General features: G+C 41.5%; 4 protein-coding genes across 7 annotated transcripts; all 4 read right to left on the bottom strand.

Annotated features, from left to right (window-relative positions):
- Positions 1 to 3,034: 3,034 nt before the first annotated feature.
- LOC118558870 (NACHT, LRR and PYD domains-containing protein 12-like) lies at positions 3,035 to 23,217 on the bottom strand (the record flags this gene model as incomplete). The annotated part of the gene is made up of 5 exons (XM_036129459.1): positions 3,035 to 4,714; positions 5,396 to 5,566; positions 9,603 to 9,776; positions 11,772 to 11,957; positions 21,431 to 23,217. Coding segments are annotated over 5 exons (2,346 nt in total), but the record flags the coding sequence as incomplete, so codon positions are not given.
- Positions 23,218 to 29,902: 6,685 nt separating this feature from the next.
- Positions 29,903 to 31,181, bottom strand: LOC110367802 (gibberellin-regulated protein 14). Its single transcript, XM_021314379.2, has 2 exons — positions 30,144 to 31,181; positions 29,903 to 30,043 (listed from the first exon to the last, which is right to left on the bottom strand). The coding sequence occupies exons 1-2, from the start codon at positions 30,582 to 30,584 to the stop codon at positions 29,903 to 29,905; spliced, it is 582 nt and encodes a 193-aa protein (XP_021170054.2). The 5' UTR covers positions 30,585 to 31,181.
- An 18,407-nt stretch (positions 31,182 to 49,588) lies between these two features.
- Positions 49,589 to 105,331, bottom strand: LOC105922827 (NLR family CARD domain-containing protein 3-like). Of its 2 annotated transcripts, none has more exons than XM_036129457.1 (9): positions 105,304 to 105,331; positions 82,243 to 82,383; positions 81,593 to 81,828; positions 76,583 to 78,368; positions 65,451 to 65,639; positions 60,036 to 60,212; positions 52,236 to 52,409; positions 50,798 to 50,968; positions 49,589 to 49,898 (listed from the first exon to the last, which is right to left on the bottom strand). In XM_036129457.1, the coding sequence occupies exons 2-9, from the start codon at positions 82,362 to 82,364 to the stop codon at positions 49,889 to 49,891; spliced, it is 2,865 nt and encodes a 954-aa protein (XP_035985350.1). In that variant the 5' UTR covers positions 82,365 to 82,383; positions 105,304 to 105,331; the 3' UTR covers positions 49,589 to 49,888. The 2 variants fall into 2 exon arrangements, with proteins under 2 accessions (XP_035985350.1, XP_035985351.1); XM_036129458.1 differs by lacking the exon at positions 105,304 to 105,331 and adding an exon at positions 88,853 to 88,865.
- A 19,908-nt stretch (positions 105,332 to 125,239) lies between these two features.
- Positions 125,240 to 131,535, bottom strand: LOC118558871 (histone H3.v1-like). 3 transcript variants are annotated; one of them, XM_036129462.1, is made up of 14 exons: positions 131,186 to 131,535; positions 130,769 to 130,911; positions 130,469 to 130,555; positions 130,261 to 130,359; positions 130,033 to 130,098; positions 128,710 to 128,857; positions 128,113 to 128,156; positions 127,896 to 127,952; positions 127,219 to 127,305; positions 126,999 to 127,034; positions 126,647 to 126,791; positions 126,473 to 126,544; positions 126,354 to 126,375; positions 125,243 to 125,593 (listed from the first exon to the last, which is right to left on the bottom strand). In XM_036129462.1, exons 1-14 carry the CDS (start codon positions 131,397 to 131,399, stop codon positions 125,536 to 125,538), a joined length of 1,278 nt encoding a protein of 425 aa, XP_035985355.1. In that variant the 5' UTR covers positions 131,400 to 131,535; the 3' UTR covers positions 125,243 to 125,535. The 3 variants fall into 3 exon arrangements, with proteins under 3 accessions (XP_035985356.1, XP_035985355.1, XP_035985354.1); XM_036129463.1 differs by lacking the exon at positions 126,354 to 126,375 and having other exon boundaries at positions 125,240 to 125,593; positions 131,190 to 131,295; XM_036129461.1 differs by lacking the exon at positions 126,354 to 126,375 and having other exon boundaries at positions 125,246 to 125,593; positions 131,186 to 131,533.
- Between the last annotated feature and the right edge of the window lie 12,644 nt (positions 131,536 to 144,179).

The following is a 144,179-nucleotide window of genomic DNA, read 5'->3' on the forward strand; positions in this document are numbered from 1 at the left end:
ACAAAATGCACGATCTCCCATTGTCCTAAGTCTGGTTCTGGGAATGTGGAGAAGGTTTGAGTGAGTGGAGCGAAGGGAGCAGGTTGTCTTCTATGGGTTGATAAGTTCTTTGAGGTGGGGGGAGGGCATGTCCATGGATGCATTGATGTGTGAGGAGGGAAACCTTGTACTCAATCCTGGTGGAGATGGGAAGTCAGTGTAGTGAATGGAGGATGGGGGTAATGTGCTCATGTTTCCGTACTCTCATCAGGATCCTAGCTGCAGAGTTTTGAATGTAATGAAGCCTCTGCAGACTTTTTCTAGGGATCCCAATGAGAAGTGCGTTGCAATAGTCCAGTCTGGAGGAGACAAAGGCATGAACCAGCTTTTCTGCGTCTGGGAGTGAGAGAATGGGACGAAGTTTGGAAATATTTCGGAGGTGATAGAAAGAGGTCTTGCATAGGTGATTTAAATTGGCTTTGAAAGTGAGTTGGGAGTCCATTTTTACACCAAGATTTCTAACTGTTGATGAAAGCGGGATGTTAGTGCCAGAAAAGGTGATGCTGGTTATGGATAATGATTTGGTTTGATGAGGTGGTTCCAATCAAAGTTACTCAGAGTATTCACTGTTTGACAAAATCAGTCTGACTATGGAACAACTTTCCAGCAGAATAATCACCTACAACACTTTTGAGTAAAAATGAATTTCCCAGCCCCCTCAGGTACACTACCTACCTGTGAATGTGTGTGTATGTAAAGCTGAGAGCCCAAAAGTCCAATTGTCCAAAAGTTCCTTGGGTGAATGTGTGTGAAAGGGGGAGTGGGCAACATGAATGAGAGAGGCTGTTTGTTAGGCATGCAACGGTAAAGGTTGCCCACGGTACAGTCCGTACCTCGGTTCTTGTTCCTCGGCTCAGTTTCGGTACATTTTGTGTGGAAAGAGACCACATTTTTCCTCAAAATTATTTTATTTTACTTGCAAGAACTTCACAGCAAGAACTGATGAAAATCAATGAACAGAATAAATAAAACACTTGCTGAACCTTTTGAATAATAAATAATTCTTCATGTTCTTCCTCAACCACTTGCATGAAATATAAATAATGTACAAAATGTAAACCAAAACACTTAAAATGTTCAAGTGCATCCAAGATAACTGGTACATGAGCTTATCAATTTGAAAGTAAAATGCACATTACCTTTAGCAAATATAAATAAGCTTGTCTCTTGATTTAAAACAAAACAAAATAATTTAGCAAAATCAAACAATACAACATTCTGGGTACAAAATGCATGTTATCTATTCATCCACTATAGAAATATTTTTGTGCTAGAAGGTGAGTCTACCAACACTGTGTGGTGCAAGGCCAGACCGTTTGCACTGACAATGTCCCAGCAGAGGAGAAACGTCTCTCACTTGAAGCTGAAGTCCTGCAGACACAGAGGAGACGTGTTGCCAGTTCTGCAACATGAGGGAACTTACAGGCATTGGACTTGCAGCACATAAAGGGATCAGCATCAACGTCAATAGAGTCTTCTGACCTGTATGAAGCAACATCATCCTCACCTATGGGAGAAAAAGCCTTGACCTGCTCTTGTTTGGTGAAAACCTCTCCAGATAGTTCTGCCACAGCAGTTTTCTTCTTCTGAGGAGAGGCTGAGTCTTCTCCCTCTGTGGGTGGACTCGTCTCTGCCCGTTTGACATAATATTTCTGCTCATATTAATAACTCACTGTATTGTGTTGATTAGAAAACCAGAGAAGCTCTTCCTAAAGGTTTCTCCATGGCTGTAGCTGCATTTCATGTTTACGGACATAAACTGCTGGGTCAGCTTATTTTTTTATTTGTTGGGACTAAAACTATTTAGCCAAATTGTAGCAGATGTTTCATCCTTGGTAAATACCTGCACATGAACAAATGTCCAGGTATGTAGCTAGACAACAGTTTGGATCCATTTAAGGTTCTGCTAATGTGGCTCTATTGAAAGCTGAAGCTGCTCAGCAGTGCCACCTGCTGGTCTCCTATCCTGATGGGATGAACAGGGAAATGAACAGAGAAATGTTCCTCTAAGGTTCCCACGTTTCCATCAGATGAATGGTCTCTAAAGCTGCTCTGACTGAACCACACTGACAGTCCAGCTTTTCATTTTCACTCAGGGATTTTTAGTGGGAATCAAGTGAGACACGACCTGCTGATGTTTGGTTCTAATGGATGTTTTAAAGCTAGAAACTGAACCAAATGATCCAGACTTGTTAAACGTCTGGTTTTAAAATTTGTTTGACTAAGTCTAGTTAGTAATCCCTGTTTGATGCATGACTCATTTTAATAACTCCTCATTTTAATCCCAACTTTAACTTTAAAATTCAACACGTCTAAAATTGATTTTCTATCTTTCTGCTTGGATAACAGGTGTCATCTTTGTCATGTTATACAGTCAAAATCATCAAGAAAAGCTTTATCCTCTGATTGAAGAAACCATCATTTAGTCAGTTGTTTGCAGCAACAGATAAAAAGTTCAGAGCTGCCCAAACATTTGTAGAAAACATTAAAATATCACAAAAAAATCCAGAAACTGCATCACAGTGAAACAAACATGCAGAAAGAAAACTTCAGAATTATAACTTTATTTCTGATTTGTTTATTACAGGCTGGAAATGAATCACAGAGAAAGATGAACTTTACACATTCATCAATTTCAGATCAAATCTACACCTAGCCACTAAATGCATCTTAGTTTTTGGTTTCATCTTCACTGGTTCAAACAGACAAACTTGTTAAACCTACTCGATTTACAGCCAACTCATCTACCTTAATAGATTCAATTCAATTTTATTTATATAGCTGCAATTCATGAAACATGTCATTTCAAGGCACTTTACAAAGTCAAAATCAATCATATTATACAGATTGGTCAAAAATTTCCTATATAAGGGAACCAGTTGATTACATCAAAGTCTCTCCAAGCAGCATTCACTCCTGGAGAAGCGTAGAGCCACAGGGAGAGTCGTCTGCATTGTCCATGGCTTCATGCTGGCTCATACTGAGCCAATCAATTAGGGAATTACCACAGGATTACCGATTACTAACATTAGGCACTATCTTCCTATTTTCAGTAGTTTTAATCAATTGCACAATAAAACACCCAAAATAGATAGAAATAGAAAACCTGAAGCTATTGCTGCGCTTAAGCCTGACATGGATGCCCAAACGTGGGGCGAGGTTTATGTAACTCTATATAACACTATATGATAAGCATAAAAACATAATATATGCAAATATATCAGATGTAACTAGACCAACAAACCATGGATTTCTAAGAGGTAAGAAACATAAAGAAACATCTATACAGATTATATTTAAAACAGCAGAACAAACAAGAAGTTACAATATTTATAAAAAAACTTAACTCAAATAATATTTAATAAATGCTCCTATTAATATAAACTGCTGGAGCAGAACAAGCACAACATCCAAGGTGCCTTAAAAGTATAAAATGGTATTATTAGAAATGGGACAAAACAGAATGCATATCCAAATTAATTTATTGATAACAAAATTATTGCTGGAACTGAGGCAATAAATGATGCACCTTTGTCAGTGCTTGGCCTACCCAAGCTAATCTAATTGTACAACCAAAGAATAAAAATGTATTGGATAATAGACTGCTCAAAAATAACCTTAGCTCTTTTTGATAAATATTGTTTCTGAAAAGGAAATTATTATAATTGTAGTTATTTTCGAAACAACCAATGAGTAATGTCTTTGATACAGAAAGGGCAACATTGGATGTATTATGTAAATTAAAAAAACTTGATAAATCAAAATGCACTCTAAGTCTTTCAATCTTCCATACCTACATTTTGTGGAAATATGGGTCAACCATTTAGAATATTTTGCCCCAACAAATCTACTCTATTAAATTAAATATTTTAAAATTATATGATCTTTTGACCTGAGTTCAGCACTCTGAATGCACAGAGAACAAATTTACGTTTCCGTGCTGTTTCCAAGAGTTGTTCCGACTTGAAAATCCAGTTACAGTCTCAGAGGTACTGGTATTTGCCACAAAGCTGAGGACAAGTTTAAAAAGATGTAAATTACATCAGAAATACCTCGATGATCAGCTTAAGTGTTGTGAAAAAAAATATCATATTTTTAAATGTGCTAATTTAACTTTAAAGAGAATTACAGAAAACTTGATTAATGGCTTTCAAAAAACCATGGTAAAATAAGTGGGAGGGGGAAGAAAAGGAAAGAGTGAATGAAAAGTGTGTATGTATTTATTGCATATACACAAGCATATATTAATAATAAAAATATCTGTAAGTATCTTTTAGATTGAAATTGTAAAGAGCTTTAATGGTTACCACAAACTAAGGATTAAAGTGTTGGCACTGAATGGCTTCACTCCACATCTTTATGATCTTTATAACTTTTGATTTGAATTCAAATTAAATTGATACAATTGAATTCTGACTTGACCGGTGGTTGACTATAATATTTTGTGTTGAAGATCGATTAAACTAAACTACTACAAACAATATCAGACACTAAATGACAGACACGATCAGATAAACAGGATCAACATCTCTAAGGTCAGAGTTCATCATCAGGATCCAGTCAGAGTCTCTTTAAACTCAAACTGCTGCATCTTCAACCTCTGGATCATCAGGACAGCTCAGCTTCTCTCCTCTACTAAGATGGTGGCTACCACTCATTGTCCGTCCTCCACTTCCTGCAGAGAGAAGAAGGAGCAACAGAGGAGATCAGTGAGTGTTTCTGGCCTCTGGAAGCTGAACATGAACATCTCATCTGTTTGTGAAACATCAGCTGACTAAGAAACATGGAGGCTGTCCCTGAACACATCTGGATGAAACTAGTGAGAGAAGGACACATGCCCAGATGTGCTGAGTGGACTTCAGCAGAGCTTCTGCTCTGTAGAAAGACCAAATGGTGACTAAATGTAATGATGGGCTGTGAAATCAGTGATTTCCAGGCTGCAGTCAGACTGATCTCAGAGCTGTGACTAAGATGAAACTGATCAGCTGTTTGCTGTTGAAATGAGAGAACAAAGAGTCTAAGATCAGATCTGATGCTCCACAGCTTGATGAATGAGGACCACTGTCTCTAGACATGGTGGAAGGCTGTCAGCTGGAATCCAGCTGGATTTCCTGGAGACATGAACACAACAACAACAGTCATTTTCACATGGACAAAAAGACAGGAACACAACAAGCTGCTGGCTCCTCTGATTGGCTCATTGTTGTCTTTGTGTCCAATCAGGAAGCCTGTCACCATTCTCCTCCCACTGAGAAGCTGCAGCTTTACTGGAAACACTGGATCTTTGCTTTGGTACCAACTGGGTTCAGAACAGTTCTGCTGACAGCAGCTGGACTCACTCCAACCATCTACTTACACATATTTCAGTTTGTAGTCTGGACTCTTTACAAGACCCCGCAGCTGCTGAACATCTGACTTCTTCAGGTTGTTGTCTCTCAGGTCCAGTTCTGTCAGATGGGACGGGTTGGACTTCAGAGCCGATACCAGATAATCACAGCTGATCTTTGACAATCTGCCGTACTCCAATCTGAATAAAGAATAAAAGGTGTGAGCTGAAGCCACCAGGATGCAGGTTCTAAAAGTTCAACAGAAACAGTTAAGGGCAAGGCAAGCAAGGCAAGGCAAATTTATTTATATAGCACAATTCAGTACAGAGACAATGCAAAGTGCTTTACATGATTAAAATATAGGAAAATAAAACAGAATAAAAGCAAGTAGGGATAGTATAGAAACAAAAAAGAACATTTGAAAACAGTAAAACATTTTAACTTGAACATTCAAAGGCAATTCTAAACAAATGTGTTTTTAATCTCGGTTTAAAGGAACTCAGGCTTTCTGCACTTTTACAGGTTTCTGGAAGTTTGTTCCAGATAAGTGGAGCATAGGAACTGAATGCTGCTTCTCCTTGTTTAGTTCTGGTTCTAGGTATGCAGAGAAGGCTGGAGCCAGAAGACCTGAGAGGTCTGGAGGGTTTATACGCTGATAACAAGTCTGTGATGTATTTAGGTGCTAAGCCATTTAGAGATTTATAGACTAACAGAAGTATTTTAAAGTCTATTCTCTGAGATATAGGGAGCCAGTGTAAGGACTTTAGAACTGGGGTTATGTGCTCTACTTTCTTAGTCTTAGTGAGAACGCGGGCAGCAGCATTCTGGATCAGCTGCAGCTGTCTGATCCACTTTTTAGGCAGACCTGTGAAAACACCGTTGCAGTAATTAATTCTACTAAAAATAAACGCATGGATTAGTTTTTCCAGATCCTGCTGAGACATCAGTCCTTTAATCCTGGAAATGTTCCTCAGGTGATAAAAAGCCCACCTCAGGTCTGAGTCCATCACTACACCCAGGTTTCGGGCCTGATTAGTGGTTTTTAGTTGAAGTGACTGAAGCTGTGTGCTAACTTTTGATCTCTCCTCTATTGGTCCAAAAATTATTTCTTCTGTTTTGTTTTTCTTCAACTGAAGAAACACATCCATGCATTGATTTCTTCTAGGCATTTACTCAGTGCTTGAACTGGTTTATAGTCACCTGGTGACATGGTGATGTAAAGCTGTGTGTCGTCTGCATAGTTATGGTAGCTGATGTTGTTATTTTTTATTATCTGGGCTAGAGGGAGCATGTAGATATTGAAGAGGAGGGGACCCAGGATGGACCCTTGGGGAACCCCACATGTGATTTTTGTCGTCTGGGATGTAAAGTTACCTACTGATACAAAAAAGTCCCTGTCCTTTAAGTAGGATTTAAACCAGTGGAGAGCTGTAGCAAAGAGGCCGACCCAGTTCTCCAGGCGCTCTAACAGAATGGAGTGATCGACAGTATCAAATGCTGCACTGAGGTCCAATAGTACCAGCACGGTGGTTCTTCCACAGTCTGTATTTATATGGATGTCATTAAACACCTTGATAAGGGCGGTCTCTGTACTGTGGTGAGCACGGAAACCTGACAGGAATACATCAAAGCGGCTGGTCGTTGTTAAGAAGGTGTTTAATTGTTGAAATACAGCTTTTTCAATAATCTTACTGATAAAGGGGAGGTTTGAGATGGGCCTGTAGTTCTGGAGTAGAAGTTTGTCTAAATTGTTCTTTTTCAGCCGTGGTTTGATAATTGCTGTTTTTAGGGACTGGGGGAAAACACCTGACAGAAGGGACGTGTTTATTATCTGGGTCAAATCAGACGGTGGAGTGGAGTTCGGAAGTCACGGACACAGGAGGATTTGTTAGCCTGTCAACTGTGGAAAATAAGACACGAGCATTATTAATGTTTTTCTTGATGATCTCAGAGAAGAAATATTCTCTTGCATTTTTCAGTTGTAAGTTATATCTGTAAAGTCTCTCTTTATAGATGTCGTAGTGAACCTGGAGTCTGTTCTTTCTCCACCTGCGTTCAGCTTTCCGACATTCCCTTTTTTCACCTCTAACTGCTGGAGCATTTCTCCAAGGAGATTTTTTCTTCCCGGAAAAAAACTTTACTTTGACTGGAGCAATGCAGTTAATGATGTCTGAGACTTTAGACTGAAAGTTATCTACTAGCTCATCTACTGAGTTGCAGCCCAAGGTTGAAGTATCAGAGTAAGCTTGAATAAAAGTTTCCGCGGCATTGTCCTTAAAGGTGCGTTTTCTTACGATGTCCCTTTGGCTAAATGAGTCACTGGAAATGATGCTTTCAAAGGTAACAGAAAAGTGATCAGATAGGGCAACATCAGTTACATTGACCTGTGAAATCTTTAGACCTGTAGTGATGTTAAAGTCTAAAATATGTCCCTGTTTGTGTGTTGGCTGTTTAACGTGTTGACTTAAACCAAAGTTTCTAAGTGTGTCACACAGTTCTTTTGCACTTCTGTCTTCAGGGTTGTCAACGTGTAAGTTGAAGTCTCCCACAATAATTAAACAGTCATAATCAACACATATCACAGACAGGAGGTTACTAAAATCATTAAAAAAGTTTGATGTGGACTTAGGAGGCCTGCACACATTCAGAAACATAGTTTGTATCGTTAAAGAACTCTTATTAATATTAATGACAACAAGCTGCTGCTTCAATAAAGACCTGCTGACTTAATCTCTTCAACAACCAACAATATCAGAACTTTCAATGGTTAAAACTTGTTTAGCAGTTTTAACAGTCCTGGCTCTCATTTATAAATTTTGTGTGGAATCCGTACTAAAAGTGAACGCCAACAAAAAGAAAATGGAGTATGGCAAAACTATTCAGATTAATCAAACCATGCTCAGGCACAGCAGCAACCATTTTCCTTTCTAGATCACAGCTGTAGCGATACATTTGGTACCAGGTTCTGGCTCAGGTTCTGCCCTCTACACGCCCAGATTCAACCAGAAACGCTTGATGTACAGCACCTCGTGAATGTTAATGTGTATAAAATGTGTCAGCTGATCATTGTATTTAAGAGTCACCAGCAGCAGAATGAATAATACTGAGGTTTTAATGCTTCTGATCAAGATGATCTATGATTAAAGTCTGATATGGAGTGAAACTGAACGTCTGAGAGGAATCCTCATACAGGTTGGCTGTAATTCACCACTTCACCATCTGCGTCTCCAGTTTCCCCGTCTCCAAAATGAGCGTACGCCTGGGTCAGAGCTGGCATGAGGACCACACATTTTTCCCTCAAATTAATTTTCCACTAGAGTGGAAAGTGGCGTACACACATTTCAGGTCCATTTAGTGTCAGCAAGCTTTCTAAATGACACCCTGCTGACTTCAGCTCTTCACCTCTGTCAGCTCCACCAGCAGCTCCATCAATACAAACTCAGCATCTGTAGCCAAGTTATTCAAGTTTCACAGAAAACAAACAAGTCAGCAGCAATTGTGGAGCAAATATGAACAAATGGAGATTAATGCAGATAAATGAACTATGTTAATTATTCCACAGCCATAAAAACATGATGTCATGGAGAATATTTCATGTAAACTGACTTTAGGAGCTGAAGCTCCCAGAAGCAGAAGCTGCTACTGTGACATGTTGTGTCTGAGTGTTTTAGTCAGTAAAATCCTTGCAGAGCTTCTAAAACTGCTTAAGCATCAATCAGGGATTATAGATTTATTCCTGTCAGACAGATTCCAGAAGCTGAAATTCACTTTTCTAAACTGGCTTGAATCCCTTCAGAGCCGCTTTACATGAGGGCATTTATACACACTGGGGGTCCCAATGCTGTCCGCTTCTGACCTGAGATCAGGGCTCAGACTCAGTTACACAGAGAGACAACATTAAAAACTGGCTCCAAGTCCAGGAACAAACTCAGGAAATATTTATTACAATAGAAGATCTGAACTTTGTTTTTCAGCTGAATTTTATCCAATAATCCACAGAAATGTCAATTCCATTAATTTAAAATCATCTGTACAAAATGTAGAAAAACTGACTTGATGAAGAGATTAAAAACATTCAAATAAATGAGTTCTAGATAAAAGCTGCAACTCTAAACTGAGATTTAGCTCATTGTTTCATGTTATCTGCTGATTATTGAATAAATCCTGCAGACCTGCAGTTTAGTGTCATCACAACTTTCACATCACAAATACCAGAACTAAAACATGGAGTCTGACCTCAGTTTCTGTAGTTTGCACAGGGGAGTCTGGAGGAAACCACAGAGCTCCTTCACTCCAGCATCTTTCAGGTCGCTGTCACTCAGGTCCAGTTCTGTCAGATGGGACGGGCTGGACTTCAGCGCCGATGCCAGATAATCATAGCTGATCTTTGACAACCTGCAGCTATACAACCTGAATAAAGAATAAAAGATGTGAGCTGAAGCCAAGATGTAAGCTGAAGCCAACAGGATGCAGGTTAAAACTGAAACATGAACAAATAAATGATAAAATGTAGAAAATGAATGTCCCTGAATGTAGAAGTCCCAGAAACATGATGAACTGATGTCTGATCTCTGATCCAGTAGAACTGATTTAAAGAGTTAAAGCCAGCAGAACCAGAACATGTTATCATGACGTGTCAAGGTCCAGATCAAGGTGTGTTTCTCAGCAGTGGCGGCTGGTGATGAAGATGTTCTGGGCTTAGGGTTGGAGGGGGGGCACTAGAGGTTGGAGATTACCAGCCAACAATAAACTCTACTTAAACATAAATCCATCCATGATCACTTGCTGCTGCTGGATATTTAAGTCTGATCGCTCTGGTGTCTGTTTAAAATGCTGCTGTCTTCTAGTCTGACTCAGGGTTCTGGTAGAACAGCGCTTCTCAGTCCCATAATGTTCTAAACATGGATCCTTTATCAGAGTTTCAGCTCACATTGTTCTGGATTCATCTTCAAGCTAAAGCAGCAGCCTGCATGGAGGCTGTTCTCTAAGGAAACTTGGCGTCTGTTTAAAGTTCTGCACCTTCAGTCCCTGATCACTGAACATTGGTCCCATGTTCTGCTGCTGGGCTCAGATGTTCTCCTTCATACTGGCTCAGCAGGTGACTGGACAGAGGTCCAGGACACAGTCGTAATGGTTCTGAAGAAAACTCAGGAGATAATTGTTGAGCAAAATCCATTCAAGAATCTGGGGATCTTCACCAGGACTGGACCGAGGCTGGAGTCAGAGCATCAAGAGTCGCTACACACAGACCGATCCTACACATGGGCTAGATCCTACCGGGGTTAATCAGAAACAGAACCGGACTTTGCTCAGTGGTTCAAAGTCCTGTTTGCAGATGAAAGTAAAGTTTGCATTTCATTTGGAAGTCAAGGTCCCAGAGTCTTGAGGAAGAGTGGAGAGGTCCAGAATCTACGCTGTTTGAAGTCCAGGGTGAAGTTTCTACAGTCTGATTATTTAGGGTGCCATGTCATCTGCTGGTTCTGGTCCACTGGGTCTCCTGAAGTCCACACTCAACGCAGCCATCTACCAGAATTTTGGAGCACATCATGCTTCCATCTGCTGCTCATCCCTATTATAACCAGTGACATTACATTAATTCAGTTTTCTGGTGCTTCTAAGCAGTTTTCAGCCTATTTTCTCCTTTGGTGGATTACCCTTATGGACTGTTTTTATTAGATTTTAAACCACTGTCTTTCACTGTAGGTATTCATGTCTTAGTCAGCCTTATTGAACTGAACAGAAAGCCTTTTACACTTCATCTGATAACCAACAAAGAAAATATTCAGAGCATCTTTAACCCAAAACACATGTCTGGACAATCAGGAGTTTCATCAGGGCCCAGCAACTGGATCAGAACCAGTCTGGGATCACATGTGTGCTCCATAGCTTAGCCTTCAACGTAGCTCTGTATTAAGGGTTAATCAAGCATCTCATGACACCTTTGCTCTGTTCACCAGAGGTTCTGGCCATAACTCCTGCCTTCAGAGCTCAGGAGCATCTCTCAGCAGTTAGCTTCTCTGATTCATTGTATTATATTTAATTAACTTATTAATGTGTCTCTATGTGGTCCTGGCACTACTCCTCTAGGAATAAAAATTAATATTTGCTGTAAAGATGTGACTACGAAATAAAAAATAAAGCTAAATTATCTTATCTTGTAATCTGAATCTTTCCTGAATCTAACTGAAATATCTCCATCAGTAATTCACATAATTTGACTTATTTTCCTTATTTTTGTTCTTCAGTCCAGAAGTGTGAACTGCTCAATACTCTGAAATGATCAAAGAAGAAAACAAATAGTTTACAAGGAATAACATTTGGACAGCAGTTTGTCTTTAAAGAAAATATTACAAAAAAAATTCTTAATTAAAATAAGTATTAAAGTAGCAGTGAAGATAAACCAACCTCAGTTTCTTTACTTTACAGACTGGAGTCTCCAGGATCTCACAGAGACGCTTCATCTCAGAGTCTCCAAAGGTTCTCCCTCCATCACTGATCTGATCTATTTCCAGGTCAGTCAGGGAGGGGTTGGACTTCAGAGCTGAGGCCACAACTTTACATTCAGTCAGTGAGAGACTACAGCCCACTAGTCTGTGATGAGAGAAACAATAAGATCAGTTCTAGTTAAATCAGACTAATAAACACTGATAAACAGACTAAAAGATGATGACTAAACAGTGATGTCATCATCAGATGAACATCTGCTCTTCACATCAATGTCCTGTTTGACCCACACAGAGAATGTCTTCAGTCTCTTCAGGTCTTGTTTCTACTGCAGAGCTGCTGTGTCTCTGCTTTGGTTAAAAGCTTCATTTAACCACAAAGATGAAGAAAGATCATCTACAGTAAAACAACAGAACTGACTAAATATATCTGGATGTCCATGTTAGTATTTGGCCGTCTCCTCTATGTAAATTATAACCAGATTATCTCTAGACATATGTGAGTCTAGTGATAATACACTATGGTTGTTTTGGCTTTATCTCACTTACAAATCATCTCTAACTATACATACAAGTGACGCCTCTTACTTTTACTGGAAGTGACCAAACTGGGTAAAATTACTGGTAATGTATCAAAAAGAAAACATGAGGCTCCAGTTTTCATTTAGTAAAGAAAGTCATGACTTAATATAACAGATACCAGCGTTATGTTACTTACAATATAACTCCATCAATAAAGCAGCTTTTCTTTAGAGCATACTCTCCGCTGCAGCCGTTTACCACGGGTAAGACTTAGTGACTTAGTTTAGTGTAACCCCTGATTGTCTCTATTAAGAATTATATGCAATTTTGGGTTTCAGGTTCACAGTTTTGGACTAATTTATCAGAATTGTAAGGTAACGCTCATGGAGCCCAGGACGGAACATCAACATTGACCACACTCACACACAACTTAAGTTCAAAAATGTATTATTAACCATGGACATGAACAATATGAACAATATCACAACATTATGAAGAAATAACAAAGTGCGAGCAATATAAAATAAAGAATATAAATAAAATTAGGAAGAAAAAATAATTATGAGCTCAGTTTATTCTTCGTTTAGTATCGTTGGGGCCCTTTAATGCGTTTCACTGGTCCTACCACACCGCACGTTTGGGAGGTTCGTTCAGTTGTTCTTTATTCTTGTGTTCTGGCTCGCCATCTATTTCTATGGATCCCGTCACTCCAACAGATGCTTGGAATCAGCCCGATGGCTATGCAATGCTGGTATTCTCTTTATTGTGGACTACTGGTGTCGCTGATGCCTCTCTCTCAGCATCGAGAGTCACCAAGTCGTATACTCAGAAAAAAACCTGACCTGTAGGACAGGCCACATTCATTCATTCATTCAGTAAATTACAGTACTACAGGCCATAATTCCTTAATTAAAATAAATGACACAATTATGACCTATATATCAATTTAAATGAATTAACAAAAATAGTTAATTCTCATTTCAGTCTTACTTAAACAGTGTAAATGAAATAAAATACTCAAATTACCCTTTCCTTCCATACAATACACGATATTCACACACAATAGGCTAGCAATTTATCTGAATCACCCCAACATGTTAGCAATTAGCTAATTCGTCAGCTCTGTTAGCTGAGTTCAATGCTAGTTCACCCTGGCTGCTACACTAACGGCTAACGCATGTGGTATCAAATTAGCAGTTAGTGGCTAATTAGCGCTGACGCTAGCACACCTTTATTCGATGTTACATCGCTCAAAGTGCACATTAAACTCACCGCCGAGTAAGCAGCATCAAATGTGGATTCTGGAATTTTCTCACGATGTTTTTTTCAACCATTTGTCTAAGTTTGTGTATCAACTTTTTTATCCGAAGCAGAGAGCCCCTCATGCAACCGGACGGTGTGTCCCCCTTCCACTGAGCTATATAATACGCTGGAGTGCTGATTTTGCTGAAAAGCTGAAGTCACTGGCCGCCATCTTGCTATTCCCTACTCTCAGAATCCCATAGGATTTGGTTGCAACAACAAGCAGTTTTATGGCTGTGTGAAAACGTTTCAAAAAAAACAAAAAAAAAAAAAAAAAAAACGTTTCATAGGTAATTCTACAGTCAGTGGATGTACTAACACTGTCAACTACTAGGATGTGTATATATATATATATATATATGTGTATATATATATACATATATATATATATATTTTTGTATATTGTTATTTATATATTTATAAATGTTATATATATCTATTTAAATGAATAAAATGCAAAATATTTCAGCACAACTTTCTCAGTACTTGATAGTTTTAGAACATAACATAAAAGTATATGGCGTTTGACATTTTAAATGTCTTAAGCCTCCCTGAACATGAGAAAATCCTCGTTAGGCGCCCGCCTATGCATTGAAAATGCATGGCGGAGGCCTTATACTATGCACCTAATAAGGGTTTCTTTATTTTTAATACAGCCCGACCCGTAGGCTGTACCCCAACAAACTATATATCAAAACGTGCGTCTCGACGCCGCGAAGTGTGCTATTTGTACTTGACGCCATTTAAAGTTACCGTGGTGACAAAATTAGTTGACCTCTCAAAAATGCAGAGCTCAGCATGACACTTTTTTCTGGTACAGTGGTTTAGGTGTTGGGCTGGTGCACCAAAGGTCGCAGGTTCGCAACCCGCTTGGGGTACCCAATATTTTTTTTATTTTTTTTTACAAGTAACAAATAAATAAATTGAACAACTGATATAAATGAATGAATGATGAAAAATTGCAACAGCAAGAACTACCCCCCGGGCAATACAGCACCACTCACCTGTGGGAAATGGCACTACACACCATTTTTGTCAAATGTTGAGTTCTGGGCCTAGATTTGGTGAGGCTTAGTTGCTAAAGGAGGCCGATCTGACACATGGCCTTTGGTGAGCTTTGGTGACATTAAGTATTGGCACCCTTTTTGAGGAACTTCCCAGTACAGGATTTGGACCAAACTAACAGAGTACAATCACCCGGTGATACTGGACACAACCATGTTAGCGGCTAACGCTTAGCATGTTGCTAACCGGAAGTAGCTCTAGGAAGGTCTCACCAACTCTTGCTTCACAGAGTTTGTAATGCCTTTAACATTTTTATTCACATATTTCATTTTTTCATGCTACATTGAAGTATTTAATCATGTTTTAATAACACCAACTTTCCATGCTGCTTGGATGCAGACCTTCTCCTGTCGGCTGGTTTTGACGAAGACAAATCCTTTTCACACTCAGAAGATTTGATTTAAAATCCCCAAGTGATAAAAGCCTACAACCAAGGAACTCGGAAGCTTTGCCTTTGACGGTTACGTGCAGAACTACCCCCGGCCAATACAGCACCACTCACCTGTGGGAAATGGCACTACACACCATTTCTGTCAAATGTTGAGTTCTGGGCCCAGATTTGCTGAGGCTTAGTTGCTAAAGGAGGCCGATCTGACACATGGCCTTTGGTGAGCTTTGGTGACATTAAGTATTGGCACCCTTTTTGAGGAACTTCCCAGTACAGGATTTGGACCAAACTAACAGAGTACAATCACCCGGTGATACTGGACACAACCATGTTAGCGGCTAACGCTTAGCATGTTGCTAACCGGAAGTAGCTCTAGGAAGTTCTCAGCAACTTCTGCTTCACAGAGTTTATACTTCTGTGGCAGTATGCCCTGCTGGCCCTGAGCGCACCATACAGGTGCCTGAATCCAATTGGTTGTGGTGCTGTCTGTATATAAAGGGCCCTCCCTCACCTGGCAGACATGTCTGTCTTCTGGTTCAGACCTCGGCGTTTGCTGGTGCTGCATGCCAGCTGCATACAAATGCACGCATGAAAGACTGACATTTATCTCAGACCAATTCTTCCTGTGGTAAGAAGCTTCCCACACTCTTAATGTTTGCTTAACTTAGCTTTAGCTCAGCTTTACCTGTGTATCCAGGTGGCCAGTACACTGTTTGATTCCCCTCCCTGCTTGAGGCACTACACAGAGCTCAGGGGTAAGTGAAAAGCTTATTTTCTGTACACGTTCAGATTCTATTTTTGACATCTACTTTTGATAGACGCCGCTGTTTGTCCTTGGCTGGCTGTTTGCCAGACTGTTACACCGAGCTGCCGCTCGCCTGCTACCTTGGGTATCCATCATCTGCTGACTACCTGTCAACCTGGTTGCCGTAAAGCTGGCTCCTGGCCCTCGTCCACTGTGGCTGATTTGGGCTGGTTTGCGACCAGCTCTACTGATTCTTCTGGTGCTTCTCTGGGTGGCGCGAGCTGTGGTGTGGCCGTGTGCCCCAAGACGGATTCTTAATTATAACTGCTGCTTGAGTTGTTGTGGACTGAACTGTATCATTTAATGCATGTCATTTGAGTGTCTATTTGTATATTTGCCAGGAACAGCCAGCTCGTGGTGTTGGCGGTGGACTTTTCGGGTGGTGGTGCTTTTTGGTTTGGTGCATGATTTTCTTTTATTTTTGTTTGCTGCGTTTCTTTTGTACGCCACTACCCTGATTTGGACTGCCACCTAGAGTGAGCCAAACTGTCATTTTACTGTGATTGGTTTTAATGTAGTATGTTTTATCAAACTGAACCCAAAACAATTGTGCAATAAATAAAATTATTGAATTGGGTGAGATTGTCTCAAGCCTCATCTGTAGCGGGCCTGTGTGCCTTAAAGGTTACTTGGAGGAGAATTAATTACAACCGTATAATTGTTAAATTGTTTTTTATTAATTCAAGTTGCCCATTTGTAAAACACTGGTACCGCCACACTTCCTTTAGTAGTTTGTAATGCCTTTAACATTTTTATTCACATATTTCATTTTTTCATGCTACATTGAAGTATTTAATCATGTTTTAATAACACCAACTTTCCATGCTGCTTGGATGCAGACCTTCTCCTGTCGGCTGGTTTTGACGAAGACAAATCCTTTTCACACTCAGAAGATTTGATTTAAAATCCCCAAGTGATAAAAGCCTACGACCAATGAACTCGGAAGCTTTGCCTTTGACGGTTACGTGCACCACCAGGCGGGCGCCTTCTTCAACTTCTTCAGAAGTTGAATGATTCTAGTTATTCGATGCTGTAGCACACATATTCCCTAGTTACTGGGGGAAAATAGGGAGTACCAATATGGCGGCTGGTGGCTTCAAAGCGACTCGTTCTAACAGCGGCTATTAGCAATCCAGTGTATAATAGAGATCAGTGCCTCCTTCCAACTATCTCTCAGAGCGCTGTGCGCAGCCGCAGCACTGCGACGCACCTCTCTCTCTCTCTGCGCTGTATGGCGGAGTTAACCCCATAAATGCCAACTATTTCTCTCACACATTCATACAAACTAAACAACAGGCTTTTACTTCTAACAGCTTATGAAGCCTGGGCTACATTAGCACTTTACTTCTTCAATGGTATAAGCTGGTGAAGATTCTCAGTCATCCAGGTCATGGTCATTCCAAAAAAAGAAGTAAAAAACAAAGCAACTGGACTTGTTTTCCGTAGTTGAAGACATTTCGCTTCCTCTCCATGAAGCTTTCTCAATTCAAAAAGTCTGGAGTAATGTGGAGTGCCAAGCTTTATACTACTGCTAACAAAGGCCTTGTAATGGCTTAGATAACATGCAAATTCAACAGAAACAGGTCCACCCCTTAGTAATGGGCAGTCGTTAAAGTCATTAAGCAAGCAGATTGAACTGAAACTGGTCCACTCCTCTGTAACGAGGAGTTGTTAGGGTTGTTATTGGCCTGGCTTAAAGGAACGATGTTTTGATCACCCATATGAGGGTGAGAATTGAGGTGATGATTGGCCGGAATTAATCCTATAGCTGGATTGTAAATTTTAGAGAGTTGGAACCTAAGGCCTCCTCCTCTGTTTAAGGTTGGTTTTTCTCTCTTAACGTAGATGGCTTCCTTCACACCCCTTTCAAACCATCTGTCTTCTTTGTCCAAAATGTGGACATTTTGGTCCTCAAAAGAGTGTCCTTTGTCATTAAGGTGTAGGTGGACAGCAGAGTCTTGTTAATGTGCAATAAGGATCAAGTTAAAAAACATTGGGTTTATATTATTGTTCTATGATAAACATTAAGTATTATAATAATCATATGTACATAATTATATTGCAATTGATAGATGTCTTCACTCATGACTCATTTGTGCCACCACACACTAAAATGGTAGATTAGTGGACAATGTTTTCAGATTTATACTACATTCATTATTTAATAATTATTATGCATTTCATATTTGACACTTGAACTCGGAATTTTTAAAGTTTCACTACAGGAAAGTCGTGGAAATGCTTTGACAGTTTAGATCACAAAAAGTAACTGAATAGTAGCTTTATCTAGTCAGTAGTGCGGGATGAGAAAATTGTGGAGCAAAGGCCTCTTGTGTTTTAAAGCCAGACATATCAGCTCTGAGCCACTCTGAGCATTAAAGCGACTCACACCTGCAAATGGAGGGAAAGGAGAAGAACTTTTTTAGCCGCGCACCTCCTTCCGTGTTCCAGCCGGGTTGACGCACCCCCAAGAAAAAAATAATATATATATGTTTGTCTCACAGTTGCTACGACTGTCATTGACATCTTCAACCCTTGGAGTAACCCCCCCAAGAAAAACATTATATATATATATATATATATATATATATATACATACACTAACTGGCCACTTTATTAGGTACCCCATGCTAGTAACGGGTTGGACCCCCTTTTGCCTTCAGAACTGCCTCAATTCTTCGTGGCATAGATTCAACAAGGTGCTGGAAGCATTCCTCAGGGAGTTTGGTCCATATTGACATGATGGCATCACACAGTTGCCGCAGATTTGTCGGCTGCACATCCATGATGCGAATCCCCCGTTCCACCACATCCCAAAGATGCTCTATTGGATTGAGATCTGGTGACTGTGGAGGCCATTTGAGTACAGCGAACTCATTGTCATGTTCAAGAAACCAGTCTGAGATGATTCCAGCTTTATGACATGGCGCATTATCCTGCTGAAAGTAGCCATCATGGGTTGGGTACATTGTACATTGTGTACAATGCTCAATTGGTACCAAGGGGCCCAAAGAGTGCCAAGAAAATATTCCCCACACCATGACACCACCACCACCAGCCTGAACCGTTGATACAAGGCAGGATGGATCCATGCTTTCATGTTGTAGACGCCAAATTCTGACCCTACCATCCAACTGTCGCAGCAGAAATCGAGACTCATCAGACCAGGCAACGTTTTTCCAATCTTCTATTGTCCAATTTCGATGAGCTTGTGCAAATTGTAGCCTCAGTTTCCTGTTCTTAGCTGAAAGGAGTGGCACCCGATGTGGTCTTCTGCTGCTGTAGCCCATCTGCCTCAAAGTTTGACGTACTGTGCGTTCAGAGATGCTCTTCTGCCCACTTTGGTTGTAACGGGTGGTTATTTGAGTCACTGTTGCCCTTCTATCAGCTCGAACCAGTCTGGCCATTCTCCTCTGACCTCTGGTATCAACAAGGCATTTCCGCCCACAGAACTGCCGCTCACTGGATGTTTTTTCTTTTTCGGACCATTCTCTGTAAACCCTAGAGATGGTTGTGCGTGAAAATCCCAGTAGATTAGCAGTTTCTGAAATACTCAGACCAGCCCTTCTGGCACCAACAATCATGACACGTTCAAAGTCACTCAAATCACCTTTCTTCCCCATACTGATGCTCTGTTTGAACTGCAGGAGATTCTCTTGACCATGTCTACATGCATTCAGGCATGTAGACATGGTCCAACTGCTCGTGGTCTACGTGCACGAGCAGTTGGACAGGTGTACCTAATAAAGTGGCCGGTGAGTATATATATAAACGGTTGCAGTTACAACTCAAACGTCGTAACAAAGCTTCTAAATCTGAGTCTGACGCACAATTTACTCCGCAAAATACAAACACAAAGTAGTAGCGAGAGAGAACTGGTGAAGCAGCACAGAGTAACAATAACTCTAGCGCTCCATAAAGATGTTATTAATCAGAGAAATTTTCTGATTGTTTCACAGCGGTTACCTTCAGCAGGTAAACATGCCCACGGCAACACACCTCGGCTCCCCCAGCCCATTTCTGTCTGAATATGTGCTAAATTGCCTCTTTAAAATGAACTGCACGGTGCAGTCTGCGCCTGTCTAAATCGCAATGAGAACTATTACAGATCTGTGCGTGAGCATAGTCAAGAAATCGCGTCTATCACCACTAATCCCCCCCAGGACTAGCGGTAACAACAGCGGTGTGCGTGTCATGCGCGTCAGAGCTTGTCACCGGTTCAAAGTCATGGCACCATGAGCAGCAGCGCTGTTTGTAGGCGCTGCGCGATCCATAGAGACCGAGTCACTTAATTTAATCTCGTAAATAAAACGTTCGGCCCGAATTAAATTTTTCCTCTGCTGACGTAAACAACGTAAAGTAAGGAGAGAGAAAGAGACATTTTCTGATTCTGGCTCGTTTTCATCTCCTGGATCCGTTGCAATTCTCTCCTCTGTTGCCTCCAATTTCTCTCTCACTCTCTTCCTCTCCTCTTTAACTTTCACCTTAGATGTCTCACCTGTTCCCCTGATTTCAGCCTATTGAACATATTTGTGAGAATGATTGAAGCAGAGATCACAAGCCATGTGTGCATATACAGCACAATGCAGATTTTTCATCTTAAAATGAAGCGTAGAAAAAGATTTCTTCTAAATAAATACATTTTCGTGTTAATAATGTATCGTTCCATTATGACACCCAAGCATAAGACCGAGGTTTTGCTGCTAACACTTTATTTTAGGACGAACAGGACGGGACAGCTTTCACTCCGCCAGTCCCCGAATTACGACTCCTCTCTCCGGAAGTTACACATTTCTTCCGGTAAATCCCCAAAGCAATCTGATTTAAAGAAACAGTAAGTGTGCAACAAGATTTAGCAATAAAGTCTAATACGGATCATTAAAATACATTTTTATTTATTGATTAAGTTTACAGTTGTTTAGGCTTTACAAAGGAAATGCTTATTTACACGTCTTTATTGTGTGTGGGTGAAAAATACAACGGTCAGATGCCATTACAGTTTTCGCCTCGCGCACCCCACTTTGGGAATCCCTGACTTAGACGTTAGTAACTGAACAGCATACAAACCAAGGCTGTTCAACCATGCCGCTCATCTGGGCTGTTTTTCACACAATGTTTCTGATCTTCTCTGATTTATTTAGTTTTTACAAAGAAGTCATTTATGGGCCAGATTACCATAACCTACATTCTGGAAGAAGCCCACAGACCATCAGTTCAATAGCCCTGACCTAAAGAGTGATTTTGTAAAAAGGTGAATTATGGGGTAACAGCCCAATGAGTGAAGAGCTGTTTAAATTTTAAAATGTGTCTCTGGATGATCGAATCTTTCAAAAAGATAAAAACCTCTAAATACCAAAAGCTGCGGCAGAGCTGACCTGAATGAGCTGAAGATTTAGAAATCTGAGGGTTGAAATAGTCCAAAGAATGAAGGAAGAAGTTAAAGGTCCAAAAACGTCCAGAACCGACTTGAATAATGAAGAATAAACCGGACGGCAATAATGCTGAATCAGCATCAGTCAGTGAAGACATCTGGACTCACCGAGCCTTTCTGCAGTTCCTCACAGCTGGAATCAGTCTCAGTCGTCCTGCTGCTGATGTGTTGTACTTCTCTAGGTCCAACTCATCCAGAACCTCCTCTGACATCTGCAGCATGTAGGCCAGAGCTGAGCACTGGATCTCTGAGAGCTTCTCTGATCTGTTCTCTGATTTCAGGAACTGTTGGATCTCCTGATAAACTGAGAGGTCCTTCATCTCCATCAGACAGTGGAAGATGTTGATGCTTCTGTCAGGAGAGATTTTATCAGTGTTCATCTCCTTCAAGTTGTTGGTGACTCTCTGGATGGTTCCTGGACTGTTCTCTGTCTGACCCAGCAGGCCTCCTAAGAGTCTCTGGTTGGACTCCACAGAGAGGCCATGAAGGAAGCGAGCAAACAGGTCCAGGTGGCCATTTCTACCAGAGAGGGATTTATCCATGATTCTCTTCAGAAAGTCATCCAGAGATGTTTCTCTGTATTTTTGTCCCAGGAAGTTCTCCACCACCTCTGTGTTCCTGCTGGTGAAGCAGTGGAACATGTAGACTGCAGCCAGAAACTCCTGAATGCTCAGATGAACAAAGCAATAGACTGCTTTCTGGAAGATCAGGCTCTCTCTCTTGAAGATCTCTGTACAAACTCCTGAGTACACCGAGGCCTCTGTGACATCCAGACCACACTGCTGCAGGTCTTCTTGGTAGAACACAATGTTTCCTTTCTCCACATGTTCTAACGCCAGCCTCCCCAGCTTTAGGAGAACTTCCCTGTCAGCCTCCATCAGCTCCTGTGGACTCCTCACATGTCCTCCATGGTACTTGTTCTTCTTCCTCCTGGTCTGGACCAGCAGGAAGTGAGAATACATGTCAGTCATGGTCTTGGGCAGCTCTCCTCTCTGCTCTGTGGTCAACATGTTCTCCAGAACCGTAGCAGTGATCCAGCAGAAGACTGGGATTCCACACATGATGTGGAGGCTCCTGGAGGTCTTGATGTGGGAGATGATTCTGCTGGACAGCTCTTCATCACTGAACCTCCTCCTGAAGTACTCCTCCTTCTTGGCGTCGCTGAAGCCTCGTACCTCTGTTACCCTGGCAACACATGAAGGAGGGATCTGATTGGCCGCTGCCGGTCTGGAGGTGATCCAGACGAGAGCCGAGGGAAGCAGGTTCCCCTTGATGAGGTTTGTCAGCAGTACCTTGACTGATGACTTCTGTGTGACATCAGAAACAAGCCGACTGTGGTTGAAGTCCAGAGAAAGTCTGCTTTCATCCAGGCCGTCAAAGATGAAGAGAAGTTTGTGGCGAGCCAGCTGCTCTGCTGGGAGCTTCTGGAGGGTTGGATGGAAAACATGGAGCAGCGTGAGAAGACTGTGCTGCTCACCTCTGATCAGGTTCAGCTCCCTGAACGACAGCAGAACCACCACACGGACATCTTGGTTCTCCAAGCCCTCGGCCCAGTCCAGAGTGAACTTCTGCACTGAGAAGGTTTTTCCAACACCAGCGACGCCGTTGGTCAGAACCACTCTGATGGCTCCATGTTGGTCAGGTGAGGCTCTAAAGATGTCGTGGCACCTGATTGGAGAGTCATGGAGGTTCTGGATCCTGGAAGCTCTCTCCAGCTGCTTCACCTCATGTTGGGTATTAACCTCTTCACTCTGTCCCTCTGTGATGTAGAGATCAGTGTAGATACTGTTGAGGAGGGTTCTACTTCCTGGTTCATCACTTCCTTCAGTCACACGTTCACATCTCCTCCTCAGACTGATCTTATGTTCCTCTAGAACCTCCTGCAGACCAACATCTGCTGGAACAGAGAAGAAGAGACAACTGAAGGAAAAACCTGATTTAGTTATGAAGTTGGAGCAGAAACATCTGGAACATCAGGAGGTGTTATCATTAGAAGGTCTCTTAGTTCACATGATGTGATGCTAACCAATGGGATCCATCCTTAAAAGCAGAACCTTGTTAGATGGTCAGACAGCAGAGTTCTGCCTCTGCTTTGTGGCCAGTATCTGTTCACTGTCAGGATCTGATTCACAAAGCAGATCAGATGAAGAAATGCTGACAGAAACATGCAGCAGCTTTCAGCAACATCAACTCTTTAGCATCAGGTCACCATTGTCCTCATTTCTCTGGTTCTATCTGACCTTCTCCCACAAACACAGCAGCTACAGAAGAGGCAGAGAGACAGAAAATGTTTCCTGGCAGCATTTTCAGCCTTAATGAAGGAAATCTGGAGGAAATGCTCTAATCTGCCAGAGAAACAGCTCCTTGGGTCAGGTAGTGTTCACATTTCAGATGCTTTTCTCACTCGGAGAGTGGATTGAATGTTTTTAAAGAATAATTGCAGATTAGAGATGACATGGGACTGATGTGGTCCTTTAGAAGTAAACAGCAGATAGAAATATTCCATGTTTCTACAAATATATCTCCTGTAATCTGGGATATATTGTCAGAGGAAATAAAGGTTTCTGTCTCTCAGACTTTCCTTCCCTCTTTCTGTAAAGCAGCAGTGCAGCAGGTTGTTTTCTCCACCTTTTTGTTTCCATCAAAATGAGCAGCAGCTTTAAGTAGATGTTCAGTTTTAATGGATTTAGCACAAAGGGCTGAAAACAGAACCACTTGAAAGCAAACCCAATAGGTTGTTGGGTTGAACACAGACGTTAAATTTACAGCAGCAGGATATCCAGAGATTCAGGGGAAATAATCGATCACAGAAAGAGTTTAAACGCTAGAATTTCCAAATCCCAACTAAAGACGAGAAATTAGTCCAACAGAGATGATAGAAGGAAGTTCTGATCGGAGATGTTCAGTCTCACCTGGAGCAAGGCTGCTCTGATTGGCTGCCAGCAGTCCAGGTCCTGGTCTGGATAAATATAACAAATGTAATAAAATTTATTGTCCTTCCCAATGTCCTTAAAATAAATAATTCATGTTCATAATTAATCTTTTACTTTTTAGTTTATGACGATATTAATTCTTTATTTAAAAAAATAAATCATTATACAGAGAGATATGTCGATGCACATAAACATCCAATAATTTATAACTGTAGACCTTTGCCCACATGACCAAGACCATTGTACCCCTGCATATAGACACGTTACACATCATGGCAGGAGTTCCTTCAGTTAATATTCACTAAGAATCTATTCTTTGGTCTCTTACTCTGAGTCTGAGGGTCCCGTTTCTTTAATGAAGTCTGGAGGGTATTCTTTGGAGCAGTCGCTCCTCATAGACGGACAGTTGGATCCTGAAGGTTCTGCTCTGTTCTGCTTTAGATCACAATCCTCCATCTTCTGGACTTCAGTCAATCTGAGAGAGAAACCAGAACCAGTCAGTCCCCAGTGGTTCAGGTCCAGTCAGTGTCTGTAAAGCAGAAAGCTGATTCCCATCATGTGTGTAGAGGACCAGAGGAACCAGAGGAACCTGAATTCAGCAGGTACCATCTGGGTCTGGATTGTCCTCTCCTTCACTACTTCATGCACCTCATGATGTCTGCTGGGTGATCTCCTCAGAACCATCTGGAGAAGTTCTGGTTCTATTTAGAAAATGAAGCTAAAACTGAGTGTGAAACCTTTTCAGGTCTAAACTGAATCATGTTCCAGGTCTGTAGAAACATGCAGAGTGAATGAAGGAGTGAACATTTCCTCTGAAGGTTTAGAACACAGTGGCCCACTCACACAATCTGTCCATAACCAGCTGGACTTTAACTTAAGCATAGAAACCTCCAGTAGGTCCATTTAGAACCTTCAGTTCTAGCATCTGAGAGCCTGAATCTGTTATTGAAATATTCTGATGAAGTTTAGTCAGTCTCACAGTTTCAGGTCCAAAAGACAAACATTGGGTCACAGCAGGCAGGAGAAACAACCATCTAATTAGAACAAGGAGAAAAACTGTTTTTTTCTGAGCTTCTATCTTTATTCCTCATATATGGAGCTTTGGATCAGAACCATGATTTCTTTATCATTCGATCATTATGGACTATTATTCCAACAGCTCTGCTCCTTCCTCCTGGTCCGGCTCACGTTCCTCCATCTTGTGGCTTCTGTCACTTTAAGCTGAAACAACACTGACTGTGAGCTCACAACTAAAGAATCAGGACAAACGGGTTGGTCCAAGATTTCCACTAAGAGAACAAAGGTTTTAACTTCCTACTTCCCTGTCAGTTTGAGTCCAACTGTGAGAAAATAAAAACATAATTTCCTGTTATGATCGGAAGACTTAAAGGGGAAGCAGAACTAGACTTTCTGCTACTGGTTCTGCAGAGAAACCCCCTGAGTAGAAAATCAGAACAAGTTAAAGTTCACCCTGGTTCAGATTCTTCATCTTGCTTTGATCAGATCTACACTGACTAGACCTGCTTCTCCTGATCTTGTCACACCTGACTCACCTGAGGCTCTGCCCTTTCACACAGGACAGGTGAATCTTTCTGTGATGAACAATGTTTGGAGCCCTTTCTGCTCATCTTTGCATTTACAGGAAACTGAGCTCTTTCTCAGTCTAACTTAATGAGAACAATGAATAGCATCACATCATCCTCCTTTCTTTTACCAACCAGATCTCTAAAAGAAGTTTTACATTGATTTGAATTATTTAACTAAAAATAGAAAAGCACTTTCAAATTCTCTAAATATCCACAGATTCAAAGTGCTGTACATGAACAAAAAACATTACAGAGTAAAAAAAAAACATTAGAAACAAAGGGAAAACATTACAGAGGAAAGAAAATATTTAAAATATTTGCCTAGATCTGTGAAGAACCTCAGGACAGTGAGGAAAAGTCGAAGAGAAAAGCGTGAGTTGTAACAGCTGTCAGCAGGAGACAGGAGACGACTTTGGTAGCAGAGCAGTTTGCCCTAAACAGCCGTACAAATGAACGTTAGCTGGTGCTTCTGTCTCCTCAGGTGTAGTGAAGGACATGAGAGCAGAGAGTACAGCTCACATTGATGGCTGCTTTATAATGAGCTGGTGATGAAGAGTAGTGCACAGTGATACAATGTGTCCAAGCAGTGGAGAGCTGAAAAAGCTGTGTTCAAGTACACAATATCTCCATAGTTCAGGACCCGGAGGAAGGTGGACAGTACAAGTCTTACTCAGGATCAAGCTTGAATTATTTCTGTAGTGAAAGCCTATTAAAACTTTCAGCTTCTTCTGCAGATGGTCAGTGAGTGTTGTAAAGGACCGTTTATCATCAATTCAAATACCCAGACATTTATAACACCAGATTTTTTTCAATGTTTGCACCGGATAATGTTAGATGACCATCATCATCAGACCAGTATGAGAGGAAGTTCTGCTGAATGTCATATGCTTACTTTTGCTAGCATTTAAGACCAGCTCCAGTTGCAGAAGTGAAATTTAGAGTTGTTTAAAGGAAACCTGGAGTTCAATCAGTGCTTCGTTAATGGAAGATGCAACTAAATAGATGATGTATCGTCTGGATAGAGATGAGTTTCAACAATTGTCAGATGACCACACGCATAGATTGTTTATGAAGACTGCAAAGAGGACAGACGTTCACAGGCATTCATTTAAAACAAGACAGATTTGGGTTTTGACAACCAATATCTAAGTATTGACAACATTGGACAGTTGGAAACATTTTACAGGTTTCATCACCATTCTTATTTTTTTCCGAACACATAAGTAAAAGAAATAACTACTGTAGCTTTAACAATAATATCAATTCTAAGAAATTATAAATGATATGATGTATTTGGCTACAGGGATATGTTTGACAAATCGCTTGACAGAAGTAACAGTTAAAGAGGAAATTTTGTGAGCTTGAGGAACACACAATTGCCAAATTCTTGGATTAAATTAATTAATAAAGTAAACATTCAAGTGTCATCATATTTTGCAGTAATAGATTCTTTTTGGCTTCAGGAAAGTGTTGTGTTTATAAGAATATAAACTTTTAGACAAGTGATGCAAACCATTGCAAGTTATGCAATGGTTCCTTTTAGTTATCAAGTCTTGGACTTGATAACTGAAAGGAACCATTGTACCTTATACACGGCTATGATTAATGTGTGATTCCCTTAGTGATATAAAACTACAGAGGTTTAAATATACAATTTACAACAGAAACTATTTGCCTACATTTAAAAAAGTGTTCTACAGCCATTAAGATTGAAACATCCCATGAAATAAGCATTTGTAGTAATTATTTATGCAAGAATGATCAATGTTTTGGCTGATACCGTGTGAGAAGACATTTTGCTCACAAATAGAAAAAAGAAACATATAGCTCTTGCTCCTGCATGTAGGTAATTTAAGCAATGAGCTAAGGCAGTCTAATAAATAAATTGACAAACAATTAGTCACATTACTTAACTACATAAAAATGAAAATCTGAAATAAAATGTAACTGATGGAAAGCTTAAATATTTTATTCTAAATTATACTTCTATGGTCGAATAAAACAGAGTGATGTGTTAGCCATATAATTGATAAATCATTAATGATAAAATAACACAAAGTGTTTTTGAAAATGAAAAAGTTTTTTGCAATTTTGGAGAATATTTCCTGCAAATTCCCTAAAATATAAAAGTCTGCTCAAGCCTCCAAAATTATGGGCTTCTAAAAAATAGGCCAATGTTTTGGGTTCCTCTAAAACCATAGAGATAAGACCATTTTGCAAACAGCTGGGGATCAAAATATCAGAGGCCAAGCTTTGCAGATATTCTGCTGGGGACATTTTTAGTCAGATTTTATTTTATGTCATATTTATATATTCTCGATTTATTATGCCGTGTTTTCCTTTTTGAAATGATTTATGCTCAGGTCTTAAAGAGCTGTTTCAGAAGAGGGACACACTCAGCAGGGTCAAAATACATAATCATACAGGTTCCAAGAAATACCACTGTGGCAGTGGAGTTTAATTTAATAATTACTGTAACATTGTCTAAAGAGGATTCCCACAACCATGTCAAAAAAGATCCCATAACCTCTGACAGCTCTAATAATGTGTTGAATTTTATTGCTTGCTTTTCTGTGCTGTTCTCTCAAGGACGATCATGAGGGAAGAGAAAATACTCTCAGAAACAGAAAATGATTTCACAATTATGTTGCTTTATCTGACTTTATTTAACACAAGCCACCATCGTTGTTTTAAATTCTTTTGTTTTACTAGATCTATTATTGTTATTTGTATTATTCTTTATTAGTTTTATTATTCTTTAACTGTATCAATCATTATGTCCTGCATGATGCCCGCCAGATGTGGAGGAGTTTCCCTGCCTTAAGTTAAGATGGATGTTTTACATACACGAAGAGACAGAGCTGCCTGCCGGGGTTTTTGCCTCCACTTTGGATGACTATGTAATTCTGATTGTTGGAAAAGGTATTATATTTGAATATTTAGTTTAGAGTAGCCCAGTTTATTTGACATACCTCCCCCCTATTTATTTTTAGATCACATATGAAACAAGTTTTATATGTGATTGAAGGGGTGGATTGTTGTAAGTAAGTTTTAAGAGAAACTTCTGATTTAATATCTGTATGACCTGAAAAAACATTGAGTCCCTGTGCAGCTGCAGAGTAGGTCATTTCTGCTTTTCTTGTTTTTCTCTTGCTTGGACCTGTGAAATTTCCAGCAGAAACTAGAGGGTGAAAAACTAGTGAAACATCTAGCATAAAAAAGCCACCAGTATATAAAGGGACTGAATACTTTTGTGTATTCACAAAAGAATGGAGGGGTTAGATCAGATCAGACTTTTTGTGGAGAATGTCCCCCTGCTGTTCTCCTTCTCATAAGAAAAAAAAAATCTGACTTTGATAAAATTACCAATCTCTGTTTTGGTGATTAAGCAATGAGAGTTTTTTCCTGTCTACACCACAGAGAGAAAAGCCACTGAGAGAAAATCAGAACCAGTTAACACTCACCTTGATCCAGATTCTTCACTTGCTTTGCTCTGATCTACACTGACTGGAGTCTGAAGAAACTGGACCTGTTTTTCCTGATCTGATCTTATCACACCTGACTTCCCTGAGGCTCCACCCCCTCTCACAGGACAGGTGAGTTTACTTCTGTGGAGCAATTATTGGATTCCTCTCTGCTCTTCATTAACAGGAAACTGAGCTCTGAATCACCAAGTTCACATTTAAGCTGCTCCTTGAGTTTTAAACCTGATTCAGGATGTTCTTCATCAATACTTCTGATCAGAGATCTGAAAGTAACACTGAGCGGCCCTAGAACCCTTGTTGGTTCTCTGGCTGGTTACAGCTGGTTCTGAGAACTGCCACCTCAGTTCACTTACCCTGGTTCACTACTTCAACAAGTGGACACTAGGTGGCGCTGTTTATATCCTCCAAAGAATAAACTAATGTGACGTCATGCAACAAGATTTTAAATGATATACTCCCTTTAATTCTGTGTTTTTCAGTTTTCTTCTAAGTTTTCAGCTCATTTCATTTCAATTCAATTCAATTTTATTTATATAGGCTTGGTGTCTGGGCTCATAATAAATCCTCTGGTCTCCTTCAGGAAGAGCGGTCCACAGACGGATGACCTCTGACCTGCTGCTTGTCCAGGTAGAGCTCCTGACGCAGGGACACCAGGTACTCGGCCAAATCCTGTACCTTATCCCAGCCTGGGATGCCATCAGGTCCGAGGACTGCAGCCTGCAAGGAAGTATTAAAATGGAGAATCCATTGCAGCAGTAAAATTTCAGAGTTAAAGCAGGAATAATGTAGCACTGCAGCTAACGTGTAGTCTACTCACAGGGGCCTGGTCTGCAACGCTGGACCTAGCTGATGTTGCAGGACCAGAGGCTCCACTTGGCTGGACAGGGCGCTGCAGGGGTGGCTGCAGAGGAGGAGGCAGAGGAGGATCAGCAGGGCGCTGCACAGTAGGAGGCTGTAGAGGAGGCAGAGGAGGCTGGACAGAGCGCTGCAGGGGAGACGGCACAGGAGGGGGCAGAGGACTCTGGCTGAGGTGCTGATGTAGAGATCCTTGGCTGGATGTGGATGGTGCAGAGGAAGAGGGGCTGAAGGCCTGCTGGACGCTGCTGTGTTCTGGATCATAGAGGACGGCCACGCTCAGGTCCTCGGCGTCCTCCTCCACAAAGCCTTCATCATCCATCAGCTCCACCAGCCCATCCTCTTCCTCTGGCTTCTCCATGAGGGTCAGTGAGCGAGCAGACTGACTGTAAAGGTCCTCCATCCCAAGAAGATCCCCTGGAAAAGAATGCAGATCCAAAGCACAATCCACATTATTAGTCAAGACTGTGAACTAAGGAAGGATTCAGACATGCACTCCATAGTGGTGAAAAGTAGCAAAGTAGAAAGTGGAAGTAGAAAGTGATGATACTACATGGCTACACTTTGACGCAGCTTTCTGTACTTTCTACTGCTTTAAAGTTTAAAGTGAACCAAGAATGAACATATTTGAAATAGAAGAAAACACTGCAGGCTCTTTCAGTCTCTGACCTGCTTTAGACTTTGTTTGTGACAACAATTATTCATCAGGAAGAATAAAAACATATTTTCCCACTAAATGTGTTGCTGCTGTTTCTGTCCTTTTAAAATGGAGGATTCCTTTTAGCGCTGCATGTCAGTGTTGGTTGGTGGAAAGACGTCGGCATCAGAAAACCATGGATGCATTTCCAGAGAAACCACTGTTCGAGTTTTTTCTCCTGTCAACACGTCTGAGTTAACATGAATCATCTTCCTGCGTCTCCAAGGAGGCTGCTAGCTCCTACAAGGGTGTCTGGAGGATGTTGTGGCTGAGTGGCTCTATGGCCTCCCTCTCAGCGCTGCTGTAGATCCTCAGCTCAGAGTTTCCTCTCACTGCTTCCTCCATGCGGTCCTGGTTCCAGCATCACACCTTCCAGGAGGTGGGCCTGGAAGTGGGCATTGCTGGCACTGCTCCCTGCAGGTGAAACCAAGAAGATGACTTTTACTCTCTGCGTTTACAACAACAACATTACAGAGAGAATGAGCCATTTAGGTGGAGGTGGAAGGACTCCAAGGAGGTGGAGCCACCAGCCCAGCGTTAGCAGCAGAGGTCAACACCAGCCTTCTTCAGTGTCCCTGTCTTCAGGTCCAGAGAGAAGCCCTCTGGGTCCTGAATACAGGCCATGTGTCTCTGCTGCTCCTTCCAGACCTGCTGAATGTGCTCATGGTCCACCAGTGGTCCTCCCAGAGTCTCCCTCTCCTTCTCACTGTCCATCTCATCAATCAGGGCCTTGGTCCTCCTGGCGGTCTCCTCTCCTCCTCTGGTCCTCTTACGGTGGTGCAGAGCCAACTCCTTCCTGCTGATCATCTGGTCCAGGACCTTCTCAGACACTGGAGACACTCCTGGGGCCAGAAGCTGCCCCTGTTGGGCCAGCCGAAGAGCAGCAACATCTCCTGGATCAGCTCAGAGACGCTCCTGGACAGAGTTCATGTTCTCTGTTACACTTTAGACAGAAACAACTTGGAGTTAGTTTTAGTTGTTTTACTTCTACCTTGACTTTAGTCAACAAAATGCTCATTTAGCCCATTCAGTCTAACATTAACTCATTTAATCTAATCAAGATTTATTCCTTCCATCCTTTGACTTTAAAGAGATTCTCTCCTACATGGAGCTTCACACATAAAAATAGCGCAGACCTGTTCCTTTGCTAGCAGTTTTAGATGAAGGTGAAAATTCTTAGTTAGTAAATAACAAAGAAGATGAAGCCTTTATCTGGAGAGTGGGGCCATGAAGATGCCGTAGAGCTGATGAGCCTCCTGATGACTCCTACTAAACGCTGCATGAAGAGCCAGATGTCCAGGCGCACTTGAAGCTCATTCCACTCTGCAAACATGGCCCTGGCCTGCCACTGTCCATGTGGGCTGCAGTAGTCTCTGTCCACATCCATCATTGTAGGCGCTGCCACTCCTGCCTCCCTGTAGCGCCTCATAAGACCCGCTGCCAGGGGCCACAGTCCACGGCCCTCTGCTGCTGTGAGGACCCACACCAGAACCTGGCCCACAGACGGCATGTTTGGACCTTTTTTGCTGGAGTCCATCTTGAGCACAGAGCCAAACACAGAGGTTCTTCTGACCTTGACCTCAGGCAGCCGTGAGAGGACGTCTCTGGGTACACAGACAGGAGACTGAACAAACTCTTCTGTATCCAGTCCTCCTTCAAGAGAGGAAGAGGCTCTGAATGGGGAGGAACACAGGGCCAGGAGTCCACAGCACTGGACAGTAGGAGCAGCAGGAGGAGGAACAGGTAAAGGTAACAGTAAATGGACCTACTGATAGAAGTCAAGGTGTTGAAACATCCTCATATGGAGGATCCGTCTGCGTGTGGTGGCTCCTGATGCACTGACTCCAGCCTCAGTCCACTCCTTATCAAGCTCCCACATTCTTGAATGGATTCTGCATGACGATCCTCTCAAGGCTGTGGTTCTCCCTGCTGCTGTTGCACCTTTTCCTACCACACCGCTTCCTTCCCTGAACTTTCTAGGAATCCTTGGATCCAGAACTGTGTTAAGCAGCAGCTTTTTCAGCAATGACCTCCTTGTGGGGGGTGTCAGTAAGCGTCTTCTGGACCTCTGTCCAGTCAGCAGTCTTCCCCATGATGGTGTTGCCTACTGGCCCAGAATGAGACCATTTAGAGGCTCAGGAAACCGCTGCAGGTGTTTGGAGTTAATTAACTGATTAGGGTGGGACACCAGGAGTTTTCATTAGTTAACGCTTTTACTATATTCTAGTTTTCTGAAACTGAACTTTGGATTTTCATTCTCTGTAAACCAGAATTATAAAAATTACAAGAAATAAAGGCTTGGAATATTTCACTCTGTGTAACAAATCTATGAGTTTCAATTTCTGGAATCAGTGGCAGATAAAATAGAACTTTTTCATAATATATATATATATATATATATATATATATATATATATATATATATATATTTTTTTTTTTTTTTTTTTTTTAAATGTACTTGTAAATAAGCGCATTTTATTCTTGTAAAATTCTAATTATTCATACTTTTTCCTCACTGAATTATTTTTAAATTAAAGATGTTTCAGATTAAAAAAAAATTCACATGTAGTTGAATTTGAAGGTGGTGAATATTAAAAATATTCAGATATGTGGACTAACTTGGGAAACTGAAGTCATGTTACAATGATGGGGATTTTTCTAGTATTTTCTGATCAGACAATACCTAACAGATCAAGGGATATTTAATAAACACTAAATACCTTAAAAACATGCATAATGGCACAACACTAAATCAACCTTTTTAAATCCTCCTGCTGTTTCTACCAGAGGTTAACGTGCTCCACAGAGCCCTGGTGGAGAATCCATTTCCCAGTTTGGTCACTACTACTCCTGACCAAGAACCTTAGCGGGTCTTTGGGACCAGAGGCGGACAGAGTACACAGCTTCATTACTTGAGTAAAAGTACAGATACCCCTTGCTAAATTTTACTCAAGTACAAGTAAAAGTACTGCAGTCAGATGTCTACTTAAGTAAAAGTACTTAAGTACTTGTTTTTAAAAGTACTTCAGTATCAAGAGTACATTTTCTAAATATTGCATTACTACTGCCACAGTGCTTACATTTATGTACAGAAATGTCCTACACATCGAGTTATGAAAAATGTTAATGTTAATACCTTGGAGAATGTAAAAGGAATTGAAAGTAAAACCAAGTCATTTAATCTTTTTACCATGTTGCTTTATTTAACATTTCTCACAAGGCAGTAGCACAATGGCAACACTCTGACAAACCTCTGCTAGAGTTTGAATGGATTTTTTGCACCCACATTTGAACCTGACTGTGTTAAACACACCGCATACTAAAGAACATCAAACCAAATGCTCGGCTTACATTAATGTGTAATATCAGAAAAGAACTTTCGCTAACAATTGTGTGTACATGTGAGTTTCATCAATCAAATCAATAAACCTAAACCAGCAAAGGCAATATAGCAATGTCCTGAGTGACACACCTCTGAACCTGACCGTGTTATACATGCAGCATAGAGCAATGAAGAGAAAATAATAATGATTAAAGAAAATCAGGTAATCAGCTGATCACAATCTGTGTGTGTGTGTGTGTGTGTGTGTGTGTGTGTGTGTGTGTGTGTGTGTGTGTGTGTGTGTGTGTGTGTGTGTGTGTGTTGGACTTCAATTCAATCAAATGTCATGAAGTCCTTGTTCAACTTGAGAAGAAGTTGGTTCTCAAAATTCTGTGAATGAATTGATCCCCTTTTTGGGGTGAAAAGCAAACCTGCTATGCTAAAAAGCCTTTCACATGCTGCTGAAGCTGGAAGGGCTGTGTTGTATGGAGGACCAATCCTGCCATAATTAAAAATACACACAGAAATAAATGAAGGACTTAATAATATAAAATGGCTTAAGAAAAGTGGCTAATAATATGAATTTGTGTGCCATTTAATGTGACAAAATAATAAAAATACGATATTTCTTCAACAATTCATCAATTATTCATCAAAAAATATCTATTTTAACTTACACTTTTATTTCTACTTTTCTTCTTGCTTTTATGCTGACTTATTTTTAACCCTTGTATTTCTGAAACAACCATTTATTTCTGCCTCTAACATTTCTAGCTGTTTTTTTACCCAAAGGATTTACACCTGCCCTTTTATTTCCTTTTCCCCTTTTTCCACTTCATGTATTTCTAATTCTTGTATTTAAAGCAACATTTTTAAAGCATGTTTTTACTCCACCATAAATATTTTTTTCTATTTTATTTTAACCTTATATTTCTGAAACAATCATTTATTTCTGCCTCTAACTTTTCTAACTGTTTTTTTACCAACCCAATTTTTGCCTGCCCTTTTTATTTCCTTCTCCCCTTTTTCCACTTCATGCATTTCTACTTGGTGTTTTTTGACTTCCCCTTTTTCCACTTCATTTATTTCTACTTGGTGTTTTTTTTACTTCCCCTTTTTCCACTTCATGTATTTCTACTTGGTGTTTTTTTACTCCCTCTTTTTCCACTTCGTGTATTTCCACTTCATGTATTTCTACTTGGTGTTTTTTTACTCCCTCTTTTTCCACTTCGTGTATTTCTACTTGGTGTTTTTTTACTTCCTCTTTTTCCACTTCGTGTATTTCTACTTCGTGTTTTTTTACTTCTTCTTTTTCCACTTCGTGTATTTCCACTTCATGTATTTCTACTTGGTGTTTTTTTTTTTTTTTTACTTGGTGTATTTTTACCTCCTCTTTTTCCACTTCGTGTATTTCTGCTTCGTGTTTTATTACTTCCTCTTTTTCCACTTGGTCTGACTGCAGCTGTTAATGTTAATACGATGGCAGGGAGGGAGGGGGGAGAGGGGGGCGGTGTCACCGGCAAAGCTTCACAACTATTGGCCAAGGCCTGCCTCGCCGGAAAAGAGCCTGCATCAGCTGGCCGCTTTCCCAGAATGCACCGGCGGCCACAGCTTGATTATGGACAGCGCTAACAGAGATCACAGTGGTAAGTTAAAAATTACCTTTCCTGCTGCTGTTGTTCTTTAAAAGTACGTTTGAGGCGACAACATTATACTGTTAAGCTTCCCTATATGGCCTGTTTACAGAGTTAGTGTGTAATTAAAAAAGAAAAAGTCCGACATGAGTGGACCACAGTGATCCGCAGATTCATTCGGGAGCGTCAGAAAGCTATGGTGCATTCAGGAGCATGGGACATTTCATATTTACAAGGAAAGAGGCATACAACGGAACAGAACTTCACTCGTACAATATTGTGTCTATCCAGAAACAGTGTAGGCTTTCTTACAATACTGAATGCTCTATAATTGTATTTCTGTTATTTTTTGATTATGCACACCTGCTAGCTTTTTATTCTGAAAATTCTAATGTCCCATGCTCCTGAATGCACCATAGCTTTCTGAATGCGCTGTGCTGTGTAGATAGATGCACGTCTGATCTTCCGCTTAAGACAACTGTTGTGTGAATGACAAGAGACCACAACAAATAAATCAGCCATTCCTCTAGGGAACGCGAAAACCTTTGCGAGGGAACGCAAAAGTATTCTGAGGTAATGCAAAAAAATATTTATTTTCCCCATGTCCCCTAAAGGGCTCTGTATACACTTCCCTCGGCCTTGTCGTGTGTCAAGTGCTGCTGGTTCTGATGCCGTTTCTTGTTGTTTTAATGCGGCAAAACGTTCATTTATGTGTTTATCTCACTGACTTGTGTTGCTTTATTAACTCAATACTTGCTGGAATAAATTATAAATGTCTCCCAAGGACGACAGCAGCATTAAGGACAAAACGCATAAGCAGAAGCAGTTAGTTATCAGCTATTATATAGGTTACAAAATATGTTCGGTCTGCGAGTGTCATGTTAGTTACACATAGCAGAAGCAGTTGTGATATTGCCTAGCTTTTAGGTGTAACATGGGTTCTGTTGTCTGTTCATCTTTTATTATGAAGTATTACATAATTGACATTTATATTTTAAACAGGGACCACAGAAGGAACCCTAACCCTAACCCTAACCCTGCCGTTTCTTGTTGTTTTAATTCGGCAAAACGTTCATTTTTGTGTTTATCTCACTGACTTGTGTTGCTTTGCTAGCTCAACTGTGCCAACTGGTAGTCATTTTAAGATGCCTATTTCCTACTTTTATCTTAAAAAAACATTGAGGATGGTATTGAACAAGGTTGATAAGGTTGAAATTGTGACCATTTCTCTATAACTCATGGGAAAACGAAAACACAATTTTAACATAACATTGCAGGGTTAAGGTACTTTGTTGTACCTACTGACCACAGCATTGATCATTAAGATAGGAAAAGTCATTTCTATGTCTGCCCACTTTTACAGTGATTATTCTATAAATTATGTGCAGTTAGTTCAGTTCATTCTTAGTGATATGGCAAAATTAATCAATACATCTCACAATGAGAATCTTTACATTATAAAAACACCAGAGAAGAGAAGCCATTTGTTACATTTGCTATACTTGACTAGTTTTACAGGACTATACATTTTACTTTTTCTTTCTTGAGAACTATATTAATTTACATGTTAACCAGGTATAGTTTTATGATGTGAAAAGGTGAGAAGTTAAAAACCAATTATGGTAACATTTGGCATTTTTTATTTACAGGAAGAAACACCAACAAAACATGTGAGGATAATGATAGAGGTGCTGGTGACCCTCTTCTGGCTGGCCGGCGGTGCATCCTATAGGAAAACAGCCGACATCTTTGTGATGCCCTTGTGTGCCAGGTGGTGCACAGAGTCATGAACTCCCTGATGGGGATCATTAAAAAAAAAATTTTCTTCCCAAAAAGACCAGATTTGGAGGGAGTGGGTGCTGGTTTTGCCCGCCTTGCCGGGATCGAGGCGCTCAAAGAAGCAGTCGGTGCCATTGGTGGGTGACGTGCGAATTGTTCCACCTGCAGAGCCACAAAAGAAATGTTATTTAAACAGAATATTCCCTTCAATCATCCTGCAGGGAGTGTGTGATGCACGGGGAAAGATTTTGAATGTTTACATCGACAATGTAGGCTTTGTCCATCACTCACTGGTACTGTGGCGCTCTCCGCTGTATAAAAATGCTTTATACCCACCTAAGGGATTTTTTTCCTACACTGCAATGGTGTGTTCCCATGCCTCCTGGACCCAATCACCTCCCTGATGCCCTATCGCCCGCCAGTTGCCATTAAGATCTCTTACCTTCTTGTCCTTAAATAGAGTCAACAATGACACAAAATTGATACATAGATTATATTAATTGGATAGAACATTAAGACATATCAGCATATTACCTAAATTACAAGTTATTTTATATTTGGTACAGTCCAAGTGGAGGCACACTACAACAGGCACCACGCCATGGCAAGAAACATCATTGAGTGTGCCTTTGGTGCTATAAAGACGTGGTGGTGTTCCATTTTCTTTAGGGCACTGGAGGTCCGCCCGACGTTTGCCCCAAAAGTAATCACTGCCTGCTGCATCCTTCACAATATTAGTATAGAGGCAGGGGACCAGCTTGACGTGGAGGAGGAGGAGGTTGACCCAGAGGAGGACGGCCATCCAGCAGCTGAAGACAGCAAGCTGTCTGGAAGCTGCCTCCGAGCCAGACTGGCAGCCCGGCAGAACTGGCTGCATGTTTAAGTGAACAAGCCTACATGTGACCTAACCTAGATCAGTTGTAGTCATGTACACATGCTGAACTACCTGTAAAACACATTAAATGAGTAAATTAATTTCCATTCCTGTTATTTATCAATTGTATGTTTGTGGGTGTTCTCTGTTTGTCCATGGTGTTTATAAAAGTTAATTATTTGTTTTAAATCATATGTTAATTGTTTTGAACATGTTACATCTTGACTCTGTTCCAAAGTTAAATCATTTGTATAAAATGTCTTTTTTAACACTGTTACAATTGTTTTCTTTCCCCTCTCAATTCTTTGTGTCCTTGCTCAAAAGAAACTCACTTAGATAAAAAAAACATTTATAGATTTTATTTAAAACTTGTCAAGTTTTTCTAAAAGGGACATATTTATTGGCCCTTTCGATAGCCAAACGGTTTGCCATTTTAGTTAATCTGTACAATATCCTTCAGCCCTGAGTTTTCTATGGTAATACCAGAAATGTGGTGTGAATAATACATAATGTGAGCTAATATTATGCAGTGAGTTTTGTTATTTTACCTTATATTTTTGCACCAAATTGTGCCACTTCTTTTTGGCCTGCTTCGGTGTGACCTGCAGGCCAGAAGGTCTCACAAAATCACTAGTTGAATAGAAAACAAGTTTAGTGTCACAAGAGCTGAACATAAACATTTAGGCAGACATAAATAAAAATTACTTACTGCCATTCGGTTTTGGAGGAGTTCCTCCTGCCTGTAAATAGGCCCTCATTGGGAATACGCCAGTTGATGATGGCCTGGGTTCCTTCTGTGGTCCCTGTTTAAAATATAAATGTCAATTATGTAATACTTCATAATAAAAGATGAACAGACAACAAAACCCATGTTACACCTAAAAGCTAGGCAATATCACAACTGCTTCTGCTATGTGTAACTAACATGACACTCGCAGACCGAACATATTTTGTAACCTATATAATAGCTGATAACTAACTGCTTCTGCTTATGCGTTTTGTCCTTAATGCTGCTGTCGTCCTTGGGAGACATTTATAATTTATTCCAGCAAGTATTGAGTTGATAAAGCAACACAAGTCAGTGAGATAAACACAAAAATGAACGTTTTGCCGCATTAAAACAACAAGAAACGGCATCAGAACCAGCAGCACTTGACACACGACAAGGCCGAGGGAAGTGTATACAGAGCCCTTTAGGGGACATGGGGAAAATATATATTTTTTTGCATTACCTCAGAATACTTTTGCGTTCCCTCGCAAAGGTTTTCGCGTTCCCTAGAGGAATGGCTGATTTATTTGTTGTGGTCTCTTGTCATTCACACAACAGTAAACCGTGAGAGCCGACATGGGTTTTGAAACTGCAAAGCTTTGTCTTAAGCGGAAGATCAGACGTGCATCTATCTACACAGCACAGCGCATTCAGAAAGCTATGGTGCATTCAGGAGCATGGGACATTAGAATTTTCAGAATAAAAAGCTAGCAGGTGTGCATAATCAAAAAATAACAGAAATACAATTATAGAGCATTCAGTATTGTAAGAAAGCCTACACTGTTTCTGGATAGACACAATATTGTACGAGTGAAGTTCTGTTCCGTTGTATGCCTCTTTCCTTGTAAATATGAAATGTCCCATGCTCCTGAATGCACCATAGCTTTCTGACGCTCCCGAATGAATCTGCGGATCACTGTGGTCCACTCATGTCGGACTTTTTCTTTTTTAATTACACACTAACTCTGTAAACAGGCCATATAGGGAAGCTTAACAGTATAATGTTGTCGCCTCAAACGTACTTTTAAAGAACAACAGCAGCAGGAAAGGTAATTTTTAACTTACCACTGTGATCTCTGTTAGCGCTGTCCATAATCAAGCTGTGGCCGCGGTGCATTCTGGGAAAGCGGCCAGCTGATGCAGGCTCTTTTCCGGGGAGGCAGGCCTTGGCCAATAGTTGTGAAGCTTTGCCGGTGACACCGCCCCCCTCTCCCCCCTCCCTCCCTGCCATCGTATTAACATTAACAGCTGCAGTCAGACCAAGTGGAAAAAGAGGAAGTAATAAAACACGAAGCAGAAATACACGAAGTGGAAAAAGAGGAGGTAAAAAAACACCAAGTAAAAAAAAAAAAAAACACCAAGTAGAAATACATGAAGTGGAAATACACGAAGTGGAAAAAGAAGAAGTAAAAAAACACGAAGTAGAAATACACGAAGTGGAAAAAGAGGAAGTAAAAAAACACCAAGTAGAAATACACGAAGTGGAAAAAGAGGGAGTAAAAAAACACCAAGTAGAAATACATGAAGTGGAAATACACGAAGTGGAAAAAGAGGGAGTAAAAAAACACCAAGTAGAAATACATGAAGTGGAAAAAGGGGAAGTAAAAAAAACACCAAGTAGAAATAAATGAAGTGGAAAAAGGGGAAGTCAAAAAACACCAAGTAGAAATGCATGAAGTGGAAAAAGGGGAGAAGGAAATAAAAAGGGCAGGCAAAAATTGGGTTGGTAAAAAAACAGTTAGAAAAGTTAGAGGCAGAAATAAATGATTGTTTCAGAAATATAAGGTTAAAATAAAATAGAAAAAAATATTTATGGTGGAGTAAAAACATGCTTTAAAAATGTTGCTTTAAATACAAGAATTAGAAATACATGAAGTGGAAAAAGGGGAAAAGGAAATAAAAGGGCAGGTGTAAATCCTTTGGGTAAAAAACAGCTAGAAATGTTAGAGGCAGAAATAAATGGTTGTTTCAGAAATACAAGGGTTAAAAATAAGTCAGCATAAAAGCAAGAAGAAAAGTAGAAATAAAAGTGTAAGTTAAAATAGATATTTTTTGATGAATAATTGATGAATTGTTGAAGAAATATCGTATTTTTATTATTTTGTCACATTAAATGGCACACAAATTCATATTATTAGCCACTTTTCTTAAGCCATTTTATATTATTAAGTCCTTCATTTATTTCTGTGTGTATTTTTAATTACGGCAGGATTGGTCCTCCATAGTGTTGAGCTTTAGTGAGAGGTTACGCACAGCTGGATAGGGGGCCAGTGTATTCACTCCTTCAGCTGTAGCGAATAGGTATCCATCAAGTTGCTTATTTATCTCATGGGAATGTGTCTGCTTGACATTGGAGAAGAAGTCATCTTCATCAGAAGAGGTTGATGTGGTATCAGCAGACCGAAGACATTCATCGTGTTCTGGCAGATGTTCCTTGATGTAACTAAGACCTTGATTAGAAACACAGAATCACACCAACAAACTCATATTATGTTATTATTACTCTAAGTAAACAACTGCATAGAATCATTGTTGGATGTAAAGGTTTTTACAAAAAAAGCAAACAAACCTGTCATTGCAGGTCCAGGAGGTTTTGAACCTTGGAACGAGAATGGCTGCTGCAATTAGCTCTGGCTCTGACATCATGCTCTCAAACCGCTTCCTCAAACCTTCAAGAAGAGCATCAACAGGTGGCTTGCAAAATCTGAGTGACGGTCTGGACTTTTCAAGCTTGGTTGTGAGGGTGGTGATTGTCGGGAGCAGCCAGCCCATCTGAACGTTGACTTCTCCTTGTAGTATGTTTAAGGACTTCGCAACTGGACTCATGGTGGTGACATATTCCCCTAAAAAGGCTATGTCAGCCGGACTATATCTAATAGAAACAGAAGAAAATGAACAAACACATATTTCAACATAATGTAAACAGAACCACTGTACAATGCTGGACATTTATTTATTTGTTTATGTACCTACAGCAGATAATGTGGTAAGCATTTCTCTAACAAAATAAGAACACAATTATACATTAACATAAGCTACTTACATTGGAACATTGAGTGCAGCACAGACCGTTCTCACAGACCCCTCTCCTTGGTCTCTAATGATTCTGACCACACGTTCCACGGCCATGAAAGAGGAGTTCCATCGAGTTGAATTAGGCTGTAACAAGTGAAGCTTACAGTGTTCCTCTATAAGCTCTGCATTTTGAGGAGACCTTGAGGCTTTATTCCAGAGAGCCTGGCACTTAGAAAAGGCTGATCTGGACAATTTCTTGTAAGCTTCTCTGTTATTAGCCCGATCAACATTGACTGTGGAAACTAAATTTAGTGAGTGGCATGCACACCGATGATGTTTCGGCAGCTGATACTGAAGACCATCATCTTCCTCCAGAATGGCTTCCACATCGATGAATTCCACCTCCTCTTCACCATCAGATGCATCACAATCTTCTACTACTACTTCTTCGATTGTGCCTTCTGCAACTAACTCTTCATTGTTATTTTCATCCTGCTGACCAAAGACACGGAACGCTTTGACAAAATTCGACCCGTTGTCTGTTGTTGTTCTAACAACCTTTAGACTTATTTCATACTCTGCATGAATGTCGGTCAAAACAGCTGCCAAGGCATCAAATGTGTGGGAGCCCCTTAGTTGACGGCAAGCAAGGGCAACTGAATGGCGTTCAAAACTGCAAGGATCGAGCCAGTGGGCTGTTACACCCATAAAGCTCCTTCTCCTGGCCGTCCAACAATCAGTAGTGGTGGCAATGTATGGTACCATTTTCATTTCGTTCTTGAGACGTTCTTTCATTTTAGATGTAGCTGAATCAATCTTGCGCCGCACAGTTGTGCGGGACATGACGGCACTACTCGGTTGTAATTCTGTAATAAGGTCTTGGAAGGATGGTTTCTCAACCAGGGAGAAGGGCTGGAGACCTTGAACAATGAAGCGGAGGATAGCCCCATCAATCGTCTTCTGAGACACCTGCTTGATCTCCAGCAGCTTCAGTTGCTTCGCCTTGAAGCCTGTTCCACCTTCTGATGGCCTCTTGCAGGCTGTTGAAGTCAGTTGACAGTATTCCCCCAGATGCGTCTCATGCCTTCTCTGTAAAACACAGTATAATATTTCAGTTTACACTATAATAAACTAATAAATATTAGAAAATATACCCAGGCTGTTCTCTCATGTAGTCTACATAGCAGTATTATTAACCCTCTGGTCCTCTTCGTTTAGGGGTCACACATGGCTTCTTCCCGTTTTAAAGTGACCGAAGCTATTTTTTTTTATAAATGCAATATTTCACATAAAAATAGAGTGCAGGCCTTTAACATAAATAAATTAAGTGAGAAAAGCTCACATAGAGAGGCTTTTTAATTCGCCTTGTTTTTTTAGACATGATTTCTCCATTTCATTCGTTTTCTTTTATTTATATATTTATTTAGACATTCTAAAAGACTACATTTTGATATTTTTAGATATTTCTGTTAGATAAATATCAGGTTGTGCATTGCGATTACAACCAACCATAACATTTGGTTAGATTAGCTAGCATTTTTGCTAGTCAGTATTTGATCATTAAAAAATCTAAAAAAAATAAGGGATGGATAGTGATAATTCAAAACACTTTATACAGACATTTTGCAATTAATTGGTATTTTATTCAGTTTAATCCTATAAATAGTAATAGAACAGCAATTATGATCTAACAATAAAAACATAATAAAATAACATAACAGCAAACAATCATTATCAAACTGAAGGTTAAAAAAGAGGAATAAATGTAATAATAATAAATATTATTTTGACTATATACATACAAACTGTAATTATTTTATGTATTATAACAGATATCAGGAACACCTATTAGGCCAGTACTTCTCAAATAGTGGGGGCGCGGTGCGATACCTGGGGGGGCGCGTGTGACCCTGGGGAACAGGCTTTTTTTTTTGGCCGTACTAGTATAAAGTGCAATTGCGCATCCACTACAGTAGGGGGCAGTGGCGCTCTCATTGTTACTTCTGTCACATTTGCGACAGTGCAACATTTTACGACTTACAAGACAACAGGTTTGCCTTGGTTAGCATTGAGTCAACAGAAAGCTCCGACTGCGTTCTGTCTATGGCCTTCGTTATTCAACATAACAACCCCCAACATGACAAAGTTTTTAACAGGGATGAAAAGAAAAGCAGAGAGAGACAAAGATAATGAGACAAAAGAAAGTCACCCGAAAGCTAAGACGAGGAAATACGACGAAGCGTATTTAGCGCTTGGCTTCACTGTGACTAAAGTTGGAGAAGACGAAAGACCGCTGTGTTTGGTGTGTCTAAAAATGCTCGCAGCGGACAGCATGAAGCCAAACAAATTAGCGCATCACTTAAATACGTTACACCCCAATCACGCCGATAAACCTCTAGAGTTTTTTCAGCGAAAACGTGCTCAATATTGCCAACAGTCATCCCGCTTTGTGAAGGCTACTTCAGTAAACCATCGTGCGCTGTTAGCATCATATAAGATGGCGTACCAAACTGCGCAGTGCAAAAAGCCCCACACCATAGCAGAGGAGCTGATACTGCCTGCAGCAATAGACATGGTCTCTGTCATGCTGGACGACGCCAGTGCAGCAAAACTAAAAACTATCCCTCTGTCCAATGACACTGTCGCCAGTGTTGGTCAAACATGTTTACAGTTTAAACAAGGATTTATTTATTTTTAATTTCAGGCATTGATGCACTTAAAATCTTTTCTATTGCAGACTTAAAACACGATTTAATGAAGTTATTCTTTGTAAGTTTGACCATATGTCTCTTTTTTTCTTTTCTTTAATGTTAATAAGGATAAAATCTTATGCAGAGATGGATAGTCACGGTGGGGAGTGGGGGGCGCAAATAGTTTTCTTCTTGCTAGGGGGGGCGTAACAGAAAATAATTGAGAAGCACAGGTATATGCTATTGTCAGGCCAAAGTTAGCCACCTGAATGTCTAGCTACAGCTGGCAAATTGGCGGGTGCATGTGGCTTCGATTACTTAAACGTAACCGAGAATGTAAAAAGCTGCATTATCGTACCTAGCCAATCATTTAGTGCACTTTTCTGTAGCTAGTAGAATCTGTCTTAGAAATGTAAGGAATTTTATTTTAATGTATGTACCTTGACATGCTTCCGCAAGTTGGAGGATGAATTTTTGTAGGCAGTGATGAAGTTCTGTTTGGGTAAACACAGCAAACACTTGAAGCGAAAACTATCATTCAATTGTTCCGAAAATTGAAATAGTCGGGCGAGGTGGGGCCACGGGTTGACACATTCCCGGGATGGAACTGCTGCGTCTTCATCCATTGTTCATCTCTTGTCTAATAAATCTGACCATGGAGTTGATTTCGGCGGGCAGCTGAATGTGATTGCTGATAGGCTGTCCCAATCAGTGGCGCCTTGCCGCCTGCACAATCCAATCACGTTTGAGAGGGAAACAACAAATTAAAGGTTTCCGAGATTTTTTTATTTTATTTTACTTTTTTAGAATTTTTTTTTTTTTTACTCACAGTTATGGATAGAAATGTAGCGGAGTAAAGAGTACAATATTTACCTCTGAGATGTACTTGAGTAAAGTCATGAGTACTCCACAAAAATTATACTCGAGTAAAGTACAGATCCCTCAAAATTGTACTTGAGTACTGTACTCAAGTAAATGTACTCCGTTACTGTCCGGCTCTGTTTGGGACCAATGTGATGATGGGACATCAGGCCCAGCAGGTCCAAAGGTTGGACATAATGATAGAAACTGCAGAGCAGATTTCTTAGAAAGGATTGCTATTAAAGCCTCATGCAAGGCTCATGTTGAATATTCTCTTGTCGTCCAAGGTCTTTATTATCTCATTAGAAACTGTACTGACAAATCAGAAATTCATCAATGATTTTGCTGTTTTTGTTTCAGACTGATGGCACCATGATGGTGACAATGGATGCCAACTTTGGCCTTGTGAGAAAAAGGAGCTCTGGAAGAAGTGTGACAGAGGCCTTGATGGTAGCAGCATGTTTGTGAGGGATGAAGATGGAGAAGAAGATCTGCTGTCACATCCTGATGGCTCCAGACCAACTGAAGAGAGGAAATATTGTCATATTTCTCCTGTCATTCCTGTGTCTTAGTCCTCATTGCCTCTAAATTATGTTTCTGATAGAGAACAAACTGATTTCTGCATTTGCAGATGTTAAGTGTTGGGATCCTGAGTTTCTTTGAGATAATCTGTATTTTGTTCCAGTTATAATAGCTTGACTGATGACCTCTGTTTTCCCCATTGATCAGGACTGCAGCAACTTCAAAGCTGCAAATTTACTTTGATCCGGAACCAGCAAAGCAAACGTGACATAACTTTTGTATTTGGAGCTGCTGCCACCATGAAATACCATTAATGTTATTGAACATGACTGGTGGAGAAAGGTGTGTTCATTAATCTGTGCAGAAGTCATTACCTGTGGTTAAAGATGGAAAACCGTCAAATGCTTTCCAGAGATGCTTAGTTCTCTGTTTTTCATATTTTCTCTTGTATTTATCTTTTTTTTCTTCTTGAAACAGGCTTGCAGATCCAGAATCTGTCATCAGTAAGCTGCTGAAAAGATGTTGGGACAAAAACATTCATCTGCAACTCATAGACGACGCTGCGTGGGAACATTTCTCACAGATGCATGTGAGCATATTCCTGAATGTTTGACCAAATATTTCTGTTCATATTATTACCTCACTGTATTGTGTTGATTAGAAAACCAGAGAAGCTCTTCCTAAAGGTTTCTGCATGGCTGTAGCGGCATTTCATGTTTACGGATATAAACTGCTGGGTCATCTTATATTTTATTTGTTGGGACTAAAACTATTTAGCCAAATTGTAGCAGATGTTTCATCCTAGGTACACACTTGCACATGAATAAATTATTCACTCCATTGTTTGTGCCACAGTTTCCAACAGTCTGCTCCGAGCTTTTCTGTTCATCCCAGATTATGTAGAGAACACGAAGGCTGCCTGGATCTGGCCTAACAGTTTGGATCCATTTAAGGTTCTGATAATGTGGATCCATAGAAAGCTGAAGCTGCTCAGCAGCGCCACCTGCTGGTCTCCTATCCTCATGGAGACAGAATGAATCCTGGAAACCAGAGGAAACATCCAGAGAACAAATGTTTCAGAACAAATTAACAGAGAAATGTTCCTTTAAGGTTCCCACGTTTCCATCAGATGAATGGTCTCTAAAGCTGCTCTTACTGAACCACACTGACAGTCCAGCTTTTCATTTCCACTCAGGGATTTTTAGTGAGACACATTCAAGTGAGACACGACCTGCTGATGTTTGATTCTAATGCATGTTTTAAAGGTAGAAACTGAACCAAAGGATCCAATTAACTTGATAAACTTCTGGTTTTAAACTCAGTTCTGACTAAATCTAATAATCCCTGTTTGATGCATGAATCAGTTTAATAACTCCTAATTTTAACCCCAACTTTAACTTTGAAATTCAACACATCTAAAAGGATTTTCTCTGGTGTCTGCTTGGATGCCAGATGTCATCTTTCTCAGGTTATAAAGTTATTTATGTAACAGGGAGACGATCTGAGGATCCAGGTTCTGTAGAGCTGGTTCTGGTTAAATTTAGTTTTGACTAAATGTAGTCGTTTGATGCATGAATCATTTTAACAACTCCTTTTAGCCCGGCTTTAAAATCATCTAAATAGGATTTTCTATCTTAATGTATGTCTACTTGGATGCCAGGTGTCGTCTTTCTCCTGTTATAAAGTTAAAATCATCAGAAGCTTCATCCTCTGAATGAAGAAACCATCATTTAGACACTGAGCTGTTTGCAGCAACGGATAAAATGACCAGAACTGCCCAAACATTTGCAGGAAACACTAAAATATAAAAAACATCCAGAAACAGCATCACAATGAAGCAAAAATGCAGCCTGAAAACTTTAGAGTTGAGCTTTATTTCTGATTTTTTTTGTTACAGGTTGGAAATGAATCAGAGAAAGATTAACTTTATATTTTTATAAATTTTAGACCAAAACTGCACCCAGCCACTAAATGTAGCTAAGTTTGGTTTCATCTTCATTGATCCAAAGAGACAAACTTAATGTTCAATCTACTCGATTTACAGCCAACCCATTTTCCTTAATAAATATATTCACAAATCAATTAGGGAATTACCACAGGATTACTGATCACTAACATCAGGCATGATCTTCCTATTTTCAGTAGTTTTAATCAATTGCGCAATAAAATACCCAAAATAGATAGAAATTGAACACCTGAAGCTATTGCTGTGGTTAAGGCTGACTTGGATGCCCAAATGTGGGCGGAGGTTTATGTAACTCTATATGATACTATATGAGAAGTATAAAAATATATGACATGTGCAAAATGTCATATATACCATCCATATATACCATTTATTTCTTTAAATCTTCCGTACCTAAATTTTGTGTAAATGTGGGGGGAAATGATTTTAAAAAAATCATTGAATCCATTTTCCTATTACAAAAGAAACCTATCTGCGTAGTCAACCACTTAGAATATTTTGCCCCAACAAATCTATATTAAATGAAATATTTTAAAATCATATGATCTTTTGAACTGAACTCAGCACTTTGGATGCACAAAGAGCAAATTTACATGTTTCCTTAGTGTATCCAAGAGTTGTTCAGACTTGAGAATCCAGCTACAGTCTCAGACGTACTAGTATTTGCCACAAAGCCGAGGACAAGTCTAGAAATGTGTAAATCCATCAGAGGAATTCCCTCAACGGTCAGCTTAAGTGTTGTAAAAGAATCATTATATATATATTTAAATTTGTAAATTCAATATTATAGAAAATTACAGAAAACAGGATTAATGGTTCTCAGAAAATAATGAGAAATGAGTGGGAAGGGGAAGAAATGGAAAGAGTGAATGAAGTATATGTATCCATTTCATATACATAGGTGTATATGAATAAAATGGAATGGTGAAAGCAAAAAGAACATTGGTAATAGCAGAGATTAAATGCAATTGTCATTATTGTTGGTATTTTTATCTCCTTTTTTGTTGTTTTTTATGTTTCTCAAACTGAATTTCAGTGTTAAGTGAACTTAGTCTCATAATATCAGTGTTTCTTTTGTTACCATCTTTAATTACATGTTTCAATTGTATTCAGGGTTTGGCAGAACAAGTTTTATTATTATTATTATTAATAATAATAATAATAATAATAATAATAATAATAATAATAATAATAATAATAATAATAATTGTTATTATTGTTATTATTATTGTTATTATTATATAAAGATATTATTATATAAAGAATACTTATACTATTATAAGTATTCTATAAGTATATGCTACACTAAAAATGGTAAAGACCTTTAATGGTTAACAAAAATGTAATTCTGACTGTTGACCGGTGGTTGACTATAATATTTTGTGTTGAAGATCGAACTAAACTACTACAAACAATATCAGACACTAAATGACAGACATGATCAGATAAACAGGATCAACATCTCTAAGGTCAGAGTTCATCATCTGGATCCAGTCAGAGTCTCTTTAAACTCAAACTGCTGCAGCTTCAACCTCTGGATCATCAGGACAGCTCAGCTTCTCTCCTCTACAAAGATCATCAGATCCTCCTGCAGAGAGAAGGAGCAACATAGGAGATTAGTGAGTGTTTCCAGCCTCTGGAAGCTGAACATGAACATTTTATCTGTTTCTGAAACATTAGCTGACTAAGAAACATGGAGGCTGTCACTGAACACATCTGGATTAAACTAATGACAGAATTAGTTCTCACTGTTCTCTTCTCCTGCATTGTTTACATTTCAATTTTAATCACTGCTGCAATTTTCCTACATTGTTTACATTTCAATTGTTTACTTTTTAATCACAGCTGCGATGTATACTGTAATTTACAAGCTTTATGCAACGAAATTTCGTTCTGTATGCACTCTGTACATACAAAATGACAAATAAAGATGTCTAAGTCTGAGTCTAATTCTAAGAAGGACACATGTCCAGATCTGCTGAGTGGACTTCAGCAGAGCTTCTGCTCTGTAGAAAGACCACATGGTGACTAAATGTAATGATGGCTGTGAAATCAGTGATTTGCAGGCTGCAGTCAGACTGATCTCAGAGCTGTGACTAAGATGAAACTGATCAGCTGTTTTCTGCTGAAATGAGAGAACAAAGAGTCTGAGATCAGATCTGATGCTCCCATAGCTTGATGAATGAGGACCACTGTCTCTAGACATGGTGGAAGGCTGTCAGATGGAATCCAGCTGCATTTCCTGGAGACATGAACACAACAACAACAGTCATCTTCACATGAACACAAAGACAGGAACACAACAAGCTGCTGGCTTCTCTGATTGGCTCATTGTTGTCTTTGTGTCCAATCAGGAAGCCTGTCACCATTCTCCTCCAACCGAGAAGCTGCAGCTTTACTGGAAAAACTGGATCTTTGCTTTGGTACCAACTGGGTTCAGAACAGTTCTGCTGACAGCAGCTGGACTCACTCCAGCCATCTACTTACACAGATTCCAGTTTGTAGTCTGGACTCTTTACAAGATCCTGCAGCTGCTGAACATCTGACTCCTTCAGGTTGTTCTCTCTCAGGTCCAGTTCTGTCAGATGGGATGGGTTGGACTTTAGAGCTGATACCAGATGTTCACAGCTGATCTTTGACAACCTGCAGCTCATCAATCTGAATATAGAATGAAAAGCTCTTCAACAATCAACAATATCAGAAGTTTCAATAGTTAAAACTTGTTTAGCAGTTTTTACAGACCTGGGTCTCATTAAAAAAACTTTGTGTGGCATCCGTACTAAAAGTGAACGCCAACAAAAAACAAATGGAGTATAGCAAAAAATATTCAGATTTACAAAAGCATGTGTACGCACACCAGCACGCCATTTTCCTTTTTAGATCACAGCTGTACCTATACATTTGGTACCAGGTTCTGGACTGGTTCTGCCCAGATTCAACCATAGATGGTCAATGCAAAGCACCTCATGAATGTTAATGTTTATAAAAATTTCATTTTTCCATCATGGTGACATGGCAGCAACGGAGAAAAAACTAAGAAATGTTGGGAAAATCTCCCAGAGAGGCATTAATTAAACGTGGAAATCAGAGGTAAAACCTCAAATGTTGTCCTCATTAAAACAAGTTGTTATCAACAAGGCCAAGAGCCACCTGTGACAATGGACACTGCCTCCCTCCTTCCCCCGTTCAGGACCTACAAGCTATACCAACGTGACATCTCCAGACCTTCTGCATTACATTAACGCACAGTCTACTGTGTATATAGCTTTTTGTATAATATAATATCTATTTTGTTTTATCTGCACCATCAACACCAAGTCAAATTTCTTGTAAATGCAAACCTACTTGGCAATAAACTTGTTTTTGATTCTGATTTAATCATGCAAAAAGGACTGTAGCAGCACGTGCCAGGGATTATCTATTAGGACACTTATCTACTTTAATCGAGCACAAAATCATGCAAAGAAATGCAAATTGTGGTGACTGTTGAATGTGGTTTTCAGAGAGTCTTTTAAAGGGTTGAGGAAGGTCTTGATTAGTCCATGGTTTCTGGAAATGGTCCACAAAGGAGCTCTGTATGTTGGAGGTGGGTCAAGGGTCCTTACAACTGATCCCTGGCATGTGCTGCTACAGTCCTTTTTGCATGATTAAAGTAGAGCCCAGTCTGCACTATTGGGTGAAAAGTCAACTGCCATAAAACCTACAAAAATATAATTTGCTTTGATTGTCACAAATCACCAAAAATCTGTCTGTTGGAAACAAAAATGCATCTTCCTGAGTCCATCCCTGACAACAGATGGCTGCTTTATTCTTGGAAAATTCATTTTTGTTGCTAGATAGACCCCATGAATGGATCAGTAGATTCTAAATGTAATAAAATTTATATCGAATAAAATTATACTAAAACTAAAACATGGAATCTGACCTCAACATCTGTAGTTTGCAGAGGAGTGTCTGGAGGAAACCTGAGAGCTCCTTCACTCCAGCATCTTTCAGGTCATTGTAGCTCAGGTCCAGTTCTGTTAGATGGGACGGGTTGGACTTCAAAGCAGAGCCCAGAGAAGCACAGTTGATTTCTGACAAACTGCAGCGCCTAAATCTGAATAAAGAATAAAACATGTGAGCTGAAGCCAACAGGATGCAGGTTAAAACTGAAATATAAACAAATAAATGATAAAATGTAGAAAACTAATTTCCCAGAATGTAAAAGTCCCAGAAACATGTAACTGGAGTGTGATATTTGATCCAGTAGAACTAATTTAAAGAGTTAAAACCAGCAGAACCAGAACATGTAAACATGACATGTGAAGGTACAGATCAAGGTGTGTTTCTCAGCAGTGGCGGCTCGAGATGAAGATGTTCTGGGGTTAGAGTTGGGGGGGGGGGGGGCACTAGAGGTTGGAAATTACCACACAACAATAAACTCTACTTGAACATAAATCCATCCATGATCACTTGCTGCTGCTGGATATTTAAGTCTGATCGTTCTGGCGTCTGTTTAAAATGCTGCTGTCTTCTAGTCTGGGTCAGGGTTCTGCTAGAACAGTGGTTCTCAGACCCATAATGTTCTAAACATGGATCATTTAACAGAGTTTCAGCACAGTTTGTCCTGGATTCATCTTCAACCTAAACCAGCAGCCTGCAGGGAGGGTTTTCTCTAAGGAAACATGGTGCCTGTTTAAAGTTCTGCTCCTTCAGTCCCTGATCACTGAACATTGGTCCCATGTTCTGCTGCTGGGCTCAGATGTTCTCCATCATACTGGCTCAGTTGTTCTCAGTGGGTCTCTGTGTGTCTGGTGGCTCATTCTGAGAACTAAAACCTACAATGAGGAGACTTTCTCCACCTGCGGCCCTCAGCTGTGGATCAGAAGACCTGAGGGCAGCTCAGAGGTTTGAACTAAATAATAATCATCTGGATTTTTCATTACTTCTTTGTACAATCCAATTAAATAAGAATAATAAGAATTCCTTTCATATCACATAGTGGGGAAATTCAGATGTGACAGAAAAATAGTAAAAGAAATAAACTGTTTAATCTAATGTAAGCGCTAAAGAAAAACACCAAGAGTAGAATCTAAGGGGAAATATCAGGCTGAACAATAGGCTAAAAGAAGAAAGGAAAAATAAAGTTATTTGGTGTTGGAGGAAAAATAACTTAATCCTATTTACCTAGCACACAATAATGGAATATGCAATACTTCCATACATCCCATTCTATAATGTACCAAGCTTATACAAAATGCACCATGTATCACAGTCCAGCAGCATCACAGCCAAGTAGTGTAAAAGTTACCTTAGCATTTGGTACCATGTAAACAATTAATGGCGGAGTTATAACATGTATAACGATCTGCATGATGTAGACAGTTATTTGGTAGCTGCCAACACAATTAATGGTTGCATAACGACTGTGCAAAAAAATGGATGATTTATACAGGCATTATTATGTTTGTTGGTAGCAGCAGAGATTATAAAGTCTGACTGCAGCCGGGTGAAACGACCGACAGAAGTGCTCCTTAGAGACTCTGGGATGTAGCAGCCTGTCACTAAAGGAGCTCTCCAGCTTGACAACAGCTCCATCCATGAGGTTGGAGACATTGTCCATCAGTGATGTGATTTTCCTTACAGTCCGTCTGTCTCCCACCCCCTGCACTGGGTCCAGGGCACATCCCAGGACAGAGATGGCCCTCCTGATAAGTTTATCCAGTTCCTCTCAGCTACAGACCACCTGTTGCTCCAACAAACCAGAGAAGATGGCTGATGCCACCACAGAGCTAAAGAAGATCTTCAGGAGCACCCCCTGCTCTTCAGGAGCGCCCATGCCTTCTTCGCTGTGGTCTTCCTCAGAGTATTCCTCACCTGGATTGCTGAGAACGACAGGATGGTGGAGGGGGGCTCATATGTGGAGTGATCTGAAGTGGAGGGGGTGGATCATGATGGCAGCTGAGAGCTGAAAAATGTGCAGTTCTCGGTGGAAGAACAGGCAGGTGAGGGTATCTGCAGCATGTTGGGCTGGGTTGGGGAGGCTGGCTGGTCCAACCTCAGGAAGTCTTAACTCAGCTCATTCAGCAGTCACCTACAGCCTGGACGTTCTGTTTGTGGCCTGAGATGGTCTTAGGCTTTTCCAGACATCACCGATCTTGTCCTGCTGCAGGGACTCAATTTTCTTCCTTTAGCTGTTCTATCTTTCTCTGATTTTCCTCCTCAGTCTTTTCTGCACATCTTTCAGCTCTTCTTTATCTCCTGACTAAAAAGCCATTTTCTTCTCTCTCAGCAAAAAAATTATATCCAGGTTTACTCAGGGCTTGCTGTTGGAGAAAAATCTCACCTCAATGGAGGAACAGTGGAGTCCACAAAGAAGTTGATGTAGTCAGTGATGCATTTTGTTATCTGATTTAAGTCCTCTCCATCGGGGTCAAACAGTTCTTCCCACTGAATGGAGCTGAAACAGTCTCTCAGGGCTTCTTCTGCCTCCTCTGACCATCTCATCACTTTGTGTCTTACCACTGGCTCCGTGATAACCAGGGGTTATATACAGTTTTAAAGTAGATTAAATTATGACCAGAAAAACCCTGGGGAAGAAGGAATGTGGAGCTGTATGCTGTAATGAACAGTACTGGGGAACCCAATATTCAGCCGGACACAGAGTACGTTTTAAAAAGGTGAGTTGTGACAGAACCGGCAGGCAAACAGAACCAGACTGACAAGGGGTTGCAGGCAGTGACAGACCAAACAGTGATGAAAGCAGGGGCTGATCAGCACAGGCGCTGTGGATCGAGGACCTACCAGAATGGGAAAAGCAAGCAGCTGGAACTCACACAGAAACTAGGTAGATTTGTTCAGCACACAGACACTGACAGCTTTCATTAGTGAGGGCTGAAACAGGAATGGAGCAGAAAAGTATAAACTTCTTAATCAACCACTTAATCTGGGTGGCATTAACTTGGCCTCTGGTAATACAGTAAAAAATCTTGGTGTTATCGTTGACCAAGACATGTCATTTAAAATCACATATTAAACAGGTTTCCAGAGTTCTCTTTTTTCAATATTGGGATATTGCCAAAATTAGAAATATTCTGTCCAGGGGTGATGCTGAAAAACTAGTCCATGCATTTGTTACTTTAAGGCTGGACTATTGTAATTCTTTACTATCAGGAAGTCCACAAAATGCACTTCAAAGTCTTCAGCTGATCCAAAATGCTGCAGCAATTATGAAATGGGAAGAGGATCTATCAGTCAGCTTTGAACAAGACTTCTGGGCTCAGATATGTCTAAGAACTTTCAAATTGACTAGTAACACCAACTTACAACTAATACAATACAAAATCCTTCACAGAGTACACTACACAGGACAAAGATTATTCAAGATGGGTCTGGCACAATCTAATATCTGTCCACACTGCATAGGCAATCATCCTGATAATTATATTCATGTGTTATGGTTATGCACACCAGTCCAGAGGTTCTGGACACAGATATGTAAGGACTTATCAAAGTGCTTGAGCTGTAAAATTACACCTTCCCCATCAGTTTGCTTGCTTGGTAATTTTGAGGAAAGCCCTCTGGGGAATAAAATAGTTTACACACCTGAGATCAACATGCAACAACACAACATCTGAGCGGGCGTAGGGAGGATCGGGGGTCTTTTGCACACCCCCGATCTCCGATCGCGGCACGGAGTCTGGGGCCTGGAGGAGGTGCGGGCCACTGGGTCCGGGGTCTTGGCAGGGGGCTGCTGCGGCTAGCCAGCGGCTTACCGGATCTGGGGCTGACGCCTCTGCTCTCCCCAGGAAGGGATGGGGGGCAGGGGTGGCTAGGGTAAGGTCGGGGTGGGAGGGGGTTTATTAGGTATATAGTGGGTGAGGGGGGGCTCTGGTCGGATGGCCCGTACGGGTCGTGTCTGCCCCCCCTCTTTGGGGGGCCTGGTCCGGGGGGCGCCTAGTCCGGGGGTGGGGCCGGGGGTCGGGCACAGGCAGTCGTATTGTTGAATTCTGGTGAACCCCCCCCACTTGGGATTTTTGGATGTGAATGCTATGTGGGAATGTGTGTACAGTGTCCTTTTTTTTGTGTGTCTGTGTGTGGCGAGTGGGGCACAAGGGAGAGATGGTGTGAATGAGTTGTTTTTTTTCCAGGTTCGGGTTCGGTCCGCTCCCTCTCCCAAGATCATCTCAAGTCTCCGATAGGTGCGGAGCCCATCCCCCCACGTCCTGCCCTCCTCCACTGCGTTGGCGGGCGCCTTGGCCCTCTGGCGCATTGACGGTCCTCGGGTTTGGGGCGGGTTCCTGGGTGGGCGCCGGCCCATTCCCGGCGGTGGCTTCGCGGGGCCTGGCCCCCCGGGGGGGGCGGCCGGGGCCCCTGCCACGGGGGCGGGGCGCCCCTGGGGCCTCTGGCCCCCAGGGCCCATGGCCAGGACAACTTCAGCGCTGCCGGCTGCTGGCGGAGCCCACGGGCTCGTCCCCGTGGCTCTTGGGGGTGTCAGCATTGCGGTGGCTGGGGGATTTCCTCGGGGTCGTCTCTCCTCTTTCCTCGGGGGTGGGGGGGGTTGCAGATTTCCTGTGAAGGCCCCTCTCGGGTGCACTGCTTTTGGGGCCCCTTTGGGAGTCCGGGGTTACGGGTCCCCTGACTCCTGCCTCTGTGCTCGGGGAAGGTTGGTCTTCGGTTCTCCACAATCACTATCAAGCTATTTCCTTCTGGATAATTTTCACCTAAACTAGTGCACTCTCACAAACTCCCACAGGTGCTGGGTCTCAGGTATTAAATGTTCACTTATATACAGAAAGGCTATAATTTATTTACTTTCTTTTTTAGGTATCACATTACACATGTCAGCTTAAATAATAATACATATGATTTAGCAATGGTATCAAGGTGTTACACGATTATATCTGTTGCTTTATGTCTGTTGGTTGTGCTGTTCTTTTTGTGTCTCTTTCCAGGTGATGGAGCAGACAGAGGACGTTTTATCATTCTCTTCCTTTTATCTCTTCTTTCTTTCACCTCTTCTTTCTCTTTTTTTTCTCTTCTTGTTTTTCTTTTACTCTCCTACTTTCCCATTGTAGTGTCCATATAATTTGAAATTCTCCCTGCAAGAATCACAATAAAGCTATTTACACGCACAAATCAAGCGGAGCATTATGGCGAAAGCTGTTTGCTCCACTTGTGAAAGTAAAATCTGTCGAGCTCTATTTGGCATTAAGATATCAATTTGTATTGCCACATTGCTAGACAGGACACTGGGGGAAAAAATGCTGCAGCAAGAGTTCTGATAAAAATCAACAAGATGGATCATATTTCTCCGATTTTAGCTTTCCTTTATTGGTTCCTGTTAAATCAAGAATAGAATTTAAAATTCTTCTTCTAACATATAAAGCCCTTAATAATCAAGCTCCATCATATATCAGAGCTCTGATTACCCCGTATGTTCCTAACAGAGCACTTCGCTCTCAGACTGCAGGTCTGCTGGTGGTTCCTAGAGTCTCTAAAAGTAGATAGGGAGGCAGATCCTTCAGCTATCAGGCTCCTCTCCTGTGGAACCAACTCCCAGTTTTGGTCCATGAGGCAGACAACCCGTCTACTTTTAAGCCTAGGCTTAAAACCTTCCTTTTTGACAAAGCTTATAGTTAGAGTGGCTCATGTTACCCTGAGCTACCTCTATAGTTATGCTGCTATAGGCTTGGGCTGCTGGAGGACATCAGGGCATATTTCTCTCACTATACTGATTTCTACTGTTCTCCAGTTTTGCATTGCTTGTCGTCATTTCAGCTTTTAACTTTTTGCTCTCTCTCTTTTTTCTTCATAGAAGGTACACCTGGTCTGGCGTGTTCTGTTAGCTGTGACATCATCCAGGGAAGACAGGTCACCCGCTACTGTCATCTAATGTAGAACAGATTACTGGATCAATGTGTGCTTCTGTGCTTGTTTGTCTGTCTTGTTGTGTCTCTGCTCTGTCTTCTGTAACCCCCAGTCGGTCGAAGCAGATGAGCGTTCATACTGAGCCTGGTTCTGGTTCTGCTGGAGGTTTTGCCTTCCGTTAATGGGGAGTTTTTCTTTCCACTGTCGTTTCATGCTTGCTCAGTATGAGGGATTGCTGCAAAGCCATCAACAATGCAGACGACTGTCCACTGTGGCTCTACGCTTCTTCAGGAGGAGTGAATGCTGCTTGTCGGGTCTTTGATGCAATCAACTGGGTTCCCTTATATGGGACATTTTTTGACCAATCTGTACAATCTGTATAATCTGAAGGGATTTGACTCTGGAAAGTGCCTTGAGATCACATGTTTCATGAATTGGTGCTATATAAATAAAACTGAGTTGAATTGAATTGAGTCCAGCTGACTGAGTACACAGAAACTGGTAGATGTAGGACACATAATGTAAGACGAGACGATCTGGCAGTGAGCATGGGAACGAGGCAGTTCTAAATAGGGAGGGGGACAGGTGAGCGGAGTTGGTACTAATTGACTGCAACAGCTGGAGCAGATAAGGTGCAGAGCAGTGGCTGGTAAGTGGCTGAGCTGATTGGAGGATGAGGTGGCTGAAGGGAGTGAAGTCCAAAGAAAACAAACAAAAAACCTAAATCATGACAATATGCCTCTTTGCAGTTAGCGGATAATAAATCCAGGGTTTTATTATGTCTTGTTTAGCATGTAACATACTGTTTAAATGTGGGGAGGGTGGAGAGCAGAGTCACATGATTAAAATTGCCTGAAATGAGGACAAGTGCCTAGGGTGCCTTGTCTGTAAGCTATTCACTGGCTGCTGATGACGTCACAGGCTGTCTCTGCATTGGCATACGGGGATGTAGGTTGTTAACCAGCTTTAATGTGTCCTCTGTATTTAACTCATCCCTCAGGGAGCAGTAGGCTGCCACTGGGGGAAGCCGGTGAGCATTGTTACAGTCTTGCTCAGGGATGGAGGGCAGCAGCGTGTAGGATTTGAACCAGCAAACTTGTAGCCTTCCCAAAAGACAAGCACCTAGGGTAACCGTAACTGGGCCACCACTCCCCACCAATAAATAAATATAAATATGATAGAAATATATATATATATATATATATATATATATGTATATATATACATACACACATATTTGGGATGCAAGTTATCAACTAATGATTAATTGATGAGTGGCCATTTTCTTATAAATCAAGACTTCCATAACATAAAGGGCTAATTTGTTTTACAATTTGCTAAATTTTAAAAAAGACACATTAATATATTTTAAAAGTTTTTTTGATGCACCTGTATATAAAACTGAAGGAATACACAAAAATTGTGGTTTTCTTACACATTTTTAACCTTGGACATATTTATAAATCCTAATAAAATAGGACCTGTTGGGTTACTGAATAGAAAAAAATAAGTTGAATAGAATAAAATATATGAAACACTAATAATCCCCACAAAATCCCAAACATCAAATGAGCTTTTAGCATCATGTTTTTTTTCTATCATGTTGACATTTTTTCAGTAATGCTCTCTCCTTCTATATTATCACATCCACACCTTCTGAGCACATCAGTGAGATTTGGTTGAGAAGTTGACCAGTTTATGTTGCCTCCACCATGACATTTTTCTCTCAGTACTCTAGTAAAGTAGTGAAGAAAGCAGACTTTACCAGCAAGATCCTCAGTGTGGATCAGTAGAATATCAGTCACAAGTCTGCAGTTTACTGTCAACACAACTTTCACATCACAAATACCACAACTAAAACACAGAGTCTGACCTCAATATCTGTAGTTTGCAGATGGGAGTCTGGAGAAAACCACAGAGCTCCTTCACTCCAGCATCTTTCAGGTCTTTGTTCCAGCTCAAGTCCAGTTCTGTCAGATGGGACGGGTTGGACTTCAGAGCAGAGACCAGAGAAGCACAGCTGATCTCTGACAAACTGCAGTTCTCCAGTCTGAATACAAAATAAAAGATGTGAGCTGAAGCCAGCAGAATACATGTTAAAACTGAAATATGAACAAATAAATAATAAAATGTAGAACATTAATTTCCCTGAATGTAAAAGTCCAAGAAACACAAAGAACTGATGTTTGATATTTGATCAATTAGAACTGATTTAAAGAGTTAAACCCAGCAAAACGAGAACATGTAAACATGACGTGTGAAGGTCCAGATCAAGGTGTGTTTCTCAGCAGTGGCGGGTAAGGATTGGGGGGGGGGGCACTAGAGGTTGGAGATTACCACACAAGAATAAACTCTATTTGAACATAAATCCATCCATGATCATTTGCTGCTGCTGGATATTCAAGCCTAATCAGTCTGGTATCTGTTTAAAATGCTGCTGTCTTCTAGTCTGGCTCAGGGTTCTGGTAGAACAGTGGTTCTCAGACCCAAAATGTTCTAAACATGGATCATTTAACAGAGTTTCAGCTCAGATTGTTCTGGATTCATCTTGAAGCCAAACCAGCAGCCTGCACAGAGGGTTTTCTCTAAGGAAACATGGCTTCTGTTTAAAGTTCTGCTCCTTCAGTCCCTGATCAATGGACATTGGTCCCATGTTCTGCTGCTGGGCTCAGATGTTCTCAGGGGGTTTCTGTGTGTCTTGTGGGTCATTCTAAGAACTAAAACATACAATGAGGAAACTTTCTCCACCTGGGGTCCTCAGCTGTGGATCAGAAGACCTGAGGGCAGCTCAGAGGTTTGAACTAATTAATAATCTTCTGGATTTTTTATTGTATCTTTATAAACCAATGAAATGTGTCCTCTGCATTTAAACCGTCCCTCAGGGTTGGCGCCGGGGAGCATTCTGGGTCTAATGATTTTTCTCAGGGACCAAGGCAGGATCCTTTGGGATTTGAACCAGCAAACTTGCAGCCCTTTCAGTCTTGCTCTATCCACCAGGCCACCTTTGCCCCACCAATAAATAAATGTAACTAAATATGATGTGGCCCTTTAATACTCACAAATTAAATGAGTGGGCTCTGGGTTCTATCAATCTCTTATATGTTTACTTAAAAGTATTATTTGGGATCTATCCACGGTATTAAGTTTTAGCACTAAACACTGAAAACTGGAATAATGAAGCACAGAGTAAATCACCACTTGACAAAAGGTAAAAAGTGTTAACAATACCCCCCATTTCATTTAAGAAAATAAAAAAGGTGAATAAATAAATATATTTTAGGACCTTTAAATAGACAAAAGTAACAAGCACTTCTCCGCATACAACACCAAAATAAAAAAACTCAATCCAAAGGGTGTCAATCCAAAACCACAGTTGAATAATATCTGCTTAAATAGTTATTATTTAAACCTAAAGCCAGAAAACCCCAAACTAACCCTACATTGCAGTCCTGTTTCAATGCTTGTGAATACGGAGACCAAACTCAATGGTTGCTTCACTCAAAGAGCAAATAATAAAAACTAAAACTGTACCTTGTGCTAGATGAATAATTATTCTAGTATAATTGCTCTGCCCTGTTTAGTCCCCCTCTCCAGTGGAAAAAACCTTGGCTCCCACACTCACGGCTCTGACTCAAATACTAGGCCACCTGTGGGGTCCACACCCATCACAGACTCCTTGTCCTTGTCTCCAACATCGCCAGAGGTCCTCTGAGCGCTTCCAGGTGGCTCAGAGAGTTCAGTCTCTCATTGTCCAGTTGGGTAACAATACTGGAGAAGCTTCATCAGTACTACACCGAGACTGGAGTCAGAGCATCAAGAGTCACTACGCACAGACCGATCCAACACATGGGCTATGATTCCTATCGGGGTTAATCAGAAACAGAACCAGACCGTTGCTCAGTGGTCCAAAGTCCTGTTTGCAGATATAAGTAAATTTTGCATTTTTTTTTTTTTTTTTTTTTAGAAATCAAGTTCCCAGAGTCTGAAGGAAGAGTGGGAAGAGTGGAGAGGTTCAGAATCCACACTACCAGAGTGAAGTTTCCACAATCTGAATATTTGAGGAGCCATGTCATCTGCTGGTTCCTGAAGTCCACAGTCAACGCAGCCATCTACCAGGACATTTTGAAGCACATCATGCTTCCTTCTGCTACTCATCCCTATTATAACCAATGGTATTACTGTCTCTATATTCAGTTTTCTGGTGCTTCTAAGCAGTTTTAAACCTATTTTCTCCTCTAATGGATTACCCTTACGAACTGTATTTATTAGATTTTAAACCACTGTCTTTTACTGTCGGTTTCCTGTCTTAATCAGTCTTAATGAATTGAACAGAAAGCATTTTACACTTCATCTGATAACCAACAAAGAAAATATTTAGAGTATCTTTAACCCAAAACTCATGTCTGGACAATCTGGACTTTCATCAGAGCCCAACAACTGGATCAGAACCAGTCTGAGATCCACTGTGCTCCATAGCGTAGCCTTCAACTTAGCTCAGTATCACAGGTTAACCAAGCATCTCAGGACACATTTGCACTGTTCACCAGAGATTCTGACCCTAACTCCTGCCTTCAGAGCTTAGGAGCATATCTCAGCAGTTAGCTTCTATCATCTGAACTCAAGGCATGAAGCAGTTCTCTGCTTCATTACTGCCATCACCAGGAGGACCAAGCCGCCTTGTTGGACAACCCACAAAGTAGAATGTCTTTCCAAACTTCTAAATTCCCCCTTTAGCTCCACATCTGTTCCACTCTAGGATCTTTCTGATCTATCACTATTGTGTTCTATTACTTATGTTATTTAGGACCCAGCTTACCAGTAAAAACAGAGAAATACAGGTTAACAGGAAAAAACTTGATGTACTGTCTGTTCACTGCCTTATCATTGATAAGGCAGTGAACAGCTGGCGACACATATATTACACCATATTATAGCAACATGGACAATAGTTCTGCCAATAGAAAGTGAAAACTCCACAATAAAAATACAATGAGCAGCAACCATTTCCATGTATTCATCTATATCATGGTGTCACATAATATTCTAATTTCTGAGACTGAATTTTGGGTTTTTATTCTCTTTAAGCAAGAATAAGATAAGATGAGATAAGATAAGCCTCTCCCTGGGCTGCCACCTTACCGTGGTGGAGGGGTTTGAGTGTCCCAATGATCCTAGGAGCTATGCTGTCAGGGGCTTTATGCGCCTAGTAGGGTCACCTAAGGCAGACTGGTCCTAGGTGAGGGACCAGACAAAGAGTATCCCAAAAAGCGCCTTATGATGATTAACATAAATGGATTTCGTGTTCCCTCGCCCAGATGCGGGTCACCAGGGCCCCACTCTGGAGCCAGGCCTGGAGGTGGGGCACATTGGCGAGCGCCTGGTGGCCGGGCTTTTACCCATGGAGTCTGGCCGGGCTAAGCTCGAAGAGGTGACATGGGTATCGGAGGGGCCAAAGGGGTCGGGTGCATTGTGCAATGGGTGGCAGTAGAGGGCGGGGCTCAAGCTGGCCCAAGTGGCTGGGGAGAGGGACGTCTGGGCCTCCCTACTGAAGCTGCTACCCCCGCGATCCGACCCCGGATAAGCGGAAGACCACGGACTGACGGATATGAGATAAGATACACTTTATTGATCTCAGAGTGGAGAAATTCACTTGTCGCATCGACTCAATAATCAAAACAAGGTGCCAAAAGGAGGAGAAGGTGCATAAGGTATATACAGTGCGTCCACATAAATACTGTGAGTCGAGAGAAATAAAAAGAAATAAAGCAGAGATTTATGCACATTTCGGTGACTTATATACATATGGATTTGGCGTTGTGCATTAAAGTGGTACCAGATAAAGAACAGCAGGGAGGTTGCTGAAGTCTCTTATTTAGCAGGATTATTGTCAGGTTATTTCACACGGTATTAAATAGTAATTGCACATTAGTTATTAAAAAGTAATTGCACATTAGTTATTTCACAAGTTATTGCATTTAGAGTGCAGCATTGTAAAGTCTAATGGCAGCAGGGATGAATGACCTGTGGTAACGCTCCTTTTTACAAACAGGGTGAATAAGTCTGTCACTAAAGGAGCTGCTCAGCTCCTCTACAGTCTGGTGCAGGGGGTGAAATGTGTTGTCCATGATGGATGTGAGCTTGAACAATACCCTCCTCTTGGCCACTTCCTCCACTGAGTCCAGAGTGCATCATAAAACTGACAAGAGATAAAGGCTTGAAACATTTCACTGTGTGATGAATCTATCACTGTTTCTTTCTCATATGAGTGTCAAAATTATTATTCAGTTTTTCTTTGTCTTACTTCGTGTTGCTCAAACTTGTTGGGTTGTTCCTGAACACTCTCTCTGAGTCCAGAGACCGTCTGCTGCAGTAGCGGTTTTTACTTTTCAATATTGTGGTGTAATTTTAATATCCACACTGGGTCCTGGCAGGTTGGGTTTGTTGTGGCTCATTCTGGACTTTGTCCTGTTTCTGTTTCTGGACTTTTCGTCAGCCTGCTAAATTTCTGCTCCAGCCATCATCTAACTCAGCACACCAGCTCAGCTCCACCCCACCTGCAATTATCTCTCACCAGTTCCACTTGTCCATCTGCCTACTTATTCCCGGTTCGGCCAAGCCATCTCCACTAAAAGATCTTTGATCGTCCCCTGGCCAGTGTCTGTACGCTGCAGCTGCAATCCTGCCTGTGTTCCCTGGTCTCTGCAAGTTGCAGTCCTGCCTGTCTCACTCAGCAGTAAGACTGTGTCTGTTTGAATACTGGGTTCACGTGAACCTGAAGAAAAACATCACATGAAAAGGATGGTCCCTCTCTCAACCGGACAAACAGAACAGTAGCTTTAGGACAAAGCTGAGGTGGAGCTCCTTCACTCCAGCATCTTTCAGGTCTTTGTTCCAGCTCAAGTCCAGTTCTGTCAGATGGGACAGAACTGTTTGTGTCTGTATGTGGTCCTGGCACTACTCCTCGAGGAAAAAAATGTATGCTTGATGTAAAGATGTGACTAAGAAATAAAATAAAGCTAAATGATCTTATCTTGTGATCTGAATCTTTCCCAAATCAAACTGAAACATCTCCATCAATATTTCACATCATTTGACTTATTTTCCAAAATTTTGTTTTTCAGTCCCAAACATTTGTGAACTGTTCAAAACTACTTTGATAACAAAAATATCAAAGAAAATAATTTACAAGGCAAAACATTTGGGCAGCAGGTTGTCTTTAAAGAAAATATGTCAAAACAAAATTATTAATTAAAATAAGTAATAAAGTAACAGTGAAGATAAAACCAACCTCAGCTTCTTTACTTTACAGACTGGAGTCTCCAGGATCTCACAGAGATGCTTTATTTCAGAGTCTCCAAAGGTTCTCCATCCTTTATGGATCTGATCTATTTCCAGTTCAGTCAGATGGGAGGACTTGGACTTCAGAGCTGAGGCCACAACTTCACATTCAATCCCCGAGAGCCTACAGCCCACTAGCCTGTGATTAGAGAAATAATATAATTTAAATCAGACTAATAAACACTGATAAAGATGACCAAACAGTGATGTTATCATCAGATGAATATCTGCTCTTCACATCTGTGAAGGAACAAATTTTTCATCACATTTGTTCAGTCAGGTACTGAAACAATTATGGGTGCGACACAATAAAGCGACAGCCTATCATCCAGAGAGTCAGGGGGCATTAGAGCGCTTCCCCCAGTCTCTAGTCTCTCTTGCATGCTTATTGCACAGAACTGGCGGGTGACTGGGAGAAAGGCCTGCCTTGGTTGATGCTGGCCACCAGGGAGGTAACCCAGGAAAGCACCGGGTTTAGCCCAAATTAACTGTTTTTTGCACACACTGTGAAAGATCCTTTGGCGGACAGGCTGAAAGAGCCTTTTCTGCTGAAAAACTTTGTGGATTATGTAAATGGTTTCAGAAGACATTCCATGTCCCAAGAGCTAGCTTCTGCAGCCGAGGATCGGAACGCCAAGATCTTTCCCCTCGACTGCCAGCCATTTCGCAATGCACCCGAGCCCTTTGGCCCCTCCTATAGGAGGTGGGCCTAGGAGATGGGCCTCTTTGACGGGGGACCCATGTCAGTATTTCCCGCGGTGCCATCTTGGCGAGGCAGCCGCCTCGCCAAGATGACAAGAGGCCATCTTGTTTATTGACAGTAACGGGCATTTTTTTGTTGTTGCTTTCACGCGTGCATATAGTGAATGGTAGGGAAAAAACAGGCGCTCCCCTCCGCCGGTTGTCCATGCAAAGCTTGTTTTCTCCACCCCACCGCCCCCCCACCCCTCTTCACCGGTCGTCCGTGCAAAGCTTGTCTTCTACACCTCAGAGGTTGCCGTATGGCCAGAGAGTACCGCAGAGGACCAGGCTTGATCCAGGGGACCAGCTGAGAGAAGACCAGGCGGAGGGACCACATCTTGGGCTTCCACTCGTTATCCCCAATTTTAATAATTGCCTCTGAAGGGCTAAAAACGTTTCTGGTTGCCGTGTCCTCCCTGTTTTTGTTGCGGCCATTTGTTCTGGGCCGTAACAACATCAATGTCCTGTTTGACCCACACAAAGAGTCTCTTCAGGTCTTGGTTTTACTGCAGAGCTGCTGTGTCTCTGGTTTCATTAAAAGCTTAATTTAACCACAAAGATGAAGAAAGATCATATACAGTAAAACAACAGAACTGACTAAATCTATCTGGATGTCCATATTAGCATTTGACCATCTCCTGTATGTAAATTTTCACTAGATTATCTCTAGACATATTTGAATCTAGTGATTGAACACGATAGTTGTTTTGGCTTCATCTCACTTACAAATCATCTCTAACTATACATAAAAGTGATGCCTCTTACTTTTACTGGAAGTGACCAAACTGGGTAAAATGATTTGTAATGTATCAAAAAAAATAGGAGGCTCCAGTTTTTATTTAGTAAAAGAGAGTCATCACTTAATGTAACAGATAACAGCGTTACATTACTTACAATATAACACAGTGTGTTACTACAACTCGATCAATAAAGCCCATTTTCTTCAGAGCATGCTCTCCGCTGCAGGAGTTTACCAGTGGCTGACTTAGTTTTGCACTTTACTTCTTCAGTGATATAATACCTGAGGTACATTCTAACTGGCTGCTGTCTGCAGTGGTGGTAACCCTATTTAATTTACTACAAAGTGTGTTTTAGTTTGACATATTGCTTGAAGAGAATATTCCTTTACAACCATTTTATACCCAGTTGGAACTTTTTAATGTGCAACAATTATAGAGTTCAAAAACTTTTATTTTATTTTATTGTTCTTCTATGATAAACATTGAGTTTAATAATAATCATCATATTTACAAAATTATATTGCAATTGATAATGTCTTGAATCTAGACCCACTTGTGCCACCATACACTAAAATGGTAGATTAGTGGACAATGTTTTCACTTTTATACTCCATTCATTATTTATTAATTATTATGCATTTTATATTTGACATTTGAACTCAGAATTTTGGAAGTTTCACTAACAAGAAAGTTGTCCAAATGCTTTGACATTTTAGATCACATTATGAACATCTCTCACCTCATCGTTGCGTTCTCCATTTTGTCACAAATAAAAACCATTCTGGTCAAAAGGGCATTTCCTACAGAATCCGTGGAGCTATGCCATGACAGAGAACCCTCCTCTGTTGTCCGTAAGAAATATGGAGTCTGTTTGTGCGGACGACTGAGTGAAATGCGTCAATTTCTACAAACCAGTGTCTGTATTCAAAGCCTAAAGACTCCTACCTAGGAGTCTTAGCTTCAGAGGGATTCAGATGCCGCTGAGAGCCACTCTGAGGAATGAAATGACAGAATGTTTTATCTTTGTGAGGAGGTGTGGTTGACCCCGTTGCTACGTGTGATGCTGTCTTTTAAGCACTTTGATTGGTTGATAGTACAAAAAAACACAAATGTGCTCCTAGTGATCAAAGGAGAGAAATTTACATGATTAGACTGGATTAAGAAATCTGTGTCATGATGATGAAACTCAGCTAATTTAATTGTCACACAGCATCAAAATGTTTGAATGCACCTTATTTCCATCCTCATCATTATTTAGATTTGCTTCTGTTTACTCTTGAGTGATTTTATTTAAATTCAATTCAATTTTATTTATATAGCGCCAATTCATGAAACATGTAATCTCAAGGCACTTTACAAAGTCAAATTCAATCATATTATACAGATTGGTCAAAAATGTCCTATATAAGGGAACCAGTTGATTGCTTCAAAGTCCAGACAAGCAGCATTCAGTCCTGGAGAAGAGTAGAGCTACAGGGAGAGTCGTCTGCGTTGTCCATGGCTTTGCAGCAATCCCTCATACTGAACAAGCATGAAGCGACAGTGGAAATAAAAACCACCCATTAATGGGAAGGAAAAACCTCCAGCAGAACCGGGCTCAGTATGAACGGTCATCTGCTGCGACCGACTGGGGGTTACAGAAGACAGAGCAGAGACACAACACGACAGACAAAAAAGAACAGAAGCACACATTGATCCATTAATCTGTTCTACATTAGATGGTAATAGCCAGTGATCTGTCTTCTCTGGATGATGTCACAGTTAACAGAACGTCAGACCAGGTGCACCTACTATGAAGAAAAAAAAGAGAGAGCAAAAAGTTAAAAGCTGAAATTACAACAGTCATTTCAATGCAATGCAAAACTGGAGAACAGTAGAACTCGATAGAGTGAGAAAAATATGCCCTGATGTCCTCCAGTACCCTAAGCCCATAGCAGCATAACTATAGAGGTAGTTCAGGGTAACATGAGCCACTCTAACTATAAGCTTTGTCAAAAAGAAAAGTTTTAAGATTAGTCTTAAAAGTAGACAGGGTGTCTGCCTCACGGACCAAAACTGGGAGTTGGTTCCACAGGAGAGGAGCCTGATAGCTAAAGGATCTGCCTCCCATTCTACTTTTAGAAACTCTAGGTAATAGTAATATAATATATTAGTATCTTTATTGTCATTGAAACATACATTGAAACATACATTACAACGAAATTTGTTTACTGCTTTTAACCCATCACCCTTGGGGAGCAGTGGGCTGCCATGTGCGCCACCCGGGGAACAATCTGGGATTAAGGGTCTAGCTCAGGGACCCAAGGTGCCGGGACCGGGGATCGAACAGGGTACTTGCAACTTTCTCTGACTGCAAGCGTGCTGCTCTAACCACTCGGCCACGACCCCCCCGAACCACCACCGGTTCCAGCAGAATCTTGTTGATTTTCATCAGAACGCTCAAGTCTTTGTAGGAGAATATTGTGATCAACTGTGTCAAATGCAGCACTGAGATCTAGCAGGACAAGTATAGACACAAGTCCATTATCTGAGGCCATGAGAATATCATTGGAGACCTTCACCAGAGCTGTTTCAGTGCTATGATGAGCTCTGAAGCCTGACTGAAACTCCTCAAGTAGGTCATTACTTTGTAAATGTTCACAAAGTTGATTAGCAACTACTTTCTTAAGAATTTTAAATAAGAAAAAAAGATTAGATATAGGTCTGTAATTTACTAACTCATCTTGATCAAGAGATGGTATTTTAAGTAAAGGTTTAATAACAGCTACTTTAAAAGCCTGTGGTACATATTGTTTCACCAAGGATAAATTAATCATGTCTAAAATAGTGCCACTGATAACAGGGAATATCTCTTTAAACAATTTGGTTTGGATCGGGTCTAACATACAGGTTGAAGGTTTAGATGAAGCTAGAACTTTAGATAGCTCAGAAAGCTCTACTGCTTCTAAACAGTTCAGACATTGCGCAAGTTCTAAAGATTCCTCCAATGCTGCCTCACTTACTGAGGACGAGGTAATCATGTTTGAGAGGACGCCAATTGTTTTATTTTTAATGGAATCAATTTTATTTATGAAGAATCCCATAAAATCATTACTGCTAAGAGCTAAGGGAATGAATGGATTAACGGAGCTATGACTCTGTATAAGTTTGGCAACTGTACTGAAGAGAAATCTAGGATTATTTTTGTTCTCCTCAATTAATGATGAAAAAATGCTGTTCTAACTCTGCAAAGGGTCTTATTATACAACAATAGACTGTCCCCCCAGATTAGGTAGGATTCCTCTTGGTGTGTAGAGCGCCATTTTCTCTCCAATTTCCTAACATTGTGCTTCAAGGAACACAGCTCTGAATTAATCCAGGGAGCCAGCTTCCTGTGAATAATCAACTTCTTTTTCAAGGGAGCTACACATTGTCTAATGCAGAACGCAATGACGAAGTCACACCGTTAACAAAGACATTCAATTCAATTCAATTCAATTTTATTTATATAGCGCCAAATCATGAAACATGTCATCTCAAGGCACTTTACAAAGTCAAGTTCAATCATATTATACAGATTGGGTCAGATTATACAGATTGGTCAAAAATGTCCTATATAAGGAAACCAGTTGATTGCATCAAAGTCCCGACAAGCAGCATTCACTCCTGGGGAACCGTAGAGCCACAGGAAGAGTCATCTGCATTGTACATGGCTTTGCTGCAATCCCTCATACTGAGCAAGCATGAAGCGACAGTGGGAAGAAAAACCACCCATTAACGGGAAAAAAAAACCTCCGGCAGAACCGGGCTCAGTATGAACGGTCATCTGCCTCGACCGACTGGGGTTACAGAAGACAGAACAGAGACACAACAAGAGAAACAAAAAAGCACAGAAGCACACATTGATCTAGTAATCTGTTCTACATTAGATGGTAGTAGCGGGTGAGCCGTCTTCTCTGGATGATGTCACAGTTAACAGAACGCCAGACCAGGTGTACCTACTATGAAGAGAAAAGAGAGAGAACAGAAAGTTAAAGCAGAAATGACAACACATAATGCATAATTGAAGAACAGTAGAACTCAATATAGTGAGAAAATTAGATCCTGATATACTCCAGTAACCTAAGCCTATAGCAGTAAAACTATAAAGGTAGCTGAGAGTAACATGAGTCACTAGTTATAATTTTTGTCAAAAAGAAAAGTTTTAAGCCTAGTCTTAAAAGTAGACAGGGTGTCTGCCTCACGGACCAAAACTGGGAGTTGGTTCCACAGAAGAGGAGCCTGATAGCTAAAGGATCTGCCTCCCATTCTACTTTTAGAGACTCTAGGAACCACCAGCAGACCTGCGGTCTGAGAGCGAAGTGCTCTGTTAGGAACATACGGGGTAATCAGAGCTCTGATATATGATGGAGCTTGATTATTAAGGGCTTTATACGTTAGAAGAAGAATTTTAAATTCTATTCTTGATTTAATAGGAAGCCAATGAAGGGAAGCTAAAATTGGAGAAATATGATCCCTCTTGTTGATTTTCATCAGAACTCTTGCTGCAGCATTTTGGATCAGCTGAAGGCTTTGAACTGCATTTTGTGGACTTCCTGATAGTAAAGAATTACAATAGTCCAGCCTTGAAGTAACAAATGCATGGACCAGTTTTTCAGCATCACTCCTGGACAGAATGTTTCTAATTTTGGCGATATTCCGGAGGTGAAAAAAGGAAACTCTGGAAACCTGTTTAATATGGGATTTAAATGACATGTCTTGGTCAAAAATAACACCAAGATTTTTTACTTTATTACCAGAGGCCAGATTAATGCCACCCAGATTAAGTGATTGGTTAAGAAGTTTATTTTTTGAGGACTCTGGCCCAAAGATTAAAACTTCGGTCTTGTCAGAATTTAGATGCAGGAAATTTAAAGTCATCCAGCTTTTGATGTCATCAAGACATGACTGCAGTCGAAGTAATTGATTGGATTCATCAGGATTTATGGATAAATATAGCTGAGTATCATCAGCATAACAGTGGAAATTAATCCCATGCTGTCTGATAATTTTGCCTATCGGAAGCATATATATAGTAAAGAGAATTGGTCCAAGGACTGAACCCTGTGGTACTCCACAGGTGACCCTAGAGTTTGAGGAAGATTTATTATTAACATGAACAAATTGGAATCTGTCTGACAGATAAGATTTAAACCAGCCTAATGCTTTCCCCTTAATCCCTACAGTATGTTCAAGTCTTTGTAGGAGAATATTGTGATCAACTGTATCAAACGCAGCACTGAGATCTAACAGGACAAGTATAGACACAAGTCCATTATCTGAGGCCATGAGAATATCATTAGTGACCTTCACCAGAGCTGTTTCAGTGCTATGATGAGCTCTGAAGCCTGACTGAAACTCCTCAAGTAGGTCATTACTTTGTAAATGTTCACAAAGTTGATTAGCAACTACTTTCTCAAGAATTTTAGATAAGAAAAGAAGATTAGATATAGGTCTGTAATTTACTAACTCATCTTGATCAAGAGAAGGTTTCTTAAGTAAAGGTTTAATAACAGCTACTTTCAAAACCTGTGGTACATATCCATTTACTAAGGATAGATTAATCATGTCTAAAATAGTGCCACTGATCAAAGGGAATATGTCCTTAAACAACTTGGTTGGGATTGGGTCTAACATACAGGTAGAAGGTTTAGATGAAGCTAAAATTTTAGATAGCTCAGAAAGCTCTACTGCTTCTAAACAGTTCAAACACTGCACAGATTCTAAAGATTCCTCCAATGCTGCCTCACTTACTGAGGACGAGGTAATCATGTTTGGGAGGATGCCAATTATTTTATTTTTAATGGCATCAATTTTATTTATGAAGAATCCCATAAAATCATTACTACTAAGAGCTAAGGGAATGGATGGATCAACAGAGCTGTGGCTCTGGGTAAGTTTGGCAACTGTACTAAAGAGAAATCTAGGATTATTTTTATTCTCTTCAATTAATGATGAAAAATATGCTGCTCTAACTCTGCGGAGGGTCTTGTTATACAACAATAGTCTGTCCCTCCAGATTAAGTAGGATTCCTCTTGGTGTGTAGAGCGCCATTTTCTCTCCAATTTCCTAACATTGTGCTTCAAGGAACGCAGCTCTGAATTAAACCAAGGAGCCAGCTTCCTGTGAATAATCACCTTCTTTTTCAAGGGAGCTACATTGTCTAATGCAGAACGCAATGAGGAAGTCACATTGTTAGCAAAGGTATCGATTTGTGAATGGGAAGAAACAGCAATGCTGCCATCTACAGGGCATTTCTGCAATACTGAGGATATTAAAAAGGGGACAGACTCTTTAAGTTTTGATACAGCATTATCCGATAAAAATCTACTATAATGGAACCCTCTTTTGGGGGTGGAGAATTCAGTTAGATTAAACTCAAATGTTATTAAAAAATGATCAGACAGGACAGGGTTGTGAGAGAATACTGTTAATTCTTCACAATCAATGCCATATGTCAGAACAAGGTCTAAAGTATGGAGCCGAGAGTGCGTCGGTTCATGCACATTTTGAGCAAAACCAATTGAATCTAGGATAGTTTTAAAGGCTACACTAAGGTTATCACATTCAGTGTCAACATGGATGTTAAAATCACCCACTATAATAACCTTATCAGTATTTAACACCAAATCAGATAAGAAATCTGACAACTCATCCAAAAACTGAGTGTAAGGGCCTGGTGGACGATACAAAACAACAAACAGAAGAGGTTTTATTGCTTTGCAGTTTGGATGAGGGAAACTGAGGGTTAAATGTTCAAAAGAACTGTAATTATTAGTTGGCCTGGGACTAATTAATAAATCAGACTGAAAGATAGTTGCCACTCCTCCTCCTCTTCCCACAGATCTGGGAATGTGGAAATTTGAATAACTGGAGGGGGTTGACTCATTTATACTAACGTAGTCCTCTTGTAGCCAGGTTTCTGTGAGACAAAACAAATCAATCTGATTATCAGAAATCAATTCATTAACTAACAAAGTCTTTGGAGGGAGAGACCTTATATTTAATAGACCACATTTTATTATTTTATTTTTAGGTTCAAGGTGAACCATATTGATTTTTATTAGGTTTTTATGATTTGTTCCTTTTAGATCAGTTTTTGATCTGTTAAGTTTTGGCCGTGGGAAAGACACCATCTATTTGCCTTCCCTCCCCAGACAAGTTGAGAGCCCAGAGACTGCATGCAGGATCTTGGAGCTGCCTGCCCCGACCACGCTTTTGGTTAGCCAGGCGGCAGAGCCACAGGCTAGTCCGCTGCTGAAAGAACCAGCTGGTTTCCACTGCTTTTCCTTTGATGGCCAAAATGAACCGAACTCAAATGAGGCACTGACAGGCTGGGCAGAGAAACCACAGGGAGAGTTACATGGTTTGTTGGAAAGTTTGTGTAACGCGTCCACATGGAGTTTTTAGACACCAAGGGCTAAGAGACATAGCTCAATGCTAGCATTCTGATACCATGACATTGCCAATGTGATTCGAGTGTGTTTTTAAGGTTATAACAAACGTTATCTCCACAGGGGTTTCATACATTGATGGTATATTAATGTTTATGTTAACCGGCTCACTCATTATGAATAAAAATAAAACCAAAATTTTCAAGGTTAGTGCCGAAAATCCGCTAGCCAAATGGCTATTAGCTTCTGATAACTTCCGGTTCCCAAATAGGCACAGAAAAAGCTTGTTTCAAGCATAAGGCTTGTTTGTTTCGCTCTGTCATTGTTCGTTAGTACTATGAGCATTATTATAGCATTAATATTCATTTAAAGACGTTTTGTATAAGTTTAGATTAACCAATTTTAGAGACCGATCGCTACAGCGACCCCTACCTCCTGGAGGTATAATCACATTAATAAAATTGAGCGTTAAAGAAGTTTACTGAGCAACTTTAAAATGTTATTTTGTCAAATAATGTTTTGTGTAACTCGGGATTTGCATTGTGAATGGGTTGAGACACCTGCCAAATCTTGTTCTACATTAGTTAAGCTAATTTAACTCCATTCCATGTTCTTTAAGTCAGATCTGCAGTGAACCAGGATTCACTGAATTATTCTGATGATGATCAACCACTTTGTTTTGTCTTTTGTGTTCTTTTGCGTGTACAGAGTTCCGTAGCTTAGCTTATTTTTAAATCTTCATTTTGCTTAGTATTTTTAGTTCATTTTCACTAGCCTAGAAGAGAGGATTTATTGATTGAAATATAGTGTTAATTAAGATACACCACATTATATAGTCAGACCTCTCAACTTTTATCAAATGTTAGGAGTGAGATTATGCTAATTTGGGGGCGGGGCTTGTTTGGGGGCGGGGCTAACCGGACCCTGGAAGAGCCGGTGGAGTTAACTCCATCTCATTTTTATCCCACCAGACAATGAAGTAGACATGTATATTACTTGTGTTAAAAAGAGAAAGAGACATATTAATACTTTATTGTTCAGTTAAAACATAAATAATACACAATTGTTCAAATAATACTGAATAAAATTAAGTAGTTTTAAGTTATTGACCGAATTATTATACTGTTACACATTCATCTATGGGTTGTTTATCATTGTAAATCTATAACCTGATTGGTGAATCAGGCTGAGTTTCATCAAGCCTTTATGATCCCCTCAGCAGCAACACTGAAGCACACAGAGGTTCCCGCTGCGTCTTTACGCACGATCCAGCTGCTGATGTCTCCCTCTTTTCAGCTCAATGCACTTCTAGACTGTTACAGTGTATACCATTATCACCATTCACAGCGACAGGTTTCTCAGTCAGTCGCCACGCTGACCAGACAAATCTCTATTGCTCTCGTCAGTGCGCTCTGGGCGCCCAGAAAGCACCTGCTCCGAGGGAAAGGAGGGGAGGGAGAGGAGCAAGCGCGGAGGCACAGAAATACGGTGCATGTAGTTAAAAAATGCAGAATTACTGCATCTGGTTAGCAGAACTGTTTTATGATCCTGCGTACAGCCATGACTGGTTCTGAATGAACCGGTCATCTCGCAGCAGCTCCGCCCCCTCCCCTCCTGTGTACGCGGTACAGGACCTTACCGGCTCACTTTCACCACTGTTAAGACTAAAATTATTCATAACTCTGATCACTCTTCCTGCTGCTCTGTTAAAAAGAACTGCAGCAGGAATTACTGATGGCCACAAGCTGTGAAAGAAGCCGAAACAGCTCAGCAGAAGGCGGAGTTTTGTCGTCCGCAGCCCAGAGGGGCTTTGTGATTTTTATGCGTGAGAAATTCCATGTTTGCGTGTGAAATGTCATGTGTTGCGTGTGAGCGTGTGAAGTCAGTGAAATGCGTGTGTCACACGGTCAATGCGTGAGAGTTGAGAGCTATGATATAGTGATGTTGTCTGGATGTTTATTTTATTTCTGTTATTAATTTTTTTAAGTTGAAGAGATGTTGTCACTCATTTATTCTATGTGTATGCAGAGTTTGGTGATCGGCAGTACTCTAATCATCCCTTTCAACTATTGTCCTAATATCAACTTACGAGCTGATATCCATTGGACAATACCTAACAGACAGAGAGTTATTTATTAAACATTAAATAACATTAAACAGTGTATAATTGCACAACAACTAGACTCACCGAGCCTTTCTGCAGTTCCTCACAGCTGGAACCAGTCTCAGTCGTCCTGCTTCTGATGTGTTGTACTTCTCCAGGTCCAACTCATCCAGAACCTCCTCTGACATCTGCAGCATGTAGGCCAGAGCTGAGCACTGGAACAAAGAGAGCACCTTCTCTGATCTCTTCTCTGATTTCAGGAATTGTTGGATCTCCTGATAAACTGAGAGGTCCTTCATCTCCATCAGACAGTGGAAGATGTTGATGCTTCTGTCAGGAGAGATATAATCAGTATTTATCTCCTTAAGGTTGTTGATGACCCTCTGGATGGTTCCTGGACTGTTCTCCGTCTGACCCAGCAGGCCTCCTAAGAGTCTCTGGTTGGACTCCACAGAAAGGCCATGAAGGAAGCGAACAAACAGGTCCAGGTGGCCATTTTTACTTCTGAAGGATTTCTCCATGATTCTCTTTAGCAAGTCCTCAAGAGAAGAGTAACTATAGTATCCCCCCAGGAAGTTCTCCACCACCTCTGTGTTCCTGCTGGTGAAGCAGTGGAACATATAGACTGCAGCCAGAAACTCCTGAATGCTCAGATGAACAAAGCAGTAGACTGCTTTCTGGAAGATCACGCTCTCTCTCTTGAAGATCTCTGTACAAACTCCTGAGTACACCAAGGCCTCTGTGACATCCAGACCACACTGCTCCAGGTCTTCTTGGTAGAACATGATGCTTCCTTTCTCCAGATGTTTAAACGCCAGCTTCCCCAGCTTCAGGAGAACTTCCCTGTCAGCCTCCATCAGCTCCTGTGGGCTCCTCCCATGTCCTTGATGGTACTTCTTCTTCCTCCTGGTCTGGACCAGCAGGAAGTGAGAGTACATGTCAGTCATGGTCTTGGGCAGCTCTCCTCTCTGCTCTGTGGTCAACATGTTCTCCAGAACCGTAGCAGTGATCCAGCAGAAGACTGGGATTCCACACATGATGTGGAGGCTCCTGGAGGTCTTGATGTGGGAAATGATTCTGCTGGACAGCTCTTCATCACTGAACCTCCTCCTGAAGTACTCCTCCTTCTGGGCGTCGGTGAAGCCTCGTACCTCTGTTACCCTGCCAACACATGAAGGAGGGATCTCATTGGCCGCTGCAGGTCTGGAGGTGATCCAGACCAGAGCCGAGGGAAGCAGGTTCCCCTTGATGAGGTTTGTCAGCAGAACCTCGACTGATGACTTCTGTGTGACATCAGAAACAAGCCGACTGTGGTTGAAGTCCAGAGAAAGTCTGCTTTCATCCAGTCCGTCAAAGATGAAGAGAAGTTTGTGGTGAGCCAGCTGCTCTGCTGGGAGCTTCTGAAGGGTTGGATGGAAAACATGGAGCAGCGTGAGAAGACTGTGCTGCTCACCTATGATCAAGTTCAGCTCCCTGAACGACAGCAGAACCACCACACGGACATCTTGGTTCTCCAAGCCCTCGGCCCAGTCAAGAGTGAACTTCTGCACTGAGAAGGTTTTTCCAACACCAGCGACGCCGTTGGTCAGAACCACTCTGATGGGTCCATGTTGGTCAGGTAAGGCTTTAAAGATGTCGTGGCACCTGATTGGAGAGTCATGGAGGTTCTGGATCTTGGAAGCTCTCTCCAGCTGCTTCACCTCATGTTGGGTATTAACCTCTTCACTCTGTCCCTCTGTGATGTAGAGATCAGTGTAGATTGTGTTGAGGAGGGTTCTACTTTCTGGTTCATCACTTCCTTCAGTCACACATTCACATCTCCTCCTCAGACTGATCTTATGTTCCTCTATAACCTCCTGCAGATCAACATCTGCTGGAACAGAGAAGAAAAGACAACTGAAGGAAAAACCTGATTTAGTGATGAAGATGGAGCAGAAACATCTGGAACATCAGAAGTTGTCATCATTAGAAGGTCTCTCAGTTCACATTATGTGATGCTAAACAATCAGATCCATCCTTAGAACCAGAATCCTGTCTGTCAGTCATTCAGTCAGTCAGATAGACAGACTGACAGACAGACAGACAGACAGACAGACAGACAGACAGACAGACAGACAGTCATTAAGTCAGTCAGTCAGTCAGTCAGTCACTTTATTGATCCCCGATAGCATAGATAAAAACATGTAAAATAGGGTAAAAACGTAAAATTGGATTTAAAAAAGTTAATACACAACTAAAATAAAAACGCAATCCTTCAAGAGGCATTAAACTGTCTAATGGCGGCCGGGACAAAAGATCGTCTGTACCTCTCTGTTCTGGTTTTCATGGAGATCAGTCTTCAACTATGGGTGCTTTCCTGAACAACCATAGTGCTGTGCAATGGATGGCTCCCATTGGCCCTTATGGACTTCATCATTGCCCCAGTCCTTTTCTCCACCAGTTCCTCCATAGAGACTGCCTCCCTTCCCATTACTGCCGCACACCTCCTGATGAACTGGTCTATTCTGCTCCTGTCCCTACTAGTAATGCTATTTCCCCAGCAGACAACCGCAAACAGAACAGCGCTGGCCACAACTGACTGATAAAAGAGGAAAAGCATATCCCCCATACACTAAGTCATCTGAGGAAGTAGAGCCTGCTTTGCCCTTTTTTGTTTGACGCGTTTGCCTGCACCGACCGGTCCAACATATTATCAAGGTGGACTTCGAGGTACTTATATGTGGAAACCTCCTCGATTTCCACATTGGCCAATGATGACAGGTCTTTGTTGAGCTCTTCTCTTGCTAAAGTCCACAATCATCTCATTTGTTTTGCCAGTGTTTAACACCAGCCCATTGACCTTGCTCCACTGTAAGAACTCATTGATCACAGTTCTGTACTCTGATTCGTCCTCACCTTTCACCCAGGCCACTACAGCTGTATCATCAGAGTATTTCTGAATACGGCATGTTGGTGTCAAATAGGCAAAGTCCGATGTATAAACTGTGAAGACGAATGGGGAGAGGACAGTTCTCTGTGGAGCACCCATGCTTTTCATTGCTGTTCCAGAGACAGCCTTCCCCAGTCCAACGTATTGTGGCATCTCTGTCAGATGGCTGTTGATCAATGAGATTAATCTCTGGTCCACCTGCCATTTCTGAAGTTTCTCCTTCAGGATTTCAGGATGGATGGTGTTGTATGCGCTTGAGAAGTCAAAGAACATAAGCCGCACATATCCCCCTGTGCCATCTAAAAAGGAATGTCCTGTGCAGCAAGTAAAGAATAGTGTCCTCCACACCCATGTGCGCTCGATAGGCGAACTGTTAGGGGTCAAGCACAGATTGTAGTTGTGGCCCAATGAGCCTAAGGGCCACTGGTCTGTAGTCTTTGACTCCTGTAGGCCTCCCGCCCTTAGGCACCGGCACAATGCATGATCTCTTCCACTGCCTTGGTCCCTGCCTTGTGTGTAGGCTCCGGTTAAATAGCACCTGAAAAGGCACCGCCAGCTCCACAGCACAGTCCTTAAGAACTGTTGAGACAATATCTTAGTCAGGCAGAAGGTGTGCATCCTCTCTGTTGCTGGGTCGAATAACATGGCGTTTTATTGCCCTCGAAGGAGGTGGTCAGAATGAGGGGGGTTTCTTTGTTCCAAACAGAGGGGCAAAACCACCCCCCTGAGCTTTGCAGGAGGATCTCTAAGTTGATAAAAAGAATGTTTTTCCAAAACTTACTTCAGACAGAGTTCTACATTGCGCTGTGAAATCATCTTGTAATGGTAATGTAATACTCTGTCTACATATTTAATTTCTGATAAATTAAATATGCATATTACACTGTTCACCTCTTGATCAATGTGTTCTCACTTACGGCCAAATCTGGAACCGGGGTAAGATGGGCCTTCAATAGATATGTAGGAGCAGGCCGGTGAACCTAATTAACAACAGAACCCTGGGCACGATGCCATCTGGACATGCTGATTTGCCTTGATATACCTTTCGAAACTCCAACCTCACCTCGTCCACGGTGAAAAACTGATGGTATGGTCCCTCCGAACAACCACCTGGTGGAGTGGAACAGGAGGCAACAGCACCAGCAGAGACGGGACAGCCGTTGGGTGGAGTACCACAAGAGGCAGCAGCAGAGGTGGAGATGCCACAGGATGGAGCACAGCAGGGGACAGCAGCAGAGATGGAGATGCCGCTGGGTGGTGAACAGTAAGGGATGGCAGCAGCGAAGGAGATGCTGGTGGGTGCAGCACATCCGGAGGAAGCAGCAGAGGTGATGTTGCTGAGTGGAGCACAGCAGGATGCATCGAGAGCCACGTCTCAGTCAAGAAAAACAAGCTACACTCACGATAAGTCCTGTTCGTCCTCAGCAGTGCCTCCAGCTCCTTGCACTTGTTGACAAATGAATTGACATTCCCCATGATGATCGATGGGAGGAAGGGTTTGTACCGCCAGCGCCTAGCCTTTAACTTAGCCCTAGGCCCGACATCCCCAGAAGGTTTTTTTTTAGCTCACAGGGAATCTGGTGAATGCTTCCTTTCACTTTTCACAGTGAAAGAGTTCCTCCCGTGTGTACATTATAATGCACCTTTTAATCTCATAAACACAGTCTTAAAAACATATTTCATACACACAAATATAAAGAGTAAACCATTCACGCTAAAGACAGAGCATCGGGCTTGCTGCCACGTCAGTTGGTGCATGACAGACAGCAGAGTTCTGCCTCTGCTTTGTGGCCAGTATCTGTTCACTGTCAGGATCTGATTCACAAAGCAGATCAGATGAAGAAATGCTGACAGAAACATGCAGCAGCTTTCAGCAACATGAACTCTTTAGCATCATGTCACCATTGTCCTCATTACTCTGTTTCTATCTGACCTTCTCGCACAAACACAGCAGCTACAGAAGAGGCAGAGAGACAGAAAATGTTTCCTGGTAGCATTTTCAGCCTTAATGAAGGAAATCTGGAGGAAATGCTCTAATCTGCTAGAGAAACAGCTCCTTGGATCCAAAAAAGACTTTTGAAACACTTCAGAACTTCCTTCTATCGTCTCTTTTGGACCAGTTCCTTGTCTTTAGTCGGAATTTGGAAATCGATGTTGAGTCTCACCTGGAGCATAGCTGCTCTGATTTGCTGCCAGCAGTCCAGATCCTCTTCTGGGTCTTTTCCCACACTGGGGGCAGGAGGAGGGTCCTGATGGAGCAGACTGGACACAGTATGACGTGATGCACTGTCTGCAGAACCAGTGTCCACAGCTGGTAGAGACCGGATCCATCAAGACCTTCTGACACAAAGCACAGCAGGACCTCTGTTCCTCCACACCAATGCTGCTCCTCTTCCTCCCCCTGTGAAGACATTTCTTTATCACTGAAACAGTTCACTACCAACAGGGCGGGGCTGTCCTCCTGAAGCTGGAGATGTTCATGAGGGTCCACCACAAAGAGCGGACCAGAAGCTGGGTCAGAACAGAACCTCAGCTTTGCTTTCTCTTCATGGAAGCACATTGAGTGCACTCTGATGTTTTCTAAATTGAAGTGTTTGTGTTGCAGGTTGTCAGACACCGCTAGTTTAAAGCCTTTGGTCCAAAAGCTTTAAACTAGCGGTGCAATTCCACATAATGAGATTTAGCTTTTATTTAGCTTTAAGTTAAAATAAAAATAATGTTACTTTGGATTCTGAACCTGAAGATCAACCAGTTAATATTCTAGGTATTATCTCTCTGTGGAGTCACATGGATAAGTTAGACTCTGGGTTCTTACTTTGAGGGTCCAGGTTCATCACTGAAGGCTGGAGGATTTTTTCTGGACCGGTCACTCCTCATAGATGGACAGCTGGATCCAGGAGGTTCTGCTCTGTCCTCCTTTAGATCACAATCCTCCATTTTCTGCACTTTAGTCAATCTGAGAGAGAAACCAGAAACAGTCAGTTCCCAGTGATTCAGGTCCAATAAAAGCAGAAAGTGTATTCCATCTGGATTTACCTATGCACGGTTTATATCTGATGTTTTTTGTGCACCACAACTTTTAAAATGTCTCACCACTGCCACCGTTTAGTACGAAAGCTGCACACTCTTGTGCATGAGGCCCCAGGTCCAGCTAGGAGCTGAGTAGAGATCCAACCAACATGTCAGCTTATTTGGCCATGTGTGCAGCTGAGCAGGAGTCTCCCCTCATTTAAAGCTAAACTAAGCAGCTTCCAGGGAAGCAACCAGGCTCACTGCAGGGAAACCTGGTGAAATAGCTGTTTCACTGAGCAGGAAGGAGGCTCACCCTAGCTCAACAAGGTTTGGAAGATATTAATCAGTTAATCTGACTCAAAACTGCAAGGTAACTTAAATAGACTTACATCAATTGTAATGTATTTTTTATTTAAAAATTAAAACATTAATAAATTATGCCACATTTGGTAAATCTAAAATAATTTTTCAGCTCTTGATATTTACTTTCTTTGCTCCATTTCTGGATCTTGTTGATATATTTCTGTATTTAGTCTTAATTCTGGCATCTTGGGGCTTTGTCCTCCACTACGACACTGCACAGAAAAGCAGCTATAAAGACGGCAGAGGGTTGTGTTGCACTTTGTAGACAGACCCTAAGAGGCAGTCAGGCCATCGACTGCACATTTATTAGTTTATTTCAAGCATGATAAAAAAATTAAGAATTAACATTCAGCTTTCTCTATAACGTATGGGAACATTAATTCCTTATGAAGTTACAAGTGGCTTGATATGATTTTTCACACTTTTTCCAAGTCCCAGGATGTAAAGCCCAAGACTTTGGTTTGACCCAGGAAACCAAAGTCCGGGTCTTTTGAGTTTTCAGATTTCCAAGGCAATTTATGTAAAACGGGTTATGACGTCTGATGAAGTTGTAAGGAAAACTCCGGTACCACTCCGGTGAGCGGTGGCCAAAAGACAGCATAGGTCAAACAGACAAAGGCAGACTGAGAAGCTGTATCTGTGTCCTCCTGCCACTCGTCTGGACTCGGGATAAAGTAGGATGGACAACTTCTGCTGCTGGATAATGCCTAACGAGGTGTCCATTATCAGAAATTAATGGATGATTCAAAGGACAGTTGTTTCTACGATGTTCATGAATTTCTGATAATGCACCTTGAAGTGCATTATCCCACTAATATCATAATCACTTACGAAATAAATAAATGTGAAATCAATTATTAATACTTGAATGTTTTTTTTTCCACTGGTAATATTGGATGTTTTTCACTAAAATCAGCAGAAAGAACGATTTAATATCTCTAGAAAGCGTTGCCAAGGTAACCAGCATCAACCGTCTAACTGCTACCAGCTAACGTTTGAGCATAATTTAGAACAACCTGGCAATCTGACCAGGACTTTTTTTATAGGTGTCCTATATCACTTTTTATTGGACACCCTGTGGCCAACCAGTATTGCTTATTCATCCACACCATGTTAAAAATCTCCTTAACCCCTTTTACACCAGTCTTACCATATTCTGCCCGCTCGGATCCACAGGGCTTTAGTCTATTCTACTCCTGTTGGTGTTAATAAATGACAATAAAGCACGCCTTCTTTCTGCATGAGTGGGGATAACCACATATGCAATAACCAGGGCAATACCGCAGACTTTTTTAGGATATATGCACTGCGCAGATTGATTTGGCTGCCGCAGAAGAAAAGGAGAGTCAGCTTGCTCCAATCTAAACAAGCTGCTTATTGTATATATGACCTTCAAATACAAGCTAGACCTGAAATTAATCATCCTTTTCAGCCTATTGGCTAGAAGATGTCAAAAAGCCTTGGTTTGGACTGCAGTCCTTGGAGGTTTTCTATGATTCAATGCAAACATCTATTACCAACCCAGCCCTGCACCTGTCCCTGTCACTGCCTCTTCCTCCTCCTCCTTTGACTGACCTTATTCTGTCCCTCTGCATCAATTCCACAACTGAAACTAGCCTTCACAGCTACAACTAATAATAACAGCAACAATGATACAACAAAAACATTATAGAATGCAGTGTTAGAACACAAATACAATAAAATAAATAAGAATGTTCTAAACACACAAACAGAGTAAGGGGATTAACTTATTTCTATTTTTCTTGGTCTTGTAAAAAGTAGTTAATGTACTGATGTGTACTGATTACTAATGTAATGAAACACAAGAAACATGATGTAGCCTATAGTTATTAAAACATTATCCTTTGAACACAGTAATGTAATGTCTTTCTTTTCCTGGTCAGTCAGTATGGATTGACATCCATTTTAATTAATAACACAGAGTAATTATTTTCTTCTCGCCCGCTCATCACCATAGCTGTGTTTTATCTGCCCGGTCCATTTGAGAGACCCAGAGGTGAACCTCCCCATGGCCTTTCCTCGTCTTATTTGGCCTCCAGCCTGTCAGCCTCTATGCAATGCAGGACTGCAGCATCTTCTCACTGCAAATAGGGTGCCTGCAGCTGCAAGGGGTGCCAATTACTCACACAGTAATATGATAGATAATGGGAAACCACTTTTGGGGCACAGATTATTTTTATTTTCTTTTTTTAACTACCCTTGTCGCCCCCTGTGTGTCAATGATAAATCTCGATTTGCCCGTGCCAAAAAAAAAAAACGCTACTGAACACTGGGCACCCATCTGTAGTTTGTAAATAGTAAAAGAGTTCACAGTGTACCAACTAAACTGGGATATGTTGGTCTCATCCACAGTTTCACACCACAGATGGAAACAAAAAGTTTCCAAAGTTGTTCTAACATTAAGAATATTTAGATTTTCATATGAGATCTTAGCCTCCATCTCTATCTAAAGAACTCTTTTTATGAGTTCCTCGACATTTTCTACTGACAACCCTTTGCTTAAGATTTGTTTGCCAGACCAGGTCCAACTCTGGCAAAAACAAAAATGATTGAAGGACTGTATTGAACACACAGACTGGAAAGTGTTCAAAGAGGATGCTGATCTTTGGGATTATACATCATCTGTGTTGTCCTATTTTCACTTCTGCACTGATGCTGTCCTACCCACAAAGACAATCAGAGTTTTTCCAAACCCGAAACCATGTGTGGACAATGTGGTGCTGTCCCTGCTGAAGGCAGGAACTGAAGTTCCTGTATCCACATTGCAAGAACCGCAGTGTGGATGCAGCATACACATCAGGAGACAGACTGGCCTGCAGGGCTTAGAAGTGAACTGAAAAAATGCATCGAGAAGGGAAAGCACAGGTACAAGCAGTGCATCCAGGACCACTTCAGCAGCAACAACCCATGCAACATGTGGATAGGCATCAGGACCAAAACGGATTATAAGCACAGCGACCACCAGCTCAGCAACGACCGTTTGCCCTGCAGCTGCACCAAGTGACCTCCATGATTAAGGTTAACATAAATAAGGCTGCAGGTCGTGCTAAAAACTTTTTATGACTCTGTGGTGGCCTCAGCCCTCCTCTACGCTGTCATCTGCTGGGCCCCAAGCAGCGCAGCGGGACAGAAAGAGGCTGAAAAGGTTGGTGAGGAAGGCCACTTCTGTCCTGGGCTGCCCTCTGGACTCTGTGGAGGAAGTAGCTGAGAGGAGGGTGTTGTCCAAGCTCACATCCATCATGGACAACACCTTCCACCCCCTGCACCAGACTGTAGAGGAGCTGAGCAGCTCCTTTAGTGACAGACTTAGACATCCTGTCTGTAAAAAGGAGCGCTACCACAGGTCATTCATCCCTGCTGCTACCTGATTATACAATGCTGCACTATATACTGTAACTACAACTGTAATAACTAATGTGCAATAACTACTGTGTAATTCTATTTAAGACACTGTGCAATAACCTGTGCAATAATACTGTAAAATAATCCTGTTTAAAAAGCGACGTCAGCTGTATGGATATCTCACTACCTCACTGTTGCTCTTACCTGGTACCACTTAATGTAAAACGTCATTCCACTTGTATATAAGTCAATTGAGCGTACATAAGTCACCCTAAATATCTGCTTTATTTCCCCTGTACTTTTTTTTTTTTGATACACTGTACATATGTGGACACACTATATATACCTTATGCACCTTTCCTCCTTTTGGCACCTTTCTTTTTGTTTATTAAGCTGATGTGTGACAAGTAAATTTCTCCACTGTGATATCAATAAAGCCCTATCTTATCTTATCTTAAATGGTGTCAGGTCAGACATTAAAAATCATGTGCTGACCAGATTGCAGGTTTTCTTCAGGACATCAGCTTTCCATGGTCCCTGCCCGGCAGAAATCCTTCAACATCACCAAAAAAAACGACCACCAACTGCAACTACCATACTGTTGCTCGGACCCCCATCATCATAAAGTGCTTTGACAAGATTCTTCTAAAACACATCAAAGATGCCATCCCTGCTGGCCTGGACAGCCTTCACTTTACTTACAGGGAGAGTCGTTCCACAGAGGATGATGATTTGATTGCGCTTCACACAGCTTTGACTCATCTCCAGCATCCCAGCGCCTATGTAAGGATGCTATTTGTGGTCTTCAGCTCAGATCTAGACATGTTTATGCTGCACAAGTCCAGAAAAGGGCCAAACATATTGCCACAGATCGCATCCAATAAATATATTGGTAATGGATGGTGATGGAGGCTATCAGATCAACCAAACTGGTTTACTGGTCAATTAAAAAGCCACAAATCAAATGTTGACTTCAACATTATGCAGCAGTAGAGGCAGTGATCTGTTCTGCAGGTCCTAATAGGACATATTGCTGAATATCTAAAAATCATCTTTAATCTCCAGCTTCTCCCAAAGTTGCATTGACCAGGTCAGATGTGAGGAGCCCTCCGATGGAAAAACCAAATAAATTTATTGATTAAAGTTGATTCTGATTATTTTATCCTCATGTTCTTACTGTGGTTCTCTGTATTTACAAAACATTAGAACTTATCTTGTAATAAATCCTCTTCAGGCTGACAGACTTCATAGACTTTGTTTTTTTCTGTTCTCAATTTTAGATCAGGGCATGTAATGCTGACTTTTGAGCTCTTTTAGCCAATTTCATGTTGAACATTACTGTAAGATGCATTAAGTTGACTTTGCTTTAAAAAAGTATGCAAACTTGTCCCAAGAAAACAAAGATACATTTTTTTATGAACTTAATATTTTTTTAGTTTGTGCAAGTTGATAGAATTATTCTTACTATATATCTTATTTACTCTGTTCATTGCATTTATCATATATATTTACTCTTTACTACTAAGACGTTTTAAAGTTTTAGATATTAAAGTGTATTTCATGTGGCTGACCCTTCTCTCATCTTTGCAGAAGGCCTGCAGAAAGCAGTGTTGTGACTATAAGTGTTTTTATGAACTCTATTCAGCCATCTGGAGTGCTTACAGATAACTGAGCTGTGTGAACTGCTTGGTACTATCTTGAAGGTCACAGTTGTTTTGCTTATCCCTACCCCTTAGCTTCACAATACCTAAAAAAATGAAAGGAGCGGGCGGAGTGCTTTAGAGCGAGTTTTGGAGATCTGTATTAAGCATCTCAGCTCCTCTCCTAGCAAGATAATTTGAAAACCAAACCTCATTGTTGTCTCTCCTTCTTGTGTTGTTAATAAATGTTTTAGGTGTTTGAACCTGACACTATGATATTAAATACTTCACGTGAATCATGACAGCAACTTCGCTCATGGTTGTGACAGGCCTCACCCAGGACCAAAAAATCTGCCAATGAGGTTAAACTGATCTGCACAAGTCTCCACCTCTTTGAAATACTTGACTCGATTTCAATATTTCAAGATTACGCATTTTTTAACAGTTTACACTACTTATTTAAAATGAATATAAACAAGTTGATCAAAATTGAGTTCTGCTCACTTAAAGTTTTTAATTCAACTAAATGGTAATAATAATTCATGCGTTATCAAGTAAATAACTGTATTTCCACATAGAACCAAAATAGCAATGATAGCTTCTTCCTTATCTGAAATCATTGCTTTTAAAATTTTATTTTTTATTGAGGTTATCATTATTTTATATTAATATTAGTTAGATGATCTGAAACATTTACAAAAAATTCTTTGTCATTACAAATGTACATTCTGACAAAATTTGTTTTCTGCATTGAATCTATCCCTCAGCTTATACTAATAAGAGCTCATTTAATCACCACAACAACCTTTGTTTCACCAGAGATCTGAGTCTCCTTGTTCCTCCACAGCCAGAAACCATCATTCTAAACACATTTATAGCTGCTGACATCAAACACTGAACACAGCTGCTGATACAGGTATAAAGAACTCTCTGTAACAAAGATCTGGATGTAAACAGAGGAGCAAACTGAACTCTGACTTCTCAAAGAAAAACTCACTGAGAACAGCTCAGCTGTGCAGAAGAAAAGTTAGAATAAAATTATTTTACCTTTAATTCTGACACAGACTTGTTTTAATCCATTTGTTCTTCTGAGACCAAATGTAGCCTGAGCTTCTAATTACTGATCTCTACCTGCTACAGGTAAACATGAGAACCAAGAACTCAGCCTGCCCCTGCTGTACTCATTTACAGAGAATCAGGGGTCCGTTCTTCGTACGTCGCTAACTCAGTTAGCTGGATCTCATTGTTGACGATTTGGCATGATCTTGGATCGTTTGGTTCTTCGAAACTCATCCCGGACTTGCTTTCATAGCAACATGTGCGCAAAGTTGAGCCTGCTCCCGAGCAGGTTTATTTCATGTAAACAGGATTAGATCGTAGCGGAGGAGATAGTGAAGTCTTTGTCTAGCCAGCGCACTTGGACCACGTAGTGGCAGAGGAAGGGACAGAATTTTTGAACACCGATTTTTTTTTATGTTCAATAAAAGACGAAACAAATAATGCTTTGTTCCTGTGTGTCATTTTATTTAAATAATTATTTATAAAGAAATGTCAGCAAGTCATCTTTTGCCTGCAGTAAGAGATAGTTGTGTAAAGTCAGCAATACTACTATGTGTAAAATGGTGTATTAGAATTTACTCTGAAGGTCCTTTTGAAGCAACTTGATCTCTAGTGCAATGTTTCTCTTTTTCACGTTGTGAAGTCCAATTTCTCCTCTTAATTTGTATTTTTTCCCAGGTCAAAATACTTTTTCTTTTGTTGAAGATGCCGTTAATATAGGGAACAGATGGCACCTTGAGTCATTTTGTGAAAAGAAAAAAGAAAAAGGGTTAAACATGTAAAAGTAAAAAGAACCCGATTTTTTTACAGCCTTCTTATTGGTGGCTGTTAAAAACAGACAAACACATAATTTAACAGTGGCTTTTAAAAAAAAGGAATAAGTTTCTTTTTAAAATACAGTATAATAATTAAAGGCTATCATTTTGTAGAATATTCTTGTACTTCACTTTTTTCCCCATGTTCTAGTGGCTCCCATGAAGGCTCTGACATAGAAGAACAAAGTACTTATGAAATTATTAAAATGCAAAAATATATACTGTAGAAAGTGATAGAAACATCTATCATGGACAGTATTTACAATTTAATTTATCTGCGGCTGTTTGCCAGCCCTCTCTCCTGGCTTTAGCAGACTTTGAGGTGTTACCTGTCGTTTTAATTGACTCAAATTCGGCATAACCTTCTTTTAAAAGCTCTTGTTCTGCTGGAAAAAAAAACTGTGGGCGTTCTTTGGCCATGCTGAACAGCCAATAGCAGCACTACTGATCTTTGTTTCTACTATCTGTCAGGGTTCTCTGTGTTGGCTGCTCTAACTCTACTCCTCAGGTGTGTCTAGTTGGCTGAGGAGGCGTGGTCCACACCTGCAGCTCGTTGCAGGCGGCTTCCTCTGGCTTCTTAAGCAGAGCACTGGCAGATGGAAGACGCCGGAGCCTTAACCAGTCGTGGTACGACGTGGTCTCTGTCCCAACTCTCGGAAACCAGCTTGTGAGTTTTTGTTACTCTTCTTTTTTGAGTAATTTTTTGTACCTCTCTGTTGCTCCAGATTTTGGTGCTTGGATGCACTCACCTGTCTTGACGTCCCGTCCGAAGAAACAGACCAGCAGACCTGTCTGCTCAGATTTTGCTCTGGCGCTCCCTCATACTTCCTGGAAGTTACCCAGCGAGGCCTGAGATCCCCTTTCCCGGGTCCTGTTGGTTCTGTGCTTACTCTGGTCAATCCATCTGTCAACCGCTGCCGATGAGGTCGCCTCGGATTCCTCGCCAGCTACATCTGCCGCCCTCAGCCACTAGCCACCTATCTCCATCTGAGTAGTCACATAGAGTTCTCCTGACGCTACTTCTTCCCGGTTAGGTCTGCCCAGCCTAATGGTAAGCAGCGCAACTCCTAGCAAGTTTCCTGGCTCTTATTTCAGAAGAACTCACTTGCTCTTTCTTACAGACTCTCCAGCCGTGACGTTCTGACCCAGCCGAGTCACCTGTAGTTCCGTCCATAGACCTGCCTGTTTTCCTTTAATAAAAGTCTTAAAACTGTGCATTGCCTCCCGTTCGTATCTGCATGTGGGCTCGTCATCTGAAAACCATGACAGAAGAAGGCTCCGGCCACCAGAGTCCAGCGGATACGTTCGGGCGGCAGATAGCCGCACAGCAGGAACAAATGCAGTCGCTAGGTTTTGCTGTCAATTCTACTCAGGAACAGCTTCTGAGATTAGCCGCTCAGGTTAGCCTACTTGTGGACACAGTCACTTCCGCGAAGACGTCAGCTGTCACTCAGGATCACGTTACCCCGCCTTCCGACGCTCCGAGCATGGAGAGTCAGGTTTGGACTCCACCACTTGAGGGCGCGTCACCTTGTCCGGAGAAATTCTCCGGTGACGGTGGAAGTTGCGGTGGTTTTCTTTTCCAGTGCAAACTGGTGTTTAACCGTTCTCCCCAGACTTTCGCCTCTGATGAGGTAAGGATATCTTATGTCTTACGTCTACTAACGGGTAGGGCTCTTAGGTGGGCCGAGGCTCGATTCCCTGATTGTCAGTCGTTTGGGATTACTTTTCAGGACTTCATTGCTGAATTTAAGACAATTTTTTCACCTGAGTTGGATTCGGCACAACAGTCTCGTCATCTCCTCACTTTGAAACAGCGCGGTCGACGCGTATCTGATTTTTCCGTGGAGTTTCGTACGTTTGCTGCTGCTGCGGGTTGGCAGCCGAGACCGTTAACGGCAGCTTTCTTTCAGGCTCTAGACGAGTCGTTAAAGGATGAGTTAGCTCGGGTTGAGGAACCTGAGGATTTTGAGGAGTTTGTAGCACTTGCTATCCGTTTGGATTCCCGATTACGCAGCCGAACCCGTTTTAGATCCAACCTTGCCTTGCAATCATCCACCTCCACCTCTTCTACATTTACCAAGAAGGAACCCCGTTCTTTTACACCTCCTCCTGAACCCATGCAGTTGGGGCAGGTTGGTCTTTCCAATAAGGAACGTCAGCAGCGTGTCTCGGGGAACTTATGTCTTTATTGTGGAGGTGAGGGTCATTACCTCAGAGATTGTCCTGTTCGGCCAAAAGACCGAGTCCGCCGCTCTTAACGGGGGGATCGGTGGACAGGTTGGGATCTATTCCCCGGGAGGCTGTTAAGGCGTCATTTGGTTCTCGTTGTTGTTTACCAGTTACTTTAATATTCGACCAGGAAAGTTTTGATGTTTCAGCTCTAGTAGATTCAGGCTCTGATTTTAATCTCATAGATCAGGCGGTTGTGGACCAGCTTCGAGTACCTGTCGATCTTTTACCCGAGCCACTCCAGGTCTCGTCATTAGATGGGCAGAGATTGACTCTTATTACCCATCGCACCCGACCATTGGTAGTGATAGTTTCCGGTAACCATCGGGAACAGCTTTCCTTCTTTGTCTTCCCGGTAAAGCGTTCACCTGTGGTTTTTGGAATAGCCTGGTTAAGGGTCCACAATCCGCAGTTTAATTGGGCTGAGTCCCGACTGGAGTCATGGTCACCTACTTGTCATTCCCGCTGCTTGCAGTCCGCTCGGCCCGTAGCCGTCTCCTCTACTTCCTTGACAGATTCCGGAGACATGATTGACCTCTCTCGCGTTCCAGAGGATTACCACGACTTACAGCAGGTATTTAGTAAAACTCAGGCTTGTTCTTTGCCCCCACATCGCCCATAGGACTGTGCGATTGACTTGTTACCTGGGGCCCCTCTACCGGTGAGTCGGCTCTATAACATCTCCAGGTCAGAACGTCAATCGCTTGAGAAATACATCAGTGAGTCTTTGGCTACGGGGTTAATTCGTCCTTCTTCCTCCCCATTAGGGGCTGGTTTCTTTTTTGTGGGCAAGAAGGACGGGACCCTTCGACCCTGTATAGATTATCGAGGGCTTAACCAGATAACCGTCAAGAATAAGTACCCGCTTCCTCTATTATCAGCCCTCGAGCCAGTCCAGAATGCCAAGATTTTTACTAAGCTTGATCTGCGCAACGCTTATCATTTGGTTCGGGTGAGACAGGGGGATGAGTGGAAGACGGCTTTTAAGACTCCGTTAGGTCACTTTGAGTACCTAGTCATGCCCTTCGGCTTGTGTAATGCCCCGGCAGTTTTTCAGGCATTGGTTAACGACGTCCTGCGGGATTTTTTGAATGTTTTTGTTTTTGTCTATTTAGATGACATCCTGATTTACTCTCGTGACCTAGAACAACACAAGCAACATGTGCGACTTGTTCTCCAGCGATTACTAGAAAATCGCCTGTTTGTAAAAGCAGAGAAGTGTGAGTTCCACCAGACTTCAGTTTCGTTCCTCGGTCTTGTTTTGGAAGGCGGTCAAGTGAGGTCAGACCCAGAAAAGATAAGAGCAGTAACGGAGTGGCCAGTTCCTGAGTCACGTAAACGGCTTCAACGTTTCCTTGGGTTCGCTAATTTCTATAGGCGTTTTATCAGGACTACAGCCAGATAGCTTCCCCGTTACATGCTCTTACCTCCACCAAGGTCCCTTTTAGCTGGAGTCCTGAAGCCGATGAGGCATTTAATCGACTTAAGTCCCGTTTTTCCCAGGCTCCCATACTCGTTCACCCTGATCCTGCGAAACAATTCACCCTTGAAATAGACGCTTCTAACACAGGAGTGGGAGCGGTCCTATCCCAACAGTCTGAGATAGATAAGAAGTTACACCCTTGTGCATTCTTCTCCCGTCGCTTGTCCCCTGCCGAGCAGAATTATGATGTAGGCGATCGTGAACTGTTAGCCATTAAGTTAGCCTTGGAGGAGTGGCGGCACTGGCTAGAGGGATCCGAGCAGCCCATCATAATATGGACAGATCACAAGAACCTCTCCTATCCGCAGACAGCCCGTAGACTCAACTCAAGGCAAGCCCGTTGGTCATTATTTTTTTCTCGTTTCAACCTCACCATAACCTACAGACCAGGCTCCAGAAACATTAAACCAGATGCTCTGTCTCGTCAATTTGCCCCATTTGAACAAGAGAAGGAGCCGGAACTTATTCTTCCTCCCACATGCACTGTTGGAGGTCTGCATTGGGATCTGGAGGACAGGATTAACCAGGCCCAACTATTAGATCCGGATCCTGGTACGGGTCCACCGGGACTAAAGTATGTTCCCCAATCTGTTCGTCCGGAGGTTTTACGCTGGTGTCACGATGCTAAGTTTTCCGCCCATCCGGGCATTTATAGAACCCAGTCTCAGGTGTCCCGGCGATTCTGGTGGCCATCGTGGACCAAGGACGTCAGAGACTATGTTTTAGCTTGTCCTGTCTGCGCCCAGAATAAGTCTTCTAACCAGCCACCTTCTGGGTTGTTGAATCCTCTACCTATCCCCAAACGTCCATGGTCCCACATTGCCATTGATTTCGTTACTGGACTCCCTGTTTCCCAAGGCATGTCAACGATTTTGACTGTTGTTGACCGTTTTTCGAAGTCTTGTCATCTCATTCCCATCCGTAAGCTACCTAACGCCCTCCAGACTGCCCAACTCCTCATTAAACATGTTTTCAAGCTCCATGGTATCCCTGTTGACATTCTCTCTGACCGGGGTCCCCAGTTTATTTCTCAGGTCTGGCGGCACTTTTGCTCCGCTCTGGGTGCCCGTTACACGCTCACCTCCGGATACCATCCTCAAACCAACGGCCAAACAGAACGAATGAATCAACAATTAGAGACCACTCTCCGTTGCCTCACGTCATCTTCACCTACCGACTGGAACAAGTTTTTGCCTTGGGTAGAGTATGCCCTGAACTCTCACATCACCTCAGCCACGGGACGTTCACCTTTTGAAGTTGCCTTAGGATATCAACCTCCACTCCTACCCACAGACGAACTCAGGATTCCCTTCACCTCCGTCAACGACTATATTGCTCGCTGCCAGAAGATATGGAAAGAGACGGTTACAGCACTCACTCGCACCGCAGAGCGGAGTAAGAGGTTTGCTGACCAGCACCGCAGACCAGCTCCCCATTATCGCCCCGGTCAGAGGGTTTGGTTATCATCCAGAGATGTATTGACTAACCCATCCGCCAAGAAGCTTGCTCCCCGGTTTACTGGTCCCTATGAAATAGAGACAGTTTTCAACCCGACCACCGTCCGCTTACGTCTTCCCCCTCACTCTCGTGTTCATCCCACTTTTCATGTATCCCAGATTAAGCCCGTTTTGGACAATGATTCATACCCTCCTTCCGGACCCCCTCCACCCTCCCAGGACAGTCAGAATCCTCGCGTCATCAGGGTTGTGGATGCCCGTCGACGAGGTAGGGGTCACCAATACCTCGTCGATTGGGAGGGTCGCAGCTCTGGGGATCGCTCATGGGTGTCTGCAGCTACCATCGCCAATCAGGATTTGATTCGGGATTTCTGGTCTACTCAGCCCAGCACTTCTTCGTCTGGGCCGCCAGGAGGCGGCCGTTGAGGGGGGGTAGTGTCAGGGTTCTCTGTGTTGGCTGCTCTAACTCTACTCCTCAGGTGTGTCTAGTTGGCTGAGGAGGCGTGGTCCACACCTGCAGCTCGTTGCAGGCGGCTTCCTCTGGCTTCTTAAGCAGAGCACTGGCAGATGGAAGACGCCGGAGCCTTAACCAGTCGTGGTACGACGTGGTCTCTGTCCCAACTCTCGGAAACCAGCTTGTGAGTTTTTGTTACTCTTCTTTTTTGAGTAATTTTATGTACCTCTCTGTTGCTCCAGATTTTGGTGCTTGGATGCACTCACCTGTCTTGACGTCCCGTCCGAAGAAACAGACCAGCAGACCTGTCTGCTCAGATTTTGCTCTGGCGCTCCCTCATACTTCCTGGAAGTTACCCAGCGAGGCCTGAGATCCCCTTTCCCGGGTCCTGTTGGTTCTGTGCTTACTCTGGTCAATCCATCTGTCAACCGCTGCCGATGAGGTCGCCTCGGATTCCTCGCCAGCTACATCTGCCGCCCTCAGCCACTAGCCACCTATCTCCATCTGAGTAGTCACATAGAGTTCTCCTGACGCTACTTCTTCCCGGTTAGGTCTGCCCAGCCTAATGGTAAGCAGCGCAACTCCTAGCAAGTTTCCTGGCTCTTATTTCAGAAGAACTCACTTGCTCTTTCTTACAGACTCTCCAGCCGTGACGTTCTGACCCAGCCGAGTCACCTGTAGTTCCGTCCATAGACCTGCCTGTTTTCCTTTAATAAAAGTCTTAAAACTGTGCATTGCCTCCCGTTCGTATCTGCATGTGGGCTCGTCATCTGAAAACCATGACACTATCGATACATTTCCCCTTTTAAACAAACGCATGAACGCGCAGTTGTCTCAGATAACTCAATCCAGTGATACTAATCATTTGGGCCGGATTTTAGCAGGGGCTTACCGGGGCTGCAGCCCGGGGCCCCGGCATTTCGGGGGCCCCGAAGGATGTTTTCTATTTTTGTGAATGGATAGTGCCGGCCGGCGCCGCAGCGGCGCTTGGCTGCGAGGGCCGATCGACGCCGCTTGCGGCTTTAACATCCTTCATATGCGGCCTATCAGCGTACCTCGAGTCGCTGTTGCACGTTCTTAGAGTAGTAGTTTTACTGAGTAAAACCAAGGGTAACATACAGCGAAAGAGTGGAGGAAAACACTTATTTGTCCTACCTGTTCCACGAGATATGACGTCACGTTCTAAAAATAAATCGCTCGCGGAATGCCATTTGTTCTGGAAAACGTCCATCTTGAATGCTTGCTTGTTATTGGTCCACTTTTGATGCATCTTACTAATTGGGGAGGAGGAGCGTCAAGGGAAACCTCCAGCAAAAAAATCCAGAAAAGTGGGCAACTTTTCAAATTTCATATCAGACTAAGGCTTAAATTTCTGATAACCCTTTCACTCATTACTGAAAGGGCTTGGTGTTACTGGCTAGGGCAGTGGTGTCCAAACTTTTTGACATGAGGGTTAATATTATGTTAAAACAACTTTGGGGCTGTAAAATAATTTTGAAAACAAACTTGGTCTTTTTTAAAGTTTATCTGCTAAATGAAAGTAAAAATTTAAATGAGTGTAGATACAAAACAAAGATTGTGCTTGTCTGCATTATAAGACAGGCTCAAAGTTTCAAACTTTTCAGGGTTGAGTATTGTTTTCTTATTTGGTTTGCGTTTGAGTAAATGTAGGTCGTGTTTGTGGTTCGAGTTCCTACAAAGAAGTTGAATGCAAAAGTGTCATTAATAAATGGAAATCTGTATTTTGTTCTTCATGTTTTTCAAGATGTGCTAAGCTATCAGTTACTCAACAATAACTTAAGCTTCACTACACAAAAGCTTTATTAAAGATCAGCCAAGGACCTAACACAATGTAGACATTGCTTTATGAGCAGCATATTAAAATACAAACTGAAGTAATTACTGCTAGAAATAAAACAAAAAGGTTATTTGCCTAGTACAGTACCCAGTACTCTATGAAACAAACTACTGTTATTAGTACCAAATTAAAGGTACTGTGTAGTGTTCTCACTCTGCTTGTTCACTAAATGTTGAAAAGAAATTAAAAGCTAAATAAAATAAACCAGGCCACTTAATAAAGCTGCATTTTCTGTATGCTTTGTATTTATATTCACATGATAATATTTTCAGAATTAATAATAACATTTCTGTTAAAGATTTCATTTATCTTCTGCACCAAGGGCATAAGTAGGGAGAACAAGCAGAGTGAGTTTTGTGTAATATCAGACTTTATTATTGAACAAAGCAGGATTTAGACAGGATCAGAAAGGAAGGTGCATCTTCTTTCTGCCTTTCCCCAACGATCAGGGACCTCCTGGTTCTGTCTGGTGCTGCAGTGTTCTAATTGGCACCAAACGTTATTAACGCCACCGCACGTGTTTTACGCGAGCGCGTGTTTTTTACGTCACTGCGCGTTCTGGCTGGAAACGCGCGGTGACGTAAAAAACGCGCGCTCGCGTTTGGTGCCAATTAGAACACTGCAGCACCAGACATATATATATATATATATATATATATATATATATATATATATATATATATATATATATATATATAGACTCTAGCCCAGGGGCCCCCATCTTGACTCCAGACCAGGGGCCCCAATCCTCCTAAATCCGGCCCTGCTAATCATAAACAACAGGTGTGTTGGAAGAACCCAATTAGCCGGATCATGATTAGCCAGATGAAATCATCTTGGATGTCTCATTTGATCTTGGATGTTTTAAGCAACGTACGAAGAACGGACCCCAGGTGAGTTTGTCTTCAGTCTTTGTTACCAAACATGATGTGCTCAAAGACATCCAGTAATATTAACGGCATTTAGAGGTCAGGTTTAACTTCAAGAAGGCCTCTTCACTAACATAATGTTTGGAGAAACTAATATTCAACAGATAAGCAAATCAAGTAACTTTGGTTGTGCTGAGATCACAGCTGAAAACTAGAGGGAACTGAGCATTTGCTGTGACTGTGCAGAACAGTCTTCCCTTGAGTAGTAGAATAGCCCAGTCACTTTGATTTTTAAGTCTTTGTTAAAAACCCAACCTGTTAGTACTGCCTTTTACTCAAGCTGAGCAGACTCTATTATTATTAGGGTTCCAAGCCCGCGGTGCAGAAAGAACGTTTGTCTGCACTGCAGTCTGTTTTTTAAATTATTTTTAGGGTTCCAAGCCCACAGTGCAGAGAACACTATTGTTTTTCGTGTGTTTCTTCATTATTCTCGCAATATTCTTCTTCGCTAAAACGCGTTGTGCAGCCCATGCGGACTTGTAACGAACCTATTGAATCAGGTATCCATGTACAGAATGTGCACCGCTACTCAAACCAAGAAATTCAGACCCCTCAACAACTAGGGGGCGCTATAACAAAGGACAATGAGTTTCGGCCTATAACCACCAAACTACTGGTCCCACACTCAAAAACTTTACATCACTTTGTTTATTGGATGATTGTGCAAAATAAAGGGAATTGGCATACCTTTCGTTTCCCAGCTACTTTTCGCGCTACATGGCTACAAAGGTTAAACCTTTCTTGTTAAACTCCTCCTACATTTTTTGCGCAATCCGCGCAAAACTCCATATATAACCGTGTAATGGACAAATAAAAAAAGTTAACGCTGCAGATTTTTTTATTTTTACTTTTTTGAAAAGTAATGCTAAAATAAGTTATTGTTAGCTAGCTTGCTCTAAATGTAATTGCTGATTATTCTAAAACCATAACAGGTTTTAACATGTCCTTCATAACCCATACTCCACACGTGTCCCGCGTTTAAGGATTGTCCATCACTACGGAGCGCTGCGATGTTAAGAAATCTACTACGCAAGATTGGCTGTTCGGATTTTTACAAAACCTTTTTTATTCCCTTCTAGTCATAGCCCTAAAGTAAAAATGAAACATTAATAAAACGAGGCATAGTTCCAGAGTTTTTGCCAAAGTTTCCACTTCGGCCAGATGTTGAAATCACACCAGCGTTGTGCATGGGAGAAGAGGAAAAGCTCTGCTGCGACTGCACAGCTCTTTTATTTAGAGGTCTCATGTGTTCTGAGATAAAACAGCTCTAAATATTGAAGTTAGGCTGTATTTTCTTTCTTTTCTTTTTTTTCCAGTGTCCTGTCTAGCAATGTGGCAATAAGAATTGATGTCTTAATGCCAAATAGAGCTTGACAGATTTTGCTTTCACAAGTGGAGCAATCAGCTTTTGCCATAGTGCTCCGCTTGATTTATGCATGTAAATAGTTTTATTGTGATTCCTGCAGGGAAAATGTCAAATTATATGGACACTACAATGGGAAAGTAGGAGACTAAAGGAAGAACAAGAAGAGAAAAAAAAGAAAGAGAAGAGGTGAAAGAAAGAAGAGATAAAAGGGAGAGAATGATAAAACGTCCTCCGTCTGCTCCATCACCTGGAGAGAGATGCAAAAAGAACAGCACAACCAACAGACATAAAGCAACAGATACAATCGAGTAACAGCTTGATGCCATTGCTAAATCATATGTATTATTATTTAAGCTGACATAAAGTGATACCTGACAAAAGAAAGTGAAAGAAAATAAATAAATAAATAACGGGCTTTCTGTATATAAGCGAACACTTAATACCTGGAACCCTGCACCTGTGGGAGTTTGTGAGAGTGCACTAGTTTAGGTGAAAATTATCCAGAAGGAAATAGCTTGATAGTGGTTGTGGAGAACCAAAGGCCCGCCTTCCCCGAGCACCGAGGCAGGAGTCAGGGGACCCATAACCCCGGACTCCCAAAGGGGCCCCCAAAGCAGGGCACCCAAGAGGGGCCAACACAGAAAATCTGCACCCCCCCCCCCCCCCAAGGAAAGAGGAGAGACGACCCCGAGAAATCCCCCAGCCACCGCAATGCCGACGCTCCCAGGAGCCGCGGGAACGAGCCCGTGGGCTCCGCCGGCAGCCAGCCGCTCTGAAGTGGTCCTGGCCATAGGCCCTGGGGGCCAGAGGCCCCAGGGGCGCCCCACCCCCGCGGCGACCCCCCGGGGGGGGGGGGGGGGTCGCAAGTCTGGTGACATGTAGAGTAATTTATTACAATAACATACTACATTTACATGCCCCCCCCCTCCCCCAGCTTGCAGATACGGGTTACATCAACTGAGCTAATTTGGCTAATGCAACAGTAAATACCATTGATATTTCTCTCAGTATAGTATACTCATTGTGTATGTACTGTATATATAAACTTGGGTCTAGAACTCAAGACATTGCTGTGGGGAAACATTGTAAACTACTTAGCCACCGGAATGCCAGTAACACATACAACATTTTTCGTGACATGACAGGAATAATGGGGATTGTTCAATTCGTACTGGGGGTCAGTCACTGCCTCTAGTAGAAATTAGCAACTGAACATGTCTTCAAACCTTTCAAGCTTTTGAAACATTTGAGTTAATTTTTGTCTATTTTAACTGACATGTTAAATTGTGCACTTAAAGGGACAGTATGTAAATACTTTGCCTTTCTATTAGCAAAAATAAAGTATTGCTTTCATAATTACATATTCTGCCAAGGATTTATAACAATCACATCAAAACTGAAAGCATTCTCATAGCTTAAAGTGAGTAGTAGAATACATAGGCGGCAGTGCACTCAATGGAGGACACCATGTAGAGCTGCTGTTTTTGATGACACTGCACTAAAATAAGACAGCACTTGAAAAACGATGATGGAGATGAGTTGTTCCTATTTTAAATGCAATAATCTTATTCCATTGGCAGATCATTTAAACTTGCCTGCTCAAATCAAGGACAAAAGGACATCATTTCAAGAAGGGTTTACTTACTTTTAGTTCCCTTGTTGCAGTTTCCTGTACCCGAAAGGGACAAACTTGTCAGCTTTACGCGTTTTTCCTATCTGTCTTCTATATGAAGATACGCTGCTGATGGAGGAGGAGTATAAAACAGGCAAAGACGATGTAGATCATTCGATTTGCCGTGTTCTGTTGAAATAGAACACCATCCATGCTCTTTGCCCCAGTGAGACACAAAGAGGGAAGAGAAAGTAACCAAGAAATGAAAGGGAGAATGTGTGTACACAGAGGGGCGGAGAGATATTTCAGCATATATTCAATGTTAGTTTTGTGAGTGTGCGTGACTGTGTCTACTGTGGTGTGTGCATGGTTTTATTAGTGTATGTGAGTGAGAGGAAAAATAGTTTCTGTCCTAAACGGCCCCCTTACATGTACGTACGCACACACACCCACAGGAAGACGCGCGCCGCGCACACGCGCGTCTTCAAAGAGGCATCCGCACGCACACACATACACAGAAAGAGCTCGTAGCGAATCTACTCCGCCGTCTTGCGTCAAATAGCGTTGCGACTCTTAAAGGCATACTATGCAACATTTTTCAGTTAATTAATATGTTCCATACCGTTTTGGATGATTAAATGAGTCATTTCAGGTTGAACTAAGGTTTTCTCGGCCGCCCTGGTGGTCTGTGGGGGAAATACCGCACTTGCAATTGCAGGAGCAGTCGGCCCGCAGTCACAGGCTCAGTAGTCTCATGTGCATCACGAGAGTCGGTCTTGCTTTACGGTGAGAACTGCTACACGCCCGCAGTGAAAGGTGTGCTCGTTGGTAGCGCAGTGGCGATATTTGTGCAGTTATCATGGCGGAACCAGCGAGAAAACAGCGAAAGCCCATGTTGGAGCAGGCAAGAAAGAGGAAAAGGGCTCTGGACAGAGAGAGGAGTCGTACACGGGTAAACAGAAGGCTGCCAGGCTGACGCGGACCTCGCGTTTCTGCTGATGCGATTGTAAGTAACATTGTAGGGTTTCCCTCACGCTACCGCCTCACCGACATTCCAAAAAAATAATAATAAAAAAATAAAACTAACTCGATATGCGCGCCGCTCCGCTCAGCCGGTCAGCGGTGCAAAGTTTGTCTCCCCCCCCCCCCCCCCCCGCTCCGCTCAGCCGGTCAAATAAACATGCAAGCATATCGAGTTTTATTATTATTATTATTATTATTATTATTATTATTATTATAATCTTTTTTTATGTTGGCGAGACGCTACCGCGGCGGCGGCGGCTGCGGCTTGGAGAGGCGGTGGCGGTAGCGTCTCGCCAACATAAAAAATAATAATAATAATAATAAAACTGGCGAGGCGGCGGCGGTCGCGGCTTGGCGAGGCGGCGGCGACCGCCTCGCCAAGCCGCGACCGCCGCCGCCTCGCCAAGATAGCGCTGCAAGAAGCTTGATGTTCATACCTTCACTGTGTTATTCATTGTTTGTACTGCCGTTTTTTCCACTTTTCGTTGCGTTCGCCTGTCTGCTAAGCTCAAAACAACCGCGCCTGGCTTGACGGAGGAACCAGAACAGCTGAGCATCTTTACGACAGTGCACTTTTACTTTCGCCCTCTTGGGGGAGCCTCGCTGGAAAATCAACCCCGGTTGCATAGTATACCTTTAAACCAAACTTAATGAACGTGTCACAGCGAGAAAAGAGCTTCTTGTTGTGGGGAGGAGGGAAAAAAACACTGACCAACGCTGAACATTATTTTTTTGCAAAGTTAAATTATTTAAGCATAGCGGTTGTTTTCAAGCACATACACAACTCTTCATGGCAACGAGCATCACGTAGTGGTGTCTGGTGGCCAGCTGGATATCAGACATGTGTTTTTAGACGGTGGGAAGGGAGTTTTATGCTGTCTTTAAGCGGCTCAGGCACCATTTAAAAACCAACGTTGACACGCGAGTTTCAGTGAGTGAAAGTGAAAGTAAAAGCCCTGCACCGCTCTCAGTGAAACAGATTGGTCCCTTCCTGCTCATAGTGATAGAGGCAGACATTCAAAGGTCAAATACAGCTAAACTAGACGGTTAAAAACACATATTGAAAACGTACTCTTGTTGTTGGCAATCAGTCTGACAATATCACCAGATGTTATCTGCCAGGGTGGCAGCGGCAACGTGTGTGCGTTACATGATGTCAAAGCATGGCGGCATTCGCTAATACCGATACAAGACAAACACCAATATCAGCTGATAATATCGGCCGTCTTATGTATTGGTTGACCTCTACTATGCCTACTACTGTTTTTTTTGTCCTTACCATCTAAAGGCTTGCATTTTACCTAGTGCGGTTGCTCGTTGTTTAAGCTGTTGACCGACAGACTTCTGTAAATTGGTTTCTCTTCTGTTCTCAAATTTCTTTAGATAATCTCATGAAATGTTGTTTTTAGCTCTTTTATCTAACTTCATGATAATCTACCGGTTTTATTGGAGGGATTTCCTGATCTAATAGTAATCAGATCTAGGTTTGATGACACTGAACACCAATGGGAGAAAAAATCGGCCCACCTCACCGCCTCAAACTGGTATTATTAAGTATAAATTATGCCGGTACCAGACTTTACCAAAAACATGTTTTTTTTATACAGTCACATGGGAACAAGTGAGGTGTAGAGCTTGAAAAGCTACGCCTACACCCATCAATTCTGGGGTTGCAATGCATAAAAAGTGCTATATGTCCTATAGGATCCCCCATTTAAGACTATTAGTGGGCTAAAAGCGAAGCAGAAAGTCATTATTCCGTCCACTCTGACCACAAACAAAATGCGCTCATAAAACAACTTCAAACTCAGCCTTCAGCTTGTGTAATTACGCACCAGAGTGCCCTGCGTCACAGAGGAGATTTGTCTGGTCAGCGCGGAGACTGAGATGAGCTGTAAAAGGTCATGATGACGGTTATAAACTGTAACAGGCTAGAAGTGCATGGAGCTGAAAAGAGGGAAAACATCAGCAGCCTGATCATGCGTAAAGACGCAGCGTGAACCCCTGTGTGCTTGGAGAAAATGTTGGGCCATATAGGCTTGATTAAACTCAGCCTGATTCACCAATGAGGTTATAGGTCTACACTGATAAACAAACCCATAGATTAATGATAATCCATGGTGTTTTTTATTGTCTGAATGTGAATCTTATAATTCATACTGTGTCTTCACAACTGTAATCAACAACAATATTTAAAATCAGGGAAAAAAGATTGTGTTACATTGCTGAGCTGTTTTTAAAGAACTTCTCCTTGCAGAACAACCATATTTCCCCCTTTTAAAAAACTAATAACATTCTCAACTCAACAATATTTTTTACAATCTAAAAACTGAATAAAAAAGTTAAAGCCAGCACAATGTAAAATAAAATGCAGATCCACAAAAACAAACAATAAAAATGTAAAAAGCTAACATCTCAAACTGTGTTTTAAGAAAACATTAAACCCAGAAAGTAAAATGACCTGCATGATATGTAAAACTACTTGAATCCAGAGTTTTGTACAACAAAGTGCAGTTACTTCTTTGCACTGTTTGTTTTTCGGAAGACCAATAAAAACTGATCTGTCAAGCTGAGCAAACCAGAGGGAGCGTGCAGATGAAGCATGTCTGACAGATCCTAGAAAGCAACGCCATGAAAACATTTAAAAACAAAAGAGATTATTTTAAAATCAATCCGAATGTGAACCAGGAGCCAATGAATTGCTGCCAAAACTGGAGAAATGTGCTTTAATTTTCAGGTACGTGGTGCAGTGCTCTAAGTTGTAATTAAAGCATAGATAAAAATCTTTAGTCAGCTGCCTCAGTTTAAAAAAGCTGAACTTAACCACAGATTTTAACTGTGCATTAAAAAATTACCGTATTCTCTAGACTTACACTCAGCAGTTCTCCATTCTTAAAAACAGAAGTGTAAAAATACCGTCAATAATTTAAAGCTACTTTATTTCTTTATTCAGTGTTATTTGTAAATTTGAACAGTTGTGTGTCTGTTTTCTGTTTTAACCCACTAACTGAGCAATAACGTGTTAACACTTCTCTTTCACTTTTTAACAAAAGTAATACATCTCTACTTCTATGTCTAGTCCAATAAAAATGAGAAGGAGTTGACTGGTCGTGGTCTTCCAGCATCCAGAAAGCACCCCCGCCCCTGCGCTCTGACTTCCCAAAGAAAAAATCACCAAGCAGTAGAAAAGTTAGAATAAAATGACTTTACCTTTAATTCTGACACTGTCTTGTTTTAACCCACCCGCTCTTCTGAGACAAAATGGAGTCTGAACTTCTCTTCCTGCTGAGAACCAGGAAGTGTTTAGCCTGCCCGTCACTGACTCATCTACAGGATATCAAGTGGGTTTCTTACCAAAAATTATGTGTTCAAAGACATCCAGTAATATTCATGGAATTTAGAGGTCAAGTTTAACTTCAAGAAGATACAAAGTCTTTTAAGAAGACAAGGGGATACTTTTCTAGTTAGTCTAGTTAGTACAATATTTTTAATATAGACAATTAAGTATTAAAATGTAATATGATCTGATAAACACCAGCAGTAGCTAACCATTTACTGCCAGAATATTAACAATTAAGGCAGAGATTGTTTTATTATCTGTATCTTTTCTCAAATTTTTATTATCAAAATCTTGTCATTTCAGCGTATCTCTTTTATGTCGTTATATTTCTCTTTTTAATGCTTTTTCTCCAGTTCTTCTTCAGTTTTTTCAATCTTCCAAGTTATTTGTTTTTTCTGTGGTCTTTCTGTAGAGCATCTCCATCTGTTCTATAGGAAATTTTAACTGTTGTTGTGATCTGGCATTATATAAAACATGTAATTACCTTGATCTGTGAGGGGGCCTCGTCGCTATCATTATGGTTGAAGAAACACTGATTCAAGAAGAATTCATGATGGCTTCTTTCTGCCTCTGTTTCTATTCTGGTGTCCCTATAAAAAGTTTGAAAGTTAAAACTCAGACTGATTCTGAAGATACGGGAGCAGCTAAAAATCTTCCATCCATCTGTGCAGCATGTTTATGAGCTGCTAAGAGACAGTGAACAGTTTTCAGTTGGTGGAGCAAGCTCATTTTGTATAATTATTTTGAAAGGGATTGTACGTTTTCAAGAACCTACTGTAGCGAAATCAGAACTGGAAGAATATAATTCTTGGTTGTACCCATTAGGACATCTGCAGGAATGCATAAATGCTGGCACATGTCCATATATTGACCCATGAATTTACTAGTGGGGAAGGGCAGCAATATTCTCAATGAGGTCCACAAGGCTGGAGAAAAAGTTGGGGAGCAATGATTTTAAATTATAACTGGCATATTTATTAAGATTTACAACCATTAGCCTAACCTATTTCACTGGGTCACATGTACCCCCTCAACTGGTCTGGTTACATTTTTCAATAACATTTCACATGATTGTTAAGCATATTTCCTATGTTTAGTCTGGGTTAATTCCTGATCTCTATGTTTTTCACTCACAGTTTAAAACTCTTCCCAACAAATGATGCTTTACATGCAGGAAATCAAGACAAGACTCAGTCAAACCAACGCTGTCCTGCAGGACAATGAGTTGAGGATGGAGGTGGGCCTTAACGCACCTTGAGAGGAGCAAAGCCGTTTCCATACGTGAGAACAACAGACTAATAATAGGGCTCATTGTTCGAGTTTGCTAGAACCGACAGGCGAGGCTTGCTGCAGTCTGATAGATCAGTGTTCACTAGGATGTTTTTAAAGACGTTCATGTGAAATACAAGCAGAGAAAACTGCTTTGTTAAAACAGATTAGCAGAAAGACGAAAAACTAAATAATTTAACTGATGCATCTACAGCAAAGGGCTGTACTATATGTATTTGCTTTAGATTTGTTGGTGGAAACGATGTTTTCGCCCTTCTCCCGACCGGATTTGGCAACCTGCAACAGCATGTCATGTCAGTGCCACACCGTCAAAATATTCATGACTGAGAGGATGATGAAGAAGTGGCCTCATATAACGTACAAGGATATTTTTAACCATTTTGTGTCATCACTTGGTGCGGACGGCTCTGAAGTGCGACTTTACCGAGGCGAACCTCCGCAGTGGAAAAGTTGGCTCGGAGTTAATAAATAGCAACATGGATGACCTGGGGCCTGTTCTTCGTACGTTGCTTAAAACATCTGAGATCAATTGACACATCCAAGATGATTTCATCTGGCTAATCATGATCCGGCTAATTAGGTTCTTCGAACACACCTGTTGTTTATGATTAGTATGGCTGGATTGAGTTATCTGAGATATCTGCATGTTCATGCGTTTGTTTAAAAGAGGAAATGTATCGATAGTAGAAATAATGATCAGCAACGCTGCTATTGGCTGTTCAGCATGGCCAAAGAACGCCCACAGTTTTTCTCCCAAGCAGAACACGAGCTTTTAATGGAAGTTTATGCTGAATTTGAGTCATTAATTAAAACGACAGGGAACACCTCAAAGTCTGCTAAAGCCAGGAGAGAGGGCTGGCAAAAAGTAGCAGACAAATTAATGCGTAAATATTATCCATGGTAGATGTTTCTATCACTTTCTACAGCATGAATTTTTGCATTTTAATAATTTCCTATTTCCTTTGTTCTTTTATGTCAGAGCCTCCAAAGGACCCACTAGAACATGGGGACAAGTAAAAGTGAAGTACAAGAATATTCTACAAAATGGTAGCCTTTAATTATTATACTTTATTTTAAAAAAGGCACTTGTTATGTCAAGAGATCCAAATTTCGGTGTCATTCCTTAGACACTGGAAATAAAGGACACGTGCAAAAAAAAAATCTATAAAAAATGAAGTTCTTCCTTTTCCAAGTCATCCACAGTTTACACGGTCAAAAACTGTATTGCTCCGTGTCTAGATAATCCGTCCATAGTTTTTTCTAATACAATATACGGCTCGACAGGAAGCAAGCCTTTCAAAGTAAAACTAAACTTCACAATAAAATGGCCTGAACAAATCTTCTTACTGAATATGATAAAAATAAAAAGCAAACCATCATGCAAATAACTTAATATTTTCTATTTATAACACCACTTTTTCCTCTTTAAAAGCCACTGTTAAATGATGTGTTTGTCTGTTTATAACAGCCACCAAGAAAAATCTCTACACTGTTTCGCTGCGCTAAAGGATCCTGTCTATTGCGCAATACGCAATTAATTCGAAAAGCTCTAAAATTATTCTTGCACCTTCCGCAACAGGTTGCTGTCGTAAAAATGGACATGGCTACGACAGACTTCCCTATCTCCTCCGCTTATAAAGCTGCGATCTAATCCTGTTTACATGAAACAAGCCTGCTCGCGAGCAGGTTTAAGCTGGCGCACATGTTGCTATGACAGCAAGTCCAAGATGAGTTTCGAAGAACCGAACAATCCAAGATCATGCCAAATCGTCAACGATCAAATCCAGCTAACTGAGATAGCGGCGTACGAAGAACGGGCCCCTGGTATTTATGGAGGCTGATGTCCGTTCAAGCAAAAGCAAGTCCGACGTACACTCTATTGGATCCTGACTACATCAACTGGCACTACCGAGGCGGCCGGAGGGCTCTTGTGTTGCAGTTCCAGGGGAAGTCCTTCAGTCATGTAGAGGCGATCTTATGGACGGTAGATTAACACTAGAAGTCCCAGAGAATAGACCAGTTCATTGTTATTGTTTTGATCCGGGTTTTTCGCGCATGCACGCCGGACTGGTAGGCAAAAGGCGAACGCAATGGCGGACGCAAACATAGGAAACAACGAGTTCTCGACGTATTTTACTTCTTTAGATAACTTATCACAAGATCGTTTTAAGAGTAAGTTGATGGTTGATGGTATCAGATTGCCAGATACACACAGCAAAAGCCTGAAGGGACGGAGCGAGTCTGTGAAATGCTGGCCAAGTGTTCCGTATGGCGACATGTACAGCTACCTTACCAATACGGCAGGCCAGTACACACGAGAAAGCATGAAAGCCATGAAACCACTGGACGGCTACAATTATTTTATATCGGGACATAGGCACCAGCAACCCCCGCAACCCCATGAGTGATAAAGCGGGTCAGAAAATGGATGAATGGATGTTCAGACATGTTTGTGTAACATACGAAAGCTGAGTCGGACACAGACAGCGCCTCAGCAGAGAGGAAGACCCGCCACTGGTAGGTTAAAAAAAACATTGTTCACTAAAGATTATGTAGCTGTTGTTGTCTTATTAATCCTTTTCACAGACTCATGCCAGAGGGTTTGCATACATTGTACATGTACGTATATTATTACGAAATGAACGTTTACGTCTTGACTTAAGTATATATCCTAATTTTCTATTTGTATTACTATTTAAGTAGAACAATGACCAGCGCAAAATTAAGTTGTATTTACCAGAGATGAAGTTTAGACTGCAAAGTCTGTCATGGTACGATGGCTCCCACAGTCGATTGGGATTGTCTGCCTGCGTCCTTTTCATTGAAATTATCCATTTCTTTCATCTTTCTTCGTCCTTCGGTAAACGAAAGAAACGTGCATCCGACGATTTGCAATATCTCTGTGTGCAACCGGGAGCACAACAAGCCGTAGGCATTGTTTAGATTCCAAAAATAAACGAACTAAAATGACACTCTAATTCACCCGTTTTGTCATGGTAGTAGACGAGAACAGCACTGTTTTTGCCTACCCGCGGGACCCGGATGTAGCGCGGATGTAGCTTGTGACGTCACGCGTGAACTGGTCTATTTCAGTTTTCTTGCAAGCCCCCCTCCCCTCTTCAAGTTTGTGTATTTACTCTACCTTGTTAATAGTCCCTATTGTAATGCAAATAACCTGTGACGGGTCCTAGTTCCTGAGCTGAGAACAGGTCATAACCATGCTTTTCCAACAAGGCAAGGCAGAGCCTATTTATATTGTCCATTCATCAACAGACTCATTTATATTGCAAAGCTCACTATGTGAAGGAAATAACAACTTGGAGAGTAATTGTATTTTGTCTTGTCTTGCCTTTTCATGTCATTCAACATTTCATCTTAGAAAATGACAAACAGTATGACTTCAGTATTGGAGTAACATTGATTTCACCCAAGGAAAAGCACTACATATGAAGATGCAATTGTCCCATTTAGCAGTTTCCACAAACCCAAAGTGAGTCCTTTACAAAGTATACCTGTCCCAAATGCAGGCATTTGGGACAGGTATACTTTGTGCAGTGCACACAACACTCAGTGCTGTGGTTCCTGTTGCAGAGATTGCGCACCTGGCACTGTGTTGTTTTACCATGAGAATGCATCTTCATCTCACGATGCTGTCTCATCTTTTCTTCTTGTATTGCCTTTTCCTGCACACACCTGTAACGAAGTACATCAAAATTGTCCATAGTTACAGTCCTGCCCTGGTCCATAAATGTCTCCATCAGTTTCACAACAACATTCTCAGACAGCCTTTCTCCTGTGGGGCAGTAGGGATCTTTTCCCAAATAGGGGATGGCATTACAGATGTAGTTTGTGTCCAGATCCACTGCAATCCAAAACTTAATTCCAAATTTATCAGGCTTGGATGCAATGTATTGCAGAAAGGGACAATAAACCTTTGATGGAAATAACTGCTCATCAACAGTAATATGTTGCCCTGGACTGTAGGTTCGTGAAGAACTAATGGAAGGGACCTGTTTCTGTTGAATTTGCATGTTATCTAAGCCATTACAAGGCCTTTGTTGGGCAGTAGTATAAAGCTTGATACTCCACATTACTCCAAAATTTTTGAATTGAGAAAGCTTCCTGGATAGTAAGCGAAACATCTTCAATTACCGAAAACAAGTCCAGTTGCTTTGTTTTTTACTGTTTTTGGCCTGGACTGTAGGACACACACAGTTCTGTACAAACTGTTACCAGATGTTTGAAATAGCAGCAAATTTGTCTGTTTTCACACATTCCAAACGAGTGTCTTTGTTGTCGAAGCGCAGATATTTCATTATCAGGGGCGGATTTACCATTAGGCAGTTGCATAGGGCCCTTTAATGGGAATTCTGAACAGATAATAACTGAGTTCCCATCTTTACTAAATGAGGAGACAGCGGTGATGAAGTTCCAGCACTTTTATTGAGAAACAGAGCAGAGATCACATAGATGTAAAGTAATCGCACCCCACGGTCCCGCTGCAGTCTGCGTCTGCCCTGTCTCTGCCTGTCTCGCTTTCCGGCTCTCCCTAATACCGGACAGTGGCCTTGGCTTAAGACATAACAAAGACAGTCTATCATAGACAATAATCATTCTATGCAGCATTCAGCCTTGCAATAAGCAAACAGTGGATCTTATACACAGCCATCATGTCTGCAGGCCTCCTATGTCCAAGTGGTGTGAGGCCATAGTGACTTCAGAATAATATTTTTTATAACAGGCCCTTAAGTTCCTGGGGCCCCGATTATCCAGCCAGGCTTTGATAATGATGTTGTTCCACCAGACTGAGAGAGTCCAGCATCATCCACTCTGCTGGTAAGCAGTCACCACAGTTTACTTCCTGAAGATGACCCAGATCTGGCCAATCAGCTGTCTGATCGTGCACGCTGCTCAATAGTACTGAGAGGACCGCTCCAGGTGAAGAACAGGATCTTGCCATTTCTTGGCAAGATCCTGGGCCCCAAATTTCCTAAATCCGTCCCTGTTCATTATATCTTGAAACCGGTTTTTAGGCATTGTGGCTTTGATGTGTGAATTCCCAAAGTCATTGAAATACAAATCATGCATGGCGCCAACACTCCCCTGTGCTGCCTTCATAAACAGATCTGCAATGAAAGCCACGACTCTGCTGGACTGTGCAGTCTCTGATGGTCATCAGCACACCAATATCCACCAAACAGAGGAAGCTTTGGAGGCGACTTGTAGTTTTTCCGGCTTGCAAACTCAGTTGGCCCTCCAGTATATATATATATATATATATATATATATATATATATATATATATATATATATATATATATATATATATATATATATATATATATATATATATATATATCAAAAACAGTCAAAAACATACTGGCTTGAACTGATGTTGTAATAGGATATCAAAACGTTCTGCCTACTTCATGTTTAGGCTTGAATTTTAAAATTGTACCAATCTGATCTGACTAGGGTTGATCCAGGGTACCAGCCGAGGCCAGGACCCAACCACGAACGAGAGAAGACCAGGACCCAACCAAGAACGAGAGAAGACCAGGCGGAGGGAGCACATCTTGGGCTGCTGCGCGTTATTCATTAACTTAATAAATGCCTCTGAATGGCTAAAGTCATTAGCCTCGTGAGACCATCCTGATCTCGCGAGCTTTCAAGGTTTCACTCGCAGATCAGTCTGGCTACCCTCCGTTAAAGAAAATTTGGAGCCGTTCACCAAACGAACGTCCAATCAGCGTTGGCTTTGAGGCGACTTGAGGTGTGACGCAACGGGAAGCGCGTCAGTTCAGTCTTAACAGCATGGCGGCTTCAGCCGATGAAACTAGCGTTAGCGCGGCTATTGAGCAAGTTTTATCGGAATTACAGAGTATTTCTTTGCTGAGCTAACGAGCCTTTACCTGCAGCAGCAAGAGTAGCTTGACTTGTGGTTGTGTTTTCGTCGTCGCTCTGTTACGAGCGACGACGAATCTGATTGGTTCATTTGGCCCGTCTATCACCAACATAGGCCAATCAGCTAACCAGTATTTTCGCCCCTTCCCAAAATTACTTCAACGGAAGGTTTCCAGATGGATATGCGGAGCAAATCTATCTGGCGGAGTCAGGTAATAAAGTCATTTGTTTGCCGTGTCCGCCCTGTTTTTGTTGCGGTTATTTGAGCTGGGTTGTAAAAAATGGGGGCTCGTCTGAAACAAAATTTATGCAGCTGGGAAATTTGTTTTTGCGCTTAACGTGTTTGATTAATTTTTTGTCCTGATTGTAGGAGTAAGCAGTGACATCATCGCTTGTGGGTTGGACACGGCTTTGTTACCAGCTGGTTTGTTGCGCGCAGCAGTGGCATGATGGTAGGGTGGTACAATACACAGGTGAGTGACATGTTTTTGGTACATGTGCATCAATGTTAGTTCTGTTTTAGTAATTGTGTCTCCTGATAGAGGTACTGTCGCTTTAGACTGAACCTGTTTATTATTTTGTTAGTGTTGTGGGGGTTTGCGGTTAGCGTTCATTGTGCAAGCAGTGATCTCGGGGGCAATCCGTAAGATTAATTTCTTACTGGTGTAGCCGGTGCACTATGGCCCTGAAGCATTGTGCTGCACGCCCTTCCTCCTGCCCATATATGGAGGATGCTTGACAGCGCACAGCTGGTACTTGAGGCAGGTAATCAGCTGTTACATTTAAAGGGGGGTAGATTTCTGAGAAGATCAGATCTGAGGCAAGGATTCTGGCAAAAGGTATGTTTTTACTACTGAGTGAGGTTGCTGCAGGATCATTTGGTTGAGCCCTTTTGTTTTCATCATTTTAGGCAATGCGGTGATAGAGAGACGCACAGACTGCTGTGGACTGGGTTCCACCTTAGAGGTACAAGAAAGCAGTCTCTTAATTAGTGATGGTGAGATGAAGCCTCATGAGGCATTGAACTACTTGAACCAACTGGTTCGAGAAAGGGTTCATTTCTTGATGCTTCATGTGCACACAAAACCACCTACTGGCCAGGTGTATACTCACAGCCAGCTGGATCTTAACACGTGTGATGCATTGAATTTTTGTCTATTATGACTCTTGGGAATGACTTCACAAAAGGTGTAGGACGAAATAATTTGTCTACATAAATTTTGTATACACATGTGTATAATAAAACATTGTTTGAATGTATTGTCTGTGTGTAATTATTCCCAAAATAGTAGTGACATGATATGGCATGTTGTGTAATAATGTTTTTCTGTGACTCTAGAAAAATGGCATGGGCTTAATCAGGCAGAGGACAATGAAAGTGCTTGTGGAACTAGGCAGGGGGTAGTGAATAGGCTAATGCTTGTGTAACTTGGATGATTTCATGCATTTTTATTAAGAAACAACAATTTCTCCACAGTTTTTGGTTTCAAATGATTTCTCTTTTTTGATACTACTTCTCCAACCTTTGAAAAGACACGCTCACATGGCACAGATGATGCCGGGGTGCATAAATAAATAAGTGCAAGTATGTACAGATTGGGGTACTGTGACCGATGATTAGCCCAGTACTATACGGTCCCACAGTTTCCCCTCAGCAGCAACACTGAAGCACACAGAGGTTCCCGCTGCGTCTTTACGCACGATCCAGCTGCTGATGTCTCCTCTCTTTTCAGCTCAATGCAATTCTAGACAGTAACAGTTTATAACCTATATCACCTTTCACAGCAACAGGTTTCTCATCTCAGTCGACCAGACAAATCTCTATTGCTCTCCTCAGTGCGCTCTGGGCGGTGAGGTGGGAGGATTTTACCCGATGGTGCGCTGCGTGCGAGGGATAAACGGGGGAAATGCATAAATAAAAACTGTAAAGCGCTCCTATACAGTGATCATAGGAGCTGACCGGTCTGAGATCAGTCTCCTGATGTTAAAAGTTCTTTAAAATGAAAGCGCGCACCCAAATTACAAGTAACGTAATTTTGCGCACCTGAAAAAAGCGCACGGCAGCAGCGCACCGAAGCGCTGAGGCACAGAAATACGGTTACCTGACTCCGCCAGATAGATTTGCTCCGCATATCCATCTGGAAACCTTCCGTTGAAGTAATTTTGGGAAGGGGCGAAAATACTGGTTAGCTGATTGGCCTATGTTGGTGATAGACGGGCCAAATGAACCAATCAGATTCGTCGTTGCTCGTAACAGAGCGACGACGAAACACAACTACAAGCCAAGCTACTCTTGCTGCTGCAGGTAAAGGCTCGTTAGCTCAGCAAAGAAATACTCTGTAATTCCGATAAAACTTGCTCGATAGCCACGCTAACGCTAGTTTCATCGGCTGAAACCGCCATGTTGTTTAGACTGAACTGACGCGCTTCTCGTTGCGTCACACCTCAACCCGCCTCAAAGCCAACGCTGATTGGACGTTCGTTTGGTGAACGGCTCCAAATTTTCTTTAACGGAGAGTAGCCAGACTGATCTGCGAGTGAAACCTTGAAAGCTCGCGAGATCAGGATGGTCTCACGAGGCTAGAAATACGGTGCATGTAGTTAAAAATTGCAGAATTGATAAAAACAACTTATAACCAGACGTAGCGTTTTAAACTGCATCTGGTGAGCAGAACTGTTTTATGATCCAGAGTGCAGCCATCACTGGTTCTGAATGAAGGCAATATCTGGCAGCAGCTCTCTTCCCCCGCCCCCTCCCCTCCTGCGTACATAGTACAGGACCTTACCGGCACACTTTCAACCGCTGGTTAAGACTAAAATTATTCATAACTCTGATCGCTCCTCCTGCTGCTCTGTTAACATGAACTGCAGCAGGAATGATGGCCACAAGCTGTGAAAGAAGCTGAAACATCTCAGCAGAAGGCGGAGTTTTTATCGTCCGCTGCCCAGATGGGCGTTGGGATTTTTATGCGTGAAAAATGCCATGTTTGCGTGTGACTGTGTGAAGTCAGTGACGGTCAATGCGCGGTAGTCATAGGCAGTAGTCTGAGTAGTGGCGGCGTAGGCAGTCAACATGGCGGCCGCGCAAAGTAATACGTCATGACGCACAAGCCCTATTAGACAGGTGAGTTGGGGCAGGCAGGCTAAAGAATAGTGGAGAAGTTTGGGGGGGTGGTAATGTGGTCTTGTTTTTCATTAAGTAAGTTGCATGTCTCTGATTTTTCTGATTTGGATTTGCTTGTTATAAGTTGAAGTTATTTTCTTTTGGTGTTGCATGTCTTCTGATTGTGTTTTGATTTTGAAGTGACGTAACCACCCATATCTGGCGACGCCTACCTCAGACCACAGGTGTTCCCTATTTGCAAAGCTGCATGCAGATTGGGTGGCCGGCAATAAAGAGACCTGTGCAGTTGAAGCGACATGGAGTTTAAAAAATAGAATTTAATTGATGTAAAACAATGTTGCTACACACTCATGAACAGTAGGTGGCGATATGCACCTTAAAGTTGCTTGCGATCCGCCATGATAGAAAAGAAGAAGAAGAAGACGAAGAAGAAGAAGAAGCGACATGGAGCCGGATAGATCACAGGTGTGAGAGCGGCAGGGCGGAAAGACTGGGGACTGGTTGCTGCAGAGGTTCGCCCGTGGTCGTGCAGGATTGATCAGCTGGTGACGGAGAGGACCGTGCCCCCAAGGACTGGTTGCTGCAGAGGTTCGTCCAACTGATCGCTGCCGAGGAACGGACGACCGGGTATTGGAGTACGAGTGGCCGGATTGCCGTCGAGGTTCACCCGTGGTCGTGGAGGATCGATCAGAGGGGACCGACCGAGCGACGGAGAGGGACGCCCCCCCCCCTTGGGCTAGTTAAGACATCATTCGTCCCTAAAAGGCATACTATGAAACGTTTTTCAGTTAATTAATGTGTTCCATACCGTTTTGGATGATTAAATGAGTCATTTCAGGTCGAACAAAGGTTTACTTGGCCGCCCTGGTGGTCTGTGGGGGAAATACCGCAATTGCAAGAGCCCTCGGCCCGCACCCACAGGCTCAGAAGTCTTGTGCAAGACCGCGAGAGACGGTCTTGCTTTACAGCGAGAACTCCATGTGTTTTTGCCCTGCCATTCACTATATGCACGCGCGAAAGCAACAACAAAGAACCGCAAGATTTTATTATTATTATTATTTATTTATTTATTTTTTATGGTAGCAAGGCAGTAGCGTGAGTTTGGCGAAACAGCCGCCTCGCCAAGATAGCGCTGTGGGAAACCCTGATGTTCATACTTTCACTGTGTTAGTCATTGTTTGTACTGCCGTTTTTTCCACTTTTCGTTGCGTTCGCCTGTCTGCTAAGCTCAAAACAACCGCGCCTGGCTTGACGGAGAAACCAGAACAGCTGAGCATCTTTACAACAGTGCACTTTTACTTTCGCCCTATGGGGGGAGCCTCGCTGGAAAATCAACCCCGTTGCATAGTATACCTTTAACAGACTTTTGTATTGACTCTGCCGCTCCTCACCGCCTTACATGTTTTATTGATTCATTCTTTTTTTTAAAATTAATTGTTAACTCTTATCGGCTCATTTCGTTAAAGCCCTGCCCACAGTCACTGCAGTTTCTATTTATTAAATTCACCACTCGGGTGCCACAGATTCTGGCGTTGTTGACAGGATTTCAGGATTGTGAGTAGTGTTTTATTAGATAAAAAAAAAAAAAACTGAAACTTTTATAGGTTGTTTAAAAAAAAATATATATATAATATTTTTTAGAAATGATGATGCTAATATATCCCGATGCCCCATGGATCCCTAAATTTGAAGGGCAAAGTGATATTAAATATAATGAGTGGAAGGAGCAAATGCTCCTTCCACTCATTTGTCTTTTAGAGGCAAATGATTTATCTGAGTCACATAAAGTAAAGATTTTGATTGGTGCTTTGTCTGGGTTACCCAGACGCCAAATTAATGTGCTCTGTGATGATGAGCGTGATAGGGTGACAAAAGTATTTTCAGTTCTGGATGACTTGTATACAAATAAGGTTCCTGTTTCTGCTTTACGGTCACGATTTTTTGGTTGTGTGCAGAAACCAGGCGACTCTGTCCAGGCGTATGGGCTCCGGTTGAGAGAGCTGTACCAAGAACTACAGAAACGTGATGACACAGAAGCACCCATGGATACCCACCTTAGGGACCAATTCCTGCTTAGCCTGGAGGATGGTGCCTTACTTCAGATGTTGAAGCGGGTCGTGCGCCTGGACCCTGATGCAACCTTCAGTGCCGTTCAACAGGAGGCCCTTCTATTGGAAGAAGAACAAAGTCCAAGATGGCCTGAAGTTACATGTGCGGCGGTAAGGGACTTTAATGCTGTTCGATCTCACCGTGTGGAAACAGGAACTGAAAAGGGAACTCAAGAAGGAGGTGATGGCCCGATGAAGGACCTTTCGAATTGCAATGTCAATAATGTTTCCACTTACATCCAGCTTAAGGCGGCAAATGGCCTCGAGATCCCCTGCATAGGCTACGCCCTAATGGACTTTAAGATTGAGGGTGTTGATATTAACCAAAAAGGGGTTTTTGTAGTGACTGGTGAATCCTCCACAAATCCCTTCATCATTGGCATGAATGTAATTAGACCTTGTTGGGATGTGGTTTTCCGTAACCCTGGGAAGCCCTTGTCCTTTTGCTGCCAAAACCCGAGGTCCCAGCGGGCATGGCGGGAGGCTTTTTCCCTTTGCCAGAGAACCGCTGTTGCCACAGAGGATGAGTTCATGGGATACGTTTGGCCAGCTCAGCAACGGGTGAAGATCCCAGCAAGGAGCGAGGTGGTGGTCTGGGGCCGAGTTCGAGCGGGACCAGCAGGAAGAAACTACTGCGGCCTGGTGGAAGCCCTGAAAGAGCCCAACACTGTCTCAGTGGGCCGCACCCTTGCTGTCGTCAGAAATGGTAGGCTCCCTGTTCATCTGAAAAATTTTAATAATTTTCTAGTTATCCTAGGGCACTACCAAAAGATCGGCCGCCTCTACCAAGTCGACGACGTGGATGTCCACGGGGGTAGAGATGTTGAACTAGCTGTTGATGACAGTGGCGTGGTACAAGTCGGGCTGGTGGAAGCTGTGGATTCCCTAGAGGAGAGCAAAGGTTTTGGTCTACCCAGACTAGTGGAACAACCAGGTTTACCACCTGCAGAAGCCGGTAAGCTGACCACCCTACTCACAAAATGGGAGAGAGTGTTTTCTAAACACGATGAGGATTTTGGTCGGACGGATGCCGTCAAGCATACCATCCCAACGGGAGATGCATGCCCTACAAGGTGTGATAACTGAAAGTTCTAGCCCTTGGGGTGCACCCATTGTTATGGTCAAGAAAAAAGATGGGAGCTAGAGGTTCTGCGTCGACTATAGAAAATTTAACTCTGTTACTCACAAGGATGCTTTCCCTCTCCCTAGAATTGAAGAAACTTTAACCTCTCTTTCGAAGGCACAGTGGTTTTCCACTTTAGACCTGGCCAATGGATATTGGCAAGTCGAAGTTGACCCAAAGGATAGGGAAAAGACTGCCTTTACTACACCTTTGGGCCTTTTTGAATTCCAACGCATGCCGTTTGGTCTCTGCAATGCGCCAGCAACCTTTCAGAGACTAATGCAGCAATGTCTAAGTGGTCGGATTACTGAGTCTTTGCTTGTATATTTGGATGACATTATTGTCTACTCACCTGATTTTGATACCCACCTGCAACATCTGGAAGAAGTCTTCATGCGTCTGTGGAGGCATGGCCTGAAGCTGAGACCCGACAAGTGTAACCTGGAGACACTGGTATTCCTGCCTTCTTAAAGCACCTATCTAATTGATAATGGTACTTGTATTGTGTTTTTTTTTTCCTTCTTATCCATTTATTCATGTTTTTATGTATGTATTTATTGGACCATGAGTCCGGAATAAAGTTTATCTATCTATCTATCTATCTAACCTGTTTCAGAGAGAGGTGAGATTTCTGGTTCATGTGGTTAACCAGAGGGGGCTTATGCCTGATCCGGAGAAGGTGGCTGCAGTTACCGAGTGGGCTGCCCCAAAGTCCGTTAAGGAGGTGAGGGCGTCTCTGGGCCTGGCCGGCTATTACAGACGTTTTATCCAGGGGTTTTCCAAAATTGTACGCCCACTTAATTCTCTGTTAACAGGCATCCCTACTGATAAGAAGAATAGAACCAAATTAATTGATTAGACATTAGAGTGTCAAACTGCATTTGACAAACTGAAAGTGGCATTAACTCAAGCACCAATATTGGCCTACGCAGATTATACCCAACCTTTCAGCCTATATACGGATGCGAGCAATCATGGATTGGGTGCAGTACTGGCACAAAACCAAGAAGGAGAAGAGCGGGTAATCGCTTATGCCAGTCGCAGCTTACACCCTGCGGAGCGAAATGATGCAAACTACAGCTCATTTAAATTGGAGCTCTTGGCACTGAAATTTAGCAGTTCTTGCCGTAAAGCAAGACCAACTCTTGCGATGCACCAGACTTCTGAGCCTGTGGGTGCGGGCCGAGGGCTCCTGCAATTGCAAGTATGGTATTTCCCCTACAGACCACCAGGGCGGCCGAGAAAACCTTTGTTCCACCTGAAATGACTCATTTAATCATCCAAAACGGTATGGAACACATTAATTAACTGAAAAATGTTGCATAGTATGCTTTTAAGAGACTATTCGTCCTTTAACAGACTTTTGTATTGACTTTGCCGCTCCTCACTGCCTTACATGTTTTTATTGATTCATTCTTTTTTTTTATTATAAATTGTTAACTCTTATCGGCTCGTTTCGTTAAAGACCTGCCCACAGTCACTGCAGTTTCTATTTATTAAATTCACCACTCGGGTGCCACAGAGACATGGTTGCTTGGAGCCCGTTGTGCATTCGTTCCAAATTACTTTCACTTTACACTGTATTGGAAGCTAGGCTCTCCCCCCCTCCACATGGCTTGTGTTTAATTTTGCGCAGAAATGGAGTTTGATCTGGATGATTTTGTAGCTGAACCTTCTGAAAAAGTTTAACGGTGCTACCAAAAACGATCTTATAACCATTGCTTCTCAGTTTGAAATACCTGTGGTTATTGGTTAAACAAGGGAAAAAAGGAAACTATGCGGCGCTAATTGAGCAAAAAGTTTTGCCACCTCTTGAAACGCCCATCCAGGGAGAAGTTGGGGCTTCTAACGCTGAGTAGAACAGATTACTGGATCATTGTGTGCTTCTGTGCTTTTTTGTCTCTCTTGTTGTGTCTCTGCTCTGTCTTCTGTAACCCCAGTCGGTCGAGGCAGATGAGCGTTCATACTGAGCCCAGTTCTGCCGGAGGTTTTCCTTCCCGTTAATGGGGAGTTTTTCTTCCCACTGTCGCTTCATGCTTGCTCAGTATGAGGGATTGCAGCAAAGCCATGTACAATGCAGACGACTCTCCCTGTGGCTCTATGCTTCTCCAGGAGTGAATGCTGCTTGTCGGGACTTTGATGCAATCAACTGGTTTCCTTATATAGGACATTTTTGACCAATCTGTATAATCTGACCCAATCTGTATAATATGATTGAACTTGACTTTGTAAAGTGCCTTGAGATGACATGTTTCATGATTTGGCGCTATATAAATAAAATTGAATTGAATTGAGTTACGTACAACGGAGTTGGAGTTGGAGATGCGTCGTTTAGAGCTCCGAGAGAAAGAGCTGCAGCATCAAGTTGAGATGCGCAAATTGGAATTGGAGTAGGGTGACCAGACGTCCCCGAATTCCGGGGACTGTCTCCGTTTTGGACCACCTGTCCCCGGCTAAAGCTGTCCCCTGCATGTTGCGAAAAAATTTATTTTGTTGTTGACTCGGGTGCAACTCACTCTTAGCTGCTAAATGTATCAAGGAAAAGCCAAAGCTCAGTAGCTGTTATGTTTATTCTGTCTCAGCTTTCAGTTAGGGAAAGTTTTCCTGTTTCTTTTAAAGTGTTCCACTCTGCAAGGAGTGAAGCTAAAGCATTTTTTTGGTGTCTCGTCTCTGTCCTTTAAATGTTATGGATAGAACTTTGATGTGTAGATTGGACATTATCATTTTAACCTCTGACGGACTGACAGTTCACACTCAGGACTCTGACTCTGACTTTACGGCAGTAAATTGGGCCCTAGATAAATCTTTGTATGCATATGAATGAAAGCTTCCAGCTGGTCCTGTGCCTTAACATTTTGACAGTGACATAATGATTCAGATGACTTACATGGTACTTCCCTTGTGTCTGACGGACCGGACTTTGACTTCTGGAAACTTTCTCATTTAATACATTGATTTGTTAATCTGTGCCGAATCAGCTAATCAATGCAGGACAGACATGTTAAAATAGCTTTAACATCTCTATAAAAAGGCCATAAAGTCTCAAAATCTAAATGCAGTTTGTGCAGACGGAAGTCACATTTTTTTTGGGCCATGTGCTTTAACATAAAAGCAAAAAGTTGTCACCTCAGCAGATCAAAGCGGTTCTATAAATCCTAAAACAAATCACAAAGAAACAAATTATTTTTTTATCATTTCTGGGTATGACGGAGATTCAACCTTGGAGTAGTTTGGAATGTAATCTCTACAGGTTACTGCAGAGATTACATTCCAAACTACTCCAAGCTCGAATCTCCGTTGGCTGCTTTAATACACGGACGGGGACTAGCAGCTGCTGGTAGAATCAAATGGACGTCTGAGGCAGAACTGGCTTTCTCTCTTTGAAAGCAGCCTTGTCCTCTGCACCGGTGCTGGCTTTGCCAAACCCCGACAAACCATTTATTTAAATGATGGATAAAAAATCTGGTTTCATGTCATCTGTTTGTTGCAATCTCTTGGTGACAAATTGCGACCAGTGCCCTATTATTCCAGTAAACTTGATGCTGTTGCAGCTGGTTTACCTGGTTGTTTGCGTGCTATTGCTACAGCTGAGAAAGCAGTGTTAGCATCACGTGACTTTGTTGGCTACAACTCTCTAACAGTTTTTGTTCCACATTCTGTTTCTATCATCCTCCTGGAACAAAAGACTTCTTATTTATCAGCAGCAAGGTGGCTTAAATTTTCTTACATTTATTGGACATGTCTAACATTGCAGTAAAACAATGCAGTATTTTAAACCCAGCTACACTTATGCCTACAGAGGAAGATGAGTAAAGTGTGCAGCTTTCTTAAATGTTGTTTGTACCATTCGTCTTGACTTACAAGACATCCCTTTGTCTAACACCGATCTCGTATTGTATGTTGACGGCTCCTCCTCCCATTCTGCTCCGGTATTGAACTGAGATGGGTTTGCTGTGTGTTCTGACTCAGGTGTTTTACGCTCAGGTCCTTTACAGCACTCCTATTCTGCTCAAACAGCTCAACTCATCGCTTTAACTGAGGCTTGTAAGTTGGTGGAAGGAAAAACTGTGGTATGGACACATGAATTGGATCATGCGTCCAGAGAGGCGATGCTGTATATGGTTAAAAAATATTGGTACACAAATGGGTTTTCAGTGGTAGCTGAAAATGACTGCAAAAAGTATTAGATCTGTGCTTCTTACATCCTGTCTAGGGTTCCTGCACAGCCACAAACTGCACATCCGCCTCTACAATTTCCATTCCAACATCTGATAATGGATTTCATTAAGCTGACACCTGTTGAATGAAATAAATATTGTCTAGTGGTCGTGGACATGTTTTCCATGTATGTTGAAGTTTTTCCAACAAAACACCCAGACAGCAGTGCTGTTGCTAAAGCCTTATTAAGGGAGATCCTTCCACGCTGGGGGGTCCTGGAGTTAATTTCCAGTGATAATTGGACACATTTTGCAAACAAAGCTCTGCAGGAAATCAGCAAACTTCTGGGTTTCTAATTAATAATAATAATAATAATATAATAATTTAACTTTATTGATATCACAATGGAGGAATTCACTCCTGCATCTAAACCCATCCCCTTGGGGAGCAGTGGGCTGCCACTGTGCTGCGCCTAGGGAACAATCAATGGTTAACGGTCTTGCTCAGGGACCCAGAGTGCAGGCTGTGGGGATTAAACCAGGTACTTGCATCCTTCTCTGAGTGCAAGCGAGCTGCTCTAACCACTTAGTCACCACTCTACCTTAAAACCCCTAAAAACATATTGTGCTTATCATCCAAGTCAGGAGTAGCTGTAGAAAAGAAAAGGTTCACCATAAAAAGCAAACTGGCTAAATGTTGTGAAGAAACATATTTATCTTGGCCAAAAGCTTTCCCCCGGTTCTCCTGTACATGCAGATGAGAAATAGATCCAGAGCTAATCTAAATCCTTTGAAATTATTTTTGCGAGCACAGGGGAGAGGACCCAATAATAACTTATCCACATTAACTGTCACACCAACTGACAGAAAGCACGACGGAAACACCAAAAAACTTTCTTCATTCACTTCCAAAAACAAAACAAATTTTCAGGTGGACCTGCAGGGGGCAATCAATCATTTGCATTTTTTGCAACATAACCAGAAAAGCACCCCAACCGACTTCCTGTCAAGAGGAGGAACTTCCTGTTAAACGGCCATCTTGAACATCAGTTCAATACATGCTGTGGAGGACAAAGGAGGAAAGTTTGTTGAGAGCAAAAGCTTAAAGAAACAAGCAAACCAAGAAAACTAAAATCCCTCAGTTCACCGTCAAACGCAACTGGTAAGAGATTTGACTTTCTTGAATTATTCACCTGTTGTTGTGGAAGGTGAAAAGGATAAACTTGTGCTTAACTATGTGCTCCACATGTGCACATGTAAAATGTTTGTCTCAGTTGGCATCTGACTTAGTTTATTCTAATGTTAGTGGCTTTCAGTTAATCATTGTCGCTTAGTCTGCCTAGTTTGAAGTCTGAAGTTTATGTTAAGCTTGACAATGCAGCTTATTGTTTAAGTTAGTGACTCAAACCAGTCCAATTGTTTGGATCAGTAAACCTGATGGCTTTATTGGACTTGTGCTTTTGTTTGACACTCCACTATTTGCATATCTTAGTTACTTCTTAAGTTAAATGTTAAACAAGATATATTTATGTGAGATTAATGCTAAAACTTAAAGTATGTTGGCACTTATGCTGATTTGATGCTAAGGCATTGCTAGTTTGGTTGCACTCAGTTAATTGTAATTAACTAACCTTTTTACATTTTAATGATTTGTGTTTGTTTAAACTTGAAATAACGCAATATCTCCTGTACTCTTGTGTTCAAGGTTTTCAACCTGAATGACTGTATGACCCCTTCACCAATCAAATCAAGAAAACAAATTTCAATAATAAACATAAAAAAAGGGGAAATCCTTGTTCTCCCACATGGAAAGAACCTATATAAACATATATGTTTTAATATAGGTTTTGATATAGGTTTTAAATATATGTGACATATATAAAATTGGCCGTTTTCCTATATTATATGTACATATATGTACATATATGTGCATATATGTAATACCACATATATGTACATATATAAAATTGGCCGTTTTCCTATATTATATGTACATATATGTACATATATGTGCATATATGCAATACCACATATATGTACATATATAAAATTGGCAGTTTTCCTATATTATATGTACATATATGTATATATATATGTGTGTATCTATATCCGTGCATACATGTACCTATATGTGTAGATCATGTGCATACATGTACCTATATCCGCTGATACATTTATCTATATCAATCCACACATATATGCACTTGTTTACCTATGTATTAGCAAAATTATAAAAATCCATAGCTACTAGGCAACATAAATAATAGCCCAAAATGCAGAAATTTAACATTATTTATTAACTTAAGAACAATCAAAGTACAAGAACAAAAAAAAGTAACAGAAATACCCCCCCAAGAAATTATCTTGTGGATCTTCTCAGCTCTGTGAGCTTTGAATTAATGGATGTGCCTATCTGCCCTCGGCTGGCTGCTGGCCACTTCTTCAATGTAGCATCTAGAGAAGACCAAAAAAAAAAAAATATTAAAATACCACTTCATCAGGAACCCAAAGTGCTTACTGCTTGCTGCGATTGGACACATATTTTGGATAAAGGGCTCACCATGATAAAAAATGTCATGTAAACATGTCAATTGAAAGATTCTGATTGGACTCTAAATCTAAAATGAATTCTGATTGGAAACATCACATGCTATTATTCTGAATAAGGCTTGATGCATATGCACTTTGGATTATTTGTTAACATGTAAAGTGATTCAGAGTTTCTAATCCCTCAAATTTTTAATCTGATGTAAGAAACTTTACACATGTAAACATATATCGTTGTCAATAAACTGCACTTTTGTAGCATTTTTTCTGCACCCAATCGTACCCAAAATACTTTACAATGGCCTCCCATTGACCCACTCCACTGGCGAGCTGCCATGATAGGTTTACTCAAAGAGAAATAAGATACGCATTAAAATCAAGCAAATACATTACCGGTAAAGACAAACTAAGGCACAAACACAGCACAGAATGGTTTAAGGGTGAAGGAGGGGTGAATATGATTTTTTTATTAACCCTTCAGACGACAACATGCCATGAAGTTATTTGCAACACTATATGTCCTACAAAATAGAGGACAACACACCTTACAGTGCAATACCCCAGAAATGTGGCTTAAGAAGACAAAAGGTAGGATCAAGAAATGAGCAAACGATGAATTGGTATTATAGGTGCTAAGCAGATACAGTCAAAATAATGGGTGCCCTACCTTATACAGTCTCTGTTGATGCCTGATAAACATTGATACAAGTATGCTATGGTTAAAGTGGTGAAATAAAGTCTTTAAAGTTTTGTTTTCCCTTGTCAACGCATTATGCATTTACTCACCAATAATGGCTGCCTTTTTAATTTGGTCAAGGGCGACCAGCTGCTCCCCATCCCCTCTGGTTGGCTTCCCACCTAAAAATAATATTTCAAAATGAAGGTGGAGAAAGTAAGAGTTTTTGTTTTTTTTAATATACACATCAAGACAGAAGAGATTAGGAACATTTTATTTTGTACCATTTAGGTTGCTTTTCAGCAAAGTCTCCAGGACAAAGGTGCCCATTAGCAGATTCCGCACCATGGCAGTAGCAGAGGTGGCAAGGCGGGCTGCTTTCCATGCTTCTGCCTGGCAAAACACTCCAGAGCCCTTTATAACTTCAATCTAAAAAATAATTTCAAATCACAATATTCATTTATAACTTTTAGAAACCTTTTGATTCTTATGCTTAGTTTCCCAATAGTAATTAGGTTTTATAAATGCAGATTAATGATAAAGATATAAAACAAAATAATTATTGCCCTAAACTTATAACACTAATTGGCTTCTACAAAGCACATAATATGTATTACTACATAATATGTTATTCACCTGTGTTTTTGCTGAGGTCTCAGCTGTTGATGCAGTCTTGTTTGAAAAGAAAAACATTGTTAAATTCAACAATTGTAAAACTTCAAAAATTTTATGCATGTGGGGCAAGTAAATTATATATTACCACTAACTATCCCAATATAAAAATCCTTATGGCTCAGTTGGAGCCTTAAGTAAAATAAGTACAGAAAAATCTGAGGTATAAAAGGGTTACACACACCTGTGGTGTCTCTCCAAAGAGCTCAGTCACCATGTGACTCTTTTTAAAGGGCTCGGTCTCCTCTGTGCTCGATCTCCTTTCTGGAATCTTAGAGAAGAAAGAAAGATACCGTATTTTCCAGACTATAAGTCACAGTTTTTTTTATAGTTTGGCCGGGGGTGCGACTTATACTCTGGAGCAACTTGTGTGTGAAATTATTTCAAATTTTTACCGGTATATCATTACACCTGTTATTTTCACACCAAATAGAAGACAAGCTTTGCGCGGACGAGTGGGTGGGTGGGGGGGGGGGGGGGGGGGGGGGGGGTAGAAGAGCGGAGCGCCTGTTATTTCACTATATGCACGCGCAAAAGCAACAACAAAAAAATGCTACTTATACTCCAGTGCGACTTAAATATGTTTTTTTTTTCCTTTATTATACATTTAATGGCTGGTGCGACTTGTGCTCCGGAGCGACTTATAGTCCGGAAAATACGGTAGTAAAACTCTACAACAATTTTTATTCATCCAAGGAAGCCAATAGATTCTTATTTACGGGCTTGGAAAACATTAAACATGTCAATAAATTAAAGTTACATGCAAAAGTAATCAGTGAAAAATAATCAAATCCATACAGCTGTTTAAGTAACCAGTATACTAAATAAATAAATAAATAAAAATGCAAGGGGGTTACCCACCGGTTGCACAAAAGTCAAGAAGGAGGAATCAAGATCTTCCACAGGAGTCCTTCCAGTCTTGTCCATAAAAGAAAAATAAAGTTACGGTAGTCACTTCAATACATTAAAGTGCAAATACATGAAATAATTAACACTATAAATTAGCCCAACATCACAATTCTCTACAGCTCTGCCTGAGAAACAATTTTAAAAAACAATGACAATCAGAAGAAATTACCTTTTGAGCAATAATGGCGAGGTCACTTTTAATTTGAGGGATATCTAGAAAGAAGTTATACCAAGAATAAATTACAATCCTCAAATCAAAATAGCACCCAGCAACTTAGTCTTTGAAAGAGCATGCAAGCCCCCTTAGCCCATTGATAAGGCACTGCAGAGGAAACCTATTTCAGAACACAATTTTCTTTGTCCAATTTCTCCCAAATTCAAATTCCTCAGGGGAATTCATCCACTGCCATAGCGCCACCTGCTGGCACCACAAAATGTCAAGTTTTACTGTGTAGTGTCCTCCTCCCAACATATAAATACTATTAAATAGGTCTATGTTGTCTTCAAGACCGTTAGGCCGGCTCACACCCCGACTAGCTGCACGTGCGAGGGCCCGTCCATCGCTGCTTGCAGCTTTAATTCTAATTTGAATCTTATGAGTGGCTATGTGAGCACTATCACTACCTCACCAGCTAACAACATAGCATTTATTTTTCCAAACATGTGTTTCAGCCCATAAAATTTTTAAGTTTATACTTCTCTGCCACCAAAAAATCCATCTCCTTAAAAAAACCCTGCTAATAATAATAAAATTAGAAAAACTTACGATTGATGATAATGTCTTTCAGACGTTCATTTTCATTTTTAAGAGTTTGGAGTTCATTCCTCAACTCCTGCGAATTTCTTTGCATTTGGTCGAGCTTTCTTTTCTCCCACATCTGTTCGTCCAGGTGTTTTCTAACTTCAGCAGCTGTCTACGAAAAAGAGACAGAGAGACAGAGAGAAGAACAAAATTCAAATGTTCTATAACTTCATTTCTAAAATGGATGGTTGATTCTAAGGCTGAACGATATTCACAAGCCCCCTGAGGAAACTGAGGACCACTGCAAGCAACATGTGATGTGCACGCTGTCGCCACACACACACACACACACACACACACACACACACACACACACACACACACACACACACTCCGACAGGCATTTCGTTCTCTTTAATTTAAGCTTTGTGTGTGTGTGTGCTCCTGCCCGTTCGTTTCGCCATTATAACGGGTTGCGTCTATACTTTTATGATCTATTATAACGTCTATAACGGCGGATAACTCCGCTGTGTTGTTGTTAGCTGTAGCTAACCTGCTCGGCATGTACGGGAGGGAAGGGCACATACACAAGCACTATCAATGCTATGATTGGCTACGTAGCATAAATAGACCATATCATTGGCTGGACACCTGTCACTCACTGCTACGTTGAAAAACGGTCCTAAAAAGCAAATTTTTAGTCTCATTTCTTTGATTAGACTAGGTCTAAATTAAATATTAATTCATGCGTCTATGGTGAATTATATTTTATGTACTACATAGTTTTACTTGTGCACTGAGAATGTGCGAGCAATGCACGATTGCGCAGGCGCGCAGCTTCGAGGAACATTGTTTGGGACTGTTTCGGCTACAAAAAGGAGGATGTTCACCAAAAAGAGGTAACGTTACTTTGCTTGGATTTTTTGGGAAACGCTGACAATTTGTATGATCACTTAAAACGGCAATTATGATGATGGCCAACAGTGTTTTACTTTTGCACTGTAATGAAGCTTGCTTATTAATTAAATTATTAATATCATGGAATGGTAATTATTGACTTTTGCCTGAATTGATATGGCTCACAATATCGCAATATGTATCGTTGGGGAGAAAATATCGCAATGCATTTTTTTCCCAATATCGTGCAGCCCTTGTTGATTCAGAGTGGCTGGGAGGATGTCTAGGAGTCTAGGGCATAAACCTCTCCCCTTGGCTATATGTAACTGGTTGTCAGGCCTCCTTGTGTTTATTCCTTACTTAAAACACAATTTGAAATTTCCACATCTTGTATTTCATGTAATCTATGTATGTAATACACCAATCAATGGATGTCATCATTTAGGCTACCTTTTTCTTAGACGGTGGTATTATGTCCTCTTCATCCCCAATGCACTCTTCCTCTTCGCTGGCCCGCTGGTAGGCAGAGAGAAAGAGAGAGAGAGGGGACAAAGTTGCCTACTGGGCTGATGTCATACCTGGTACAGCTACTGGTAATGCACTTTATTATAAAAGTCTTACTTATCTTTACTGTATTGCAGTGTAATAACTCATACTGGTTGCAGACTGCTAGTGTACCTTGTTCTTTGAAGATCTGTAATGAAGCGCCTCCTCCTCCTCCTCCTCACCCTCTACCTCACCCTCCTCCTCTTCCTCCTCCTCTGCCACCTTCTCCTGCTTCTCGGGACAAAGGGGACAAATTTCCCTATTGTGCTGCTTTCATACCTTATAACAGCTGCTGTTTTGTAATGTAACAAAACACACAGGATGCAGACTGGTTGTGTACCTTGTTCTTTGAAAGTATGTCATGACCCTCCTGCTTCTCACCCACCTGGTGCTTGGATTTGGAAGCCCCTCCCTTTTGATTGTCAACCTTGAGTGACAGAGAGACTGACTTTTATCCCAACTCTTATGTTAACTTATGTTACATGACCTTGCACTTGCTCATCTTGTCAACAAAGCACATGAAATCATCATAGATAAGACAATTACAAACCTACACACATGCATACACATTAAGGAACAAGAGAGAGAGGTGGAGATAACTTTAAGCATAGCACCAATTGGTGAAGTCAGTTTATGTTACCTTTTCCTTTGAAGCCTTCTCAGTTAGCCCCTGCTGCTCACTGTACTTAGAATTTGGGATGTGAGGACGTTTTGTTTGCCCTTGTGTGTCTTCTTTCTCCATCTCGATCTCACGCAGTTTAATTTTGAGAGTTTTTTCAAATTCTGGTGCAAAGAATAGAAACGTTATCATGAACTGCAAACGTGTCTAATCATGTTTAACGTTACCAAATAGAACATTAACTCCCAACTGGACCAAGCTAACATCAGCAAATTAAGTAATGTTAACGTTAGCTCACATGAGCCAGAATGCTAAGCTTGCAAGCCGGCACAGCAAGATCCATTTTACACTTTTTCAAGTGCGAGCAAAACCATTTAATATTATATCGTTATATAACGTTAACTACATAACATCAGATGAAGTTAGCTTGTAACATACTTGCCACTTCAACAATTCTGGCTCGGTGCACCGGCCACGGTTGGCGGCCTTTTCGCCATTCCACCAGCTTCTCCGTTTTTTCGGTCCTCATAAGAAATTCTTTAAATGAAAAATTTCGGACACAGTCGATGGGCAAAATACTATGCGCCCCTCCGTCCTCACCCTCAGTCCATTCTAGAAGAACATAACGGATCTCTCCCGCTGATATCGCCATTATTGCTCCCAACCGCTATCTTTCGGCGCGAAATGTTATCCGACGAAGTCAAATGGATGATGACGTCATCAAACTACGGGAAGCCGTAGCGGTCGATCGTCTTCTTCTTCTTCTTCTTCTTCTTCTTGATTTTTATTGGCGGTTGGCAAAAAACGTTTAGGTGAGCATTACCGCCACCAACTGGTATGGAGTGTGGACCGCATGACAAAAAAAAAAAAAAACTATATCCTATTATACAACCTACTCTGTTTCAAAAACTCAAATATGACCTGGTATCCTCTGCTTCCTGATTCCTTTCGCAATAAATCAACAATATCAAGTTTAATTTTCATGTTACTAAGTTTACTTGTCAACCTGTTTCTCTGAATCCAATATTTATTACAATTCAAAATGACATGTTCCACAGTCTCATCTTCCCCACAGTCACATTTCCCTGTCTGATGTTTACCTATCAAAAATAATGATCTATTCAATCCAGTGTGTCCCATTCTAAGCCGTGAAATAAATATCTCTTCTCTCCTGTTCCTTTCTGGTATTCTCATTTGTCCAATTCTCTTTTGTATTTTATAAAGCCACCTTCCTTTCTTTTCTTCATCCCATAACTTTTGCCACCTGTCTTTGGCTTTTTGTTTAATTATACCCTTTATTTCTGTTATACCAAAACTAACATTAATATCTACCCTTACCTTATTTGTACTCTGCTTAGCCATTCTGTCTGCCATTTCATTTCCTTTAATCTCGTTATGTGCCGGAACCCAAACAAAATTTACTACTAACCCCATCATATTTATTCTGTAAAGCGTTTGTTGTATTTCAATTAATATATCAGGTCTACTGTCTGACTGATTATTTTGCAAACTGATTAATGATGAACTAGAATCTGAGCAAATGATAGATTTTAATGGTCTTACCTCTTCCACCCATTGAACTGCTAAAAGCAAAGCTAGAATTTCTCCTGTATATACTGAAACTCCATCACTAATCCTTTTTCCGGTCGATTGTCTCTGAATTGGGTGCCTTTTGGCCTCATACTTTTTTTTTTTTTTTTTTTTTTTTTTTACATCAAATAGTTATATTTCTGATCATTTCATGTGATAGTAGAAACCTTTCAGAAAATATGTTTTCCCACCTCAGGCATGAAATTCTAATCGTTATTAAGTGTTTTTTCTTAGTGAAAATTGTTTTTGAGTTCAACCCCGTCAAAGACAACTTGGACCCTGTGTGAATATGAATTTAAAAGATTTTCTAGTAAATTCTTGTAGAAGGTTTTTAATGACATGTCCCTTGTTTGATAAAATTTATTGCATGTAGAATTTTATTTTTAAATACCCACCATTTGAATACGAAATCAGGTCATGGAAACAGTATCTAACATTGGTCTTCATATCTTTTCAAAAAATATGCATTAACATTAGGATTTAATCAGGCTTTCATATTTTTCCAACTGTCCTGTAAATTCTACACACAGCAACATTGATCTAATTTGTTTTTTTATAACAAATATATTATTTAAAAACTAATGACATATATGCAACTTAATCTAGACTATATGCAGCATATATGTACACATATATTATCATATATGCACATATATGCACCTCAATCTAGCCTATATGCAGCATTTATGGACATATATATGCACATATATGCAACTCAATCTAGCCTATATACAGCATATATGTACATATATATAATCATATATGCACATATATGCGCCTCAATCTAGCTTATATGCAGCATATATGTGCATATATATGCGTCATATATGCACATATATGCTGTATATATGCAGCATATATGCGCATATATGACGCATATAGGTTTCATATATGCGCATATATCCTCATATAGGTTCTTTCCATGTGGGCTGAGTTGTTCCTTGCTGACTGGGCTCTTTCAAGTGGAGCATTACTGAGGGAAAAAAATCACAACAAAACTTGACATTAACAATTACTCATTTTGAACATTCAATGTTAGAATATTGTAAGGTTCTGTCACGTTCTCTTTTTCTTCCTCATCAGGCCGTGATAGCTGCATTAACCCCAGTGGCTGATAAAATGCACCAGTTCCAGCCAGGACAGTGGGTTCTGATCCGAGACACCAGAAGGAACCACTGAAGAGACAAACGTTGGACTGGTCCGTTCCAGATCCTGCTAGTGACCCACACTGCTGTGAAGGTCCAAGGAAGGAACACCTGGATCCATGCCACACAGTTCAAATTGTTCAAGGGAACACCGGAGCAGCGTCCGGATTCGAACCCCCTGCCTATAGAAGTTTCCAACGACCGGCCACCTGCACCAGGCCGGTAACTGAGCTGCCTGAAGCGCAGACGCCACTATGGAGAGGCAGCGGGAGTTTTATTTAGTTTTTTGTTTCTGTTTATAAAAAAAAAAAAAAAGAAGTACTGAGGACCAGAAGAAAGGACAATCCACTCCGCAGCAATTAAAAGATGATGACAGTACTGATGAAGATGGATTTTACATTACTTAGAATGCTATAGTTATGTAATAACTCTAAGCCAGATGGGGAGTTAATACTGATGTTCAGCATTCTAGTATTTTAAAATTTGGTAAGATGTATCTTTTAACATTTTTTTTATGTTTTATTTTCTTTATCTTTCATTCTGTTTATGTATTTTTCTTTTCATTTTTTAAAATATTTTTTATACAATTTCCTATTTTTTTTTTATTATTACAGGCTCACAGTGTTTGACAATTTTCTTTATTATGTGATGATTTCAGCATCAGAAGAGAGGATTGTTGTGAAAATTTGTATTGATGTATGTAACTCTGATCATATCTTCTTTGGATGCACCTGCATAACTTTCCCGTGTGAAAGAGGCTCTCATGCTTACAGATTTACTACTGTGTTTTCATTTCAAGGACACAGGGAGGAGTTGAGTTAGATAAGAACTGGATCGTACCAGTGGCTGCACTCCTCCAAAGATTACTCCCACTTTCTTTGAATTAGAATGTATAAAAGTTTAGTGTGTTCTTTTTCTTGTTGCTCTGTTTCCTCACTGCCTTGGGGCACAGAGACATTCAAACGCTTATGCCTTTGAATAAATAACTTAAAGACAAATGATGCATCATTTGTTTTCATGAGTTGTGTGCTTACTTAATGGATAATTATTAATAACCATTACAGGTACCATTGACAAGGCGCGCACGGGAAGTTTCTGCATTTGTTACACCTACAGGCTTGTATTCTTACACTGTAATGCCATTTGGTCTGAGAAATGCAGTTTCAGAGACTAATGAACAGAGTGGTTGGTGACATGACCGGTTGTGCGGTTTTCTTTGACGACGTGGTGGTGTACTCGAACACATGGGAAAAGCACGTGCAGCGTCCGTTCCAGCTTTATGGAGCTGGAACGGATGCAGCTGGAGCTGTACTTACACAGACTGATGATCTGGGTATTGGCAGGCCGGTGAGCTATTTTTCAAAAAAGTTCAATAAGCATCAGTTGAACTACTCTGTGATTGAGAAGAAGACGTTTGCTTTGATCTTAGCCCTAAAACGTTTCGATGTTTAAGTAGTGGCGCTAACATCGTGGTGTTTACAGATCATAATCCACTGACGTTCCTGTCTTCACTGAAATGTCCGAATCAGCGTTTGATTCGCTGGTCATTGTTTTTGCAGTCCTACAATCTGGACAGTCATTACATTAAGGGAAAAGACAATGTCATAGCCGATGCGTTATCTCGCGCTACACTGGGCTAGCATGTTTGCTTTTTGTGCTTGTTTTTTTTCCCTATTCCCTCTCTGTTCCTTTAAGAGCTTATGAGTGCACCAGTTGCTGGTCTGGAGAGTGAACCTGTACATTAAACATCAAAATCGTTGAGTTAAGCTTATGGAAAAGAGCAACATGGGAGTGGTGGCTGGGGTTGCTTCACACATTGTAGGGAATTTAGGCTGGAGCAGGGTTCCATATGGGAACCTGCTTTTTTATGGGCGGGGGTGTGACAGCCCTGCTGTGAGCAAGTGGCCGGTGATTGTTTTTTATGCAGGTCCTTGATTGTGGGAGGTGTTTCCAATTACATGGCCAGCTGATGGGTTTTTTAAGGAGCGCCAGTCTACCCATGAGGAGGTGTCCGAAGCTCAGCGCACCATGGTTCGTACACATTGCTGAAGCTCCAGTGTGCCACGAAGGACTAGGGTTGATCCAGGGGACCAACTGAGGCCAGGACCCAACCAAGAACGAGAGAAGACCAGGCGGAGGGAGCACATCTTGGGCTGCTGCGTGTTATTCATTAACTTAATAAATGCCTCTGAAGGGCTAAAATCATTTGTTTGCCGTGTCCGTCCTGTTTTTGTTGCAGCTATTTGAGCTGGGTCGTAACAGTAAGTTAGCTTTAGAAGGAAGCTGTAACTTTATTTTTAGTTTATCTTTCAGAGTATCAGTGTTAAAGGAAATAGGGCACCTCGCATCCACATCTCTTGTACACAGTCGATGATTAAAACACTCCAGGTAAACCTTTCTTTTACACCCATTATTATGATAACTTCTAACTGTACAAACACTCAGTTTTCCTCAAAGTCATAATTACAAGTAATTTGGTACAGAGTAGCTGTATCAATCGCTTTTCAGCCAGCTAAACAGTGACAGGAAGTGACCGACCAGAAATCTCGCACAAAAAAAACGTCAACTCACTATCTCTGTGTTTCCGCTGAAAATAAGGTGGATAGAAGCTTGCAGCTTTCAGCTTCCTCTGACTCCAAGAAGCATAGATTTCTATTTAATTGATTAAAGATGGACTTTTATCTAACATTACTGCACTACATTACAGAACATTACAGAACTGCAGCTCTTCTCTTCCTAAAATGCGTCTTATTTCTAACGCTTCTATCTTCAGACTGCAGAGTCTCCCTTCAGTCCAACTCTGCAGTCTGCTCACTGCTCAGAGAAAACCTTAAACTGCTGCTGCTGCTAGGAAAGTTTACACATCATCAAAGCTGAGCACATTCATTTTCTCTGGCTTTTGTTGAAGCCGTCATGCTGTAACATAACCACTATGTTTTTCTTTTGTGTAAAGACATTAAAGTAGGAAAAGGTGACAAACTGTTGGATAGAATAGTTGTTGATTTTTCCTTTATTAAAATGATTTCGAATCTCCACTGATTAAAACTGATGCTGGGCAAGTAGCTTACGGGTGAATGTAATTAGTGGATAAAAAGGGGCGTGTGCGCGGCGCAAGGGTTCGACAGGTGGAAAAAAAAAAAGACGCACACGCTCAGATCTGTGCAGCGGGAGATTTTTGTTTTGTTTTGATTAAATGTTATGAAATAGATAACTCGGAAATCAAAGTTCATCCCAGCGCCACAGAAACGTGTATTCAGAAACCTGATCGGAGTTTGGAGCCAGAAGACGCAACCCGGTGCAAAAGGACGCCGCCCGAGGCAAAAGACGCTACCGAGGGGAAAGAAAGACGCGGCCGGTGAGATCTGGACTTTATTTTTCTTTTTGGGGATTTTTTAGTGGTACCACTCTTTTTTTATGTTTTTTGGATGGGATTTTGACGTTTGGATTTTTTTCTTTTTGAACGGGACTTTGGACTCAAAGGGGAAAAACATTTTCCAAGGTTTTTGTTTGTTTTGGATTATATGGAACTCCGTTACGGACTTTATTCTTAAAGATAAAAAGATCGGACAATTTTGGATTTTTATTTCTTTTGAGTTGCTTTGCTGAGTCAAATAAGTATTTGGAATTAAACATAATTACTTTTGGAAGCATTTATTTTTTGTTATTGAGCTATTTATCCAAATAACCATCATTATTTAGTAATATTATGACTTTTTTAAATAAATCATTGTTGTTAAAAATCAACTAAATTCTTAATGAGTGTCTAGTTAATCAATTTCTTTTTCAAATTAATGGTGTGGCATTTTTTACCTGATTTCCTGTGACAGATCCCCTTGTGTATATTGTAAATTCTGCTTTTAATCAAGCATGATTGTTACAAAATGGTGGCCAGTATGGGGCCTGAACCCATGACCTTGGCGTTATCAGCACCACCTTTAGCCCTACCGGTACAACGAGCACCACAAGGAAGCCTTGGACCTTCACACCCCCCAAGGATGGATCGAACTACTGCCTACATTCCTCCAGGAGCAGTTCCAGTCATGCCATCAACAAACTATGGGTTCATAGACCTCCCGGCATCGGCCTCCCACATAACAGGTCCTACGTCAAGCAGAACATCTGTAGTTTATTCTAAACCCCCTGTGCACATGGAGTTCCCTACATTTGAGGGTGCAGGAGAGGTTTCTGATGTCTTAAATTTCATTGATCAGTGTGAGACATTTCTAACAGTAAGGCCCTTGTCTGACCCTGAATTATTGGGAGCCTTAACCGCTGTCTTAAAAGGATCTGCTCGGTACTGGTGGAGTGTGGCTAAAAACAAGATACACAACTGGATCGAATTTAAGAATGCCTTTTTTGCTGCCTTTCTACCTCCAGATTATCTGACAGAGGTGGAAGAGAAGTTAAGAGACATGGTCCAGTTGCCAGAGCAATGCCTGAGAGATTTCGCCTTTGAGTATCAAGCACTGTGTCTAAGATGGAAGCCAGACATCAGTGAGACAGAACTTGTGAGGAGGATTTTAAACAACTGCAATCCGAAGACAGCAGGCTGCCTGCGAGGCACAGTCAACTCTATGGATCAACTAATAAAGGTGGGATCCCAGGTTGAAAAAGACTGTGCTGGTGTTAAAATCTACTGGGGGAAAGTGGATCAACACAAAGCCAAAGGAAAAGGCCCAGCAAGACCTAAGGGGAATCCCAGAAAGGCAGCCGACTCTGTATCTGTTGTTCAGCGAGGCCCTGCTTCCTCCCTCCTTCATGTTCCCATAGAGGTGCGCGGCAGGATGTATAATGCTGTACTGGATACAGCTTGCACCTATTCCCTGATGAGACATAGTCAGTGGAAAATAATTGCACGAGAAGGTGAAGTTTTGAAGCCTGCTGACAACCAGAAGTTTGCACTTGCCAATGGCAAAACCTATAGTGCTTTGGGGAAAGCAACAATCATTTATGGTTGGCATGGGATGATGTGGTCTTTAGAGACCTTTGTTGTGGAGGATAACAACCTCACCTTTCCTGTCATCCTAGGTCTTGACTTTTTGACCAAAACTTCTGCCATTATCAACCTAGGTGACCACACCTACGGGGTAAAAGGGCCAAAGGGTTATACCTTTTATCCTTTTTCATCTTCAGCCGATGCCACATCACCTGTGCATGCTCGTCCTTCTTTACTTTATCTGATCCTGGCTCTGCCAAGGGAAGAGGACAACATACCTAACATAGAGTCGTATTTATCACAGACACAACATCCGCCAGAAGTCCAGAACCTTTTGAAGGCCTGGCCATCTGTATGCTCAGGGAGTTTGGGTAGAACATCTGTGGAAGAGCACAGAATAATAACCACAGATGAAATACCCATTCGCTGTAGAGCTTACCGGGTGTCTCCTTTCAAGCGACAAATAATAAAAGAACAGATTGAAGCAATGCTCAAAGATGATATCATCGAGCCATCTCAATCTTCATGGGGATCTCCAGTTGTCCTTGTTCCTAAGCCAGACCAATCCTTTCGATTTTGTGTGGATTACAGAGCTTTGAACACTAAAACTCTTCAAGATGCGTATCCCATGCCCATCATCCATGAGTTGTTGGAGTCGATGACAGGAGCAAACATTTTCAGCACCCTGGATTTGAAGTCTGGATATTGGCAGATGACAGTGGCAGAGGATAGCAAAGCAAAAACTGCTGTTATCACCCCATTCGGACTTTATCAATTTAAGTGCATGCCATTCGGATTAAAAAACGCTGGTGCCTCCTTTCAACGTTTAATGGAGAAAGTTTTAGGAGATCTACGGGGAAAGATCTGCTGTGTGTACATCGATGATGTGATTGTTTTCTCAGCCTCTGCTGAGCAACACTTGAAGGACCTGGACATGGTATTCGCAAAGCTCCACTGCGCTAATTTGTCCCTCAACCTTAAAAAATGTAACTTTTTTCAGAAAGAACTCAAATTTCTGGGACACATTGTATCAGCGGAAGGTGTTCAAGTAGATCCAGAAAAAACCCATGCCATTACTGTTTATCCGACTCCAACTAACAAGAAAACTCTTCAGAGATTCCTTGGGATGGTAGGCTGGTACCACAAGTTTATTTCACACTTTGCAGAAATAGCTACACCTCTCTATCAACTGCTTAAAAAAGATGCAAAGTGGGACTGGACAGTGGACTGCCAGCGTGCTTTCATAATGCTGAAAAAAGCTTTGGGTGAATCACCCATATTAGGACAGCCAGATTTCGAGTTACCTTTCGAAATCCATACAGACGCCAGTGACGTTGGTCTGGGGGCCGTCCTGGTCCAACCAACTCCTGATGGAGAAAAGGTTATTGCTTTTGCTTCAAGATCATTAAAGGGAGCAGAACATAACTACTCTACCTCAGAGAAGGAATGCTTGGCTGTTGTTTGGGCAGTAGAAAAATGGAGACACTTTGTAGAGGGTGTTAAGTTTACCATTTACACCGACCATGCTGCCCTAACCTGGGCATTCAATTGCCCCCGAACCAGTTCTAGGTTAACACGCTGGGTCCTAAGGTTGCAAGATTTCGATTTTGAGGTACGATATAGAAAAGGAATGCACAATGTAGTGCCTGATGCACTGTCCCGAGCAATGTCTTTTGACCAGGCTAGGCCGGCACATGTAGCCCTGAATTCTGCTAATGCCTCAATAGGTTTACCCCTATCGTTGGCAGAAATCAAGAATAAGCAGGGAAAAGACTCAGGCCTCCTGGAGATGGTTCAGGATCCAAGATACCAGAGACCTGACAGGATCCTCTTCGAAAAAGTTCACGATCTCTGGTATAGGAAAACCCCACTAAAAGATGGCATGAAATATCAGTTGGTGGTTCCCGAGGCCTTGGTTCCTAAATTTCTCCAATACTTCCACGATTGTCCATTGAGTGGACATCTGGGCAGGCTAAAGACACTCCTCAGGCTGTTGGAAGTAGCCTGGTGGCCGACAGTTCGGAAGGATGTTTGGACTCACGTAAAGAATTGTGCAGTTTGTCAGAAATACAAACCTGACAATCAAGCTCCAGCTGGTTTTTTGCAACCCACAACTCTGACTGAACCCTGGGAAAAACCTGGGGTGGACTTGATGGGACCTTTTCCACGCAGTAAAAAAGGTAATGTTTTCCTTCTTGTGGTGATCGATTACTTCACTAAGTGGGTAGAAATGTTTCCCATGAAAGACAGCAAGGCACAGAAGGTCATCACTATCCTCCGGGAAGAAATATTTACTCGTTATGGAGTTCCTCGAAGCCTTGTGTCAGATCGGGGGCCCCAATTTACCAGTCAAGAGATGTCCAGTTTTTGCTCTATGTGGGGGGTAAGGCACTATTTCACCACCAGCTATCACCCCCAATCTAACTTGACTGAACGGGCTAACAGAACTATCAAAACAATGATAGCCTCATATGTTGGACAGCACCACAATCAATGGGATCAACATATATGGGAGTTCCGTTTTGCCATCAATGGTGCTCAACATGAGACCACAGGGAGAGCTCCTGCCGAGCTAATGTTGGGACGACAGCTTCAAGGGCCATTGGAGAGAGTGATAGCCAAACCACCATTACCTCAGCAAACCATATACAAATTCTTGGAGCGACACAATGCGATGAAAGAAGAAGTCAAACGGAAAGTTGGGATAAGTCAAACCCGACAAGCCAAATATTACAATGCCCGGAGGAGGGGTGCACAGTTCCGGCCGGGAGATTTGGTCTGGGTTAGGTCTCACCCCCTTTCCAAGGCAATAGATAGTTTTTCCTCAAAGCTAGCGCCAAAGTGGTCAGGTCCAGCTACAGTGAGGAAACAGTTGGGCCCAGTAAACTATCAGCTCCAGTGGAGGGACCAGCCTAAAGGAACAGACATGGTTAATGTGGTTAACATGAAACCTTATTTTGGGGTTCAGACTCCTTTGCCTCCGGCTGGGGGGGGGGGGATTGTAACATAACCACTATGTTTTTCTTTTGTGTAAAGACATTAAAGTAGGAAAAGGTGACAAACTGTTGGATAGAATAGTTGTTGATTTTTCCTTTATTAAAATGATTTCGAATCTCCACTGATTAAAACTGATGCTGGGCAAGTAGCTTACGGGTAAATGTAATTAGTGGATAAAAAGGGGCGTGTGCGCGGCGCAAGGGTTCGACAGGTGGAGAAAAAAAAAAGACGCACACGCTCAGATCTGTGCAGCGGGAGATTTTTGTTTTGTTTTGATTAAATGTTATGAAATAGATAACTCGGAAATCAAAGTTCATCCCAGCGCCACAGAAACGTGTATTCAGAAACCTGATCGGAGTTTGGAGCCAGAAGACGCAACCCGGTGCAAAAGGACGCCGCCCGAGGCAAAAGACGCTACCGAGGGGAAAGAAAGACGCGGCCGGTGAGATCTGGACTTTATTTTTCTTTTTGGGGATTTTTTAGTGGTACCACTCTTTTTTTATGTTTTTTGGATGGGATTTTGACGTTTGGATTTTTTTCTTTTTGAACGGGACTTTGGACTCAAAGGGGAAAAACATTTTCCAAGGTTTTTGTTTGTTTTGGATTATATGGAACTCCGTTACGGACTTTATTCTTAAAGATAAAAAGATCGGACAATTTTGGATTTTTATTTCTTTTGAGTTGCTTTGCTGAGTCAAATAAGTATTTGGAATTAAACATAATTACTTTTGGAAGCATTTATTTTTTGTTATTGAGCTATTTATCCAAATAACCATCATTATTTAGTAATATTATGACTTTTTTAAATAAATCATTGTTGTTAAAAATCAACTAAATTCTTAATGAGTGTCTAGTTAATCAATTTCTTTTTCAAATTAATGGTGTGGCATTTTTTACCTGATTTCCTGTGACAGATCCCCTTGTGTATATTGTAAATTCTGCTTTTAATCAAGCATGATTGTTACAATGCTTCCCCGGGTTCGTTAATTCGTTGTGCAGGACTTTAAAATAATAACTCAGCCATGGACGCAGAATTCCATTTCACCTTTGCAAAAAAGAGAGATGAGACACCTGCCGACTGCGGGCAACAACTCTCATCTCTCTCCCGCTCAGGCTGGTTTTTATTAAAGTTAGAACATAGATTATACAAAGTCACACAATGAATGATGCACACATCCTATCGCTATCTTACTCCCTAATAACAATCTTCCCTCAGTTTTTTTCTCCAGCTGCATGTGAACCGGAGTTTCTGTTCTTTCCCACTGCCTCGGACTGGCCTTGAAAGTTCTCCTGATACTAATACACAGAACCTATTCACATTCTCTTCTTCTGATAAACAGACAGGCCTCAAAGCAACTATATTGCACATTAAAAGCATGTTATACCTTCATAAATGTGTACTAAAAAATTAATCAAAGTTAATACATTCCACACTTTTCATCCACACATCAGCTGCTCAACATCCATCACCTGCTGCAGAGTCCTGCTAGCAAACTTAGTTACAGTACAGGCCCCTGCAAAAGTATTCACACCCCATTAAATTTTGTCTAATTTTTTCAGCAGAGTTTGTGGTGGTCAGCTTTTATCAGCTGACCACCACAAACTCTGCTGATTTTATTGGTATTTTATTTAGCAGATTCAATTCAATTTTATTTGTATAGCGCCAATTCATGAAACATGTCATCTCAAAGCACGTTACAAAGTCAAATTCAATCATATTATATACATTGGTCAAAAATGTCCTATATAAGGGAACCAATTGATTGCTTCAAAGTCCCGACAAGCAGCATTCACTCCTGGAGAATCAATACAAAGCAGCACATCAAGGCTCATTAGTGGACATTTTTTCACACTGAATAACTCGATCTAATAAAACTGAAGATGAAATGTGCTGCAGATTTCTTTGGAATACAAATTCATTTTAATCACAACAAAAAATAAAAGGTTAGATTTAGGATGGAGCAGGATGAAGGGTAGACAGGTGGAGGCTTCATCCGCACTAATCAGAATCTGATTTATTGGCAACGTTTGAGCAACAAACACTTTGCTCTCACTGTTCAGACATTTTAAACATAAATATATAGAATTTGTTGGATTTCTTCTATTTTTTGTCATATATAAACTTTTCAGATCAACAAATTATTTTTAATGTCAGACAAACAGAACCTGAGTAAATCCAGAAAGTAGTTTTAAAATCATTATTGTATTTATTATCGTTCAACCCTTGGCGACAGCAGCTGCCATCAAGTGGTTCTGATAACTGCTAATGAGTCTTTTCCATCAAGTGGACCACTTTGGACCTGATCTGCTTTGCAGAACTTTTTAATTCAGACACATTGGAGGGTTTTCCAGCATGAACAGCCTTTTTAAGGTTCGGAGCTACAGCATCTCAGTCAGGTTTATGTCCATACTTTGACTACGCCTCTCCAGGACCTCCAAGTGTGATTGAAAACCTCAGCACCTTCCTCCAACATCTGCAGTATCTGTCTGCAAAGCAGCAGTACGAGTGGATTTAGTAAGACATGCACTGAGAAAATACACCAAAATTCTTTGTTCCTTCCAGAGAAATGGAATCTAAGGTTTTTTTTCATGATTTCTATTGCTTGATTACATGATTTAAATTATGACTTGTTAATTCTTAATTGCACAAAAAATTCTTATTCTTTCCTTTGTCTCTCTATAGAAAATTGACTATGAGGCGCTTGGCAGCAGTTAGCTCTGCATTTAACTGGGACCACAGCGCCATCCAATGGACTCCAGAGGT

This window comes from Fundulus heteroclitus, unplaced genomic scaffold (assembly GCF_011125445.2).
Source record: "Fundulus heteroclitus isolate FHET01 unplaced genomic scaffold, MU-UCD_Fhet_4.1 scaffold_172, whole genome shotgun sequence".
Taxonomy (NCBI): domain Eukaryota; kingdom Metazoa; phylum Chordata; class Actinopteri; order Cyprinodontiformes; family Fundulidae; genus Fundulus; species Fundulus heteroclitus.

What these genes read in the sequence shown, in the direction of transcription:
- LOC110367802 (XM_021314379.2), bottom strand. Translation starts at nt 30,584, where the DNA reads ATGGAGGACCTTTACAGTCAGTCTGCTCGCTCACTGACCCTCATGGAG. An exon ending in GCGTTGCAGACCAGGCCCCT is followed by an intron (nt 30,044 to 30,143) that starts GTGAGTAGACTA and finishes ACTTCCTTGCAG; the next exon opens with GCTGCAGTCCTCGGACCTGA.
- LOC105922827 (XM_036129457.1), bottom strand. Translation starts at nt 82,364, where the DNA reads ATGGAGGATTGTGATCTAAAGGAGGACAGAGCAGAACCTCCTGGATCC. An exon ending in TCAGAGCAGCTATGCTCCAG is followed by an intron (nt 78,369 to 81,592) that starts GTGAGACTCAAC and finishes CTGTTCCAGCAG; the next exon opens with ATGTTGATCTGCAGGAGGTT. An exon ending in TGCAAACTACAGATATTGAG is followed by an intron (nt 52,410 to 60,035) that starts GTCAGACTCTGT and finishes TTCTTTATTCAG; the next exon opens with ATTTAGGCGCTGCAGTTTGT.
- LOC118558871 (XM_036129461.1), bottom strand. Translation starts at nt 131,399, where the DNA reads ATGGCGATATCAGCGGGAGAGATCCGTTATGTTCTTCTAGAATGGACT. An exon ending in TCTTTGGAGAGACACCACAG is followed by an intron (nt 127,035 to 127,218) that starts GTGTGTGTAACC and finishes TTTTCAAACAAG; the next exon opens with ACTGCATCAACAGCTGAGAC. An exon ending in GCTGAAAAGCAACCTAAATG is followed by an intron (nt 126,545 to 126,646) that starts GTACAAAATAAA and finishes TATTATTTTTAG; the next exon opens with GTGGGAAGCCAACCAGAGGG.